General features: G+C 33.2%; 1 long non-coding RNA gene across 3 annotated transcripts; it reads left to right on the plus strand.

The window, feature by feature from the left end:
• Positions 1–3,686: 3,686 nt before the first annotated feature.
• On the plus strand, positions 3,687–69,039 carry LOC118204709 (uncharacterized). Of its 3 annotated transcripts, XR_015041482.1 has the most exons (4): positions 3,687–3,828; positions 16,253–16,321; positions 41,749–41,860; positions 68,782–69,039. It is a non-coding gene; the product is annotated as an uncharacterized LOC118204709 (long non-coding RNA). The 3 variants fall into 3 exon arrangements; XR_015041481.1 differs by lacking the exon at positions 16,253–16,321; XR_015041480.1 differs by lacking the exons at positions 3,687–3,828; positions 16,253–16,321 and adding an exon at positions 20,070–20,239.
• Positions 69,040–144,179: the final 75,140 nt, after the last annotated feature.

The following is a 144,179-nucleotide window of genomic DNA, read 5'->3' on the forward strand; positions in this document are numbered from 1 at the left end:
GAGAACCACCCAGGAGGATGAGATGCTAGCAACATGCATTCTAATTACGTGCGTTAATAAAGCGCTACCTGCAATTTCGGCTACGTCAAATGGAAATTAATCGAAGAAATTCTGCAGATTGCAAACTTAACCAAAGAATGAAGACTTGCAGAGAAAACAATAAAAGAATTTTAAGATCTATTTTTTAGGAAATCCAGAGATGTCTGCTGCACAAAACTGACGCAACAACAGATTGATATGGGAGATAACTCTCCGGTCTAGCAACATCCCACACGTCTGTTGTACGCAAAACATGAAGAAGTTGGAAATCATATGAATGTGATGCAAGAAAATAACATCAGCGTACCATCCACAAGCCCATGGGCATCTGCCATAGTTCTTGTCCGGAAGAGATGGCTCGACAGGATTTTGCGTCGACTACCGAAGACTAAATAATATCACTAAAAAAGAGAGTTACCCTCTTCCTATGATTAACGATACTCTAGACACCTTATCAGGATACAAGAGGTTTTGCGCTCTGGACCTCAAGAGTGGATAATGGCAAGAGAATATCATCCCGATGATAGAGAGAAAACTGCGTTCACTACGGCCAAGGATTCTTACAGTTTAATGCATGTCATTTGGACTCTATAACACTCCTGCAAAATATAACGAATGATGGAGACAGTGCTTCGTGGCCTATCGTACGAATCCTGGCTGGTCTACCTAGATGACACCATTACAGTGGGCCGTAGTTTCGGGGAACATCTAGAAAATATAAAGAAGGTGTTGCAGAAACTGAAAGATGCCAACCTCAAGCTGAGTCCTTCGATATGCAAATTGTTGCTCTGCGAAGTCAGATATCTGGGGCACGTCTTCAAATTTGTGCGGACACCTCCAGAGGTGTCGGCAGTTCACGACTGGGAACTCATCAACTATAGAGCTTCCTGGGAATCATTACCATTCGTTTAAGTGCAGCTGAAATCAGTTAGGAATGTGTACTACTTAAATGATAATAGAAAAGAATACACTCACTTTTCATCAGAAAAGATGTAGCGTTGTCTTACTATTACCGCCTGTATAGCATTAAGGAAGAGCTATACTACAAATTGAAAGAATTTGACAAACCAAAAATGATCAAGCAACTGGAAGCACAATTTGAGGAAACTTTCACGGTCTTTCGATCGACTTTAAACCTATTGCCGAACCAGCAAAAAGACTGAAAACAATTCCAGAATCATCTTACCAGTAATAGATTCTCCCAGCTAAATCAAGAAGCCTACAATAGCGATATGTATACGCACGAGGAAAGTCAAATCTCAGATGACCAACCAACAAACCAGTCCAATACAATAAATCCTGCCACCTCAGTGGGCAATACTACTGCCACTCGTCGTAACTCTCTCCAGCTAAATTTCCCCTCACCCAATGATTACGTCAACCAGTCTAGTTCTGTGGTCAAAAAAGTTCGTCACTTTGCAGACTGTCGTAAGGCAACCAAAACAATAGTCAACCTCCAGACTCAATCTCCATCCATCTACATCTACAATTTCCAAAATCTACAATTCCAATTCCTACAAGATCTTTCCTTTATCTCTGGTAGAAAATATTTGGAGAACTGAAAGAGAATCGTCTGAAGATTACTCTTCCAGTCCCCAATATCCACAAATTAATTCAGAACATAATTGGAGAAACGAACATGTCCTCTCACACTTTCCAATTAACAGAGAATAAAATGCTGAAAGTTGTAATACCTAGATTGTCTGTCAACTCCTCTGCAGAAAGCATTATTAGTGAACTAAATAACCTGGGTTAGTATCTAAGCCATATAATCCAGTGAACCGGAGAACATAAGTCTTCTCTCTTTCTAATCTAGCTGCTTAAACTGAATCAAATAAAAAGACCTACAGTATTAGTCATTTGAGCTATCTTAAGGAAAAAAGAGTCACTCTGCAAACGGCCTGGCCCTACACAATGCTACATGTGCCAGAAATGTTAGCAAAGCTTTTTACGTTGCACTAGACCTTCATGCTGCGCTGGAGACAATGAAGCAAGAAAATGTAAAGTTGGCCGAACAAAGTGTGCATTGTACCTTGGACTGAACTCAAGCAATTTTTCAGTTTCCCAGACAACTCTTCATCAGCTGTCAGTTCCATTCCTTTCTTGGTATCCACAACTCAGGACTCTACAAAGCCTTCCCATTAAGATGCAAATTTAGTTGCGCTAGAAAATACTAGCAGAGTTTATTTATTGAATAATTTAAATATCCGAGTCTAAGAAAGATCAGATTTTTGATTGATATTTCGCGAATAAAATAATCGTCGCCTCTCTGGCGCACACATTTTTAAATGTGTGCGGCTATGAACGTCTTTGTATTTTTTAAGTGACAGCTAGAGCTATTACTATGCTGACCTGATCTACTTAGAGCTGATAATCTTCTGGTTATTATGTCTATCCTTCTTGTGGTCGACATTACTTAATTCAACCAGAATCTTCAAAATTACGAAATGATGAAGCACTTTCCTTTTGGTAGTCGCTAAGAAAAATGTTATCCCCTCCGGGATCTATCCAAGCCCGGTGATTTTCTGTTGTCTCACTGCTACCGGCCCGTGACATGAGAGAAATCACAGTCCTGGTGAAGAAAAAATTCTTCCAAATGGATTGCTATTCTCTAGCGGGGCTTTCTCGTTTCAGCAGATGCATTCTAATCCGATGACAAGTTTGTCGGTAAAAGGTATTTAGCCTGGAAGATACTGTGCTCACCACCTCATCAACATAGTAGCCAAGTAAATAGCTCTTACCTTTCACCACAATTATTTTTGCGTGTGTATGTGTGCTAGCTAGCCGGTATTTGGCATGTCCTACCAGTATCCGGGTGTAGGGCAGTTAGCAGTTAGCTATTGAGAAAAATGTAATAATGAACACGATTTTTGAAGCATTAGGTGTTATGATAAACCTCTTCTAGTATTGCAATACATTTGGCAGAAAGCTGTCCGCCTTTCAGAAACTTAGTAACTGTTAAAAATAAGTACGTAACCGTAGAAAGTACGTAACTGTTAAAAATAAGATCCTACCATGTGTCGATTACCCCCTCCTCCACACAAACACACATTTGTTGAGTTCTAGATTTATTTGTGGTCAAAATATATATATGTTTTTCAGTTTCACTACTTAACTGTCACAATTATTTAAAACGGTAACTTATTTATTCCTCCACAAAATTAAAAGTGATACAGACCTTTGAGTAAGAAACACCACTCATGCATTACTAATGCAGATGCTTTTAATCTCATGCACTGTTAAATAACACGACATTATGTAACCATTTTCAAATCTTTTCATTTTGTTAAAATAACATCGCATGTTTTCTACAGAATTACGTACGAAAACGTAAACACGACATAGATGCATTACTCTGAAAATCTATTTCATTAAATATCTAGTTGCATGCCATTTCGCAGGAAAAAACAATCTGTATTCATTTGCTGTATTTTACATTCATCTGTATTTTTCTCCATAAATCCCATTCTTACACCACGCTACTCGAATGTCATAATTGCTGAAAATGTTTGAACAGCGGATTCTTTACAAAAGATGATTTTTGAATGGTTAAAATATTCTTGTTTATTCAAAATATCCTGACTTTATAAATCTCGGAAAAATAAAATCTGCTTGTTAGTTGAAACTATTAAACGAATATAATGAAAGTTACGATGTTTAAGAAGCTGAGTTCGTTTTTTCTACGTTCTTTGGTTTATTCGATGGTTTCTGGATATTTAGATGAAGGATTTGGTGATATGTCAGAAGATGATGTCAGCAGGTGCTACTACGACATAATATGTCGATTAGGTATACGTACAATTTTGGTTTAGATATGTAAATTCATTTTCGAATGGTATTAATATTCCTAAATTCCGGTAAAAACCAGATTAATCCGGTAAATATCTGAATATGGAATTTCGTTTATCCGGAAAGTCCGGGAAAATAAAATTATATTAGTCATCTCAGTAACCAGTGAGTTTCGTTTAAAATTTTTTTCTTTATTATTTAATTTTTTAATGGATTCATGTTGTTCATTATAGATATATTTTAAAACAGAAATAATGACTCCAGGGTAATGTAAGCAAAAAATAATTATGTAAATTTATCTGCTAGAAAGAGCATTCAGAAACCTACTTTTTTATTGTAGCATAGCGTATTAATAAGTACTGCAAGATTTATATTGTTTGCTAGGGAATAAGCTACTAAAAAGGAAATCATCAAAATTTGAAATAAACTGTAAATCATTTTGAAGCAAATTTTATTTCAAGTTTTCTGTTTACAAAATATTTCTACTGTGGCCTAATATTTAAGTTTTTCCAAGCTGTATTGTTTAATGTAATTAACTGCGTTTCATGATGTATTTCCTTCCGTTTCCGTTTCTGTGTGCATGCGTTTTATGTTATTATGTTCCTCAATAAAATTATTTTATTTCGCAGCACTCCTATCAGATTAAACTTGTATAATAATGAATCTCATAAATATATTTTAACTGTGCATTTGTAATATATTTTGTAAATTTATAATAAGATGTTACATACATAATCATTGTCCTAGTGTACAGAAACTGTGAATTAATGTTTCATATTTTGGATACTTTGTGTTTTTTCACTTATGTTTTTCCATACGCTATTTTCTGCCGTCCTGCAATATGCATTACATCTTTTATCCCTTTACGTAGTGTTTATATACTTATATAGTTCTTTACTTCACAGGTATCAATTGAAAAATTAGTGGTAAAGTTGTCGGGAAGAAAACATCAAAAAATTAAAAACGCAAGAAAAGGGGAAAAAAAGGCCAGAAAAAAGCTCCATAGTTCTGAAATATCGCAATGCAATACCTGGTAGTAAAAAAATAGGCTTTGGCAAAATTTTAGTGTTTTAAAATACCGCTGCGTAAAAAATCGCACTAAAACGTAAAGCAGCTAACTCCAAAACAGCGAGTGAAAAACTTTGCAGAAGCGTGCATTTCATGCGAGTAAAAAGTTAAAAATCATGAAAGACATGTTGTTTCTTATGCATCATTATCGTTCTAGAATACAAAATTGTCTTCATTCTCTTGTTTTAATTTTTTCCATCATATGTATGTTTTATAATAGAAAGGTTTACATTAAGATACTGTACAGAAAAATAAAGAACTGCGCACAAATTTCTTATTGGAGATATACAGCTAATATTAAAATGAAACTATTTATTTATTTCTAGCTTTTAGCTATGTTTCAGTGTACAAGGATTGCTCATCTATACCTTTTAATCTGCCTCTTTATTTCTATTGTTCGTTGGAAGTTTCAGTCTCTGATTTCCAGTTTTTTCAAAAGCTCTAAAATAGATGTACAATATTTTCTTCGTCATACTTACTTACCAGATATCTGCTTGACAGAACGATCTTTCTATAAAGTAGATGTTTTCATAGAAGATCCTATCATTTTGTTAGTTACTCCAAATCAAAACAACTGTTAACTTCATAATTCTTTTTCTTTTTTTAAATTTTATTATTATTTTAAAAGATTTGTTTTAAATATAACTTAAAGTTTGTCAGCTTTATTAACTTGCATATTTGATAAAATTTAATATCACAGACAGAAGTTTTAGGTCAAAATGCATGAGCTGCAAAAGGTAATGTCAAGGTATGCCTGGATTTGGGAATGGAGACATAAGAAACAAATTCTATTTTACTTAATTACAATTTTCACCACAGAATGTTTATCATAGGATTTTCAGAGCGATTCAACTCAACATGCATTACTAAAGACTTTAAAATTAAATTGGAGGTCTTTCTTAAAAACCTTGCTCTGATAGATTTCTTAAGATTTTATACAATAAAACTTTATTCCACATTATACCGGAATACCAACTGTCCAGATTCCAGCAACATGCAATTCTGACTTTCACAGCTTATTCATTCTACGCCATGTAAACTAATATTATTAGTTTACAATCTTATTACAGTTTTAATATCTTTTGTTGATTAATAAATGAAAGAAAATGCAATATGTATGCCTAGAAAATATTGCATTATTTTAGACGAATGTGCCTAATATGTAGATGGTTTACAAAGCTCTAAAGTATGTAGCGAAAAAGGAGTTTAAATATCGTATAATTATAGATTACAATATTTCATAGTAATCCTAATGTTTCCTTAACACTATTTTTTCGATCAAAGTCTGTGAACCAACCTGTTCGTTTAATATGAGTGATATACGATATAGAACTTAGGACGTTAACCGAATCCGTATATCCAAATATTGCACCGATGGATCACTGAAAATTTTAGAACACCAGGATGTAAGTATAATCCCCAGAAGCAAAAAACACCAAAACAGAACACTATTTCACTGTAGGACGATTTTAGCAGATTGCATTGTAGAGCAGATATTCACAAAAAAAAATGAGCAGAAATTCGGCATTACCACCATCATTTCTCCTTAATTCAAAATAAACTGCCATCAATATATTCTTTTCCATCGTTCTCATGCTGTATTGAAGCTCTCCATTATTTAATTCCGACGGTGAATTACAAAACCGCGAAGAAAATATTTCTGAAAATAAAATGGAGTCTGAAATTATTGCGCCGTTAACTGACTTGTTCGAATTTGGCAGCTAGCCAAAGCGCGCAAGCCTCGACCTCAGATGTTCGTTTATATAATCATCCAGTAAATAATATGTATATGGCATGTCAATCTCTCGAACAGCAGTTCAGTCTAAACCCTTCAGCTGTTTATACGATGACATTAAACCTTTCGACGGTTCTTTTGATAATTTAATATAATCTTTTTTAAATATGATATAAGAATTAATTCAACTGAATAGAATTACGAACAATCTTCAGAAGATTATATTTACAAAAAATATTTATCGGGCTCGCTAAAAGATTTGTAATGTCAATATCGCCAAATCCCGAGTGTACCGTATACAAGGATTAAACCAAGCACTTTTAAATGCATGGAGATATACAAAAACGTAACAAACAGTTCATCAGAACTTTAATAGGTAATGAATTTCCTATTTTTGTTCACAGTTTCCCTAATTTTGGTATCAACATTTATTAGTAGTTTATCAAAGCCATTAATTTTGTCGTTTTCCATTAAAAGTGTTAAAATTTCTTTCTCCTTTTCCATTATTTTTTTCGTTCTGCTTCTCCTGAGGTATCTTGGACAGCCGTTATGCATGGAAATGCAACGTCTTTTAACATTGGACGTTTTCTCGGAATTCTTAAAATCGCCCCATTTATAATCGTGAATACATCTTCGCGCACAATCATATCTTCGCGAAAATTGTACTTTTTTGCTCTGTATGCGGTAAAAATGTTTTATATTATGTCAGCATACTAATTGAAATAAATTCGTCCTTACTTCAAAAATAATAAAGTCATATTTCAGGAATAAAATAGTTGCTAACATGTGATTTGCATTGGTTTCGGAAATACGATTTCTTAAATATATAAAATGCATAACTTAATAACATACTTTATAGATTAGTTTCATTTTCCAATATTTTGCTATAATATTTATAAAAAGTATTTTAAATATTAATTATTTTAACAAAATTTTAACAATAATTTAGGACGTATTTTTGTACTAATTAAATTTAATAATTCAAGTATTTATATTAAATTTATATTTCATTAGATGAATCTACCTTAGATTAATATATTTAGATGAAAAAGTAATGAAAGTTTGCGAAATAAATCTTCTGAGGACTTCAGATTCTTGAAAGGGCAGATTTAGTATCGTTTTGTTCTAAAAGTAACGCTGATGAACTATGAAAAAGATGCTAAAACGATCGCGTCTAAAAGCGGTCATATCATGACTTTTCAGCGAAGTCGACAAATTGCCAAGATGCAACGGCAAATATTCCGCGTCTTCGCAACGCTGTAAAGACGTCGTAAAAGTTACCACGGCCACTTTGCTACCTCTCGGACCAGTTTGCAAACTCGTTACTACGTTGCCGTCCTACTTGGGGACGAATATCGAAAGCTGTTAAATTTCCAGTGTTTTCTTCTACGCATTAAATTATGACATATATATATATATATATATATATATATATAAAATAGGTGTTCAAATGAAAGGTACGAAACGCAACTAGCCACCATGGGTATAACTGAAGTCTTCATTCACAAGTAATCATCACAGGCATGAACACAACTATCTATCCGACTTTTTCAGGAACCGAAGAACTCCTTCCTCCCGGAATTCCTTTGACTGTGAGAGGAGCGAAGTACTTCCCTTTGAGATGTGCTTTTAGCGAACCACTGCAACTTGTCCATGACACCTTGTGTGACCTTGGAGATGTGTAGACGCGCGTTATTGAAGAACAGAATCACTCCCACCGTGAGGTAGCGCAGGCCGTTTGCTCTTGATTGACTTGCGTAACTTACCGAGTGTCTCACAGTACACGTCACTGTTAGTGTTTCTTCTGTGCTCGAGGAATTTGAAGAGTATCGGACCTCGGACGTCGAAAAAGACGAGCATCACCTTCCTTGCTAAGCAAACAGCTTTGAATCTTTTAGCGGGAGGCGATTATGCGTGCTTCCATTTCATGCTGCCCGCTTTGTCTTTGTAACGAAAAACACCAAAAAATATCAGAACTACGCCGAGACTACCCGTCAACGGTTGTTCTGTACAGGTTCTTAATATACGTATATAAACCTTAATAATAATTAGACACAGTGAGTCTACTATTAGAATATCAGTTTACAATTTCAATATTTATAGAAAAAGAAATAAATCTTATCTTCTTGAATTCTGCACATGCTTCTTGACGAATAAACAACTTTATTAAAACTTGACATCTGTATTTTCACAGTTTCGAAAGCAGAAACTAGGATATTATTCAGTAAACAGAACAAAAAATACGATGTAATAATTCAATTCATATCAACATTAAATTCATAGAACACTTCTATCACTAAGCAAACGCGGATCAGAACGTGCATGGGAACGCCGAAAACTGATGCCATTCACAAAAAAAAAAGGATACATAAAACTCGCGTCATTAAAACATTAATAGATTAAAAGTCTCGTGTCCATTCAATAAAGTTATTCATAAAACTGTCTCGTGGATATCTTCCGAAGTTTATTGACGGCATTACGTAACAGTCTTTGACTCGAAGAGATGGCATTAGCTCTCGTTACTGGCGACAATCCGCAGGGCTTTCATGATACCGGAACAGGTATTGCAGCAGTTCCTTTTACGTTCCGTTGAGTTTCTTCGGAACCTACTGCACGCAAACCTTTCGCTAACCAAAATTGTCGTGCGCAGTTGTCCACAAACGCTGGCCCCTACCATCACTGCCAACATTCGCATTGTTACACGTCGATAATTTCTCGCCAGGTAATTCACCTTGTCGATGAGTTCGGCCGTGATTACCGTGTTTGCCTGGCCTGGCCTCGAAGCATCATTCACACACTCCCGGCCTTCACGAAAACGAATACTCCACATTCCCACTGACTTCTCGGGCACACAATCTCCATCGCATACGGCCGCCATCGCGACCCTAGATATTCCACTACATTCCCAAAGCAGCATATTGAAATTTACACCGGTTTGGTTGCTATGACCTTTCGTACCTTTTTCTTTGAACATCAATATATACTATAAACAAAAAGAAACAATTATATGCTAAAAAATAAAAACAAAATTTTTAAACCTGTCCTGCGCTATAGCTGCAGGATTGAAGTAAAATAAACTTATAGAATCTAAAGTCAATTTTAAATTGGAATCAAAGCAAGGCAATTCTTCAACAATATGAATACTTGCAACCGTGTATAAGGGGTTTAACAGTATATCAAAGCAAATCAAAATTAAACTAAGATTTCACGCCCAAACTGTGTTCCTTGCAAAAGAAAGTTGAATGCAAATCTACTCAGGGGAAGCCAAACATTTGTAGTTCTTAGAAAATGTATGAAATAAAGTTCAATGTGTCGAATAGAAGAAATGTTAAAATACTTAGTTCTGCGACTTAGTTTACCATCAGAAGGTCGTCTTAAGTATTCAGTAAGTTTGCGTTTCTTCCAATTTTTATTACAAAAATGTTTTCAGTTTCTAGCTGTTTGAAGCTCAGATTAGATTTTATTATTTATAGAAATCTATACGAAAATTTTTCGGTTTCTTGATATTAAAAGTTTAATTTAGCATAATCGGGGACCCCTCAATTTTTTAGTATTGTTTAAATGACAATTTAGTTTAAAGTATATTTGTTTTGCTCTGTATGTGTAAACGCCTTTGAATTTCGAATTGACATGGTTTTAGACGAATTTGTGTTTTTGAATGGTTGCATAATGTTAAGTTTTACGGTTTTTTTTGAGTAGTCAATTTGACACATGATATCTTTTATTCTTTTTTTTTTTTTTCAAGTGTTTTGAAGGCATGTAGGGAAATTCTGATACATTTCAGATTCGATTTTTGGTTTTATATGATTTTTTATGTCTTAAATGTAACTATAATGGAATCTTTTTTTACGGGTTTTGATCTCAAATGAACCAGAAGAAAGAAACATGTTTTCGAAACATATTAATCGACTTTTATGAAGCTTTAATTAATTTTACCCTGATTAGTTCTGAATTGGAGTTTCAGTAAAAGGAAGTTAATTTTTATATGTATATAATTTGTATATTTTACCTTTCACATTTTTATTTTTCGAGTTTGTTCTGCTATGAATTCTTATTATAATTTTGACTTATTTTGATATTGCATTAAACCTCTTATACAAGGTTACAATTATGAATATTGTTGAGGAATTGCTTTGCTTTGATTTCAATTCAATGTTGACTTTAAATGCTTTAAGTTTATATATATATATATATATATATATATATATATATATATATATATATATAATGTTGTATGATCTTAAATTCATTTAGTGCGAAAACAAGTTACTACTACTTGCGTAATTGCTGCAAAGTTAGTTAATAATAATTTATTTCCTAAAAAATATTGATTAATTGATTATATTATCTCCTAAGTTTAACTAAAGTAGAATTATTTGAAAAGAGAGAATCCATACTGGTAAGTTATATTTTGAAAAATATTTTGAAGAAACTTGTAAGTAAAATCTCAATAATGTTTTAACGGGAACTGGAATTAAATCATCATGAAGAACAAAATTTCAATTGTAAAAGGAAAAATTAAATTAAAAACGTGTAATCATTGCCATTGATCGGAAATTAGTTGACTTTTCAAGGGGAACAAACCGACTCCCGTTCAATGAACAATAATTAATAAAAATACGTAAATACGAAGGTGTTTCGTCTTTACTCTAGTTATAAGGTAAAGCCAAACCGGCAATTCTAGTCAAGCCAAATATCTCGGCGAATAGAAGGGACCACGAATCAATGCTGATACTCAAAGAACTTATTCTTATGAAGCATTTTAGCCAATGCAATATGGAGTAAAAAGCAATTTCTGTAGAGAAATTCGAAAAAACTCGAGTAACCGTCCCCGACACCCTCATGATTTTGCATTTGACTTTTATATTATTTGTAAAAATCAAACATTGGAAATTGTCATTATGAAATAGAATTCAAAGTAAAGTTGAAATAAACATAGAAGATTACAAAATAAGATAAATAATGCAAACTTTGTAAAAACAAATCAAAAATAATATAAAAATAATATAAAAAATATAATAAGAACAGTGAATGTACATGAAGATATAAAGGCCAGAAAAGGTATTAAGTAACTTACATTCTTTCTAGTGGGGAGTTGGCAAAGTGTTTTCTTCGTGTCTGACTCATAAGTGTAGGGTGTCCGAAAATTCTTAGCGGCAGAGGGGGCTTTGAATAATATCAGTCGGTAAGACTTGGGTGAAGTAATTTATGGTAGTGGTTGGGACTCGGAATTCTTGAGGGATGTATTATGTGGATTTCTTATTTGAGTGAAACGGTCTGTTAAGATTTTTTTGAAAATACTAGGGAATGGAAATTAATTAATTTCTGGCTAATTGTCGTGTCGCTAAGATTAAGAATTTAAGAAAGGAAAAAAGGAATTTTCACTGTCCAAGAGCTATTAGACAGACTAAAGTCATGAAATAGGCCCATTTTTTTATTAACAGCATAGTAACAGCATAAAAGTCTGAAGACAGTTAGCATTTTACAATATATACCACTGAGTAATTACACTATATACAAATCCTTCAACTGATAGTCATCCAACTTATACCGCCTTCTCAGGTTTAGGAACAAATTATCATATCCCTATCAGTTAAATGATTTAGAGTGAGTATTTAACGCCTGCTCTTTTAAGGCAATGATTAATAAATTGAATGGGTATTAGATTATTTTTGAGAATTTTAATAACGAGTAAAATTCTTCAACGCATATCCACCGAAATCAGTCACTTCAAGTTTAGAAGTACACTGAATTGGGCGCAACTTACATCAGATATTAAAAAATTAAAACAGCTTTTTACTGTTACAAAAATAGATAAAGCAACTAATAACTTTAGCATTATATGAAAACAATTCTACGCAGGAATTATTCATAAAGAACTTCTCAACACAACTACTTATCAATTAGCGAACCTTACAGAAACATCTATAATAAGCAGGATTAAAACTTTTCATAAGAAACTCAATATTGCTTTCAATACAAACTACAACAGATTTACTAATCTTTATGCAATTCCCAAATTCCATAAAACACCATTAAAATTCAGATTTATAGCTAATGGAACTAATAATTACAAGAAAAATGTAGACTATTATTTTTCAATCGAACTTAATAAAATCTGTAAATTTATTTTCAATGATTGTAACACTAATCATAAGTGTTGCTGGATCATTCATAATTACGCTCCTGTCATTAATACCATTCAAACAATTAACATCCAAAACATTAACTACTATGACTTTGAAAACTTATATACCTCACTTCCTCTAGAAGAAATCTATAACAGTCTACTTGATCTGCCTAAACTCTTCCCTGATATGCTCAAAATTATGACTCTTGACAAATGGAAAACCTACCTAAAATGCACACTTTTTCATAACTACATCAAGTTTCAAAATCAACTTTTTAAACAAGTCAGAGGATTGCCAATGAGCTTACATTCCAGCTCCTCGATCTGCAATATCTTTTTATTTATCAAAGAATTTAACTTCCAAAAAAATCTACAACCACAAGAGTTAAATTACTACAAGAACACTTACAGATATATTGATGACCTTATTACAATTAATAATTTTGGTAAAATTGAACACTCCGAGATTTATCCAAATAGTCTTACACTTAATAAAACTAATAATTCACAAAATAGCATAGACTTTCTAGATATCCAAATAGTCTTACACTTAATAAAACTAATAATTCACAAAATAGCATAGACTTTATAGATCTTCAAATCATTAACTACAAAAAAATTTTACTTTTTAACAAAACAAGAAACTTCAATTTATATACTAACAAATTAATAAATTAGAACTCCAACATATCCAAAAAAGTAATTAACAATACAATAATTAATCAAATACAACGAATTAAAATAATATGCACAGATACAATAGATTTACAACGCGAAATTTTACTCCTTATTAAAATTCTCAAAAATAATCTAATACCAATTCAATTTATTAATCATTGCCTTAAAAGAGCAGGCGTTAAATACTTACTCTAAATCATTTAACTGATAGGGATATGATAATTTGTTCTTAAACCTGAGAAGGCGGTATAAGTTGGATGACTATCAGTTGAAGGATTTGTATAAAGTGTAATTACTCAGTGGTATATATTGTAAAATGCTAATTGTCTTCAGACTTTTATGCTGTTACTATGCTGTTAATAAACAAATGGGCCTATTTCATGACTTTAGTCTGTCTAATAGCTCTTGGACAGTGAAAATTCCTTTTTTCCTTTCTTAAATTCTTAATCTTAGCGACACGACAATTAGCCAGAAATTAATTAATTTCCATTCACTAGTATTTTCAAAAAATTCTTAACAGACAGTTTCACTCAAACAAGAACTCCACATAATACATCCCTCAAGAATTCCGAGTCCTACCCACTACCATAAATTACTTCACTCAAGTCTTACCGACTGATATTATTCAAAGCCTCCACTGCCGCTAAGAATTTTCGAACACCTTACGCTTATGAGTCAGACACAAAGAGAACACTTTGCCAACTCCCCACTAGAAAGAATGTAAGTTACTTAATACCTTTTCTGGCCTTTATATCTTCATGTACATTCACTGTTCTTATTATATTTTTTATATTATTTTTATATTATTTTTGATTTGTTTTTACAAAGTTTGCATTATTTATCTTATTTTGTAATCTTCTATGTTTATTTCAACTTTACTTTGAATTCTATTTCATAATGACAATTTCCAATGTTTGATTTTTACAAATAATATAAAAGTCAAATGCATAAACATGAGGGTGTCGGGGACGGTTACTCGAGTTTTTTCGAATTTTCTACAGAAATTGCATTTTACTCCAAATTGCATTGGCTAAAATGCTTCATAAGAATAAGTTCTTTGAGTATCAGCATTGGTTCGTAGTCCCTTCTATTCGCCGAGATATTTGGCTTGACTAGAATCGCCGGTTTGGCTTTACCTTATAACTCGAGTAAAGACGAAGCACCTTCGTATTTACGTATTTTTCATAATTATTGTTCATTGAACGAGAGTTGGTTTGTTCCCCTTGAAAAGTCAACTAATTTCCGATCAATGACAATGATTACACGTTTTTAATTTAATTTTTCCTTTTACAATTGAAATTTTGTTCTTCATGATGATTTAATTCCAGTTCCCGTTAAAACATTATTGACATTTTACTTTCAAGTTTTTTCAAAACTTCTTTTCTAATAACTCTACTTTAATTAAACTTAGGAGATAATATAATCAATTAATCAATACTGTTTAGGAAATATATATATATACATATATGTAATAATAAAATTTCATAGTCAAAAATACACTTAAAATTCTAACTGTATGTTCTCTTCATTTTTAATGGCGACGGTCTCTTATTTGAAAGTACGTGGAATTAAATCCACAGCCCCGTAGTCAAGTTGTTTTTCCCGCTTTTTCTACACGTACAGTTATAGAATGTTGGAGATCTGATTTTTTTGTAACTGCTATTTCTCCTGAATAATAATAAATGGATCCTGTTTTTTAAACTTATCGTCTGATACTTTGAGCTACAACTACGTCTATATATATATATATATATATATACATGATTGTGTGTGTGTGTGTGTTCGCCTAGGTTGTAAAACGAGTACGGAAATGTGTATACACACCTTCTAACCGAGGACTTTCGAAGAACCAAGGACATCCTCGGTTGACAAGAATGCCAGAATCGCAATCAGGGACCTCGGATCCATGTAGAAACCAATTATGTGCCAAATCTGAGCTATGTCCTCGGTATGAATATAAGTAGTTTATTTTTGTGTAAAACTGTGTATGGGCTGTGCATCTTTGTGCTAAAATTGGGGCCACGCTTCCATGCCAGAAAAAGCAAGTTCCCATTACTGCTGTTCGAATTGAACATGTGCATTCCAAATATGGTCAGAATACTATCTAGTCCTCCTTAATGCGGTGTCGGATTAAGGACGAGTGTGTTTTTTACTAACCTTATTTGGTCATGGTACAATAGTTCTCGTTTCTGCGGTATTGGGGTAAGGTTTGTGTTTTTCCATTCCCGCCATATATGGTCATAATACAATGTATTACACACGCGATTTCTGCGAGTTTTATTTACGATAACACCGAGGACTGCTGAAAGAAATTTAAATGATAATTATTATAACTTTCATGGTTACGGAAAAGAAATAAAGACCTGGTGGGTCTCCATTTTTTGGAAATTTATAACACAGTGTATCTAAAACGTGTGAAAAATCGTTTTCCTGAATTTGAACAAATGGGTGGTTTTTCTAAACGAGGTTAATTACGTTCTCCAATTTAGAGAATGCAATTAACATCGTTTGCAGCATAGGACTGCTGATTTTATGATAGAAAGCAATCCTTTAAATTTTGCTGCTTAGTTTAAACTACTCTTCTAATTTGTGAACCAATTCTCGATACCATATATAAATTAATAAGTTACATCAGAATTTGGCTTATTTGCTATAAGCTATTCTATAAAATTTGCTATTAGAACAAAACTTTAATAAAGAAATTTGTAGAAAATCCTTTTTGTACTTATTTACAACATAAATGTTCCTCATATATTTCTTGTTAAACTGATTAATTAATGAAAGCAGTTGATCGAATAAAACGTTTCTCTCAGGTTATCGAATGAAAAGTGTTTAATCATTCAAGATCTGTGAAAAATTGTATCTTTCAAATAGTTGAAAACGTAAGTTATTACTTTGTTTATATATTATTTTTACATTTTATTTTTAGCTTTGCTGAATAGTGCTGAATTTCATTTTGACGTATTTGTAACCGTACGATTTTCTGTAGTTAGATTCTGGCAACAGCAAGATATTGCTGTTCTATTCTGTTTTTGTTTCAAGAGTAATTTATTGCTCTATTACTTGATACATAAAAAAGCAGGCATCTTTTTTTGTAATATTTAAAAGACTGATATTGAGTTTCGAAATGCTTATAGTGTAATAAACATGTTTTATCAAAAAACATACCGTTTTTATTGAATTAGTATTGACCTTGGAGTATTTTTATAGGCAATTATTTGTCAGAATCATTCGATATTTCAAACCAGGTAATACTGAGAAACTGCTCGAGTGTAACTGTACTATAATGAATTATCGTAAATTTAGCTCCTTTCGAGGCATATGTAATTTTAAACGCTTACAATCATGAAGCAAAATAGTTCAATATGATCTGACATATACTGTAAAGAAGACACTGAAAGCTACTTAAAGCCAAATGCTTCTGCAAAAATGTTTTCCTGCAAACATATATAATGCGATGAAATAAGCAACAAAAATGAATAAATTTGTTGCTGTTTTTCCCATCCGCTTAAATTATTGATGCATGGTTTAGGTTAACATAATTTAATTTCTAAAGTTTCTCTATTAGGTCTTCCTAGCATGCCTTCGTAGTGTAATGGTCTGCAGGCTGGGCGCCTATTCCATAGGTCCGTCGTTTTATTCGCGATGTGGGCGTTGCTCATTTTTCATCACTCCTGCTTTAAAAATAACCTAATGACTCAAAATCTCTTATAACGTTGGTTTTATACGTTTTATGTTTATTCACAGCGTAGACAAACGTGCCAGCTTACATTTAAACAACGTAAACCAAGAGAGATAGATCACGTAAAATGTTTAAAATCAGTATGTCCGTTTGCAGTTAAATAAATTCTTAATAAGAAAGATTATAGTTTAATTTTATTTCCAGTTTCTGTAAAATCACCTTTCTGAATGATGTTATTTTATATTAAAATTTGCTCACTTAACAAAGGATCGTTATTACGCTTAAAGTATACAGTAGCAAAGTTCATGTAAGATTTTCATATATTGATTGTTTCACTTTATTACGTGATAATCACAGACGAAAATGTGCAATATAAAATTCTAAATGAATAGTTTTGCTTTTACTTGGATAAATAAATTAATTTCTGTCATGAAATTGGCTTTTACATTTTATTTCAGCTTGAAGTGTATGTAAAATGTTTAGAAAAAGAGATTTTTAATATCTAAATCATTCCTTTGATTCACAATTCGATGCTTCATTAGGAAAAATTAAAATTTTTTGCTTACAAATTTTAATTTCATTCACTGTTCTAGAATCTTCCTTTATACATTAGAATGCTTTTTAGAAGATTGAACCCACATCAAACTTCCATGCAAAAATTATCTACTGAACTGGTATTTAAATATTTTAGATCGAACTCAGTATGAAGATAAGGGTGGAAATGCATCTTTAAACGTACCCATATTTTATAAAATATGATTGCGACAAAAATCATAAAAAAATATTTAAAGTTAATATTAGAACTGAGACGTAAAATTAGAAATACTTCTATCCTATCCATCCTCATGACCTTGAGGAACTTCGCGCATATATTACATGCGTTCGACTTTTGCTCTGTTTAATAAAGCGTTAAATACGCCTGTAACTGCTTATCCAAACAAATTGCTTGTCATTAAAACTGGCTCGTTTCCGTGGGAATAAGTACTTGAATGATTCGTTTGGAGACAAGGTTCTGAAAGGACCGTATGAGATTGGCGGTACAGGCGTCAGCTTATATACACATAACTCATATCTCGATTTAAAAAAAAAAAAAAAAGAAAAAAAATTTGAATTAATTTTTAATATTTATGTAATATAAGTCATAACGTATTATTACCAGTTGTAATAGTGCATTATTTATATTTATTATTTATAATGTGTTTAATTTTGCATTAATAATAATATAATGTGCATAATGTGTAATAAGTATAAATAAGTGGATAAATAACATATAAAGTTCAGTGCGAATATCTTTAGTTTTAATTAATAATCTATGATCGCTGCAATATTTTGATGGCGTCAAAATATGGTGCAAATTGCAGTGTAGCTGTATACAGAGTAATTCAAATAATGAATTACATTGCCTGTTTGATATATAACAAGTATTTATGATAAAGGACTCTATACAATATCTAAGTGAAGAGCAAGTATTAGAGCTTTACTTACGCACGGAATATACCCATTCAATAAATTAGTATAAATTGGGAGAGAAAGATTCCAATGTAAATTTTAAAATTAGAGCCTTAGTTTGACGTAGCTTTTCAATAAAATTTTATTCCGAGGCTGATTAGAATTAGATTCTATTCCGAGGCTTCTTCGGGAGAGGCTTAATTTTCTTCTTAAAAATACAAAGCTGATTTTGATCACCCTTGAAACCGATAAACTGCTATTCGAAATCTATGCGAAACTATGGTTGTTGCTTTGCCTTATAAGATATTTCTCCCGCCATCCATGCTTTCGTGGTCTAATGGTCAGCACACTCGGGAAATATAGTGCCAGTCAGTGAATCTGTCATACACAGATTTCCACATCACCCATAAGGTACTGTGTATTGGGTTGCGTCACTATTATTTAACGTAGGCCTACGCCACGAAACATTGCCAGCATAAAGCTAAGGTTTATATATATTTAACTAATATCATAAGGTCATGAAAATAAATGTTATTTTGTCTTTGTCATCAATTTTTTTAATCAATTATAATTATTAGTCCAAAGGGATTTGAATCCCGAAGGACTATTAGTTTCGTTTTGGCATTTTGCGTCGGACTCATAAATGTCGGATCACTTTTCAAACTGTTGCCACAAAATGTTAGAGTCCTGCATTATATTTGAAGAAATTAAATAATGAAAAATCTGCATAAATGTATGTATATTTCTCGTATTGTGATAAAACAACGGTACATAGAGTCATCGAATTTTGAATAACGTAATCCTCCAACGAATATGAGCATGTGGAAGACCAAATTTGAAATTTGAAATTTGTTTTATGATCGATTTCCTATTTTTTAAAACTTTGACGAATTTTTGATTAACAAACTCAAGGATTTCAAAGCGAGCAATGGCAACGTTGTGCAGAAAAAACATTTTTATCTCCAGCGCGTGAGTCTCTGTATCGGAAATTCTAAAGATATGCTCGTTTTAAAACTATTTTGCGATATTGCTGTTGCACTGGATCTTATGGTTTAAGTGCGAGGAATATGATATTTAATAAAGAAAGGTAACACACAAAATGTTAAAAAACGCCCCTTTGGACGTAATTTAAAATCTGAAACATTTCAGATTTTTTTTTTTTTTTTTTAATTTACTTTTTTTTTTCCTTGATTTTTTATGCATGCTGATTTTTATAAATAACAACATTTTTACTTTTCATCGCAATAATTTCTCTTAATAATAATTTTTTCCCATGAAACTCGTCATAACAGTTAAATATAAATGTTATTATTAACCTTATCATTTTAATGTTGTTTGTATTCATTGGATAGATGCAAGTTACTTACCATTTTAATAATTTTAAAGGAAAATGCATTCTTTGGCAACATTGTATTTCATATCTAGTTTTGGCAACAATAAAAGAAAATTCTGACCTTGGATTTTTGAAAACCAAATGTATGAGAAACTTCTATCGTATAACAAAAATCCGTTTTGGACAGGATTTACGTAAAATTCGTTTTCAGTGCTCGTCTACATCGTGGAATGAGTAGTTATACAAAATTTCCAGTCGGATGTATAGTTTCGGAGATCTCATGATGAGTGAGCAATATTTCGCTTATAGATAGACTACATAATTTCTTTGAAATGGGTAAGCATGCTGACATTTGCCTCAATCAATATTAAAAATTTGATCAAGAATGCTTTTTCCTTTGAACATTGTCTGGCAAAAGAAATATTTTCATGAATTTTCAAATGTATATGTATGTCTAACATTTTATTTGCTGCTGAAATTTTTTTTTCAAACTATACCTCTGTAACAATATTTCTACTGTCTCCAAATTATTGCCCTAGTTAATCAGCTTGCATCCAAAAGTCATAAAATGAAAAATCACACATTTTCCCCCCCTCCGTTCGCACAGAGTTTCATAAGTATTCATAAGATCTTACGAAACTGAGTCAAACATATATGTTGTTTCTAAGTTAATCATAAATCACACTTTAGTAAATGAATACGAAATGAAAATGGCTTAAAGTAAACTTTTCTTTTAACAAGGGATATTTTCATCGTAAGCGAGACCAGTTTCTTCCAAAACTAATGCGGGATAAAACAATTTTGGTGTGATTAAAACAAATTGTTTGATACATCATCTTATTCTTTCAAACAATTAATACAGTTACTTGTTTTTATGTATAGTGTTACTTTTTTTACTCACATATACAGTGGAAATTGAATATACAATATGGATCCAAATGGATTTTTTTCTCATATACTGACGGTGAATGCCTTTGGGATTGTTATTCCTCGTGTTTCTGATTACCATTTTTATTTATATTCTCATAAATACTGTTACTTTTAGGGATGGTGACAGTTGGAGACTTTACAGTATTTTTTATCGAAATATAACCTGTGTTGCTGCATTTAATCCCAGTAAACACAGTTAATTTCTTAATGTTACAGATTTGAAAGAAATATGATTATTCTGATAATGGGAAAACACCGGTTCCATTTCAGTTTCGCACTCAGATACTAATATTTTGTGCATTTCACGTTCACAGTAGTTGCCATTTATTATTGATTTCATTTTTACGCCAGTTTTAATATCTCATAAGGATGATCCGTTTTGATATTTGTGTAGTAAACTTTACTGCGATATCTGTCAGCTCATTTTCTTTTACTCTTACATGTTCAGGCACCTAGCAGTAAAGGATACAGTATCCATGGCACCATATATCTAAATCCAACCGCAAAACATCAAAAATTAGAGGATTTAGATATAAAAAAAAATTTAAAGGTTTCCGCTCTCAGTGAGATTCGTTATAAATAATATTTTTTTTCCAGTTCAGTTTTGATATAAATAGGACATAATGCAGAGCAGCTAATTCAGCAGTGAACGCAAAGCAAGCGTCATTCAATCATCTACCTTCCATATGGTTTTCAATTCCAACATCACCATCCAACATAGGAATGGCACCAAAAGTGTCATTGGTGGCCCACCGTATCATATCTGATGTGCTGAAATGGAATGTTTTGTTTCAACTTATTAAAAACTAAGTCATGCGCAATTTTAAATGAGCATATATTATGTAAGAATGTTTAGAAATCTTATTGAAAGGAATCTCTTGATAATCTTGTTGTTATGAATGTTATTATTTTATTCTTATGAATGTAAAACACTCGATGATTCCAACTCGGGTTCAGAATTTAAAAATGTTTCACGCAATGCAAGCAACTTAAATAAGGTATAACTAAATAAGGAAAATAAGGTATAAGAGACACTCATGTTTAAATTCTCAAGGTTTGTTTGTTCTGTGTTGATTTTGCTTTATTATTCTACGAAAATCAAATATATGTGTAAATATATATATATATATATATTGTTACTTATTTGCACGTAATTTATCAGCCCAAACGGCGGTAATCCAGAAGACCTATTAATTTCGTTTTGCGATTTTGAGTTGAAAACTTTAAATTTCAGTTCACTTTTCAAACTGTTGCCACCAAATATTACAGTCCCGTCGGTATCTCCTTGTAATGGTTGACCATTTTAGTAAGTGGACCGAAATTGTTCCCTTAACACGAGCCTCTGCGAAATTAGTTACTGATTCTATTTTAAATAAATATATTTTAAACTACCCCTAAAAGTTATATCGGATAATGGTCCTCAATTTGTAAGTAATATATCTGAAGACATTAGCCAAGAACTGGGCATACGTCATTTAAAAATGGTCCCGTATTGGCCGCAATCAAATATAGCGGAACGGGTCAATAGAAATATAGTGAAAATTATTCATAGTTATGTTAAAATGTTTCCTAAAAGCTGGGATAACTATGTCAATGAATTAGCTTTCGCCCTTAGAACCGCCAAACATGACACGACGGGCAAAACTCTTGCTGAGTTATTTTTAGGCAGAAAGATTATTTTATGTTCAACAAAGAACCCCTGAATTTCAAATGGGCGATATAGAAAAATTAATTAAAGAAGCGAAGAAGAACACTGAAGTAGCACAAAGAAAACAGAAGTTGTATTATGACATGAAACGACGGGGAGTAATTTATAAAGTAGGATATGAAGTGTTAAAAATTAAGAATTCACTTTCTTCAGCACCAGAAGATAAAATTGCAAAGTTCTATCCATGATTTGAAGTACCTTATGTAATTGAGAAAGTAACTCGGGGTGTAGTGGTGTTAAAAGCCAAGAATGGTGAAACCTGCACCGCAAATATTGACCAGATCAAACCATTCTATAATCGTAATAAGATGCAAATATTTAAAGATCTTTTGCAGGATCCGGCACGGCAGGCACAATTTCCAGTGGTGGCACAACGACTACCACAAGGGCCAGCCATGAGTAGAGAGGTCTATACGAAAAGAAAGTTTCCCCGTTGGAAAACTGAAGGTAACAAGAAAAAGAAGCCGTTCCACTAACCAGAAAAGAGAGGAGACGATCAACCCCAACATGAAGAAGGGAAAAATTCTAGTAATGCAAAGAACGCCAGGAGAAATGGCAGCAACCATAACACTGCTCCAAAGCGAAACTAAATCTTCTAGAGTCAATATATTTTAAACATCGTAAGAAGGATACTCAGTTTTAATAAAGTTATCCGTGTTATGGAACCAAATATTTTATCCTCCACTTAACGAAGGAAGAATATTCGTGTGAAAACTTTTGCGAAAACTTTGCAAAGCAAAAAAGCAAAAATCAGTTTTTAATTTATATATAAAAGGCTTCAGGCTTCCCAAATCTTCAAAATATTTATCGAATGTTACCAACTTTCACTTTAGACATAAAAAAATAATAAAAGAAATGGTAATACCATAAATATACATACATTAGAATTTTTTGGAAGCCAGAGAGATGAAAATTAACAACCGCCTTCGCCAGGAATCCAACCACAGACCTCTGGAATACCGGCCCAGCATGCTACCGTTACACCACGAAGGCACGCTAGGGAAGTGTGAGAAATACCTTATATACTCCCCTTTTTAAAGGGTGACTAGGGTTTTAAGGTACCTACTCGCCAAATCCTACGTGCGGAGAATCATCATCCACAACCCTTTTAGTTCGGGCGCCACTTGTAGAGACATTAGGATTTTTTTGGAACCCAGAGAGATGAAAAATTAACAACCGCCTTCGCCAGGAATCGAACCACGGACCTCTGGAATACCGGCCCAGCATGCTACCGTTACACCACGAAGGCATGCTAGGGAAGTGGGAGAAATACCTTATACACAAACCACGTGAAATGCATCTAGGTATGTAGGACTTAATTTCGTATTTTAAAACTGAAAAGAAGAACATATTCTTGCACTTAAAGATGGTGAGAAATAAATTTTATGATACGATAAATGGAAGACTATGATCCAAAGTCGTATTATGCAGGGCATGGAGCGCAAAGTTACTACAATAATTAGTTTTTTTTTTTTTTTTTTCTGGATTCTAATTCTAGATTTTTCCTATTGCTGCCCAGACCAATTACAATATGAAAACACGAAGGGGGGGACTGAATCATTTTTTCCACCTTTTTTTGTCGATCGCTACTATTGACCGACCTTATGTTATTTATACCCAATAGGCCACTGTAATTAAAGTTTTGATCCTAAAATAATCCTCCGTTTTTAATAGTAACTTTTTAATTTTCTTTATTAATATAGAGCTTTACACTTCTTCGGAAAGTTGCTTAAGTTTGTATAAATTACATGAAGTTTTTTTTTTATTCCTGGAGCGAGAAACTTGAAAAAATCACCTATAATTTTCTTAATTAATCTAGAGCTTTATACTGTATCAAAAAGCTGCTTAAATATGAATTTTTTTTAATGTATCAGTATTGAATTTTAGCGAAAATTAATATTTCAGTTTGCAGTTTAAGCAATACAGTATACTATTTGAAAGTAAGCGTTTTTATAGAATGTAGAATTTATAGTGAGTGGCGAATTGAAATCGCAAGTTTCAAAAGTGACCTTAGAGCGTCGGCACCCTTATTCCCTTTTCCGCTGTTTATGAGTTCAAATTTCTGACTGCATTTTCGAGCGGTGAAAGGTCTTTTGGTTTATTCATATCTGAAATATAAATAGAACTTTCGTATTAAGAATCAGACGATATTTTCATTTCGCATATGTGTGATGAAATTCATTCTGAGGAAATGCGAGTAATATAAAGAACCCTGCGATGTTAATAATTGCAATAGTTAATATTAAATATTTATTTAATGATGCTTTTCATTCAAAATGTCCCGAAAGCGTAATATTTATGATTTTTCATAAAATATTTCAAAACATTAATATAGAAAATTTGATAATGTATCAATATCATTTCACCGGAAAACTGTTAAAAATAAATTATTAAAATCACAATAAACAATATATAATAAACCTTGTTTAATTTGCGAAAAAGTATTTTGTTTCTTAATCAGGAACAATAATTTTATTCGCTAAAATTCTCAATGAAATTCAGACTACCCTTGATGTGAGATTTAGTAAATGTGTCATGTGTCAAACAGCACTATCATAAAATAGTTGCTTTAAAATAGGAGCTTCAAGGTTATTTTCCTCCGCCCAGTATAGCCAAATAGTTAGTCCCAAATAGTTAGAAAATATTCTTTATTGATATTGTATTGGAAGTCAATGAAACTAATTTTTCTATGGTTTTAAGGTTGAGATTCAGAAGAGTCAAATAACAAAAAATAAGTGAGAAGTTTTAAGTTCAAGAATCTTGAATTCAAGCCCTAACGAGACTAGAGTGTTTTACCTTATAAATAATAACAGTAAAACACATAATGAGATTGGCAGTGTTTAGTAATTATAAAATAATGAAAGATGATTGGCCTATTAATCATCTTTCATTAATTTATATTCACTATTTCGAAGCGTAATGTTGTTTGTATAGGAAACGTTAAGTTATATACATTAAGAAAAAGTGCGAATAATGCATTATATCCACATCTATGTGAATCACTTATTTCACTTCTTACTACTTTTTCTCTACATCATATTTTGATATCATATATTAAGTATAAAATGTGTTTCTCTCGAAACACTTTGCAATATTTACATCTAGGAATATAAACAAGTGATAGTTTCAACTACTTTGCATAAAATCTAGATAAGAAAATTGCTAGTGTAAGAATTCTATACAAACAATAGTTATATTTTTAGTTCAATTGTGAATTGAATTACCTTAATACGTGAAATATAATTCTAGATATCACTGAAATTTTTATTACTTATCCATGCTATATCTTAATAAGGAATTAAGCTTTCATAAATAACAAATTTCATATTAATATCTAAGATGGTTATGTCATATTTCGAAAAATAAAGTTGATACGAAAAAATCGATGCCGCTTTTGAAATGCAGCGTATATCCCAAAACAAATTTGACTTCCAAATCGCCAAGAAAAATGTTTCTTGTAGACTAGCATTAGTCATTATGAATGAAAAGTTAATTCAACAGTAGAGAATTAAGTTCTTTCTGGGGCAACATTTAACGTTTACACGACTTCGCTGTACTTCGAACATCTCTCAGTTACGGAAATATCGAGCAAGATATATGGCTTATTTTTCAATATGCACGGTTTAAAAAAGCAATGATTATAAAAATATTTGTTTCCATATGATTTCAAAGACACTTTTGGCCACTATATTACTGTTACGAATTGTGTACATGATAGATGATTTTAGTGCAATTATGAGTGAAACTATTGTATTTTTCTGTGTAATGTAACACGGAAAATCTAAAGAGAGAAGCTATGCCTTAAAATTTAGAATATAGGAACAAGTGCATTTATAATTGAATAAACAGGTAGCTCGGTAATTTGGCAAGAAATCACCAAAAGTCGCCAAACGTCCATTGGCCATTGGCGACCATTTGACTACATTTTTGCCCAGTCCCTGTATTACCACAATAGGTATTATAATTGAATAAATGTAATTGATCAATATTAGCTGCAACCGTAATTCGACCCTTATATTCCTTTCCAGTAATTTCGAGAAGCAGAAAGTACTAGAAATATGTCAGCGGCCGGGTGAAAACTATATAAGGTCGGAGAGAGAGCATCTGCTCTCAGTTAGTTATTTGTATAGTTATTGTTGTTGCGAGTTGTTAGTTCAACGTGAAATAAGATGTCTTCGGATTAGCTTTCTCAAACTACGTTCTTAGAAGTTTGAAGTTTAACTACTGATTGTATTGCGTGATACTGTGAACACTTGTACGGATATTTCTGTGGAAAGTTCCAGGGCTCTGAAATATTTCTTTTGATAAAAATTAAATTTTATTAATCCATAATCGTAGCTGTGTGCATTCAGCATAATTAAATAAATTTATTAATTCGTAGTGAACTGAACAAAATAAATCTAATTATGAGACAATAAAAATAGAATAAAAATATATTAGCCAGTGTTATGAAAATGTACATTTAACTAATTCCTAGTATTTAAATATTGTTAAATTAATTAAAAACCATATCATAAGAAATGATGAATTTTTCAAAATTCTGTTTAAAAGAGGTAACCTAATGATAGATAATTTATGTTAGTTCACCATTCTGTTTCAGCAAGAGGGAGATACTGCCATTTTTTAAAACTTTTTTTGAGAATAAAAAGAGAGCAAAATCGAATTGTATATTATGACAAACTTAAGCACCTTTTCTTACAACAGATAAATGTAATGACGCAATGAAACAGGGTCTGTTTTTGAAAATCGATTTTTGTATCGGGATACGTAAAAAATTATTCTGATATCGTTGAAACTTCTTATCACAATAAAATTTCCTTTATACTTGAATGAGTTCAACAATTTCCTTCAAAATCATATTCAGCCTAATCGAAACCATAAATCATAGGTGAATTATCATTCTATATAGTTGATAAAGGAGTATCAGAAAGCAAAGCTAATGAATAAACATGCTGAAATTTTTACATCCAAAGCAATGTAGTTCTAGGCTGCTCTGTTCAAAACTTGCATAATCACTTTTGTTGTTATTGCTTGTGCTCACTTGTCTGACATAGTCAGCCCAAGCCCCCAAATTCCTCGTAGCAAGGAGCGCTAGATACGTCTGCCGTTGGCAACAGCCTTGAGCATCATTCAGGTGAAAGTGCGATTTAGCTTAGTTCCGTCCCCAATTTTGATTGAGAATACACCGGGGGGATGCGTCCGAGGGTCTCCCACCCTTCTCTCCTTCCACCAAACCACACGACAGGACTTTTGGCTCTCCGCAAATTTAGATGGTCTCCATGCCGCACCGACACTATACATTTACAAACATCCATGCCTTCTCCGGGATTCGAAACCGGTCCCTTCAGCACGGCAGTCAGCGACGCTAACTACTATACCGGTTGGGCGGCACATTCGCTTCTACAAATAGAAAAGCTAAGCTGACTAATATTTAAAACTTGCGAAGAATGCACAGATTTAATGAAAGTAAATTGTGTCTGGATCTATGAATTACTAACTAATTTACTTTTTCATAAATGATTTCATAATAACTTTTAATGCATAATTTAATATTGCAGTATGGGTTATGTTTTTTATAATAGTATAATGTTTTAAGTATTATACCTGCCCTCTACTTTGCGAAAGGACTTCTGCCGAAAGCTACCTTAATTTGTATGAAAAATGATTTTAGGATTCCCAGCTTTTCAAAATGTCCATGAAATCTTGCCAATTAACACATTATTCTAAAATAATAATAAAATAAATAATGATATGATAAATACATGGACCACACGGACACAATTACCACATGTACGACATAATTTCGCCTTCTAAAACTGAAAAAAGAAAGAGCACATTGTAAGGCTTAAAGATGGTGGGTTTGATGATAGTGCGTATATAATTATGATGCCCATTAATGGGAGACATATGTCTTATGATGCTAGACATGGAACTCGAACTTTTTAGTGCTATTAGATATTTAAGTTGATCAGGAAACACAAAAGTCAGCCATGATTTCTTGTATTTCCTAATTTTCTGTGTTACTCCGAGATTCGAACCCCGGAACTTCGATTTGCAAACGATCAGGATTCTAGTTAAATCAATAAATCATACAGTGAAATTAATACAAACTGAAAAATATACAGACTTAAATTCTTATATTCTTCCCGACTTAAAGAGCGACTGGGAGAGAGGAAAATACCCAATCGGCCAAGTCCATATGGTGAAGAATTATTACCACAACAATTTTTGTCCGGTGTCACTACAGAGATTGCTTTTTTTCGGAGCAAGAAATGTGGGTAATCAGCTATGCCCTTGCCGGAATTTGAAACGTGAATTATCCAAACAGCTAGACGTGCTACTAATCACACAGCAGAGGGCAAAGTACGGAAGGTGAATGTTCGTTATAAGTTCATTTTTACTGTCTAATCATCATTTTCATTCATCTTTCTCTATTTTAAATTACGTTAAAAATTATCTGAATATTCTTTAATACTTGTTTTTTTCACTTTAGCAATATTTGCTATAGATACACTTTAATGGCTAGATTACGAAGATATTACTGATCAGATTTTGAATTTTTAACATTTCTGAAATGAAGATACGAAAATGAAACATTGAAGTAAAAGCTGTTTAATAGTTTTTTTTTTTTTTTTTTTTTTCTTTAATACCAGAAACGTAGTGCAGAGGTTCTCAACCAGGATTTCTAGTTTCAGGGAGGAAACGCGATCAGCCTTTTTTTTACGTAATATTTAGCTCATGAATATAAAAAAAGTTTTCTTTATGAATATAAAAAACTACTTTTATTCAAGTTTTGTTATTTATCAGCATTTTCTATACTTTTCTTGTTTAATTTATAAAACACATTAAAAAGTACCTGAATGTAAATAAATGAATATGCATTTTTCGAGTTTTAGAGAGGACGGGGGTGATCGCCAAATAATGGTGAAAGAAAGTGCATGGCGGGCAAAAAGGATTGAGAGGTGTGTGTGTGATTATGGCAAAGCCTCAAGGGAGGGATGCCTTTCGTGGAGGACTTTCTAAGGGAAACTGGCTCGTATACACGTTACACATGGGGAAAACCACGAAAACGCCCATGCAGCCAGCCCGTTCGCGGGATTCGAACCTCGGACCGAACTACCAGTGTTCAGCGACTTTACCGCTCGGCCGCTGGTGGGCCCTAAAAGGATTGAGAAAAACCACTAAATTAGTATTTGCATTCTTTATAACTAATAAAACCTTTAGACGGCGTTATTTAAGATTTTTATCAGAAGAATTTTTATAAATGGAACCCATATTTAAATTTTGCCCAAGCCCGGCAAGAAGCGTTTATTCGCTCAGTAAGCATACTACTCGAAAGTACTGTATTTTTAAAAGAGCATAAGGAACAAAGATCACAAGTTTTACAAACGACCTAGTAGAACCTCGGTCAAATTTGTTTCAGTTTCCCGCCGTTTATCGTGACGCCATAAATATGCGAAGAGTCAGCAGAAATTATTCTACGTCTACGGTCACGCCAACTCCCATTTCAAGTATCTGACTGCCTTTTCGAGCGCTTAAAGTTTATTTTTTTATTCATCGAAAATGCGATTGGATTTACTTTATTCAAAATCAGAACATGTTTCCCGAAGTTCATACCCATGAAGGAATTATCTGAAGAATTCTTTAATATATAAATCTCTTAAATATTATTAATTATTATAATTCCTTTAATTAATCTTAAACATTATATTAATATAATTTTATCATCTAAAAAGCTCGAGAAGTGTTCATGATTTTTCATAAGTTACTAAAAACAATGACATACAAATAATATTTTTTAAAGGATTAGAAGTGTACATTTCTGCATTTAACATATATTTCTATCTTATTAGGAATTATTGATTTAAAAAATGGTAGCTATTTGCATTCAAAATAATTCTCCTACTAAATGATGGCATGAGAAACAGATGAAAATTAGGCTTTTAATCAAATTTTACGATTTTTTTGGTAACGCACTAGCGATGAGTGGGTTTATTTCTATTTCAGGTTCAATAGAAAAATTCAAAATATCGTTGGGTTAGATTTTGCGATATTTTATATAGCATTTAAATAAATTTGCAATAGAGTTAGAAAAGCTGCTTTCGCCGTCTGGACACCTTAAATTTTTCATAAATCGACAGACAATACGACATGTATGCGGAGGTAAGGGTCGCAGATTATTTTCTCAAAATCATTTACTCTTTTTCTAAAGAAGTTTTATCTTCAACTGTCGAAATTTATAACCAGAAACTCTGGTTGGGTCTAGCTTATTTGGATCCCTAGGCGTCCGCCCCAAGCGCCTAATGGACAAACCTGCACTGCATTGCGTATATCTATTAGTTTAAGGTTTTTAGCATTTGAATGCAATTCTGAGAATTAATATCGGAACTTCTTATTTCTGAAAGTATATTTTGCATCTTAATTATATATGCTTCATCCTCAATAAATTAATTCTTAATATAATTAAAAGTAAAAATCATTTAACCAGTTACGCAAAGAGAGGTTACTTAACTTTTCAGCAAGTCTCATTTTCTGACAATCAAAATTTCTAAGTTTTCTCAACTTTTGAGAAAAAGAGTTTGTAATATGCATAAAAACGCGCGGAAACTAAATGGCTTAGGAAAAATCGTTCTACAGATAGCCTGTGACTTCTATGACCAGCATTCTCTTTAATATTAAGAGCTGTGTTCATTTTTTAACATTACCACTCCCTTTCCATACAAGTATGCTCTTTTCCTCATATTTATAAATTGGTAGATAATATTCACTTGAATGATAAACGCAAAGTTGAATGCCAAGATCATATATAAACTCAAATTTAGGAGCTTTCGGGCTGCATGATTTAAAAAATTACGCGAAGAATAATTGAGTAATAAGGCTACGCATGCTTTTGCTTGAGCCTTATTATTCGACAAAAATATACTAAAAATTTTATACAAAAGTTAATATGTTTATTAATGCTCGTAATATAATCTCTTCCGTACCGCTTCTGGAAAAATTAAATTTAGTTTTTAAATCCAAGCACTTTTTTTAAAAGATATGAATTGTTGAACATTTTAATGTAATTATGCCTGTTTATTGAATATATGTGTTACACTTTTTTAAGGAAGTTTTTTTTTGCCTGTATAAAAATTTTTTATGGATGAGTCTTAGACATACAATTTTTAATTTTCAACCAGTTCAATTTGAATCTAATTCTTTTAATAATTGCGGTAATTAATTTTCTTTTTAAGCTATTTATCTACGGAGAATTTGTAAATGATCGATGCAATTACTGTTATAAAATATAAGAATGGTAAATGTGATATAAAATGGTGATAAATAAAAATGGTAAAATGTGCAGGTAAGCCCGTATTATGCTTAATACCTATATAACATTGAATGAAGTAGCATATTTTCCATTTCATGAGCATTCTCAGCAAAGCATTTTATTTTACTGGCCGAAATTTAAGTATATTGGAATATTATATATTTTGTATGAGAAACAGCAATGCCCATATTTAGGTAATCAATACAAAAACGAGTTTCTCTTTCATACCTTGATACGTTTAATTGTCATACTGTGTTTACTTTAATTTGTTAAATGTCACAGGATTTGTTTTTATTTTTAGATGTTCCCTAAGTAGTATTACTGAATTTTCTGCCAGTCATATTTCTTAATTTTCAGATTTATTATATTTTAAATTAATCGAAGAAATATATGTAAATTTATATCTAAATTAAGACACAATAACACGCCGAATAAATACTCAGAAGTCAAACAACAAAAATCAGCGTTATACCTACAAAATTTTCACAGGACTAGTTTCGATGGTTTTACCGAACCATCATCTTCAACTGCAAAACCGCAAATGAACAAGATAGGAAATAATGATTAGATAAGAAAGCCTGGACAAGAATAAGCAAGTGGCGCCATCTGTTGGCGAAACCAGAACTAAAACATAATTTCTCTAAAAGCCGAAGGCAAATTCGGATTGGAATTAGGATCGTTAACTAGAACAGAAAGATTTTTATGAATGTGAAATGCCTCTAGAAAATCCAGTTCTCCAATGGAAGATGTTTTTTGAATAATTTTGGCAGCAGAAAAATTGAAAGTGTGATTTTCGGACCAACAATGTTGAGCAACAGAAGACTTCTGTGTTTCCTTTTTTCTAACATATGCCTCATGTTCTTTGACGCGAAATTTTAAGGCTCTCTTAGTTTGGCCAATGTAAATTAAACCACACTGGCAAGGAATCCTATAAATACCCCAGGAATTCATATCCGGAATGGGGTCCTTGAGTATAGAAGTTGGAATTTTATTGATGGGAGAATAAACAACCCGAAAGTTAAATTTCTGCAAAATATGTGCAACTTTATAGCTAATTGATGGAAAGAAGGGAATGACAACAGAATTTTTATAATCTCCTAAAATAAGAGTGTGGCTTTTATTGTGTTGAGATGAGAATTTTTTAACTGCTTGATTAATAATGTTGGGTGAAAAGCCCCTGTCAATAGCTATTGCTTTTAAATAATTTAGTTCTTCATCAAGGGCTAGTTTGGAGGAGCAAACTTGAAGAGCACGGAAAACATAGGAATAAAATGAAGCTAACTTTTGTTTAGTCGGATGACATGATTTAAAGTGTGGTGGAAGGCAAACCGATGAAGGTTTACGGTAAACTGTAGTACTGAAGTTGGATGTGTTACGTGTGACCAGAATGTCGAGAAACGGAAGAGAATTGCAAGTCTCAAGTTCAAAAGTGAACTGAATAGCAGGATCAGTAGAATTCATTGTTGAAAGAACTTTATTTAAATCATCCTTATTACCTTCAAACAGGGAATAAAGATGGCGCCACTTGCTTATTCTTGTCCAGGCTTTCTTATCTAATCATTATTTCATATCTTGTTCATTTGCGGTTTTGCAGTTGAAGATGATGGTTCGATAAAACCATCGAAACTAGTCCTGTGAAAATTTTGTAGGTATAACGCTGATTTTTGTTGTTTGACTTCTGAGTATTTATTCGGCGTGTTATTGTGTCTTAATTATAGAAGCCCCAAACAGGCTTACATTTTGCTTTCTTTTTTGCACGTGGTGTGGCCGCCATTTTGTGATTGTAGGAGTTTCGGTGAGTACATTTTTGCAATTTTCAAGTTATGTTTATGTTTTTTACATTTGGATATTGTGCTTTGCTTGTCTGATTTCATGCATTTTGCTTACAAACGTTTTGTTTTCTATTCATTTCAGTGAGGGATTTTTCTGCTGTTTTGTGTGTACTTTATTTTTGCTCAGTTAATTTAGTTTGATTTTCTGCATTGTTTATCATGCCTTCATCCGTTAATCGTTTCACTAAATTACGCCTGAAACGGCAAACATTCCTGAATCATCTTGACTTTTTACTTAAATGTAAATGTAAAAAATTGATCCCTAATTTTATTCAAATCAAATCTAATCAAAAACCTTCGAGTCGCGTTTCAAGAATTCTGTTAAATTGCAAGCTTGCCTTACTTCGGTCCGTGATAAGGGATACACGTCAACAATTGTCCAAAATTGAATATGAACTCTATAAGCTTCATCTGGAACTCGCTAAATCATATCCAAAATTCACTGCCCTTGAACAAAAGTCTTGGTCTAGAACGGAGAATGCAGTTAACCGTCATAAAAACACCCTTGCAGTTAAATTCGAAAAACTTCTTTTACAGTCTTCCAGTTCAAGTAGTTCAAAAAATCTTCCCATTGTAAACATCAAGCCAATAGTTAATATTTCTAATGTTAGTCTTTCAGAAGAACAAGAGAGAATTCTAAAATATAATTTTAACTTCTCACAAACCTGTAAACCCTCGATTCCAAAGATTTTGGCTCCTATCGAAAAAGCTTTCAAGTTCAGTAAAGTTTCAGATTCACAGAAAGAAATGATTAGGCATCTTATCGCTCATAATGTGAAATTCAATAATAAACCTTTGAAACCAAATCTAACTGCGAGAGAAAGAGCTACAATGCGCGAAATTCATTCTAACCCGGATATTATCATTTCAAAGGCCGACAAAGGTAGCCAGATAGTCGTCATGGATAAGAACACTTACATCGATGGTGTCACTAAACTCTTAAACGAAGGACCATATAATCCGATCCCTAAAAATCCTTCACCTTCGGACTTATCCAAAATAAAAACTGCTATCAAATCTTCGCAAATCCTTTCAAGCAACTTAAAACATTCGCTTATCCCATCTGTTGCGAATTGTGCCAGATTATATGCTCTTCCCAAAATTCATAAAAGTGGTATTCCTTTCCGCCCTATTGTACCAAATTTAGGTACTGCCTCGTATCCTTTAGCTAAATATTTAGTTTCTAGATTTTCCACTCTATTAGACGATAACATTTACACCATAAAAAATTCAATAGAGTTTGTAAAAAAGGTTAAAAACATTTCTCCTAGTAATTTACTCATGGTTTCTTTTGATGTAAAATCATTATTCACCAATGTCCCAGTGGAGGGTGCATTAAGATGTCTAGAAATTAGACTTCGCGAATTTCATTTCTCTTGCATCGAAATTGATGAGCTAATTTCTCTCACTCAACTCTGATTGAAACAAACACATTTTGTTTTCCAAAATAAATATTACAAGCAAACTGAGGGATTAGCCATGGGAAGTCCCCTCAGTCCCATCCTGGCTGATATCTACATGCATTATTATGAATCAAAATTGTTTGAAACTTTAAACTTCCCGGCATGGTTCCGCTACGTAGATGATACTTTTACCCTGTTTGAAGGTAATAAAGATGATTTAAATAAAGTTCTTTCAACAATGAATTCTATTGATCCTGCTATTCAGTTCACTTTTGAACTTGAGACTTGCAATTCTCTTCCGTTTCTCGACATTCTGGTCACACGTAACACATCCAACTTCAGTACTACAGTTTACCGTAAACCTTCATCGGTTTGCCTTCCACCACACTTTAAATCATGTCATCCGACTAAACAAAAGTTAGCTTCATTTTATTCCTATGTTTTCCGTGCTCTTCAAGTTTGCTCCTCCAAACTAGCCCTTGATGAAGAACTAAATTATTTAAAAGCAATAGCTATTGACAGGGGCTTTTCACCCAACATTATTAATCAAGCAGTTAAAAAATTCTCATCTTAACACACTAAAAGCCACACTCTTATTTTAGGAGATTATAAAAATTTTGTTGTCATTCCCTTCTTTCCATCAATTAGCTATAAAGTTGCACATATTTTGCAGAAATTTAACTTTCGGGTTGTTTATTCTCCCATCAATAAAATTCCAACTTCTATACTCAAGGACCCCATTCCGGATATGAATTCCTGGGGTATTTATAGGATTCCTTGCCAGTGTGGTTTAATTTACATTGGCCAAACTAAGAGAGCCTTAAAATTTCGCGTCAAAGAACATGAGGCATATGTTAGAAAAAAGGAAACACAGAAGTCTTCTGTTGCTCAACATTGTTGGTCCGAAAATCACACTTTCAATTTTTCTGCTGCCAAAATTATTCAAAAAACATCTTCCATTGGAGAACTGGATTTTCTAGAGGCATTTCACATTCATAAAAATCTTTCTGTTCTAGTTAACGATCCTAATTCCAATCCGAATTTGCCTTCGGCTTTTAGAGAAATTATGTTTTAGTTCTGGTTTCGCCAACAGATGGCGCCACTTGCTTATTCTTGTCCAGGCGTTCTTATCTAATCATTATTTCCTATCTTGTTCATTTGCGGTTTTGTAGTTGAAGATGATGGTTCGGTAAAACCATCGAAACTAGTCCTGTGAAAATTTTGTAGGTATAACGCTGATTTTTGTTGTTTGACTTCTGAGTATGTCTAAATACAAATCAGTTTTTAACCAATCACAAAACAGATTCGTTTTGCAGTATTTATCTCAATTAAGTATGGCATGAACCGTAGATACACATCGTATTTAACGAAAAAAGGACGGTTTTGCAACTACATACTATATGTCATTATGTCCGAAGAACTGAAACATTTGATGCAAAATAATATTTATCCTTAAAAAAATGCATTAATTCGAAAATAAAATATCACTGAATACGTATTTACATAGCTAATAAACAGAAACAATAGATTTCGGAATTATGCTTTTTTAAAACTTATTACGTGCGCCGCCATTAGGCACTACACGGAAAGGAAGGGATGCCCCGTGGAGGTCTTTGAGATAAATTGGCTCGTATTCACGTTACACATGAGGAAAACACACACTAGAATTATGCTTGTAGCATAAATTACAGCATAGGATGCCTTGTGTGATATTGGATGAATGATTCCTATAAACACGATTGATATACAATAAAAGTTTCATCTGTGTGCTTTGTAGAGACATTAGGATTTTTTTAAACAGCAGATGTAAACAATGAGCAATGCACTCGCAGGGACTGGAAACTGGACTCTTTCCAAGAAGCGCCGAGTGTTACAGAACAAAGGCATACAGAAACGAGGAAGAAAATACCGCGTATAATCCCCTTTCAAAGAGTGACTGGTGTTTAGGGGACCCATTCGCCAAATTCTGGTGGTGAAGAATCAGCATCCACCATCTTTTAGTTCGGGCGTCATTGTAGAGACATTAGGTTATTTAGAAGCAGAAGACATGAAAAATAAGCAGTGCCCTCGCCAGGACTCGAACCTGGACCTCTCGAATACGCACCACGTACGCTACCGTTACACCACGAAGGCATGCAGAAAGGAGAGAGAAAATACCTTATAGCTTACTAGATAAGAATGTCGGGAATCGTGGAGGATGAGACAAAATGATGAAGATACTTTGAGGCTGAAATAATCTTCAAAAGATATTTTAAGGTTCACTTGCTTATAACTGCTCTGTCCTATGCCGATTTCTCTAAAATCATAAAATATAAGAGAAAGGATTTTAAAATTGTCTTTTCTCTTACAATTTACAGTTTTCGTTAAAAATATGAATTATTAGCCCAAATGATGTTAGCTAAGAAGGGCTATTAGTCTCAAAACAGGATTTTGCATTGAATCACTGCAAAAGTCTAAATTGCTACTCAAAGTGTTGCCATCAAATAGTATTGCTCTGTATTGTATTTAAAGAAATTAAATAATAAAGAATCTACATGAACATTAGTATGTTTCTTTCATTGTGGAAAAACGACGGTACCCAGAGCCATCAAATTTTGAATAACGTAATTCTAGAACTGAACAATGCCACCTGGAAGCTAAATTCGGAATTTGGAATTCGTTTTATTGTCCATTTTTTATTTTGTTAAACTTTAACAAATTTTTGATTAACAAACTCAACGATTTTAAAGCGAGCAATGGCAACACTCGAAAGAATAAAACATTTTTATCTCCTGTGCGGGAGACTGTCTACCGGAAATTCTTAAGTATGCCGTTAGCCCAAATGCTTTAGAAACATGTATGCATCTTTAAACAACACATATAAAATCTGAAAACTTTCAGATTTTTTTTTTTTTAATTTTTTGCTACTTCTGGCAATGTTTATTATTCTTTCATTTCAAATTTACCACAAGTCATACCTTTTTCATTCGGCATACTTTTTTTTTGGGGGGGGCACCAGCGACTGAGCTGCAAAATCGCTGAATATTAGTAGTTCAATCCGGAGTACGAATCCCGGGTAGCGGGCTGGCTGCATGGGCGTTTTTGTGGTTTTCCCATGTATAATTTGTATATGAGCCAGTTTTCCTTAGAAAGACCTCCACGAAGGCCTCCCTCATGCAGACAGTCGTTGTATACTTTGCAGTAACCAAACAAACCAAATCATTCTACATTTTATTAATACTGTATTATAAAAGGCGTATAATTGTGACCTTAGATTTATGGATAGATAGGTTGTTTTGGCTTCAGGATTATATATACGGATGTTGACCATTTTTGTTGCAAAGAAATATATCATTCTGTCCTAACCCAAGCTTTATGTCTGAGCTAAAAATATACCAATGATCTAGAGGGCACTTTTAGCACAATAATGATTAAAATGTGATAGGCAAATAAAATACGCTTTTGCACGAAATTATATCTCATATATAAAACTAATAATAGTTATGATTGTATATATATAATCAATTTGAGTAATTTTTCTTGCGATTAGAAGAAAGCTAATGTTAAAATTTGTATACAGTACAACGTGATCAATCCGTTCTAAGAGTCTGATAAAATTATGACATATTCAAATGGAATGACAAATGCTCTAAGCTAGGCTTAAAGTTTCAGAGTTTGACAGTGTTCATTGAGTCAAAACGTTTTCTGATGGCAAATTAAACTCTAATTTAGAATAACATTTGAAACTGAGAGGTGTCGTCATTAAAAGGAATACCGCGTTTCCTCGCGCATTTTCCCCATTTTTTCCCTAAATTTTTCGTAAGTAAATCGAGAGGAAAAAATTATGCGAGTATTTTAATTTCCGAACGACGCGGTTATAGCAAGAATATAAGAAATGAAAAGCATTCTTTAAATGAACTACATGCAACTACCACAATATTAATTTTTTAATCAATCTTCATTCCAACAAGAATACGTAGAAATATTAACATTATCTAATATGATATCTTCATATCCACTTCCCTGTAACATGGATCTCGCCCGTTCTTACTGCTGTCTCTTCTACTCGTTATGCCTCAATGCGATACTTAAAAGTAAACAATGCGATACTTAAAACACATTGGTAGAATATAAAGGGGGATGGTAGATTTTATTATCTTGTCTAATTGATAGTCTAAATGAGTTTGAAACAGTGGGCATGTTATTATGAAACATATAAGTGCATTTTGCAAGTGAGAGAAATGTAGTACTTATTCCTCATAAACGTTATACTGAAAAGCAAGTAGCGTCCTTTAGACAGAATGGTAGAGTAACAGAGAGAGACACATTTTAGTGAGAGAGGCCAAAAGTTCACAATTGTGGTGCATTTAAATAACCCATAGTCTTGTAAACATTAACTAAAATAATTGTATCATATATATATATATATATATATTTCCGTGCTGTGTGTTAATAAATAAAACAAATGCTTTTTTCGGTTGTCATTAGTATGCTCAAGAGACGGCTGCGACAACGAAGGTAATGGACAGGAGTACGAACTGAACCCTAAGGTAGTCACATTTGTCAACTTCTTTGACTGAAACATTAGAAAAGGTAATGTTAGTAGCCTCATAAACATCTTTATTAATCGTATGAGTATTTTTGACTCCTCATGTGATTAAATGATCTTAGCAAATACTTTTAATCAGAAGACAAGTTAATAGGTAGTTTAATGCAGATGTAGAGTACTTTAATCTAGGTAATAAAAGGAATACTTAACGAGTGAAAGGTTATACAAACGAGGCAAGAGGTTTTCATATCGTTTGCTTCATTAGATCTGAAAAACAATATGGCTGAAGGACTTCAATTATTAAGCTACAACTAAGGAACTATTATATTTCATGTTTTATCATTTAAAATTCCATTAAAATTTATGTCGAGTGAATTCATTAGAAAATAAATAATGAGCTATAACTAATTTTTGCGCAATTTAAATGGAATCAAGCTCAATTATTACTTTCGCTAAATGGAAGACTGCGAAATTGCAATAAGAACCACTCAACACAACATTTAATTTAGCTTTTTAAAATTCAACATGGCGTCATCCTCCTTTTTTCTTTCCCAAATCCTGTGTATCTCTGTCTCTTCTGCATTTTTCCGTCCGAATTTAATTAAGTGTTCGTGTAAATACTTCAAAGGAAATGAAAATCCTTACAGGAGTGGGATAAAAAATAGGTCTCCGGTATCTAAGACTAGAAAGTTTTCCACGCTTGTAGCGGACTTTCTTACGATTTTAAGGCGCCCACTTGAACATGTCTTTGTTTAAAATTAAAGAACCTAATTAGCCCTAATTATCGCATTGGAATCACTCTGTTCGCGAAGTATTATAATTAACTGGTCGCGAGTCATTTATCATGAAATTTCTTTATAATTCTGATGTCTTTAAAACAGTTGCAGGGAAATTTTTATTCCCGTTCGCTTTGATGGTTTTAAAGGAAGACTTAAACGGATACGAAGGATTTAATTTTCTACTTAAGTGGAGTTCCTTGGAAAGTTTTCGGGACGGAATGAGGCCATTTTAATGAATGGACAGTAGCACAGAGGCAGAGATTCTGTACTTTTGTTCATTTATGTAGTAAACTTTCTTTGTGTTAGATGCCATTCTGTGAGTTTTTGATACAAATTTCCTTTTTAAAGGAAGTCATTAGCTTTGATGTAAAAATATAGTTTTAAAGTATAACAGTATATTAATTTCCTTAAAATATTTCATAAAGAGAAAGCTTCCATATTTCCTTTGAAGTTGTCTCGCTTTCTTAATGCATAATATCATTCAATTAAAATAATTGTTCCTACTATCTTATATCAGTATTTTAAACAGTTTCCCTTAATTATTTATTTTATAATAGTTTTGTATTTAAATTTGCATTCTGTTTTCAACAGTTTGTCTGAAATGTCAATTAAACATTAAATACTCATTTTTGATAATAGTACACAGTGGAAAAATTAGAAATACTAATAATGAAACTAAAATTAAGACACTTTTATTTTCTGTCAGCTAGGAAAAATAGTATGCTGCTAAATGTTTTTCAACACGCTAGTTCATATCGACTTAGTTTCTTTGAAATATGCCTACTGAAAAGGTATAGTGGTTAATAGAGACTCACTTGAATCCAAGCATTTAATAAAGACTTTTATCTTCGATTCTTGTAGCCGGTGTAAATTCGGTTCACTGTCTGTGATACAGCTTGGCACAACGTTTCTTGGTGATGTTATGACTGAATACCCGATGGGTTGCCCCACTGCCAATGAAAGTTTTCGAAAGAAATGTCGATAAATGTGGAAAATGATAAATGTCGTATTTAAGCATTAGCTGAAATTCCGTAAGCTTCCATGTGTTGCTTTCTAATTAGAATACGATTTGCATCATATTATAGAAAGTGGTTACTATTTTATCTACCCTAAAGGGGGGTGACTATTGTACCTCGATACGTGATACTTCCGCCTTTGAATTAAATTTTTTTCACATGCGCGCGCATAACGGAGTGGACTGATAAGAAAAGATTACGTAAGTTTTCACCGTGCGCTCGAGAATTTATGATGTAATCTATGTTCTATTTTTAGTTACTTTTGTTTATGAATGTCTTAGAGAATGGATGTATAGTTGTTGATATTTTGTCATAACGTTTTGTTAAACTTTTGTACAGATTAAACTTAATGGCAAAATCTGATCGTGTGCTCTTGAAGTGTGCTTTGTATAACAAGTTTCTTCGAGTACTTTGGAAGTAACACTCTTGAACCAAGAACCCAATGATTCAGGTAAGTGCTGTTTTACTTACCTCTTATTTGAATACTTTCACCATTGAGAGAGTATGTTAGTATTGGGACACAATAGTACCTACCAAATTATTTAAATAACAACAGAAAGATGGTGAGTGTATGCAATATTAATTATTTGTGTTTGTAACAGTATACACAGGGGCATTTAACACAGTATATAATAAAAATGCATACATAAATATATCTTAAAACTTTAAATTTTCTTAGATGCTTAGATGCATCATTCGAAGTGTTGCAAGAAATCTATCATGAAACTATTTAGCATATTTTGGAGAATGGGATATATTTTGCTATCGATAGTAGTCTTTATTTTGTCAATCGCCTGCAAACGATGAAAAGATTCTCTTTTTCAAATAACCCAGAGGAACGTATATAGAATTTTCAAATCCAGTGAGAGAGATGGCCAGATCAAATCGACAAAGAGAAATATCAGGAGCTCTTGGAATGTCTATCCGAGTATGACTTTGCTTTTGCTTCCTGCTGTTGCACGTTCCACATTGTGTAAATCATTTTTCTTGCTCACAGTTCTGTCTGTCTTCATTGTTCCTTCGTACTAATCACCTGAATACCAGTGATATAACCTGTTTGCCTTTAGACAACTCTATCGGCCAACAGGCCCTGGCAGACTAATTGCTTGACTCCTAGCTGTCGACAAATGTACATGTGTTACATTTGTACACATGCATTCTGACAAATTGCAAACTCGAATGGCTCGATCGATATGACGATACGCACCACCTTGTAATGCAAGTCAATTTGTAGCTCAGCTTAATCGTAATATTTTATTTATATATCTAAGTTATTTAATAATATTTAATCTCGAACTTAACAAATAAATTGCATGTAACAATTAATGATATTATTTCGATTATTTGATATAGTAAATAGAAATATGTTGAATGACTTATACTTACACTCATATCAATAGACACCACTATCAGGTTCAACGTTCCGTCTTACTTTCTTTGGGAACATGCACAGACCTGACTCGGAACATTGAGCTTACTAAAGCTATGTTCAATAACTGTGGGAAGTAGACAAGATACACAGGAAGGGTATACAAAACCCTTTATTTTTCACTCTTTACAATAATTTCCGTACTTCGGAATACAGAGACCAACTACTTGTGGTCTGAACGTAAGAATATAAAAATATTTAACTAAACTCTAACTTAACTTTGGAATAATAAACAAGGAAGATTGGCCGTATATTAACAGGAAGCCGTATGTAGTACAGAGAACTGTTAACACTACAAGACGTTTAAATTATCACGAGGATTAAACCTCTGGCCTGGAAGGCAACCAGCAACCGAGTAAAACTTCTAAGGCAAGCGGCCTGCTTCGACTAACTCCTTCCTCTCTCTCGCTTGGCAAAAAGCCACAACTTAAGTACTTGGCGTTCGCCAGACAAATTTTGCATAAATAAGTTAACGCTTTTAATTCTGGTCGGAAGTAGAAAATAAGAAGTGATAGTAAAGATTTAAAATAAAATAAACGTTAGTAAAACTTAAGATCCTTATATACTTCCCGCCAGAGTTAATTAGTTTGAAACTGAGGTCTAAAACGACCTTGTTGAAAACATTTAGCTCTAGAATCTAACGCGAGGCCGATATTTTACAAACATTTCTCACTAGAAACTAGAAATTTAAAAAAAGAATTGTTTTTACCATAGCAGTTTTCACGCAATTTTTCATCTGTACTGCATTTAAACAGGAGCTTTTATTCAAATCTGGTTCCTTCCAGAGATCTGGAAGGAAAACTAGTTTAATGAAATGTTACACAATGAAATGGCAAGTAACATGCATATTTATATTTCTCTTAACATTCTTATTTCATTCATGACTATTTTAATTATCTCTCCCCGTGCTCTCTGACATGTGTTGTAAAAGAACACCAAACACGAATGTGTTTATGTATATGTGTTCAACACTGCCTCCTACAAACAAAACACTAACGTGTTAAAATTCAACATAACCAGACCTCGTAACACACCCTATCTTCAACTTTAAACCCTGAGGTACTATTCTGAAAGTGGCTAACTCTGAAGTGTAGCGTCAGAGAGCCTAACTACATTCATTCAACCTTTAACACGAATTCACCATAATTTGGTCTTTTTCAGTCACACGAATAAGTTTTAAAAATTTTGGCATTACTTTCACTTTTACCATATCACACTATTTCTTAACATTTAAAATAACAGTTCACATTGTATATAAGAACATATTAACATGCCGTTAATTTTAAGCATTTTAAAACATACATTAGTAGTACATTGTTAACTTCTATTCTTTTCAAAGCAAGTGCCAATTCTTCTACATTGAAATACTACATTTCAAAAAGTCTTTCAGACTAAAACTTCTTTCTTGCCAGAATGTTTTAAATAAAATTTATACAATGACTTTTACAATATTTAAGTATTTACATATTCCTATTATACATCAACTTTAGTTTTACGCGTGAGTAATTGAAAAACATAATACCAAAATAGGTAACAACTCATTTCTCGCCTTTTTGGCGATAAAGGTAGACCTCACATGAGGTAAAACTTCTTGAAATCTCCCACTTGCAGTAAGAATGAAAGATTAACTTAAGTTTGCAAAGTAACATAAAATTTTACTTATCTTTGTGATATTCGGACATTCTTTTCTAAACCCAGTCCTGGAAGGTAGCGCAGATTCTCGTTTGATTTATCCTCCTTCTTGTGCGGGCTCGCCCCTCAGTTTCTTCCCCTAGAAGCTTTCTTTTTCCTCCAGTTCGGTCACCCTTGAATACCTTCTTTTTCACCTCTGCCTGTGGTCTTGGCCGTTTGATGGCAGCTGGTCTTGGCGGAACCGGGACACTTCTTTCGCGTTCCGGCTTGGTCCTCGTTGCTGGCCGTTCAAATTTTCCTTGTAACTTTTCCTCCGCCGCTGGTGGCCCTTCCGCAGTTCGGCGACATTTGCTGCGGAGAGTCCTGTCCGATGAGTCGATCTTCCGTTTGGAAGCCGGGTTATAGTTGCCGTTATTTCTCATGGCTTTCTTTGCATTCGTCTTACATCTCCCTTCTTCATTCTGGGGGTGTTCGTGAGCTCTCTTTTCTGGACGGTGGAACGGCTTCTTTTTCTTGTTACCTTCAATTTTCCAACGGGGAAACTTTCTTTTCAATTGCTCCTGCCTCCTAATGGCTTGCCCTTGTGCTTGACGTTGTTCCAACTCTGGAGCTTGTTCCTGCCGTGTCTGCCGTGCCGGATCCTGCAAAAGACCTTTGAAAATTTGCATTTTATTACGATCATAGTAGGGTTATATTTGATCAATGTTTGCGGAGCACGTTTCACCATTTCTGGCTTTTAACATCACTACAGCGTGAGTTATTTTTTCTATGACATATGGTCCTTCAAATCGTGGAAAAAATTTGGCAGTTTTGTTTTCTGGCGCTGAAGAAAGTGAATGCTTAATTTTTAACACTTCATCCCCTACTTTATTAGTTACTCCCCGTCGTTTCAAATCATAATAAAGCTTCTGTTTTCTCTGTGCTACTTCAGTATTCTTTTTTGCTTCTTTAATTAATTTTTCTATATCACCCATTTTAAATTCTGGGGCTCTTTGTTGCACATAAAATAATTTATCTAACGGCGTTATAATCTTTCTGCCTAAAAATAACTCAGCAGGAGTTTTGCCCGTTGTATCATGTTTTGCGGTCCTAAGGGCGAAAACAAATTCAATGACATAGTTATCCCAGCTTTTATGAAAAATTTTAATATAACTACGGATAATTTTCACTATATTTCTATTGACCCGTTCCGCTATATTTGATTGCGGCCGATACGGGACCATTTTTAAATGACGTATGCCCAGTTTTTGGCACATGTCTTCTAATACATTACTTACAAATTGAGGACCATTATCCGATATAACTTTTAGGGGCGCCCCGTATTTTAAAATATATTTATTTAAAATAGAATCAGTAACTACTTTCGCGGAGGCTCGTTTTAAGGGAACAATTTCGGTCCACTTACTAAAATGATCAACCATAACAAGGAAATAGCGACTTTTATTTAACTGACTTTTTGGGAAAGAGCCCAATAAATCGATGACTATTATTTCATTTGGAAATTCGGATTTAATACTATTTAGAAACCCAGGCGGGCGGAAATTAATATAATTAACTGCTTGACATGTTGGGCAGGACTGGACATACGCCCTTGTTAACTTTTGCAGTTCAGGAAAATAGACTGCCTCGCGTACGCGTTGGATAGTTTTTCGAATACCAGCATGAGAAGCTAAAGGGCTGTCATGCAACTCCTGCAGGATATTTAATCTAAGACTAGCTGGGATAACAGGTCGAAATTCGTTGTTTGAATTCGTAGTTTTTGTATAAAATAATAGACCATCTATGAGTTCGTATTGGGCCGCCCTATTTCTTATCGCCACCATATATTGGTGGCTAAAATTTTCAGGATCCTTTAAATACTCATAAATGCTTCCAAACTCAGGATCCTTATCCCGTTCGGTTATTACAGTTTCTCGGGAATTTATTGTACATGCTGTGAGCATTGCCACCTTTACGGTATTACCGTCTTCATCTATTTTAATTCTGGATAGGGCATCTACTACGATATTTTCCTTTTCGGGGGTATGCTTGATTACCAGATTATATTCTTGTAGCTTGAGTGCCCATCTTATTAAACTTGGGGATAGGTTTTTCCCTGAGTACAATCTAGTTACCGCCGTATGATCAGTCTACACTGTTATTGGCGCCTTTCCAAAATAGACTCGGAACTTTTGCACTGCTAACAGAACTGCAAGTGCCTCTCTCTCGGTCGCGGAATAGTTTCTTTGTGTTTGATTTGAAGTTCGGCTAAAAAATGCCACGGGCTGCTGATTTTGTGGAAGTACCGCTCCTACCGCATAATCCGAAGCATCCACTGAAATTTCTAAATTCTCATCCTTTTCAGGAAATTTCAACACAGGGGCTTGCGTTAGTGCTTGCTTTAATTTTTAGAACGCACTATTGGCTTCGGCCGTCCACGAGAGTCTTGCCTTTTTCCTTTTTAATTGTAACAATGGTTCAGCAATGGCTTCAAAATCTTTTATAAAGGACCTATAATATGAACAAAGTCCCAGAAAAGAAGAGAGCTTCTTCGACGTGTTTGGAGTCGGATACTTTTGTACAGCAATTATTTTTGTTTCGTCTGTCTCGATTCCTTTCTGAGATATTTTGTAACCTAAATATTTTTATTCAGGGGCTGCAAATTTGCACTTTTCGACATTAACTTTTAGACCGGCCTCATTTAATAAAGAAAACACCTGTCTTAAATCCTGTACATGTTGGTCGAGATTATCACTAGTAATAATGATATCGTCTAAATAGATAAATGTGGACTTTCCAAGAACAGGCCTTAGCACAATGTCCATACATCTCTGAAATGTTCCCGGTGCCCCTGAAAGGCCAAACGGCATACGCAGAAATGCATAAGTGCTAGACTTGGTTATAAAAGCAGTCTTAGGCACGTCCTGAGGCCTAAGCCCTATTTGAAAATAACCAGTCGTTAAGTCTAAAGTCGTCATATCTTTGGTCGATGTTATGTTCCTTAGAATTTCTTCAATAATATGTAACGGATATACCGGATATTTAGTTATGGAGTTTAACTTACGGTAGTCAATCGCGAATCGACACCTTTTTGGATGTGTCAATGGATAGTGATTATTTTTCTTACAAAAAACCACCGGGCTAGCATAACTACTTGAGATGGGCGTTATGATCTTTTTACGTAGCATATCGGTGATATGCGATTCTATAATTTTTTCCTTATTCTTATCATACCGGTAGGCTTTGTGGCGAACTGGCATTGAATCTCCGGTGTCAATACTATGGTTAGTAACCTGAGTAAATCCTGGAATATCACTAAATAACGAAGCAAATTCACTTACCACTTGTCGGATTCTTTGTTGCTCTTCCTTAGGCTGGTGGTCAAGGTTTAACATTGGCGGTTTCGTTTTTTCTTCTCGAACTGGTTTCATCGTCAACTTAAGGGACGCTTCATTAAAATCCAGCGTTGCTTCTGCCTCTGAAAGAAAATCTATCCCTAAGATAATATGTGCTTGCAGATTCTTTACTATAAAAAACATAACCTTTACTTGTTCGTCCTTGATACGAACGTATAGCGGTAATTTACCTATGCACTTACATCTTTCTCCTTGCACAGCTAATACTGTCGTATTACCCGAATTATATATGCGGTATTTCCAAAAATACTTCCTAAAAATATCTTCTGCCACACAGGAACACTGCGCGCCTGTATCCAGGAGTGCGGTGGCTGGGATATTATTCACCAACACTTCTATCTTCGGAAGAGTCAAATTTTTCACCATTACTGTATTTAACTTGAAGGAAGAGGGGTTTTCTTGGCCTTCGGATTTCCGCACCCTCCCGTCAGCAGAAATCCGTTTTAGTTTAAATCTTTTTTTGTTTCCATGCTTTCCTTCTTTTTCCACTGGCCTTGAGACTTTTTTCCTGGGTTGCTATTAAACTGTCGACGTTCGCCGGCTGTTTTTGAATGCTCGGGTTTCCTTGCCCACTGATTCGCTTTGCTTCCGTAGCCGTGTGTTTGACTTTACTGTGGTCTTTGCGCACCAAATTGGTTTCGTTGTTGATATTGGCGTCTTCTTTCAATGTCTGCCGTTCTTCTACTTTCAAACTGGATTGCTAGCTCAAATAATTTTTACAGTGTAGTCGGATTCCTTAATTCAATAAAGTCTTGCACTTGGGGAAGTAACCTCGGCAAAATCACTTAAATTATCTCAGGATGCGGACGGTTTCCATACAAGAGTTTGAAGACGTGAATTTTTCTTAAAATAAAGCTTGAGAGATTCTCGATTCTTTGCTGATATATGCGGAAAAGTTCCGTTTATAATTTCGCACGATCCCTTACGACAGGGAAGGCTTTTACTCGGGCAGTCTTGAAATTCTCGTAAGTATAGGTGGGACTTCCTGCTTGACCCAAGAGACTTCTGCCTATACATTTGAACCAGTTAAGCGCTTGGCCCCTCAAAGCGCTGGTAGCTAAGGTAACTTTTTGAAACTCGTGCACGGGGTAGAGCATGAAGTGGTCATCCAATTTTTCCAAAAAATTGGTTACCGGTGAGTTTCCATTAAATGTTGCTTCTGGTTTCATCGAAGCGCGCATGGTCTGGACGATGTAACCAAATCCTTCCACGGCGGCAGCTGGCATTTCTGGATTCTGAGCCGCTTCTGCAGGCAGCACAGGTTCTTCTTGAAACTCGGCCATGGTTATTCTTCTTCGTTGGGCGCCACTATCAGGTTCAATGTTCCGTCTTACTTTCTTTGGGAACATGCACAGACCTGACTCGGAACAGGGAGCTTACTAAAGCTATGTTCAATAACTGTGGGAAGTAGACAAGATACACAGGAAGGGTATACAAAACCCTTTATTTTTCACTCTTTACAATAATTTCCGTACTTCGGAATACAGAGACCAACTACTTGTGGTCTGAACGTAAGAATAGAAAAATATTTAACTAAACTCTAACTTAACTTTGGAATAATAAACAAGGAAGATTGGCCGTATATTAACAGGAAGCCGTATGTAGTACAGAGAACTGTTAACACTACAAGACGTTTAAAATTATCACGAGGATTAAACCTCTGGCCTGAAAGGCAACCAGCAACCGAGTAAAACTTCTAAGGCAAGCGGCCTGCTTCGACTAACTCTTTCCTCTCTCTCGCTTGGCAAAAAGCGACAACTTAAGTACTTGGCGTTCGCCAGACAAATTTTGCATAAATAAGTTAACGCTTTTAATTCTGGTCGGAAGTAGAAAATAAGAAGTGATAGTAAAGATTTAAAATAAAATAAATGTTGGTAAAACTTAAGATCCTTACACCACTCGGTTTCCCTGCAACTAAACATAAGTTTACTCAAATCATGCTGATATTTTAAAAGTAATTTGATCTTGTCTTTGGATGAGGAAATAAATGCTAAGAAAAAATGATTTGGGAAAAACAGAATTTATTTGCGTATTCTTCTTTAATCTCGAATAAGGTTTTCCATTTTAAGGAATCCAAATTTTTCTTTTACATACAATGAAGGAATTTAAGCTGGTCTGATATTTAACCATAGTTTTCTGAATTTTAAATGCGGTGCTAGTGAATTTAAATTATAGAAAGTTTAGTGAAATTAACAAATAAAAACAGTTATGCATATTTTAATGAGACAATAATACGTGAAATACAAGGATTATTCTTAGAGTTATTTGAGTTATTTATTAAAACGCTTGAGGCATGGAGCATTATTTAATTTTTCTATTTCAATTATTTAATCACAAATGATATTTTTGAATAAATGGAGTCCATAAAAAATACATATATTCCATATAAAATAAGTATACATTTTGTGAACAAAAGTCCGTTTATATAAAGAAGAGAAGCACTGGACTATAAGATGTAAAGTACAGATTGAAATAAAGTAGATAGGCCCAAATGCTTTATAAAACTGTGGCAATCTGAAAAAATCTAAAAAGAGACTGCCATAGATTTTTATTTCCAGAAAGAAATTTTTTTGATGTTGAAAAAGAGGAACCTGCGAAATTTTCTCTCACAGTTAATGCTGTTTTGTATTTCCAGTTTAAATTCTACGCCATTCTTAAGTTTTATATTCGCGCAATTTTCAGGTTCCTGTACTTCTTTTAGGAATATTTTGCTAATTATCTTGAGCAAAGCAAGTACGTCACGAGAAAAAAGTTTAGAGACTTCGACATAAATATCCTTAATCTTTTCTATCATAACCGAGCTCTTCTTAAATACTTTCCATTAAGTATTAAAGCACTTTAGCTATACACAAACGGACGTAATTTTACTTGATTTGTCATAAAGAAATAATGACTTAAATACTAAATAACTGAAAGTGTCCCTCTCCCCAACGTAGCTTTGAGCAGATCCTTATAGAAAACCTAGTCTTGGGATAATATGCATGTTTAACCGCAGAAATGTTTTATCATTTTATCACTTTTATTATTAGTCAGATATATGACTTATATTTTCGATAAAATTCATGTTAAATGTATTTAAATAATTCCGGAAGGGAAATGCAAACATCAAATAACATTTCCTTGTATATAAAAAATAAATAAGTAAAATGTACTTTTATGTGCTTCGGCAAATATATTTTGCAAGATTTACCTCTGAAGCATAATACATACTTTCTTTAAGTTCGTGTGAAATAATTCACAAGCCGTTCCTTCAATTGCCGTTATCAGAAATGCCCCAGAAATGCTGTTCAAATGCATCAGAAATGCCTTTTAAATGCCCTGCAATGTTAGTAGAATTCAATAAAAAGGAAGATTATAATGCAACATCGTTAGGTATAAAAATATATGGACAATAATCTGTGTTAGAGTATTATTATCTTGGCATATAATTAGAAGACAATAAATAAATAAATAAAACTAAAAATAAGTAATTACCTATATTTCATGAAAAGTAGGAAAATGCAAGAAAAAATAACTATATAAAATCAGTCGAAGCAATTAAAATAACAATTGCATTTTAACTATTATTTCATGAGAGTCTTTTATTTCAGTATATTTCTTCTATTTCTATTTTTAAACCTCGAAAACATGGTTACATTTTATATGGAAGCATTCAAAAATATATCAGTGTTTTCTCTTCCAAGTTTGAAATTTTGTAGCAATGCATTCGCCTGATTACACTCTGATAAACCTAGCAAATCGAAAAATAGTTTTATTTTAATTGTATTTATTTAAATGTTTTTCTTAATTACGAAGTGTTTGAAAATACAAATTGTCAAAAAAGCGGATGCTGAATATATTTGAGATAACAACATCCATTTACATTAAGCGCATGCCTGATATGTTTCAAAAGTAAAAAATATATAAAAAGATTTTCGGCAAAATTAAAAGATAATAGTTCATGTTCACTCTGGTCCCGCACCTACCCTGCTCAAGCACAATATCCATTTCGTCTAAAATGATTGCGATTCCGCGAGAGCGATATTGTTATTAACTTTAATCGCATTTATGGTGTAAACCGGATAGGGATTAAAACTCGACATCGATTTCGACGGCGCCTTAATGATTCTCCGATTTCCGACCCGCGTAGTAGCGCCATTAACTCTATAGATAGGTGCTTTTCACTGATTTGTTGCAGTCAGCCAAAAATAGACGGCGTGTCATTTCGTCGAATTGTTATACGCAGTAATTTTCAGGAATCAGGAAGAGTTGTTAAATGAGAGGAAGTGTGAGGGAAAAGGGTAGAAATAACATTTTATCGCTTTTCTAATGTTTCAAAGCATTAGTTTCATAAAGCATAGGACAGTGCAGAAGGTGTGCTTTCAACGATGTACAAATCAATCTCTGATGCAGATGAAGCTTTGCACACACACTGCACAATCGTTCATAAAAAATCCGTGATCATAAAAGGGGACATAAAATTATTATAACGCTTATAAAAAATTCATTTTAGCTTAGAAATAATAATTTATTTTAGTAAAATGAAGAATGTTTCTTTGCAACTATTTGATAACTATTTCTCAAACTATTTGATAGTTTCATTTTTATAATATAAAGGATTGAACCTGATATTATAGGAAAAATACGTAAGTATCAAAAGATAGCTCTTTGTATTGTTGATGTTATAGTCATACAACATTTTAATAGAGATTTTGTGTTTAATAGATGTTTAATACAGATTTAAAAGAGATGTATTATATTTTAGTGCTAATGATTTGTTTCAAATGCAAACGGAAAAGTTCCAGGAGTGTCTTCATGTATCCTTACGTGAAAGAATAAAATGCATACAGTTCACTATAGTAGAAGATTTTAAGAAAAGGGCCCAGTCTAGTATGTAGAATTTATAACGTTCGAATTCATAACAATTAATCTAAGATTACTGCTACATTGAGTCAGATTAAACAAAGATATATATAGAAAGAATAAATTAAATATCTATCTCATTGCACTTGCTTAAATTTCCATTAAACAAATTGTCTTCTTTATAACCAAACACAAGCGTACCTGGTTTTTAAGAGGATAAGAAGATAAGAGGTAAAATGTAACCAACACTTAATCAGTTAACTCCTCATAATTTACAGTTTACAATTAACAACAACAACCATCTTTCATGCAAGGCTCAGCAACTCAAGTATTTAAAGCCCGCAGCCTCACATAAATCAAGTATTTAAAGCACACAGCCTAGCTTTCACCTTATAATAATAGTCTTCAATTAGTACATTAAATCTAAAAATTGGATATTTTGTCTAGACTGACAGATGATTTCCTTTCCATCTCTAAATATAACTAAATAACAGAAAAGGGATATCAAAAACTGTATTAAAGCCACTAAACATCTATTGGCATTTCCATTTGAAGTTAGACAGCTGCTGGGGGTAACACGAACATATCATAATACGGTTTGTTTATATGATAAAGCTCTTACAGAAACAAATGAAAGACAATGAGCATAAAAATTCGACAGATTGATTCATTATCAACGGCGATCGTCAGCTAAGTTTCCAAAGCTTCATTCGAAACTTAAATTCTCGTTCGCTGCTTAAACTCATTTAGTTTCCATTTCTAGAGGAGTAAGGAAAAGCAAGAAGTGAAAAAAAAAATCAGAATGTCTTAATTAAATTAAATTATATATCTTAAACGACAGGATTATAAGGTAAGGGGGATTCTCAATTACGCCTCAAGATGTAAAATTCAATTACTAACCCGCAGAACGGTAGTTGAGGGATTCATATTCTTAGGCTGACAGTTACAGTGCGGTTGCCAGAGTTCTCTCTCTAACCTGACCTTGGGCCTCAATTTAAATTAAAATTGTCGACTATTCTGATCGGGATATGCATTCTAAAGAAAGAAAACGGAAAAAAAAAAGCGCTGGAGAAATAAATTAACATATAAAAGGACGTATTATATTAAATAAAGCTTGCAATATCTGTGAGACTCATTCCACTTTTACTTCCTTGCACGAGGTAAAGGAAGTGCTGTAAATCCGAAAACATTCGGATATTATATTTCAACGGAAATATTCATTTTATATCCATTTGGACAATTCTTTTGCCTGACGTCTGTACGTACGCTTAGAATAAATGACTTTTTTTCCATAACATGTTGCTAAATTAATTAAAAATTGGAACCAAAAATGAGATTTTCGTGACACCTTCACAGACGTACATAAGCATTTTTCATAACTGTAAAAACGATTAGTCGTAGAACGTTGTAATTTAATTTTGTACATGGGACTATTTAAAATCCAATTCAGCACTCTCTTCTTTATTGCAATTGGCAGTGCTAAACATGTATGTATATATACATAGATAATAATTCATCGCTTTAATTAAATTTATGTTCTTTGGAGATTATATAGGAAAAACTTTTCTAATAATATATATACCGTATATACCCGCGAATAAGTCGAGATATTTTGGACAAAAAAAGACTTCAAAGTGGGGGGTCGAATTATACGTGGGACCATAAAAAATTAAAAGAATCGGAAGTTCAAAAATTTCTTTATATAATGCAGTTTTTTTCTTGCCCCGCTCAAATTGGACGACTTATCAAATAAGTCACTTACTTGAAGTAATTTCATGACTTAAATTTTGTGACGAACTAATCACAGAGTTTCATACTTTAACTAGAGTACGTTTCGATTAAACCAAAGAATTTTCGGCTCCCGAACAACCGATCAATATCGAGCTATAAAAAAGTTTCGCCAACACGCCAAGAAAAGAGAAATGCAGATAGTCATTTTTAAAGATCGTCCGTTCATCATTTTTAAAAGAAAAACTTTACCGAAAAACGTTGTGTTTCCATCAGGTGTGCTGGTTCGCGCCCATGAAAAGGGATGGATGGATGCTGACGGAACAGTCGATTGGCTTAAAAATGTATGGGATAAAAGACCGGGAGCAGCTTTCAAAACACCTTCGCTTTTAGTATACGATTCTTTTCGTGGACACTTTTCTGAAGAAGTGACAAAAGTGACAAAACACCTAAAAACGACTGTGGCCGTAATTCCGGGAGGATTAACATCCGTCATTCAACCCCTAGATGTCTGCTTCAATAAGCCCTTCAGAGTAAATGTTAGAAAATATTGGGCAGAGTGGATTAGTTCCGGTCGACCAACATTTACAAAGGGAGGCAACATTAAAAAGCCCGATATTATCAGGTTCAGTGTTTCTCCTTACTTGCTTGGGGAACATTAAAAAAACCTGACTCGGAACAGGGAGCTTACTGAAGATATGTTCAATAAATGTGGGAAGTAGACAAGATACACAGGAAGGGTATACGAAACCCTTTATTTTTCACTCTTTACAATGAATTCCGGACTTCGGAATACAGAGATCAAACACTTGTGGTCTGAACGTAAGAATATAAAAAATATTAACTAAACTCTAACTTAACTTTGGAATAACAAACAAGGGTCTCCGAGAAGATTGGCCGTATGTTAACAGGAAGCCGTATGTAGTACAGAGAACTGTTAACACTACAATACGTTTAAAAATTATTAAGAAGATTAAACCTCTGGCCTGGAAGGCAACCAGCAACTGAGTAAACTGCTAAGGCAAGCGGCCTGCTTCTACTAACTCCTTCCTCTCTCTTGCTTGGCAAAAAGCCACAACTTAAGTACTTGGTGTTCGCCAGACAAATTTGCATAAATAAGTTAAAGCTTTTAATTCTCGCCGGAAGTAGAAAATAAGAAGTGATAGTAAAGATTTAAAATAAAATAAACGTTAGTAAAATTTAAGATCCTTACATACTTCCCGCCAGAGTTAATTAGTTTGAAACTGAGGTCTAAAACGACCTTGTTGAAAAGTTTTAGCTCTAGAATCTAACGCGAGGCCAATCTTTTACAAACATTTCTCACTAGAAACTAGAAATTAAAAAAAAAATTGTTTTTACATTATCAGCTCCATGGACAATCACTTTTCATCGGTACTGCATCTAAACAGGAGCTTTTAGTTGAAATCTGTTTCCTTCCAGAGATCTGGAAGGAAAACTAGTTTAATGAAATGTTACACAATTAAATGGCAAGTCACATGAATATTTATATTTCTCTTAACATTCTTAGTTCATTCATGACTTATTTAATTATCTCTCCCCGTGCTCTCTGACATGTGTTGTAAAAGAAAACACCAAACACGAATGTGTTCATGTACCAGTGTTCAACACTACCTCCTACAATCAAAACACTAACGCGTTAAAATTCAACATAACAAGACCTCGTAACACACCCTATCTTCATCTCTAAACCCTGAGGTACTATTCTGAAAGTGGCTAACTCTGAAGTGTAGCGTCAGAGAGCCTAATTACATTCATTCAACCTTTAACACATATTCACAATACTTTTCTCTTTTTTTCAGTCACACGAATAAGTTAAAAATTTTTGGCATTACTTTCACTTTTACCATATCACAGTATTTCTTAACATTTAAAATAACAGTTCACATTGTATATAAGAACATATTAACATGCCGTTAATTTTACGCAATTTAAAACATACATTAGTAGTACATTGTTAACTTCTATTCTTTTCCAAGCAAGTACCAATACTTCTACATTGAAATACTACATTTCAAACGTCGTTCAGACTAAAACTTCTTTCTTGCCAGAATCTTTTAAATAAAATTTTATACAATAACTTTTACAATATTTAAGTATTTACATATTCCTATTATACATCAACTTTAGTTTTATTCGCGTGTAATTGAAAAACATAATACCAAAATAGGTAACAACTGATTTCTCGCCTTTTTGGCGATAAGGTAGACCTCACATGAGGTAAAACGTCTTGAAATCTGCCACTCTCAGTAAGAATGAAAGATTAACTTAAGTTTGCAAAGTAACATAAAATTTTACTTATCTTTGTGATATTCGGACATTCTTTTCTCTGCCCAGTCCTGGAAGGTAGCGAAGATTCGTGTTTGATTTATCCTCCTTCTTCTGCGGGCTCGCCCTTCCGTACCTTCCTCTAGGAGCTTTCTTTTCCCTCCAGTTCGGTAGCCTTGAATACCTTCTTTTTCGCCTCTGCCTGTGGTCTTGGCCGTTTGATGGCCGCTGGTCTTGTCGGAACCAGGCACTTCTCTCTCGTTTCTGCTTGGATCTCGTTGCTGGCCGTTCAAATTTTCCTTGTATCTTTTCCTCCGCCGCTGATGGTCTTTCCGCAATTCGGCGACATTTGATGCGTAGAGTCCTGTCCGATGAGTAGATCTTCCGTTTGGGAGCCGGGTTATAGTTGCCGTTATTTCTCCTGGCTCTCTTTGCATTCGTCGTACTTCTCCCTTCTTCATTCTGGGGGTGGTCGTACGCTCTCTTTTGTGGTCGGTGGAACGGCTTCTTTTTCTTGTTACCTTCAATTTTCCAACGGGGAAACTTTCTTTTCAATTGCTCCTGCCTCCTAATGACTTGTCCTTGTGCTTGTCGTTGTTCCACCTCTGGAGCTTGTGCCTGCCGTGCCGGATCCTGCAAAAGATTTTAAATATTTGCATTTTATTACGGTTATAGTATGGTTTTGTTTGGTTAGTGTTTGCGGAGCATGTTTCACCATTCCTGGCTTTTAACACCACTACAGCCTGAGTTATTTTTCTATGACATATGGTCCTTCAAATCGTGGAAAAAATTTGGCGGTTTTATCTTCTGGTGCTGAAGAAAGTGGATGCTTAATTTTCAATACTTCATCTCCTACTTTTTAAGTTACTCCCCGTCGTTTCAAATCATAATAGAGCTTCTGTTTTCTTTCTGCTACTTCAGTGTTCTTTTTTGCTTCTTTAATTAATTTTTCTATATCACCCATTTTAAATTCTGGGGCTCTTTGTTGAACATAAAATAATTTATCTAACGGCGTTATAATCTTTCTGCCTAAAAATAACTCAGCAGGAGTTTTGCCCGTTGTATCATGTTTTTGCGGTCCTAAGGGCAAAAGCAAATTCATTGACATAGTTATCCCAGCTTTTATGAAAATTTTTAATATAACTACGGATAATTTTCACTATATTTCTATTGACCCGTTCCGCTATATTTGATTGCGGCCGATACGGGACCATTTTTAAATGACGTATTGCCCAGTTTTTGGCACATGTCTTCAAATACATTACATACAAATTGAGGACCATTATCTGATATAACTTTTAGGGGCTCACCGTATTTTAAAATATATTTATTTAAAATAGAATCAATAACTAATTTTGCGGAGGCTCGTTTTAAGGGAACAATTTCGGTCCACTTACTAAAATGATCAGCCATAACAAGGAGATACCGACATTTATTTAACTTACTTTTTGGGAAAGGGCCCAATAAATCGATGCTAATTATTTCATTTGGAAATTCGGATTTAATACTATTTAGAAACCTAGGCGGGCGGAAATTAATATAATTAACTGCTTGACATGTTGGGCAGGACTGGACATACGCCATTGTTAACTTTTGCAGTTCAGGAAAATAGACTGCCTCGCGTACGCGTTGGATAGTTTTTCGAATACTAGCATGAGAAGCTAAAGGGCTGTCATGCAACTCCTGCAGGATATTTAATCTAAGACTAGCTGGGATAACAGGTCGAAATTCGTTGTTGGAATTTGTAGTTTTTGTATAGAATAATAGACCATCTATTAGTTCGTATTGGGCCGCCCTATTTCTTATCGCCACAATATCTTGGTGACTAAAATTTTCAGGATCCTTTAAATACTCATAAATGTTTCCAAACTCAGGATCCTTACCCAGTTCGGTTATTACAGTTTCTCGGGAATTTATTGTACATGCTGTGAGCATTGCCACCTTTACAGTATTACCTTCTTCATCTATTTTTATTCTGGATAGGGCATCTGCTACGATATTTTCCTTTCCGGGGGTATGCTTGATTACCAGATTATATTCTTGTAGCTTGAGTGCCCATCTTTTTAACCTCGGGGATAAGTTTTTTCCTGAGTACAATCTAGTTATCGCCGCATGATCAGAATAGACTGTTATTGGCGCTCTTCCAAAATAGACTCGGAACTTTTGCACTGCTAACAGAACTGCGAGTGCCTCTCTCTCAGTCGCGGAATAATTTCTTTGTGTTTGATTTAAAGTTCGACTAAAAAATGCCACGGGCTGCTGATTTTGTGGAAGTACCGCTCCTACCGCATAATCCGAAGCATTCGCTGAAATTTCTAACTTCTCATCCTTTTCAGGAAATTTCAACACAGGGGCTTGCGTTAATGCTTGCTTTAATTTTTCGAAAGCACTATTTGCTTCGGCCGTCCACGAGAATCTTGCCTTTTTCCTTTTTAATTTTAACAATGGTTCAGCAATAGCTGCAAAATCTTTTATAAGGGACCTATAATATGAAAAAAGTCTTAGAAAAAAGAGAGCTTCTTTGCCATATTTGGCGGCGGATACTTTTGCACAGCGATTATTTTTAATTCATCTGTCTCGATTCCTTTCTGAGATATTTTGTAACCTAAGTATTTTAATTCAGGGGCTGCAACTTTGCACTTTTCGACATTAACTTTTAGACCGGCCTCATTTAATAATGAAAACACCTGTCTTAAATCCTGTACATGTTGGTCGAGATTATCACTAGTAATAATGATATCGTCTAAATAGATAAATGTGGACTTTCCAAGAACAGGTCTTAACACAATGTCCATACATCGCTGAAATGTTGCCGGTGCCCCTGAAAGGCCAAACGGCATACGCAGAAATCCATAAGTGCCAGACTTGGTTATAAATGCAGTCTTAGGCACGTCCTCAGGCCTAACCCCTATTTGAAAATAACCAGTCGTTAAGTCTAAAGTCGTCATATATTTGGTGGATGTTATGTTCCTTAGAATTTCTTCAATAATAGGTAACGGATATACCGGATATTTAGTTATGGAGTTTAATTTACGGTAGTCAATTGCCAATCTCCACCTTTTTGGATGTGTCAAAGGATAGTCCTTATTTTTCTTACATAAAACCACCGGGCTAGCATAACTACTTGAGACGGGCGTTATGATCTTTTTACGTAGCATATCGGTGATATGCCATTCTATAATTTTTTCCTTATTTTTATCATACCGGTATGCTTTGTGGCGAACTGGCATTGAATCTCCGGTGTCGATACTATGGTTAGTAACCTGAGTAAATCCTGGAATATCACTAAATAACGAAGCAAATTCACTTACCACTTGTCGGATTCTTTGTTGCTCTTCCTTAGGCAGGTGGTCAAGGTTTAACATTGGCGGTTCCGTTTTTTCTTCTCGAACTGGTTTCATCGTCAGCTTAAGGGACGCTTCATTAAAATCCGGCGTTGCTTCTGCCTCTGAAAGGAAATCTATCCCTAAGATAATATGTGCTTGCAGATTCTTTACTATAAAAAACATAACCTTTACTTGTTCGTCCTTGATACGAACGTATAGCGGTAATTTACCTATGCACTTTGATCTTTCTCCTTGCGCAGCTAACACTGTCGTATTATCCGAATTATATATGCGATATTTACGAAAATACTTCCTAAGAAAATCTTCTGCCACACAGGAACACTGCGCTCCTGTATCCAGGATTGTGGTGGCTGGGATGTTATTCACCAACACTTCAATCTTCGGAAGAGTCAAATTTTTCACCATTACTGTATTTAACTTGAAGGAAGAGGGGTTTTCTTGGCCTTCGGATTTCCGCACCCTCCCGTCAGCAGAAATCCGTTTTAGTTTAAATCTTTTTTTCTTTCCATGCTTTCCTTCTTTTTCCTCTGGCCTTGAGACTTTTTTCCTGGATTGCTATTGAACTCTCGACGTTCGCCGGCTGTTTTTGGATGCTCGGGTTTCCTTGCCCACTGATTCGCTTTGCTTCCGTAGCCGTGTGCTTGACTTTTCTGTGGTCTTGGCTCAACAAATTGGTTTCGTTGTTGATATTGGCGTCTTCTTTCAATGTCCGCCGTTCTTCTACTTTCAAACTGGATTGCTAGCTCAAATAATTTTTCCAGTGTAGTCGGATTCCTTAATTCAATAAAGTCTTGTACTTGGGGAAGTAACCTCGGCAAAATCACTTGAATTATCTGAGCATCCGGACGGTTTCCATACAAGAGTTTGAAGACGTGAATTTTTCTTAAAATAAAGCTTGAGACATTTTGAATTGGTTTCTGGTATATGCTGAAAAGTTCCGCTTCTAATTTCGCACGATCCCTTACGACAGGGAAGGGTTTCACTAGGGCAGTCTTGAAATTTTCGTAAGTATAGGTGGGACTTCCTGCTTGACCCAAGAGACTTCTGTCTATACATTTGAACCAATTAAGCGCTTGGCCCCTCAAAGCGCTAGTAGCTAAGCTGACTTTTTGGAACCCGTGCACGGGATACATCATGAAGTGGTCCTCGAATGTTTCCAAAAAACTGGTTACCGGTGAGTTTCCATTAAATGTTGCTTCTGGTTTCATCGCTGCGCGCAAGGTCTGGACGATGTAACCAAATCCTTCCAGGGCGGCAGCTGGCATTTCTGGATTCTGAGCCGCTTCTGCAGGCAGCACAGGTTCTTCTTGAAACTCGGCCATGGTTATTCTTCTTCGTCGGGCACCACTATCAGGTTCAGTGTTTCTCCTTACTTGCTTGGTGGACATTCAAAAAACCTGACTCGGAACAGGGAGCTTACTAAAGCTATGTTCAATAAATGTGGGAAGTAGACAAGATACACAGGAAGGGTATACGAAACCCTTTATTTTTCACTCTTTACAAGGAATTCCGGACTTCAGAATACAGAGACCAACCACTTGTGGTCTGAACGTAAGAATATAAAAAATATTAACTAAACTCTAACTTAACTTTGGAATAACAAACAAGGGTCTCCGAGAAGATTGGCCGTATATTAACAGAAAGCCGTATGTAGTACAGAGAACTGTTAACACTACAATACGTTTAAAAATTATTAAGAGGATTAAAGCTCTGTCCTGGAAGGCAATCAGCAACCGAGTAAAAACTGCTAAGGCAAGCGGCCTGCTTCTACTAACTCCTTCCTCTCTCTTGCTTGGCAAAAAGCCACAACTTAAGTACTTGGCGTTCGCCAGACAAATTTGCATAAGTAAGTTAAAGCTTTTAATTCTGGCCGGAAGTAGAAAATAAGAAGTGATAGTAAAGATTTAAAATAAAATAAACGTTAGTAAAACTTATCCTTACAATATTACATTAATTGCTCAGTAGGTTAAAGACGCTTGGAACGAAATACCCTCTAAAATGATTATAAAATCATTTAACAAATGTTGTATTAGCAACGAACTAGACGGCACGGAAGATGATGCCGTTTTTGAAAGTGAAAATGACGACGAAGGCTCTAGTAGTGATTGTAACAATACAAAGTTTGAGACTGAAAATATGTATGATGACGAGCCAATGACGACAGAAGAGTTCTATGAAATGTTTGGCGAATCTGACCGTGAATCGGATGTTGAAGGATTTTGATTTTGTTTATTTACCAAGGTATTTTTTATCGTATATTTACTTTTTTCCTCAGATGATTTTGAATAAATGTTGTACTTAAAAATTTTTTTTCGAAGTTTCTCGATCGATTTCGGAAGTGGGGGGTCGACTTATAGGCGGGTTTCTTATTTTCTACGAATTTTTTATGTCGAAGTGGGGAGTCGACTTATACGCGATATCGACTTAAACGCGAGTATATACGGTATATATATATATATATATATGTAAGATAAAAATATATGAATCAGAATTATAATATAACTATAAACATAAATTCTTCCTCTCTATTCTAAAATCGTAATAACTTATCTGCATTGCGTCATTCAAATTAATCATGCGATCTTACGTAACCGTTAATACCAGATGCCTCTTGACGATTAATCACCGAATTGTAAACCAAAACTTTTCTCTTCGCGTGCCTCCATCTTGCATAACTACGCACTTCAGCTTTTGCTCTCTACTGTGCTAAGATGTAATTTCGCTGGCTTGCTTTCTATCTCAACAATATCAAAAATGTAAATCTATTGTGGAAAGGCACGACTAGAGTGCCAAGTGATTGTGGCCACAAATATCAGTTGCAAATAAAAATGGAATTAAAACTGCCTCGACTGCCAAGTTCTTTAAATACTACGCAATCAAAATTCTTCTTCAATATGGATCTAATCACGCATCGACACTGCTCCGTTATTTCCTTTGCTTTTATTATGACATATATATATATATATATATATATATATAATTTAAAAAGAAATTAATTTCCAGCAATAACAAAATTTAACTTTTAATGCTGTCTTCTGGATCCTGTACATATATGAGAAACTTTTATAATATCATATATATATATATCATTATTTATTTTATTAATTTATTTTTATTATTGCTATTTATTTATTTTTATTATTGCTGTACATTGGAATTGCCTTTACATTTTTTTACACCTTAATGTGTCAAAATATGCGGACGCGTCGGGAAATTGAACAGAAAATTGAGACTAAAAAAAATTTTGGGACAGTTTATTTAATTAATTAAAAAATTTAGTAGAGCAAAGTTTCAATTGTCTGTTTCGGCGAAACGCGTAATGGGTTTATCTTGGTTCGATGTTCATTTAGAAATTTTCCTTGAAAAGCCAGAATGGACCTGGAATTGGGCCAATTAACCATTTTCCGCTTTTTAATTTTAATATATTTTTTGCCTTTTAGATTGTTCAATCGATTAATATTTTACTGTGTTTTTTAATTTACTTTTTATTTCGCATATAGGCTATTATTTTACCTCATTCAATTGATTTGTTTTTATACTGTGTTAAAATTTCCGAAAATGTTGAGCATATAGCTTTTATTAATCGCACATGTAAATATACACAATTTTTTCCATTTTCACAATTTTCATAACTGCTATATATGCTTATATTGGAGTTTTCTTGGAGCAACAGCTTTTGGTAACTTTTTGGCGAGTTTACAAAAATTTTTCTTCTCATTTCCTTAACTTTGCAGCAAAATGCGCAACACGTTTTGACCAAAATTGGTCTTTTAAGTATTGTTCTTACAACTTTTCTTATAATATATATATATATATATATATATATATATATATATAATTTTAAAAGAAATTAATTTCCAACAATAACAAAATTTAACTTTTAAGGCTGTCTTCTGGATCTTGTACATATGTTTGTGAAAGTTTTATATCCATTATGCGAAATAAAATTATAAGAAGTTTGACTCCCGTACGACAAAAATTGACCGGGTTATGCATTTCTTCATATACTTTTCAGCTTGCTTTGAGGGATCCCTTATTCAATTTAGAATAATTCCCAATTATCATACGTTTTATCTGAACTGTACTTCAAACTAAAAAATTGTGTCTTTCATTGCATAGTGACCATTCTTTGTCGTATTTGGTGTGACATGAAATATATAATCTCGTAAGTGAACAGAATGTGAGGTTAAAAATTGTGAATTGCTTTATTAATTACAATGTATACAATCCTCTATTAACTCAAAGTTTGACAGATGACAAAAACTCGTGCTTACAAAAGCCGACACTTTTGGCTTTAAATCAAAAAGGTAATGGATAAACCTAAAATTGATGAAATTTATATATGGTCTAATGGCTTCACAGCGCTCAAGCTGCCTCTGGCCGAAGTCGGCATAAACATACTTAATGTCAAGAATAACTCAACAGCCGCAGAATTCTAATCGCTACAGAAACAAAATTAGCAACGTGGCATTCAAGCAGGCAGAACACGCTCTGATTTCACCCTCCAAAACCTTCCCTTAAACGTTTCCTATTTTCTACAAATTTGAATATATCACGTGCTGGAAATTTGCATTATGGTGGAAAAATGAAATAAGGATTGATAGAAAAGTCATTTAACTTAAAATAACGGGTTACAAAATTAAAAAAAAATCTACAAAGTAATAAATATATTCCTATTTCACTTTTATGTATCAATTTATGTGGTTTTTCAGTTTAGCAATATAACGTAACCATTCAAATAATGTAAAACTGTTATTTATCTTGATAAGAGATTCTCAACGGGCATATATGCATTACTCCTGAGAGGAAAATTGTTGTTTTTCAATAATAAAAATTTTTGTAACTATGTCAGTAATTTATACCTTAAGACAACTATCCTAAGTTAAAAACTGCTGTGTAAAGTTACTGCGAAAATCTAGTGTCTTCGCAGTGTGTATTTGGCAAAAGACTTGGTATTTATGTTTGAATTCGCTAATTTTTTAATAATTCAAATATTGAGTCTTCATTTATTCAATAACGAGAATTAGAAATTTTGCTAACGCTCGACACACCGAAAGTTGGATAGATTTTTGTTGGCTTGAAATAGTTTTTAATTATGAAAACGCATTTAAAAATGAAAGACTGTATCAAGGTACAAAAAACGGCAAAAGCGCTACAATGATAAGAAATAAAGGGAACATGAGTCATTTGTAAATTTAGAACGGTTTATTCTACAAATTTTGATGATAAAGAAAAATATTTTAAAATTTATTGGATCTAATATGAAATGGAGATTTTTCTTCTTAAACTGCCTTTCTGAAAGAATAGCTGTTTTACATTTACAGTTTAATATTAAAAAATATTAAAAAAATTATGACTGATACCTCAACATTAATGTTAAAAGAAAATATTTTTATTTAATTTATTTCTACACAAAATATTTGCACGAATAAATTTCTCTAGCAATTTGATAATTTTGCAAGTAAATAAAAAAGAATGTAATATAAGTCTCAGTGAAATTGAATATGATGTTTCCTAACTCATAGTTATCGCGTTCACCATTTCATTCCTTGAATTCATATGATCTTAATTAGAGAGGATAAAGACATTTAGACGTTTCATGAACACAAGAAGTTTGAGAACATGAAAAATTTCCTATCTGATAGAAAGAATTTCCTATCTAAATTCCTCCAGTTAAACAATTTTTTTTCTTCGCCACTCTAGATGCGAATTCGAATGTCCACTAATTATGCTTTCATTTTTACCTGAAAACATTTAGAATAAAATAAGTTTCTATTTCTGTTTATAAGTTATTTAAATTCGTCAATAGCAATGAAGGTACTCTGTAATTACAAAAATTCCAATTTAATTATTATTTCAGACAAGTTTTTATAACTCTACAGCTTATTCTATTAATATTTGTATTGGAATTGGAATCTTAATCTATCGGAATTCGAAAATATTCAAAAGTGATGAACATTCTTATTTTAAATTATGTTTCATTACCTTTTAAAAGTACCTTACTTTCTAAAACGTACCTTACTTTCTAAAAGTACCTTACTTTCTAAAAGTATCTCTACGATGATTAGAAGAGTAAAAATTGGTTTTTATACGCAATGTCAAAGCGAGATTCCGTTCCCATTGTGTCTGCCAGCATCCTACCATATATGGTTTTATTTTAAGAATAATGAATTGTGTAATGAAATTTATTGCAACAAAAACAAATTTCGAGTATTGGATTAGAAGCTTTCGTGAACAATGATTAAAGATTTTTTGTTCCTCAAATATTTGTCTGTAAATGCGCAAAATTCATATGAAAGCGTAAATAATGTGTTTATAGCTTCTTATTTTGTGGGATGGTTGGCTGTATAGGAAATAAACTTTTGATTTATATGACGCTAAACAAAGGAACTATAGCAAAGAACTAAATTCAAGAAAATGTAATAAATGTGGTAATTTGCCGATTTTATCGTAGTTAATATAAAACGTCTCTGTAAGGAGAGTTTTGAATCTTGATTTATTAGAAAATGTAAATTACATTAGGGTTAATGTCTACGAGAAATGATGGCTACATAAATGTTTTACAAGGGAAACTGGTTTGCGTTTATGCTGTTACTTACTGAGAAAACGATAAAAACGCTCGTGAAGCTGACCTACTAGTGAAGGTTTGAACCTCGTTGAACAATCATTGTTCATGGTTCATATTAACTTGACATCTGGTGGGCCTTTTTGTAAAGAAAGTATGTTAAAGCAAGATATCGCAATTTACAATGATCAAGCAACTTAGGACTGATAAGTTACGGGTTTAGCCCTGACATTTCAAAGATCCTAAAAATGTCATAAAAATGGTATTTCCTGATAATAATTAAAAACGTCTTTCTCACTTTACACCTTGATTCATTTTCTTCCAACACACATCCAACCCGAAATCGAATACATTAAAAGCTAGCGGGAATTTTCATGTTTAATGAATACGAAAGCCCTTCTGCATCAAATTTTACGTCCATAACGCTGAGAGAGTCAAGTGAAAAAAGGGATAAATGTAATATAATGATATTTGAAATGAGTTCAACCACCGGAATTTCTGTTAGAGAAGGGTATGCAGTTAGATTACTCACATGGATGTGCTCTAGCGTTCGCTCTACCAAGCTAAAATAAAAATTAATATTCGCCATAATATTTGTTTAATTGCCTAAAATCTGGATGTAATACACGTTTCTAAATGGTTCTAAAATCTGGATAATGCTATGTATTTTCAGTTAACATACTCCAAATTTCCTTAGTGGAAAAGCTGAAATTTTGGTAGCTGAAATGTTTCGCATAATTTTGAGGGAATGGTTGAAATCAGAAAGCGGCAAATAGAGGCAAATTTAATACAAATCAATTACTAATTTAAATAATTAGTTATAACTTTAACAAGCGTAATAAGAAATTAACTTATAATTAATTAGCATATATTAATATTCTAAATTAATCTCCTAAATCAAAATACCTTCTTTCGCTGACAAATATCTTACCAGGATAAACCAACCTTTTTTTAGTCAAATGTTATATTTACTTTGACACCTGTGCTATACAGGATTTAAATAAGGAAAATTCATCATTCCCACAAGGTAGTCAATGAAGCACATCTCTAGTGAAATCAATGCATATAACATATTCCAAATTGCATATAATGCAAGTTTCCGCTACGCTGGCAGAAAAATGCCTCTAGCTTTTGATATCAATGCCCGGGCACGTCCGGATAGGTTTTCTGAATTCCAGGAGTTCGCTACGTTTTGATTTATCACGCAACTAGTGTCAGGGAAATGGCATGGCTCTCCGAAGCCAGGAATTCCAACAGAAACGATCCCTAGTGGGAGCAGAATAGCCTTATTCAGGGGACCACTACAAATGAAATGAACCAAAACATTCGTTGGAATGAGTGCAAGTTTCGGTTGTATGTGTTTTGCGTTGTTTTCCCTAAAGACTACTTTGTTATCCAATTCCGTTTCCTTAATTAAGGGGATTGTACTGCAGAATTCTTCCTAATGAGTTTGAAATACTTGAGATATATAACTATTGCGGCCTTTTTATTTTATTGATGTTTAGGAAAAAATGTAATTTGCAGATAAGGATATAAATATAATCAACAAAACATGTATTATAAAAATACTAGCTTTGAACCTGAACCGAAATAATATGTCACACTGATCCTAACATGAGCTGTTTCATTTCCGTATAAAGGTTTCCTCTGAAAACCAGCCCCATCATGTATAAACAATATTATGTTTTAAAATTATATTAAGATAATTTGTCATTTAAGCTTTCTGTGTCATATTTTCTTTCTTTTAATTTACGATGTAGTGTTTAATCATCTAATCATCTTTTTGAACATTCTTAATATACTAAACCATGTATGTGAAACCGTGTATGTTTACGTCTTTATTTATTATAAAGCATCTTCTGAAAATCCCTAAAGCAATCTTATATTCGGGCTGGTATGCGATTTGGTTTGGGCACTTTAGGTACGAAAATGAGGTTCTAGATATTTGTAAATTTTAGATTTCAACAATAAAAGCTGATAAAACAATTTACCAATTATTTTAATAAGAAGTATTGGGTTATTCCATAAATAATGTGGTATATTACTCGTCTTTTATTTTTTAAAATCAAAGTAGTTAGTCTTTTTAATCTAAAATATGTGTGACCTCGTCCTGTACTAATTTTTAATAAATAGAATGGAATTTTTCAGGCAGATCCTGGTCTGGCTCTTCAAATCCTCAAGTAACAGGCTAGACTTCTAGACTGTAATTTCCGGCTTGGAAGCTCAGGAACCGCGGCTGACATTCGATAACCATATACTCCATTACTATTTCAGTAATAATTGTCTAATTGGATTTATAAATCAAAATATTTTGAATATGCTTCTTTGCCACTTTCATAATGCTTTAAAAAATTACTGTTCTGATTGCACTGCATTCTTGAAAACTTTATACTAAAAATAAAGTAAACTTACTACATACTTTTACAGAACGTTAGTGTAGGTAGTTTATTCTGTTCCTTTCGGACTTTCACTTCAACTGAGAAAATCACTGTACTTATGGCCCAATAAAAAGTTACATCTTGCTCATATTTTAGAGGAAATAGTGGATTAGAGGAACAAAATTTAAACAATTTATTAATAAAACATATTGGAGACAGACAACCTTATTAACATTTTGACACAAATGTCAAAGTTCCTTCTTGATCTGATGCTATAACCTTCACAATATTTATAAATGTAATACAATGTATGAATTACTGCTTGAACTAAATTTTAATGTGTTATTGTGACAGAAAACTAATTTCAAATTTTCTATTTAAAATAATTTACGTAATTAATCAAAGCATAAATATTAACTTTATGTATCACCTAATAGTGAAGCATACCTTGCTTAACATTATTCAAATGTAAAACGTGACGTATGACAAAATTCATGACATATTGTGAAATAAGCCGCATGTCATGATATATCGTAAATATAAAACGTGGCATAACATATCATTCAGGAGGTAATACATGACTTAATTATAATGTTGTGCTCAATTTATCGGTCATTTAAAATTTCGAATGATTTTCGAACATTAAATCCCATGTATTGTTTTGATACTTTTCCATAACAGTGCATCCCTTGAATTATGACTCATGTAGGGAAATTCCGCTTTAACACTAGTCAAGATTCCATATATCTAGACTTCATGAAAAATCCAAGGATGTTTCAGATGCTATCAAATTTGTGATTTTAATACAAAGCTATTGATACTTGTATCTTGAGAAACAAAATATTTTAGGAACATTTCTGCACAGAACGAATTCTGAGGCCAAGCACTGAACCCTGAAAGAAATACCAGTGTTCAGCATCACTGTTAACTCAGAGACTCAGCAACTGCTGAGGTTTCTCAGCATAAAAAGCCACTTTGTCGAACACGTATATATATTACGTTATTATTTAAAATGAGTTTATGTAAATGCACTAAATTACTGAATTTACATATGAAACGTATTCATCGTATCATAAGCATTCATTCAAACTTATGTACATGCATATGTTAAATGCATTATTAGTTACGTCAATTATTTATTAGTCAGTTAGTTATTAGTTAAGATGTTAAGTCAAGAATGCATTATTAGAAAATTTTAATTTAAAATCAGATGCATTTAGTTTGGTTGTATAATTTAAATTAACTGCTATAAAATATATCCCACGCAATTTAAACGTTGTTATTCTAAATTTACTTTGCTTAAAATTTTAGGAAAAATTTTAATATTTACGAGCTCAAATTTTACAATGATTAAAACATAAAAGAAACATCTAATAGTTTTAATTATTTTATTTTACTTTATTTTAAATGTTTAAGATTATTTTAGCATTCTATAAAAACATACATGATTATCCATAGTTTTTAATTCTCTTCATACCATAATGAGAAAGATTTCACACTTTTAAACCAGCCTGTTCGTAAAACTTTACCGTGATTCCTTTCCACCTGAATGTATAATGAGGGAAAACGTGCGCCGATTATTACTTTTCTTAACGTCATCATACTGAACGCATTTAGAGGTTAGGTTTCTTTACAACATGAGATGAAAGACGAAATCCTTTTCATGAACCATAAAATATCTTTCATCAAGCTCAAACATTTCTGTGTATAAGTTCTTGAAATAACATAAAATTCAATTTGGGAATATTTGGCTTCTCTACTTATGACGTATTACAAGATCTTGTTTGTACACTTCCTTACACTAACGATTTGGAAAACAATCCTACACCTTTCTGTGGCGATCAAGGTGTGATAACTGAGCATAGCGGATGTTATACAAGGACCACTACGGTAAATATTTGAGCAGTCTACCTTATTATATCACAGTGTTTCTTGTTTTCCTTTTTTAACATAAACCATTCTCTAAAGCAGTGGTCCTCAAAAGGGTAATCCCAACAGTTCTAAAATAAAACAAAAACCGATTCTTAAATTCTTTATTTTAGTAACGTAAATAAAAATATAACAAATATAACAAACAAAGCAGTCATTATAATCTTCTAATCTAACGTCTAACAATTTAACTCTGCAAATGCAAACGTATATCAAACATATTCAGGAATATAGGCAAAATATTAAGAGGTTTGAAAACATAAAATATACACATCAAGTCATATTTAAATGGGATCCATGTGCCTATTTTCCTAAACCAACTTTTTAATTCTAGACTGTGTACAATTATATCGTTTTCAAGTTCATCGCGAATTGTTACTTTTGTTTTCATGACACACATAGAAGAGAGGCTTAATTTTCATAAATATGGTATTACGAGTAGAACCATTATTTGAAAGATTCATTCGTCAAATGAGGATGTTGGCTCAAAACTGGTCCGGTTTCTGAAAAATAAATTTGCTTCAACATTCATTCCATCACTTGATATTTTAATAATTTTTTCTTTCGTGTTTATTGTTATCTCAGTATATAGAAAATACGTATAAGTTACTAGAATGCACGTTGGCTAGCAACTTGAAGTCCAAAGGCTGATGAGTGGTGAGGGTATCGCTCATTTCTTCAGTTTTCTGGCATTTAAAATATATAATGACACCAAACCCGTCAAAGTCAAGTAAGTTTACAAAAGAGCTCAAAATGCAAATAGTCGAGCTAAAATGTGTTTACGAAATGCTGCAGGAATAAAGCTCTCTCCTTAACAAAATCATCTATCTGATCAGCGGAAGCGTCGTCATTCCATCTCACTAAGCAAACTTCGCTTCATTCACCAAACGGATTTTAAATCTTACACTAGTCAAAGACAACCTAATCCTTTATTCTGCTGTCTTTGTATAAAAAATAAAAATGGCATTCGAAAAATTTGTTGGTTGCACGTTGGCTAGCAACCTGAAGTTCAAAGGCTGATGAGTGGTGAAGGTATCGCTCATTTCTTCAGTTTTCTGGCATTTAAAATATATAATGACACCAAACCCGTCAAAGTCAAGTAAATTTAAAAAAGAGCTCAAAATGCAAATAGTCGAGCTAAAATGTGTTTACGAAATGCTGCAGGAATAAAGCTCTCTCCTTAACAAAATCATCTATCTGATCAGCGGAAGCGTCGGCATTCCATCTCACTAAGCAAACTTCGCTTCATTCACCAAACGGATTTTAAATCTTACACTAGTCAAAGACAACCTAATCCTTTGTTCTGCTGTCTTTGTATAAAAAATAGAAATGGCATTCAAAAAAACGTTATTTTTGAAAACATATATAAGTAAATAAAGTCATGTCTGCAGAAAAGTTATATTCAACTCCGTCTGCAAAAAAATGAGGTATATTCGACTCCCAATGAAATGGGATATTGCTTGACCTTCATGAGAAGACTGGGAATTCTCACTGCGTATTACAGAAGTATTCTCACGGTTAAAATTACGATTAATCTGAGAACAGCTAAAATGTACGGAAAACAGAGATAACCCGTATCATAATTAGCAGTTGTTATAATTATCGTGTTATTTTAATAACAATTTTAACAATTTATTTGTACTTTCAAGCTGCTTAATCTGTATATAAAGTTAATCTGGTGACGTCAATTCAATAAGCATTCAGGACAAAAAAAAATTCTTAAAAATTAATGGAGCAATGCTTTTGTTTATGTTACTCTTTCAGTTCAATCGTCGTCAATGGGTAAAATTAAATTCATTACTGTGTAAGGTATATTTTAATTTGATAACAGTTATTTTAATTTTGAAGTCCCTTTCCTATCAAACCTTATTTCCACTTCCAACTCCCTACCAGAAGGAATGTTTAGATTCGCACTGAATGCAAACGAGTTAGAAGAAGTAAGGAAAGTTTAACCTACTTTATCAGAACTAGGAATCCTGAACAACGCGTTCTTGAAGTGTCTCTTGAAGCTGTTACGCTTGGCCGTATTATTACGTGCCTTTTGCAATTCGCCGGCTAGTTTAAATTAAGCGCCAACTTCGTTAGATAGTCGTGTTTAGCTTCGGCTAATTTTCCTTTAGTTAGTTGTAGTTTAGTTTTCCTCGACGTTCATCTTAGACAAAAAAGTGTGAAACCATACAACTGTGTACTTGAACTTTGACAATTTAGCAATTTATTTTCAATGGGTGATTTAACAATGTTTATGTAGTTCTGATAGCGTGCAATTATATTATTTAACGCTTTCTATAAAAACCACTCTCAAATGCTATGATTTCATCTGCTAATACTGCTATTATTTTTTTCTTCCTTATTTTTTAAGACTACGTTTTTTACACTGATTGTTTGTGATTGTAAGTTTTCTTTCGGCAAGAAATAAACATTTTTGCTCTAACCTAAATTAGGAGTTGTATAAAAGAAATATTTTGCTTTTAATAAGAAAATAGAATGAATCGAAACATAGATGAAATATCATTATGATTGTAAACGTTGTACAAATATTAGACATATAAATGGTACTTCATTGTACTTGATTTGTGTCACCGTTAAGAACAGAAACCGAATTGACTCTTAGTAACCATAAATATTTGATTTTAGATGCGGATAGATTTGTATATACAGAAGTTATTACGAGGAATCCAGTTTCTCGTAATAGCAAATATTATTCGTTAGCTATTACGAGGAGTTCTATTCGCATCAAGAGATTTTGTGTAAAAATGAAAAGTAAGTTATGAGTTGCCAGGAGAGAATTATAAAAGCTAGTACTAAGACCCAGTTGGATGAGATTATTTTGAAGATAAAGAAAGATCTTGTATTGCATACAAATAAATTGCTTCGTATTAAAAAAACATAATAATAAAATCTCTTGGTGGTCGTCGGAGTTAACTAGGTTGAAGAAAAGAATCCGGTCACTAAGAAAATCCTATCAGGTGAGATGTATTTCAGAAGAAATTAAAATTCAAAGAAGAATATGCTATAGAAGGAAATTAGTAATATATAAAAAGTTAATTAAGAAAAAAAATATGAAAGTAAATTAAATTACTTTCTGAAAAGTAATTGCTATTTTAATGCATTTTTTAAACACGCAACTCAAGAGGTTAAACAAAAAACAGTGTTGAAAAGGCCTGATGGTCATCGACAAGAACTTATACAGGATGTGAAAAGGAAAATTTTAGATGAGATCTTGGGATCTAGTATTCCTATACAGAATACTTGTGATTTCATCTTAAATAAAATAAATGAATGTAATGACGATTATAAACAATTTATGCTGAATGAGATTAGGACGGCTATTACACAACTTCGTACAAGAATCTCCCTTGGTTTGGACGGTATACATGCGGGCATAGTGAAGATGTTGTTTGAGTTCTGTCCTAGCTTTTTCCAGAATTTATACAATAAGTGTTTGTTATATGGTTTCTTTCCTGAGGTTTGGAAGATTGCAAAACTAATTCTCGTCCTTAAAAGTAATGCTAGAATTAAGTCAATATGTCTTTTAAAGGTGATGGGAAAGGTTCTGGACAAATTGATTGTAAATCGCTTGCAATATCATATTAAAAATCTGATGTGTACACCACATGACTTCCTTGTACGGAATATTAAATTATACGCTTTTTTTCTTGCATTTCATTTAAACTTATTGGATTGAATTAAATCTGCTTCGCCAACAGCGCATAAACCACAATAGAATAAATGCATTCTTTAAAATCCACTGTAGTATTTGTTTACCATAGCGACACTCTGGCGCTAGATTCACTTACCAGTATTATATTTCGATCATATTATAACTCAGAATGCACAAAATTTATTTAAAGAATAGAATTATCTAATCGTTGCCACATGTTCTCTTCAAATACTCTAATAAAGCTAGAATGATGTATAAAAGAAATTACGCAAACAAAACAAATAAGAAACAGTTTTTCACAGACGATTGAGTATTTCTCATTCAATTAATTCAGTTCTCACTTCGCGAGAAGGCAAAAATACGTAAAAACTCAAAATATCTATATTCAAAATTACGAAGTAAATCTTAAACACTTATTTCCTCGAAAAAAGTCCAGAAAGGATTGAGCAGGGTTTAATTCGCAATAATAAATGATAGCGTTATCTTTGTTGTTGCTAAGCTAAGTTTTTCTAGCTTGGCAACAAATCAACTAGTCTGCTGTTTCAAATGTAAACAAGCAATGGCCGCTATCAGAAAAATTATTAGGCTTAGCGGCACTTAAACAACTTTAAAATTGTTGATAATTCTAAAATTATTGCATACAGATTTACTAAAGGCATAAAAACCTTAAACGGAAGATAAAAAAACATAATTCAATCATTTTTAAAACAAAAATGTACAATTTACAAACATATAAGAAGAAAAAAGAAAAGTATACAATTTACATACATATAAGAAGAAAAAGTAAAGAAAGTGAGATCACTGAGCCGGGTAACAGAGTGGATATATATATAAATATATTTATGTACGTTTGGTGCGGCCGATTGCAACCAAAATACGAGGTGCACATCTACATGTTATAGCAGTCCTATATACAAAATTTCAACGTTCTGAGGCTACTCGTTTTTGAGTTATGCGAGACACGTTCGTACATACGTTCGTACAGACGCCACGAAAAATTCTCTTCAGAATTCCTTTTTAGTTTATAAGCAGTTTTATAATTTTTTTGGAGAAAACGAGTCTTTTATTCTGTCCTTACGAACAGATATCCCGCAAAAACATCGTTAAATTGCATTCGATAGCGGTCAAAATGGATATTTTTGTTAAAATATGCTTCCTGAGAATTTTCGATTACAATACTTCCTTTTTACTTCGTACAAGGAAGTAAAAAAAAGAAGAAATTTATGTCTTCTAATCAATATGGTTTTTGTGCCTAGCGGAGCACAGACTATTATTATATTATTAGATATAATATTATTATTAGATATAATAATATTATTAATATATTATAGATTATTATATTATTATATTATTATTAGATATTATATTATAGATATTATTATTATATTATTATATATTATATTATTATTAGATATAATAATATTATTATTGTACTATAATTAGATATAATAATATTATTAATATATTATAGATTATTATATTATTATATTATTATTAGATATTATATTATATATATTATTATTATATTATTATATATTATATTATTGTTAGATATAATAATATTAGATATTATATTATAGATATTATTATTATATTATTATATATTATATTATTATTAGATATAATAATATTATTAATATATTATAGATTATTATATTATTATATTATTATTAGATATTATATTATAGATATTATTATTATATTATTATATATTATATTATAGATATTATTATTATATTATTATATATTATATTATTATTAGATATAATAATATTATTATTGAACTATAATTAGATATAATAATATTATTAATATATTATAGATTATTATATTATTATATTATTAATACATGTTTATAGTACGTTATTAATTTTATAAGAGATAATAAAAAGATAGATCATGTAGTGGCCTTGTCTTTTGATGTGACTGGAACATAACTCTATTCGTTGGCAGTCACTCCTTGTCAAGTTGTTTGAATTGAAGATACCAAGGAATGTTTTAAGCATTATTATAGATTATTTTAATGGAAAAACGTTTTTGTATGAGAATGAATATTGTCAATCTATAATTATTGATTCTGGCAAGGGTTGCCCTCAGGGATCATCTAGAGCTCCTCTGTACTGAAACCTCATTGCAAATGATTTATAGAAAAGATATTTTCATAAAAATATATGTTTGATAGCATATGCTGATGATCTCCTGGTGCATATAAATTGTAAATCTTTGGAAATAATCGAATGTTATTATAATGAATTAGTTCTGAAATTAGAAGATTGGGGAGCAAAAGAAGGATTAAAATTTGATATTCAAAAGACACATGCTGTGTTCTTTCCTCGTGCAGAAAAGGAGACACGAGAACCAAGGTTGAAATATAAGAATCAGAGAATACAGTTTAGAAAATAAATAAAATATCTTGGTGTGATTGTGGATGATAAGTTAAATTTTATTTCACATTTTAATATGGTTCATAAAAAGTCAGAATATATTTTAAATTATTACAGAAGAAACTTCCCCAGTGAAATTCTTTCTATGAAAAATGCTATAATAAAGTCAATTTACGAGACTGTTGTGATTCCTCCAATTATGTATGGCATATTCGCATGGGGTTGCAGGCGGAAGAGCTAGTGAGACTTCGTATGAAACTGGGCACAATGCAGAGATCTTGGTTGCTAATGCTTACGAGATGTTTCAGAAAGATCTCTACTGAGGTTATTTGTATCCTGGCTGGTATGCCTTCTCTCTCTAAACTATTTGGTTTTCTTTGGATGGTCCACAAATAGGAGAAATAGACATTTATACAGACGGGTCAGGTCTGGGAGATGCTATTGGTTTCGCATATTATTATGGAACATAGCCTAAGAATAATAAATTTAAACTTAATATTTATAACTCTGTTTATCAAGCGGAAGTTAGGTCTACTTTTTATTCATTCAAATGGATTAAGAAGATTCTTAAATATTCTTAAATATCTTTTAATCCATTTAAGAAAAATCTTTTAAGAAGAATCATAAAAGGCAATATGATATACATATTTATTTTGACAGTCTATTAGTTCTTCAAGCGCTCTCACGACATGATCAAGACAATCCTTTAATAGTAGATATTAGAGAATTATACAAAAAATTCAGAGAAGGTAAAAAAGAAGTGTTTAATTCGGTGTAGGCATACGTTAGAAATAAGATACGGACGCACTGGCCAAGGGGGCAATTACGAATGTTAATTCTCGTGTGTTGATGTACAGAGATCAACCAAGAAAGCTGTGGCTATTATGAAAATTTATATTTAGGGTGAATGGAGGGAGGAGTAGAAAATGAGTAATAGAAATAATAGTTATATGAAATTTATTCAACTTCGAAAAGGTGTATATTATTTAGACATTGACGTTTGTCAAATCATTACAGGTCATGACCGTTTTCCTTTCTATTTTAAAAGGTTTAAATTACAAGAGTTTAGCTTCTGTAATATCTGTAAAGAACCGGGCACTTCGGAGCATTACATGTAACTATTTTATTGATATTTGGAATGAGGTTAAGAAAAATGTTTTCAATATATATCATATATTAAAATATTTCATATATTTAAAGACTGAAAAAAATTGCCAAGAAACTAATGGAGAAGATTAATCATGATAAGCTTGCAGTAGGGATTTTAATTTTAATTTTGTCTTTCAAATTATGTTTCTTTTGTGCATATGTGTGGATGTGTGTTGCATGGTTATAATTTTATGTAACTTAGACTTAAATAGCCAATCCTGTTTCTCTTTCCTATATTGAGCAGCTCTAATCTGGAATTTATAACAGTCGTTATCAGCAGGCTTACCCATTATGCACGCAGGTGGTCAAGAAAAAGGTTCCTCGGTACACCGTCAGTCGTTATATAACATTTCCACCTTGTCACAGGTCACCTACATGATTTCAGCAGTCATGACAAAAACTGATATTTTGGGACAGGAGAAAATAAATTAAAGCATAAAAATTAAAATATTGCCGTTTCACGCTTGGAACATGGTTTTGCAGTTAAAAATTTTAATAACTTAAAAAATATTTGCTAAAGTTAAGGAAATATAAAAAGTTACAAAATTTAAAAAAAGAAATGATTCTTCTCCAATTGCATAGTATTCGTTGCTAAAAATATATTTTTTTACAACGAACTGTAAATAATCTTAAAAATTAGGAGTTTGTTAAAAAGAATTTAAGCACATTTTAATTTGTGTCAATTAATACATTATTAAAAGAGTAAAAAACAGAGTTAAATTATTAAAATTTTCATTTATTGCTTTTAAATTTCTCAATTTGTTAATCAGTAACAGTTGGATCATAGTTTAAGCATAAATTAAAGACTTCAAACTTTGTGTAATTGTAACAGCCTGAAAATTTATACACAATTACGCATGAAAATTGAAAATTTTTGCTCAATGAAGCAAGGGAAGTAAATCGAAGGTATCTTGTTTCGCTTAGTAGTACTTGCTTATCAAGAGCGGCTTTTACATCATTTCTGTTTGTCTCATTCATCAATTTGTTACGACAAGGTTTTTTTATATACCATGCAAAAGCACTATATATCCTCCTTTAGGCTTAGTACCACAACGTAATTCACTCAATTTTGAAGCAAAAAGTACACAGTTTACCAGCATATAAGAAATAAAGTGCTGTAAAGGTTTTATATATGTTTGATGAGGCAAATTCCAATCAAAATGAAAAGTTCAAAATTGCATGTCATAACAATCCTATATACAAATTTTCAATGTTCTAAGGCTACTAGTTTTTGAGTTATGTGAGACACAGGCCTCACAAAAAGAGTCTCATCTGAATCCGTGGAAATCCATTTTACGATCTCTTTTTAAAAAAAAAAAAAAAAAAAAAAAAAAAAAAACGAGTCCTTTATGTGTCCGTATGTGGTGCAGATGTCACGCACAAACCTTGTTCAAATGATTCGAGAGCGGTCAAAATAAACATTTTCTTTGAAATATGGCACCCGAAATTTTTCATGGTTACAATACTTTCTTTACTTTGTGCAAGTAAAGGAAGTTTTTATTCGAAGTAAAAAGTAAAAAAGTAATTCGAAGTAAAAAATATATGTAACGTGACATAAGTATTAGAATAAATTATTTTCACATATAGTTGGAAATAAAGACTTTATTAAGAAATACGGATCCTAACGAGACGCTATCTGCCGAGCTGCATTACAAGCATACGAAAAGAATGCATTCAACATTTTAACGACTTTCTTTCAAAAAAATAAACTTTTCAGATTTTTCGCAAACATTTCCAAACAAAGCGCTTTTCTTGAGAGATAATACCAAATGAATTAAATGGGATTAAACTCAAGTGCCTAGAAAGAACTTTTTTAAAACTGAACAGCAATGAAAATGAAGCCTTAATATCCTCAGTTTTCAGTGTTTCATAAAGTCATTTAAGTATTTTGTAAGAAAATTCTTATTTAACCTATTTAACCCGACCAATAAAATGTCGTAATTCGAAGCATCAGATTTTCCCAAGTGAATGATATATCTTTCACAAATGTTAATTTAATTTTTTTTATCAGAGACAACTCCTAAATATAACTTTGTTAAAGCCTTTTTTTCATAGATATGCTTTCGAATACATTTCTTAATGCATTGTTTAAATAACTTATAACTACGATTTCACAAAATATGCATTGATTAAAAGTGCTTAAGGAACTTTTATTTCTTCTTTTAAATACTTCGCTACTTATTAGAGTTTCATTCACAATGGAGTAAGGAAAGGTTTAATTTAGAAGGTTATTTAATACTTCTTAAATTTTCTACGATAAAAGTGTACAATGTTTGTCAGTAAAAGTGTGCCATTAAAGTAAAAGTAAAAAGTGCCATTAAAGTCAGTAAAAGTGTGTCAGTAAAAGTGCCATAAAAGTGTGCCATGTTTGTCAGTAAAAGTGTGAGTAATAATTTTTGTAATATTCCTATTTGATTGGTCATAAGCGAAAAAATTAGTAAAATTATAAATCTGACACACCAGCTAAATTTCATCATAGAATATTTAAAAGATAAAGTAATAAAATTAAATAAATAAAATATGAGATACTGTTTCCTCTCTAAGTTGCGTTAATTTGTTAAAATTAAATACAAATAATGTCAAGCGTGTCGCCTGCGACTGTGGAAGAAAGAGAAGTAGAAAAAAGTAAAAGAATAGCAGTAGGACGGGAGATTAAGATTTTGAGATTCATATATAGCACTGTTCTAATATAGGTGTTTTGACACAAAATCGGACTTTTTCTGAAATGTCATGCCAACATTTTTCTGTATTCCGATTCTATGACTCAAATTATGCCTAAATATAAAAATTTTGTAAAATTTGGTACGAAATTTAATTAATTAAATTCAAAAATTTACCTTGGCGCATTTTTTTTTAGTTTGCGCCAAGAATAATTCATTTGGCGAATTTCTTAATTTATAGCAACTTATTTTCTTTCAAATAGTTTTAATAAAGTGCGTAAACCACATTTGCGTTATTATCGCTTATAACAAGTATTTCAAATTTCAAAACGAGCCAGTATTTAAACTCATGTATATCTTAGAAAGTTTTTAATAAAAAACCTTTTTGCAAGTGTGCCTAGAAATACATCTACTTTAATTTTATACTTTAAGTGTTTAAAAGTTTTATAGATTATAATTCAAAATCTTTTTCTAAAAATGTATTAAAATTATTTTAAAATACAAATTTTAAAAAGAAATCATAGAAAATGTCCGAATTTTTTTGGAATAAACCTAAATATCGAAATGTGAAAGGAAGAACATATTAAGTTTAGTAAAAAATATATCAAAAGATATATACCATATTCAATTACCACTGAGGAGCTAAAATTTTGACAGCTAATTTTTTTTAAAAAACTACTCTTATGATTTTTACAAAACTTCGTAGTTCTGCATAATTTGAGTCGTAGAATAGAAATATGAAAAACAACTGGCTGTAATTTCAGAAAAAGTCCAATTTTGTGCCAAAACACCTATATTAAAACAATGCTGTATATAAATATAATACATACCCTAAGTCGCACTTTCGAGACATGAAAAACACAATTTGAATTTCGTCAATCGGGTCAGTAGAACTGGAGATATAGAACTATTCCATTTTTTTTCCCGCAGTGTTGGTGACGTTTTGAATGCAGTATGTAAGCCGAACAATCTGATGTGGTTACATGACTTTCTTCTATTGCTGCACTCATGTTAAATTTGCTTCCTCGAATTATGCTAACTTAATTAACCGATTCCTTATGCCAAGTGGAAAACGCCATCAAAAATTGCAAATTTCGGAATTAAAAGACCCGGTCACTAGATCCAAACTTTTTATATTTTTACGTTTAATAAGGAGTATAAAATTTTTCCAACTATTAGTATAGGAACTGAGAGACTATATTTAAAGTCATATTTTTCTATTTACCGAATATTATTTTTTTTAATTTATATATCCAAAATATGAATATTTTTGTCATTTAAAACCTGGAAATGTCGGATTACGACCAACGATTGAAAAAAAAAAAAAAAAAAAAAAGCTTGGATAATGGGAGGTATATATATATATATATATATATATGTTTGGTATTACTAATTGTAATAACAAATTCAGGTGCACAGGTAGAATTTATAGCGCTCCCATATATAAAAATTTCAACATTCTACCGCTAATCAGTAATTTAGTTTTTTAAATTAAGTGAGATATATTCATACGTATGTACTTACATATAGACGTCACAAAAAGTCCCTTTTGAATCCATTTTAATTACATTTTCAGTTCGTTTTTGAAAAGGACGGTCCTATATTCTGTCCGAAGTACAGACGTCACGCATAAGAATCGTCCAAATTGATTCGGAAACGGTCGTGCAAAATAGTGCAAAACAGTTTTTGAAAAATTATTATTAAAAATTCTGTACATATGTAAATAAGTTTAGTCAAAGTATGTGTGAAACTGTAGCACCATTGTATAATGTAGGCCCACCAGCTTTCGAGCTGAAGTCCCCAGTCGCTGAACACTGGTAGTTCGGTCCGAGGTTCGAATCCCGCGAACGGGCTGACTGCATGGGTGTTTTCGTGGTTTACCCCATGTGTTACGTGTATACGAGCCAGTTTTGTCTTAGGAAGTCTTCCACGAAGGCATTCCTCCCCTTAGGTAGATAACCCTCAAGGCATTGCCGTAATTAAATAACCTAATCTAACCTTGTATAATGTAAAATAAAATGCCTTAAGAGACGAAGCTTTGCCGAAAAAATATTTTTACGCGGGCAAGTTTATTTAACATTGAGGTAAAGAACTATCTCTTTAAATTAGCAAGTACCGCTAAGCCAGCGCTAACTTTCCATTGTTTTGGTAACTAACTTTCTCATCGATTCGGCTAGAAATCGGAAAAAGTCGGTAAACTTCGCGATCAGTTGGCGACATTTCGGTCCTGTTCTTGTATAACTGTAACTGGTACTGTAACTGAATAACTGTAATTGATACCTATATTCAACTGTAACCGTATACAGCCCTTTTAGATAACTGTAACCGTATATGCGCTCCAGTAATTTCGAGAAAATAAAAGTACTGGAAATTTCTCGGCTACCGGGAGAAATTTTATAACACCACAGAGAGCATCTCTTATCAGTTTTTATATTAGCTTTAGATCTTCGTTCTACTTTCATTCTTTACATGCGCCTTGATTGCGTTCTGCTTAATATTCGTAGTAGTATACAGTGGCAATTATTGATTGTGCTCTGTATTACTGACAAGAGCAGTACGCGAATATTTTTATGGAATGTTCTACAGCTGTAACATCTTCCTTTTATGAAAAATGTTTTGTCAATCTGTCATCGCTTCTTTGTGCATTCCATCCTTTACGAAACCGTATTTTTTATGTCAGATGTGGAATTGAATATTGCTGACAAATGCGATCAAGGAGCAATTCAGGCGGCTAATAACCACAATTGCTGCATTCAAAAAGAGATGAAAGCGGGTAACGTAAAGATGGAAAGAGCCTTCAAGTAAGTTCAAAAATATATTAAAGCAGGTCAATAGGAAATAAAAAGATAAATTACTACCATAATCGAAAACAAATTCAAGGCTGCGGAGGGCAGAATCAGCACAGTTGAAAATATAGTTGAAGAAACTGGAGAAAGAGTTTCTGCTGTCAAACAACAAATCGATGACAAACCTTGAAGATATACATAATGACAGCTCGTCACGACTCGATACCTTTAAATTCGTGTATACGCCTCCTAACCCTCACTGAAGCCATCCAAATATGATGGTGTATAAGACTCGGTTTTTATAGCAGCAAACGCAAATGCTGAAAATAAAGCCTATTCTCTCACCGCTTCTCTGCGAATTTCACAACGGATATCCTTCAAACAATGCCGGAAGATCAGAGGCTTGACTTTGAAGTTCTATCCAACGCGTTGGATTACCGCTTTGGCGAAAAATATTTAAAACACAGCAGCAGGTGTGCAGGAAAGCCTCCACATTGTTTAAGCGTCAGGTTTGTTAATCGCAACCGCAAAAAGAAAGCAACAACCGGTTTCTCTCTCTCATCTGCTGCTGCAGTTCGGATGTACAGGACGACCTTCTGGCCTGTTCCTCTGCTGCCGACATTTTTTTTTTCCTTCTTCCTTGAATGCTGCCTGATAATACCATGCGAACTTTTGTGAGAGGAATTCAGCTTGATGGCACAGCACAAAAAAAAATATTTCTCCAGATTTCAAATCTAATATTAATGGACAAAATGTAGTAGAAGAAATTTCTTAAATGGTTACTTAGATTAAGATTACTGAAATTACTTTGTGCCCGCAATAACCTATAGATACATAAAAAAGTGAGGATAGAAATGTGTGATCTATGAAAGGAGATAGATCAAAGTAAACTTACCCCCAAAAGACGATAATTCAAATATATCACAAGAAAATCAATTATTTTTATTTTTATTTTAACATCATCACTTCAGAATAAGCACTAAAGATTAATAAAGAAGATATTTGCCAGACAGACAAACGCAGGTACTTATACAAAATCACACCCGGAACATGTTACACGTAACTTAACATTAAACATATCAAGCTGAGCTCATCGTTAAAGTCAATCTTATGCCATCTGTACCAAATGAAAGTTCTGGAGGAATTGGAATCATCAAAAAGTTGGGCAGTCAATAAGCATATTCGGTCAACGATCGTATTTTATCGAAAGAAGAGGAGACACGTGTGCAAGGATATTACTTGCGAGGAGAAGACATCTTAATAGACAATGCAGCTGGACATAATCTTATGAACAGCAACAATATTCTACGAATCTGGAGAAATCTTTTTTTGTGTTGTAATATCAAGCTGAATTCCACTCACAAAATTTCGCAAGGTATTATCAGGCAGCATTCAAGGAAGAAGGAAAAAAAATAGCACGTCACGTTGGCAGGAGAGGAACAGGCCAGAAGGCCGTCCTACACCTCCGAACTCCAGCAGTAGAAAGAGAGAGAGAAACCGGGTGTTCCCTTCTTTTTGCGTTGTCATCCTGCGGCTGCGATTAAAAAAATCTGACGCTTGAACAATGTGGAAGCTTGCCTGCATATTGTGCAGGCAAGTGGAGGCTTGCCTTCACATTCTATTACATTTTGTTCATTATTATTACAACAGTTTTCAGTTAAAATCTTGCTGACATTAGCCCACGGATACTCATCAGGCCGTCTAATTTCGCCTTTTAGGACTGCCCAATAAAAACAAGGGAAATCCTGTTCTTGTCCCTGCAGTATTTCATCAATTGCATCCGGTATCCTTAGAAACATAAAGCCCTAGCCCTACGAATGGCCGATGTCAAGGATCTATATTGCGTTTAGTGTCCGCTATGAAATTCCAGGCAGCCAGTAAGCAACGCGTAGAGGCTGTCATCCAAACAGAGCTGCGCCAGCCTATGAGGTGAATTAACTAACAGTTTATCAATCTAGGCTGTTCGGAGATGTCTCTCATATGACGTTCTGTGTTGTCCGTTCACAAATGGCAACCTAAACTGACTGTTTATCTAAACGATTTAACCATGTGCGTCAGTGCCTTGACCTGGAACAGGAGTGGCAACAAAATGATCCTGGAGTGCTGAAATGTTGAAACTGAGGTAATGAACATAAAATACGAAGGAACTCTAGAAAAATCCGAGGCACGCAATCCGTGGTGTATATTAAGAATTTTAACAGTCCAAATGAGTGCTAATATTAACAACGCTCGTCGGTCTATCGAAGATCTTCCGTTTCTTTTCGGGGGGGGAGGAAATTTTTTCAAATAGTTTTGTGTTGCTTAAGTAACAGGTGTTTTCTTTGTAACTTTACAAGAGTTTTGCCTGTAACGGTTACAGATCTTTTTCTTGTAATATCACAACATATAGTTATGTAAGTAGAACATATTTCTCTCATGTAAAATCCCAAACGATATATCTGTAATGGTTACAGATTATTTGCATGTAATATTACATCAAATAATTATGTAAAAAGAACATGTTTTTCTCATCTAAGATCTCAACAGATATATCTGTAACCGTTACAGGTTATTTGCTTGTATTATTACAGCACATTATTATGTGAGTAGAAGATACTTTTCTTACGTAAAATTCCAATGGTTGTATCTGTAAAGGTTTCAGATTATTTCCTTCTAATATCTCATTAAGTAATTATATGTGGTGTAGGGTTTATATTTATTTTAACTAACATTTGTTTTAAGTTTAAACTATCTTTCCTGTCAAGCCTTACTTTCCCCTGGAACTGCCAATGCCAGAATATGTAAATTTGAGTAGAACGCGCAAGCATTCAAATTATCAGCGGAAGTATTCTGATTTAAATAGGAAGGAAACAAGTTCGGTGTGAGATATTCTTACTTAGCGAGCGCGGAGGTAGTTAGCGAGAATTGAAGAACCCCGCGTTGCGGCCTATGTGCTTGGCGGGAAGTAGTGGTAATCATTCCAGTGAGCTTCAAGTCTGCTGAAGTAGCAGCGGTATTGTAAAACGCGGTGAGTTAGTTATTTTAGAAAGCCTCGTAGTTAGAATCTTGTCTTTACTTTCTTTTCAGGTTATTATTTTTATTTGACTGCCAAGTTGGCACAGTCTGTAAGCGTCAAGAGGACGCAATTGTAATTTATTACGTTGAATAAAAAGGGACTTAAACCCTTCACTAGGCTCTATCTTTTATACAAGTTTTCACAATCACCTCTTGGTTGCGTGCAAGTTGGAGGCGCGCAACGTTATATTGGAGCCCGAACAATTATCGAACTGAAATGGCCGAAAACTGGATGGAAGCCGTTGGACAACACCAAGAAATGACAACTCAGTTAGAAGGATTTGGATACCTGGTCCAGACTTTGAGAGCGTCAATCAAGCCAAACGTCCATTTCGACGGAAAAAATTCGGTGGCGGTATTTCTCGAAGGTCTAGAAAACCACTTTCAGCTCTACCCTGTGCCTGAAAGACAAAAAGTTGCCATCGCCACATCAGCACTAAGAGGACAGGCCGCGCTATGGTGGAAAAACATAGGAAAATTTCTACTAGGTGAATTTGGAAGCCCGACGTATACATTTGAAAATTTCAAAAAATCGTTAGTAAAGGCCTTCCCCATAGTGAAAGATCGCGCACGGCTGGAAGCCGAATTATATAGTTTCTACCAACGGGATACAGCAGAATTGACGGACTTTATTTTACGAAAAATCAAGCTAACGGATATGCTGTATGGAAAAAAAACCCGATGCGGAGATAATTGAAATAATATTACCAAGATTGTTACCCGCTGTCCAAGACTACTTTGAAATTAGAAACCCAAGAACATTGCAGGAACTCTTCGAATTGGCGGTGAAGTTTCAAAATCGCAGAATCGCGGAAAGAGCGAGAGGGGAAACATATTCTCAAAGTACCCGAAGGAAGGAGGAAACCAGAAATGGAAATCGCTCGTATGGGGGAAAGAACTATCAAGCTAACGCATCGAAACTCGAAGGTCAAGGCCCAAAAAGAAAATTTGAAAATAAACATCCGCGTACCCAGAAGACACAGATTGAAAGGAAAGCTTTAAACGACTAGAGGGGCCTGTGAAAGGGAGGGTCCAGACCCCGGAAGTTTTAAAAAAACCCTCAAATAGACATTTAAACACGGTCATCGTAAAAAACTCACAGCTACCAATTATACAAGTCCTGGTTGGCGATGTACCAGTAGAAGCCCTCATCGATACAGGAGCAGAAGGAAATTTCATGAGTGAAAAGTTCTTCAAAAAGAATTTTTATAGGATACGACTATTTAAAACCAGAAATACGGAAATTATAGCGGCGCAAGGAAAAACATGTCACTGCATCGGGAAATTATCATTAAACTTACAGGTAAAAGAGGAAAATCTCAAAGTATTAATTTTTGTGGTGAAACACCTGCAACACTCTCTTATTTTAGGTATGGACTTTCTAAGGGCCGCGAGGGCCAAATTAAATTTTCAAGATAGTTCCGTGATGTTGGAGATGGATCAGAGGGTGGTGGAACCTGTGGAGACACCTGAAGTGGACCTTAGCCATCTGAATGACCAGGAAAGTAAAGCAGTACAGCAAGTGGTGAGTAATTTTTCTCATTTGTTTTCAGAAAAACCGGGAAACTGCCAAATCGTGACTCATTCAATTAAATGCCGAAAAATCTTGTAGGACTAAACCGTATCGTTACGATAAACAAAAAGACCTAATCATCGAAGAACATATTCAGGAGATGTTAAAGAATAAAATAATAACGCCCATAAATAGTGAGTACGCGAGTCCAGTCGTACTATGTAGGAAAAAAAAAACGAGTTTCCTCCTTCGGATAAAAGGGCTTGGAGGTTTGCTATTGATTACAGAAAACTAAATAGCATTACTAAATTTCCAGTTTACCCTTTGCCGGTTATAGACGAGATCATTAGACAGATCAAATCGACAAGATATATGTCTACTTTGGACTTAACGTCTGGCTACTATCAAATAGCTATGAGACCCGAAGATATACACAAAACCGCGTTTATAACAAAATCGGGCACTTATGCATTTTTACGCATGCCCTTTGGGTTGTGTGAGGCCCCATCAACATTCCAGAGAGCTATGGACATTGTTCTAAAGCCTGTCCTAGGAAAATCAACTTTAATTTATCTAGATGATATAATTATAACGAGTAGTACGTTGGAACAACACATTAATGACCTCGAACAAGTTTTTAAATTATTAAAAGAGGCCGGTCTTACAATTAACGCCTCAAAATGCAAGTTCGCAACTAAAGAACTTAAATATCTCGGTTATAAAATTTCGCAAAAGGGTATAGAAACGCAAGATTCAAAAATAAAAGCTATTAAGAATTTCCCACCGCCCAACACCGCCAAGAAACTTTCATCTTTCCTTGGATTATGTTCTTACTATCGATCTTTCATAAAAGATTTCGCTAATATTGTTGAACCACTCTTAGTAATCAAAAGAAAAAGAGTAAATTTACGTGGACAGAGGAAGCTAACACAGCTTTTGAAAGATTAAAAGAAGCGCTTATTAATGCCCCTGTTTTAAAATTCCCGGAGGGGGACGAAAACCTGGAAATTGCAGCAGATGCGTCAGACTATGCGGTGGGTGCGGTTCTTATGCAAAATAACCATCCGCTGGCATTTTTTAGTAAAACATTGAATCAGACACAAAGGAATTATACAGCTACAGAAAGAGAAACATTAGCCGCATTAATGGCTGTACACAAATTTCGAGTTTATTTCGGCAAATCGCCAGTAACAGTCTTTTCGGATCATGCGGCTGTTTGTAGACTTTACTCGGGAAAAAACCTAACGCCCAGGTTAATAAGATGGGCTTTAAAACTCCAAGAATATAATATCACAATAAAATATAAACCGGGTAAGGAAAACAATGTAGCTGACGCACTTTCTCGTATAAAACTGGACGACGAAGGAAAGGAACTTAAATGCGCTGTGTTGACTTCAAAAATTTTAGATTCTAGAGATACGGTTATTACTGAACTGAAAGCTGATCCTGAATTTGGAAATATCTATGCTTATTTGAAAGACCCCGAAAGCTTTGAGCATACAGATATCGATGCGATAAGAAATAGAGCAAAAAACTATGAAATAATAGATAATTTATTATTCTATACGAAAACAACAAACGAAAATCTTGAGTATAAGCCAGTCATCCCAGCCTCGCTTCGATTAAGCATTTTGAAGGAGTTGCACGAAGAAAAAACAGCGGGCCACCTCGGGGTCAGAAAGACTACGCGAGGCGGTATATTTCCCGCAATTATACAAAATAGTAACGGCGTATGTCAGGTCCTGCAATCAATGTCAGTTAATAAATGATATTAATTACAGCCCGGCCGGGTACTTAAATAGCATTCGCGCTACATTTCCGAATGAAATTTTAGGCATAGATCTCCTTGGTCCCTTCCCCCAGAGCGAGTTAAATAAAAATCGTTTTCTTTTAGTAATAGTAGATCATTTTTCAAAATGGATAGAAATTGTTCCACTTAAACGCGCGTCAGCCAAAACAGTCGCAGATGCATTCTTACACAGATACATTTTAAAATACGGTGCACCGATAAAAGTCCTTAGCGATAACGGAAAACAATTCATTAGTCAAATATTTGAAAACATATGCAATGGACTTGGCATACGCCATATCAAAATGGTTCCGTATAGACCACAGGCTAACATAGCAGAAAGAGTTAATAAAAACATAGTAAAAATAATTCGCAGTTACGTGAGCACACATCACAAGCGCTGGGATGGCTACATAAATGAATTAGCTTATGCTTTAAGAACGGCACATCATGATACTACGGGAAAACTCCAGCAGAATTATTTTTAGGCAGAAAGTTAATTACGCCTTTAGATAAATTATTCTTTGTGCAACAAAGAGAGCAGGAGTTTAAACAACAAGATGTGCAAAAGTTGATTGATCAGGCGCTTAAAACCTCGCATACGGCAAGAAATAGGCAGAAACTTTATTATGATAGAAAACGCCGTGAAGCAGATTTTAAAGTTGGGGATAAAGTATTGAAGCGGAAATTTTCTTTATCAAGTGCCCCAGAAAATTTTATGGCAAAGCTAGCTCCAAAGTTTGAAGGCCCCTATGTAATTCAGGAAATCAAAGGGGTAGTATTATATCTTAAGAACGACAGAGGGGAAATCTGTAAAGCAAGTCCCGACCAGGTAAAAAAATACTATAATCCAAATGATTTTGAAATCCTTAAACGTTTCTTGCAGGACTGAAGTCTAAACGAAGGTTCAGAGACTACAACAACTATTCCACCACCCAAGAAACAGAGAACTGAAGAGAGACTTAGCACTTCTACAACCCGGACGTCGGTATCAAAAAGAAAAAATGATTTTCAAACTCCGGCGTTCAAGAAAAACAAAAATACAGATGAACCGGGTAAAGAAACCGTGGTAAAGAGAAAAACACCACCTACAAAGGATAGCAGGAGAAATTACACATCAAGGAGAACGCGCACACGGCCACAGAGTCAGGTGCCAGCAAGGCCGCCGTTCCGGAAACTGAAACGCCAACAGGAAGCACAAAAATACGAGGAACAGAAGAAATTCAAGAAGGACTCCAGACCGGAGGACGTCAAGACAAGCCGTCCCAGGCATAAACGGAAAGGCCAACAACCAGACGATTACTCCGTCAAGAGGCCAGCATGTAGAGGACGCAAAAGAAAAAGCAACGTGGACGACACTCGGAGATCAATAAGGAGAAGATTGACATCCATGAAACCTCTAACTTGGGATCAATTTTGCCAAAAACGGATGACGGAATTTCAAGCATCGAAAACTCAAAGATAAGTTAAAACCTTCTATAATTTTTTTTTCTCTTTTGTTCCGAAATGTTATGCATAAGTACGAAGTTCTAGGTTTTGACGAAAGTCAATATGTCTCGGTTGAGACTTAGTTTTGTTTTACTTTATTTAGCTAAGGCAAAAGTATTATTTTCTTTAAGTGTAAAAGCTAAAAACAAGCATTTTCTGTTGGTCGAAAGACTAATTCTGTTATGTTAAAGCCAAAATTTGGCCGGAGATAAAAATAACTACGTATTCTTGTATTAATAAGAATTTTACTTTCAGTGCCGCCAGCTTGGCGAAGAATGAGTAAAGTAAAAATTTATTTTCTCTTATTCATTTTATGGTAAATTGTAAAAAGCATATGTATTAAAATTTTGTAAATGGACGTAAATCCTCGAAGGTTATGTAAAAGTAGAATTTAATCTAGAAGCATAAAATTGTAGATGCTAAAAGTGAATGCTTAAAAGCAATGAAGTCAAAATTTAAGTATTAAACTGTAAAGTCATGCTTTAGAGCGAAAGCCTGCATGCTTAAAGATGAATGAGGGGGAAGTTAGAATGAATGTGTTTTGTAGGGTTCTCCACCTACATTTGAATTTTTAAGACTATTAAAGTAGCTCATTGAGTTGTAGAATGTCGAGTAAGGTGTGTCTATTTGGTCGTTGAATTCTAACAAATCATGGTGGTTAGGGGAAGTGTTGTGAGACTAAAACACGAATATTCCCGTTTGACACCACACACGGTGGAGAGCCAGGGTAAAGTTAAATTAATGCTTGAAAAATTGAATGAATGTGAAGTAAGCAATAACTAAGAAAAACGAATCGTTTAAAAACAAAAATTTATTGTGTCAAGAAAGTGTAAATTATAATGTATGTAGAAAGATACTGATACTTATTCCTTCCAGATGCTGGAAGGAAAGACCAAGATTGATTGATGAAGTCCAGGAAAAGTTGCTGTAAGAAGAAAGCTTTGTAACGAGCAACAGAATTTTAGTATAATTGTTACATAAGATTTTTTTTTTTTTTTGTGTAAACGAGGTTCTCGCCAGTTAGTTCAGAATTAGATAAACTTACAACAGGTCGTTTGTAGGACCTGCTTCCAAGTTTTCCAAATTCTGGCAGCGGCAAATGTAGGGTTTATATTTATTTTAACTAACATTTATTTTAAGTTTAAACTATCTTTCCTGTCAAGCCTTACTTTCCCCTGGAACTGCCAATGCCAGAATATGTAAATTTGAGTAGAACGCGCAAGCATTCAAATTATCAGCGGAAGTATTCTGATTTAAATAGGAAGGAAACAAGTTCGGTGTGAGATATTCTTACTTAGCGAGCGCGGAGGTAGTTAGCGAGAATTGAAGAACCTCGCGTTGCGGCCTATGTGCTTGGCGGGAAGTAGTGGTAATCATTCCAGTGAGCTTCAAGTCTGCTGAAGTAGCAGCGGTATTGTAAAACGCGGTGAGTTAGTTATTTTAGAAAGCCTCGTAGTTAGAATCTTGTCTTTAGTTTCTTTTCAGGTTATTATTTTTATTTGACTGCCAAGTTGGCACAGTCTGTAAGCGTCAAGAGGACGCAATTGTAATTTATTACGTTGAATAAAAAGGGACTTAAACCCTTCACTAGGCTCTATCTTTTATACAAGTTTTCACAATCACCTCTTGGTTGCGTGCAAGTTGGAGGCGCGCAACGTTATAGTGGTTAGAATATATTTTTCATAAATGAAATACTAAAGTATATGTCTATAAAAGTAATAGATTTTTGGTCTAAAATAATGCTTATTATAATAAAATACATTGAAATGCATATAAAGCAATTATATCTGTAGGTATATATATCATTTTGATTAATAATCGATTTGAGCTTAATTTGATAATTAAGTTCAAATTGATATTCTACTCCTTACATTAAATTACATGTCTATCCTTTACATAAAATAATGGAAAGTCATCTGGAATTTATATTTGGCCTGTAAAATAGCTGGAAAGAAAACAGTATGCTTCATTTGCATGTTTTAGTGTCAATTATTAAGATATGTTCTAGAACTTTCTTTTTAGTAATTTTAGTTAAAATAGACACATAACTTATATGAGTAAACGTGTTGCATGTTGATATAATCATATTATTACAATAAAAGACATTTTGTGAAATATTTCTATGAAGAACTCAGAACAGCTGTTCTTCATGTTTCAAAAATATTATATTCTCTCCTAAAAAATGACATTTTCAGTAAATTAAAGAATTCAACATAGCAATGAACTTTATTTTGTTACTACAAGGAATTCAAAATTGTGTTCATAAGCTTGAATTACAACGTCCAACTAACCTTTTTATTCTTATCTGCACTCAGTGTTTGACAACAGTCTGCTATTGTTTGAAGTAATAGATGGTAACTGCATAACGTTTTTACCCTACCTTCAAATAATTTCCTTTGAATTAAGTCTTTCATTAAAAGCCTAATATCATGCTTTTTGAATAAGCATAAAACTTCACCAACTGACCTTAATTTTTAAAGCCTTGCTTCCATTAAAATTCTTGATGCTTAATACAATTATGCCTTTAACAAATTTGTTTCGAAAATTAATACTTTATTTTAGCTTAAAATTTAATGCATTTTAATTTTACCTATAATTTTTTACAAACGTGATATGTAATAAAACTTTAAGCTTAATAATTACCATTTAGAAAGTGATACTAAAAAGTATTCTTAGTTATTATAAATTTCGAGATTTGCATACAAAATTGTGAAATATACATGTGACAACAGAAAACAAACTTTATGCTCTCTCTCTATATATATATTACAGCATGTTAATTATGAAGTTTATTGAATTTATAATTTTATTGTGAAACATTATGAAGCAAATAATATGCTAATTAAAATACAGAAGTAAAAATAATTTATTACTTAATTCATAAACTTTACATAAAACCTTAAAAAAAGAATTAATTAAAAAATAACACAATATAACATTTCATAAAAATTCGTTTCGACTGCTTGGAAAAAATGAATGGTTTTTCCCCTTCTTTGTAAACCATGTCTCCTAAATAAAGAAAAAAAATTTTCTTTTAAAATCATAATCATGCTCTTAAAAAGCTTATAAAAATTATTTTAATAGATGTTTTAAACATGTGCTTATATAACACTTTTAATCATATTTCTTTATAATATCTTAAGTAATCAGGAACAGCTTAAATACTTTAAAAAATTGCATTACAGTGAACCGTCTCATTACTACAAGCTACCTCAGTCAATCACTTTTTAAATTTAACCAGCATTCCTCATAAAATAACTAATTAGTAAACATAACTTCTAAAATGCCCTCTATCATTGAATATCAAAATCTTCAGGAATCACGTATAGCTAGCTTAGAGACGATTCATTGTACAAAAATAGCCAATATTCAAATACTTTCATAAATGAAGCCACCATAGTTATTAAATATAATATACAGTATACTTATATTCAGAATTCAGAACTTGAATAAATTTCTCGAACTGTTTTAGCATTCGAAAAATATTATATATATTACCTTAAATTTCTAAAACAATATTACATATTGGTCCAAATGAATCACTGGGACTCGGACAACATTTTCCCCCAAGCTTTCTTTTAGCAACAGGATTCTGAAATTGTTTTAATGATTTAGGTAATGTTTGTCTTCCTTAGGCGCTCACAAAACAAGTTACCCTAAATTTTTCGTCTGAATAGTGGTCGTTTTCATTTTACTAACTGATTTGCTACTGGATTTTGGGTGCATGGCCTATTATTTATGAAACAATAATAGTGAACTGCTTCAAGAAAATGGGGATATCTAATGCTCTTGATGCTATATTCCCACTTATTTTTACTTATTTTATCTTCCGAAAATTGAGAGGGAAAAATTAAACGAATAATTTAATTACCAAAGGACACAGTCACAGTAGGAATATAACAAATGAAAAGTAATCATGTATAAACTACTACTATCACAATATTATTTCTTTAAAAGAAACCTCTATTTCAATAAGAATACACATAATTGCAACATAAGTTATCTCATTTCTTTATAATTTGAATTTCTCTCATTCTCATTGTTGTTCTTGCAATTCCTTAAGCCTCAGATCATACATAAATAATTAGAGAAGATGAATATGCAGCTGATATCATTTTTTGTATTAGGCTGACATAATATTCAATAGTTAGAAGAGAAAGATTCAACAGGGCCTTTAGTGTACAAAAGTTTGCCTTTGTTAGTATGACGAAAACAATCAGTATGTCGATAAATCCATTTTAAAATCTTGGGATATTCATTTTCTAAAGGCATTAAAAGGGGGAAAATTATGCAACTATTCTTTTTAATTTTCAAAATCTGGTTCCAAAGCTGGGTGGGATGGAATATGCAACGCAATACGGTAATTCTGAAGATCATTGCTCGTGGTAGTACAAACTGAGTGGTGATTACATGCTGTAGAAGACGGTACAAATTGCAGTTCCAGATGCATTAAATGCTTTGAGGTTTAGGGAATAGCATTGGGCAATAATAAGAATGAAATTCAAGGTATAGGGAAGTAGGAATGAAGATTATTATTATCAGATACTGAAATGTTAATGTTACTAAACATCCTTATTGGAATGGGATAGTTACCAATAGTTCAGTCATGAATATTTTTGATTGGTTATGGTCTTACTCTATGGTTAGTTACTCTATGGTACTTACTCTATGGTGTGATTGGTTATGGTCTTACTCTATGGTTATGGAATATTTTTGATTGGTTATGGTTATGGCTTATGGTCTTATTTGAAGGATGTGTAATCACATCCTTCAAAATTAAATTATTGCTTAATTTCCCCCTTGATTTTCATACTATAATATTAGTAAAAAGGAGGAAAAATGTCTGCAAGTAAACATAACTCCTCTCTATATATCATTATGTCGATAAATCCATTTTAAAATCTTGGGATATTCATTTCCTAAATGCATTAAAAGGGGGATAATTATGCAAATATTTTTTTTTTTTTTTTTTTTTTTAATTTTCGTGGGCAACTAAGCTAAACAAATGTGACTTTTTCTTCTTTAAAAAATTTGTGTTAATAAATAGGATGAGAATTAAGTTCATTTTAAAGACGTATGATGCATGAAATATACATGATCAAAATAAATTAGAAAATTAAATTCAAATAAATTTTAAGCTAAATTACGTGTTTAAGTTGAAATACTTCAGTTTGATCTATAATCGGGACCTCAAAGCTACAAACTTTCTGCGCATGCGTCGCGTTGAGGCATGTGCGTAAAACCTTTACGGCTGCAAATATGCGTGTGCGCATGCGCATAATACGTTTACACATGTGCGTTTAATGCATGTGCGTTTAATGACGGTAAAAGCTAAGCTAAAATTATCTAATTCAGTTAATGTTACAGATTGCGTTGTTCCTTAATCTTCGAATTGGATCCGGCTTATTATTTTTTGAAGACTGTTAGAGCAATTTTATAAAAGTAAGCTTGAACTTTCAATTATGTCAAATAGAATTTCCGATATATATTTACTAATATGTAAAGGATCTACAAAGCGAAAGTATGTTTCGAAGTCCATTAAACAAAAAGTGGAATTGCTGCAAAAAAATGGATAAAGGCATAATCCTTTGTTCATCTAACCATTCAGAAATCTGCTGTTTATCAATTTCACGCTACTCTGCCGCGGGGGAGGGGGAAACGCCGCGGCGCGCAATGTATTGGATGTTCATCTGTCAGCAATCCTTATTTTCAGGGCAGATGTTTTTATTTTATTTGGCTTATAATTCCTTACTAAATGTAGTATTTTATCTCGATGTACTCCGTCTTGTTTATGATTTAAATCAAATTCCTCGTCAATATAATTCGCTTCCGATAGTGAAGAAAGTGATACAGAGGTTATTGAAAACGAAAAAATTTCGATTGATAAATTAGTCGGTATTCTCGACACAGCAATTATAGGACTTCAACAGCGGAACTTTGTAACTGAAGAAGAAATTATGGCTGTTTATAGAATTAAAGAGAAAGTATTATCACATAAAACGAAGCAACTTAAATAACTTAGATTGAAAGAAATGTTTAATAAAGTAAACAAATAAATATTAAGCTTTTTTTTTTTTTTTTTTTTTTTTTTGTAAATTTTGATACTTTTTAGATCATAATTGTTCTTTATTTCATAAATTACGATTTCATATTTTTAATTTTATAATTTCTGCATGCCATCTTTCGAGATTTAAACTGATGATCTGTAATCCGGAAAAATTTATAATCCGGAATCGCCGAAGTCCCGACGAGTCCGGATTAACGACTTTTGACTGTACTAACGAAACCAAACATCATATTCCCATTCTGCACAGTATAAAAATTCTTCTGCAAAACTGCAAAATTTACCAACACTTTGGCTTATTTGATAACTTTCAAATTCACTCCTTTGTTTGCATTTAGAATTTATAACTTTAATTTTCCACAGAAATTTGTTTTTATTTAAAAAAATTTCACTGGCATAATTTCATTCACTTCAGCATATATTAATAGATGCAGAAGGTTTTTGTACCTTACATAATTTTAAATCTTATGTAACCTAACGTAATTAATAACAAAATCAAAACGTAGATCAGAAACTGCATAAAATTTAATAAATAATTTCTACTAGTGTCACACGAAATGCTATGAAATTAATCAATAAAATGAGATAAAATATATAGAATTTATATTCCACATGTGTGAAGCTGTAAGTTTTACAGTAAATACTTTTTTTTAATTAAGTATTTTTAAAAGTGACCCCTTAGAGCATGGGACCTTTCGTAATTAGAACTTGCAAATCCACTTCGCTAGTCTTTCAAAACATTGTTTTTCTTTTATTAACAAGAAATATTGCATTCAGTTATTTAATTTAAGTTTTCCAAAAATAATGCTACTGAAAGGCATGAATACTTACTTTAATTTGAAATTAATTTAGTTGACTTAAAATAATATTTAAAAAAATAAATCTTCATATATACGTCTAACAATCAGACCTTATTAATTTTCTTTTATTTGAACAATAACTGAATTCTGCATTAGTTTGGACTAGTAAATCATTGGACAATTAAATACCAAGCTATAAGAGAACTAATGTAGTTTACAAATGCACTGAATTTTATTTCCTGCATTAACTTTCAAAGAAAGTAAAATTTTCTGCATATTTGCATCATTTGGATTGATAAAATATGGCAAAGCATGCAAAGGCTATCAGTCTAAAGGGAAGTATATATTCATGGACGGCTTTGTAAGGAAAAGTAACTTGCATTTAAATTTATTCATGTGTGAGTATATATATATATTTACAATTGTTAATGCTAAAATCAATGCTTCATTAAAAATTTATTATTACTTTATTTTTAATACTAACATACAGATACAGAATTGTTTTAAGTTCCAATACACAATCAAAATTTATTTTTAAGAAAACTTATTTTATGATTTATATATTATATTATATGAATAAGAGAAACATTTGTCAAGAAATATATTAAACTTGTATTAGCAGATTCATGCTATCCTAGTAACAAGACTATCATACTTCAAAACTGTATTAAAATTGGGCAAAATAAAATCAACATAAATTCTACATTAAATGTTTAAAAACTTATAAGTATGCAATGATAGTTATATATACAATATAATAAATTTTGTAACTTATAAAATATTAATGGAATATTTTTGGAAATAATGTACAAAATTTTAGTTTTCTTTTATAACTAGTTTAACGATTTTTTAGAAAAGTATTTTAGGTCATTTTCATCTTTTCCCTGTTGATATTGGTATATTAAAATATATGGAATAATTAAGTTGCATCTAGTTAGTAAACCAAAACATTACGAAAAGTATGATGCGACATATTTTTAATCAATATAACTACTTCATTTTGAAATTATAACATATTCGTAAGAAATTAATACCATTGAAAAAATAATATTATTACACTAAGGAATAAACGAGATTCTCGACCGCATTGTTCAAGTTTTTGTAATTTTACTTCATAACACACTCGTATATAAACATATTAGACTGAATTATAAACCAAGTATAATTAATTAGGTAATCCTAGAAAAAGAATAAACTAAACCTAGTAAGCAAAAAATATATATATACTACATTACATTCAGAATTCTAAATGTTTACATAAACTTTTCTCGCAAGGCCTGCCGGGAAAAAGATGTCAAACGTTCTTTGGTCAGACGATTGCAAACGAACGCTAACATGATTAATTTTGTTTTCAACAACCACATTACCGTTTCAATTAAATACCACAACAGTGATTAAATTTTAGAATAATTAGTTATAAATAATAATACGGGCAATTTAAGGCGTAATTTATCGGATGTACAATGACAAAATACTACTATTAGATCTGCATTTGGAATAAATATTCTGCACTCTTTCAACTCATTAGACATTACGAACACTGATATTAATTAATCGCAAAGCTTAAACGTTTAAATACTTACTCACTACATATAACAGTGCAAAGTGCATGAGAATAATCTGCATAAAATAAACAAAAAATATTTCAAACGTAATTATAAACATTTTCTTACTTACTTGCGTTATACAACCAACATGCATTCAGCCATGTTTTTTTCTGCAACTAGCTTTCAAACACTTTTCTTCTGATTGGCTGATTTCCAGTCAGTCACGTGATTCTTCCGCGCGGCTACTGAAACATTATCTGTAATGTTACAGGCAAATTAGCTGTACCAGCCACAGTTTGCTTTCAACCTGTTACCATTACAGGAAATTCTTGTGTAACTTTTTGATTTCTGTAACTTTACAAAACTTTTGCCTGTAAAGAGCGAATTTTTTTACAGTGTATTTATAGTGTGCTTTATTTGGCTTCGGATTTGGAGTTACTCAGTCTATTTTTATATACTTATTTCATGTATTATGAAACAGATGATGCGCGCAGAAAACCAGCCGCCTACCATATGCAGCAATTTTTGTAGGCACATTTGCTGTCTTTGAGAATTATCTAAGACTTAGAGAAAACTAGAAGTTACCAGAATTTTTTTTCAAACATCTAGGAGCGATTTTACTTTAAGTTTTCACCCTTTTTATAGAACAACTTTATAAAAAGGAGTTTTTGTGCAGCGTCAGTTAGATTGGAAGTTACTGTTGAACTGTTTACACAGTTGAGCTTTTGTTTGGAGATTATTGCTTTGGTGTAATTTGCAATCGTTATACACCCCTCTGGAGTCAGCCAATCAGCTTCCTCCTAATTTAAAGCAAGAGAGAAGGGTAAAGGGATCAGCGCTGTAATATAATAAACTTTTTGATTTAATTTTATATAGGGTTTTAATAGAAGACATGTACTCAATAGTTTGAAAGTGATATATTCTTTTAACTATATTTGATCCAAAGCTCTAAATTAGTATTGTAGAGAGAAGATAAAAATTTGTATAAAAAGAATTCTCGAAAGTGAAGACATTTGAAAATACCTTTTTTTAATTTTATATTTATAACACACGTTTACAAGACTTTGTGCTATCTCCCCGCAATCACTTTTATATCACTTTTGCTGTATAGCCGTATGAGATGCTTAGTCTCAAGATAGAAGTATGCTTTTGATAATATGCTTTGTCCCAATAAAGGGTTTCTATTCGCCTGATTTTAATATATTTCTATAACATCATGGCATGCAACAATGTGCATGAAACTGCAGATATACATTGCTAATCCAGCTTGAGTAGCGCATTATTTTCAGTTGTTCAATAATACAAAATTGAATATTAATTAATATCGAAAAAGTAGGCTTCAATTCGTGTATGAAGCACATGAAGGTTGTGGAGCGAGAACAAATTGACATTGCTAATAGCGCTATCACTTTTAAGTGAATAATACTAATTTTGAAAATATTAAGTATCAGAAATGCTTCTGAAAATATAGAGAAACAGAGTGAAATTATAACAAACAACATGTAAGCAATATAAAAATATATGCTACATCACAAACCAAACAATTACAGTGGCTTTTAGAATTTTAAAGGAGCATACACTATTATAAACAATTAGACTAAATCTGTTTAATAGACTGCACTGCATCTAATATGGAAGAATGATATAAAGAAAGTCCTAGTAATAGGAATGAAGACAATTCGTTTATGAAGAAAGAGCCAAACGCCGAAGCGCAATTAATTGGTACATTTGCGAAATAATTAATAACTAATCAGTTTAGTTTTTAAAACTTACTGGAATGGTTTACATTCTTGCAGAGTAGAATACAGTATTTGCTTCCAATATTCAGAAAAATATTTCTTTACTGAGCAATAAATAATGCAATTTGTTGCTACGAAAGTAACTACAATTATTAAATATTTCTCTCGCCCTCTTAGCCTCCCTTCGTGGTGTAGAGGTCAGCACGCTCGACGCGCATTCGAGAGGTCCATGGTTCGAGTGCCGGCGAGGGCTTTGCTCATTTTTGATGTCTCCTGCTTCAAAATAATCTAATGCCTCTACAATGGCGCCCGAAGAGGACAAAATTTAGTGGATGATGATTCTTCACGACCACGATTTGGTGATTGGCTGCCCTAATCCCCAGTCGCCCTTTGAAAGGGGGAGTATATAAGATACTTCTCTCGCGCATGTCTTCGTGGTGTAGTGTTTAACAAGATCGGCGCGTATTCAAGAGGTTCGTGGTTCGACTGCTTCGAAATAACCTAATGTCTCTGCACAATAGCCCCTGAAGAAAAAAGGGCATCTGTACTTGCATCGCAAAAGCAGTCTTTAATTATATATTTAAAGTGTTCAAGTACTTTCTAATTAGCTGTATATGACAAAAAGAATGAAAGTATGTCATCTCATTTTATTACTCAATTTAAGCTTTTCGCCTTCCTTGACTCTGCTTCGGAGAAATTCAGCATGATTTATGTATGGTTACGTAACCCATCATTCCCTGCGACATGAAAAGAATCGCCGTAAAATCGTTCATTGATGGACACACTTTCGTATCCAGTATCAGATTTCAAATACCAAAATCGTGAATAATGCGATATCTATAATTGAAACCTAAATGAGGAGAAATGCCTATGAAGCTAACTGTCATTTTTATATGCCTATCTCTTTTCTAAAACAAACTGTTTTCAAATAGTTCGCAATGCCATCGAAATCAATTTAATCCACCTCTGTGAAGAATATGAGCACAAAAGGGCATTAGGCCAGAAGGACTATTAGGCCAGAAGGACTATATGTATGTATTTCACACTGTGAAAAAGCAACGGTAGCTAGAGCCATCAGATTTTAAATAACGTAGTCTTTAAACCGAATATGGGTACCTGGAAACCCGAATTTAGGATTTGTTTTATTGTTTACTTCATATATCGTAAAACTTTAACGAATATTTTTGATTAACAAACTCAACGATTTCAAAGCGCATATTGTAACACCGTACAAAAAAAAAAAAAAAAAAAAATATCTCCAGCGCGATAGTCTGTCTATCAGAAATTCTAACGATATGTTATATTTTTAGCCCAAAGGAACATTAGCCGAAATGCTCTCAAAACATGTTTGTGTATGTGTAAATGGAAAAGATGCCACGTTGGGTGTAATATAATACCTGAATGCTTTCACATTTTTTATTAGATTTTATCTTTTAGAAGCAACTGACACAAACTTCCAAAATCTAATTAATGTGTTATATACACTTATGTAATTTATGTAGTTTAATATTATATGTAACTATATGATTAAATCACTATTCTTTATTTGTTGTCTAGTGCTGTCATTTTTTTTTTCACATGTGCGAGAAATAAAACGCAGTTATACCAAAATCGGTATTGAGACAGCCCCTCCTATTCCCAAAATAAAAAGTGGATCTTGGCCAATTCTGGAGTATTGTTCCCAGACCTGACCGAATCGAAAAGATATTAAAGGGGATATGAAGGACACTGTGATGACAGGTTCGGGTACTGCGCCACATTCATCCAATAAAAGGTACGAACCCTCTACCTTTTATGTCATTCTATCTCTCAGGTGCTATTTTTTTCCCTTTACTTTTTCCCGGAAATTGGGAAAATCACCAGCACCTCCCTTCCAGACCGACACAAATCAGAAGCAGTCTAGTAAAGGAAATTATGGAACACAGGTTATTCATACCCTCATGTACATTTTCTGGTCAGATTAGATTGTGTTGTATTTTTTTTTCGGGGGACCCATAATAACATGTGGTTTACATTCAGATGTATTGCATTAAACTCTTTCTGAAGAACAGTATTTTCTCAGTTATTTGGTCTTTCAATATTTTATTGGATTTGCTGACAAAGAAATAATTTATTTTTTTTAATGACGATCCAGAAAAGTTACATCCAAGTTACATTTTTCCTAAGCGTAAGAATGGTATTCTATATTTCTCAATATTTTACCTTGAAGCTTTATCCAATTCAAATTCAAGTGCTAATTTACTTTATTCTTTCGCAAATAATAGATATTGAATAGAAAATATTTTAGTTAAAAATTAAGTACTTCCTAATTCTGTTTGCTCCAGTTGTAGCAGAAGCTTAAATTTTTCAAATTGGGTATTTTGTCGAAAATCATATTTTCCTTAAAAATTAAGATTTATTAATTGTGGCTGAAGAAAATATGTATTTTCAGCAGATCTATGTATTGTGTATTTCCAATTATTCGGCTCTAATTTATCAAAAACCAAATTATACACGTAGCTTATATTTATTTTCAAGTCATGCTTGTTTTACTTTACATATTTTAAGAGTTATGACACTAACTTACGTAGATATATATGATAAGAGCGTTGACTGATTTAGAAACGACAAAAATCTTTCATATTCACCTTTGTTTAATTCAGTATCATGCGATTACTGTGCATTATCTGCCATTCAAAGTGTACTCCGCAAGTCATTGCCTAGCCGATGCCCGCAATCGGGCGAGCGGTGAAATTGCTGAACATTTGAATTCGATCCGAGTTTGAAATTCCGGTTAATGGGCTGACTGCGTGGTCGTTTACGTGGATTGTCCCATGTGCAACGAGTATACGAGCCGGTTTCCCTTAGAAAGTCCTCCACAAAGGCATCTCTTCTCTTAACAAATAGCCATCGAGTTCTTTGCCATAATTTAATAAACCAAACTAAACATTTTTTAGATGATGCAAAAGTACATTTTCTAGAAACATGCTAAACAAACGTATGCAGCACGTAGTTGAGTTTAAGTTTAGGGGGGGGGTTAAGTATTACTAGGTTAGGCATTTTGATTTACCCAGAAGGTTATAGATCCAAAAAGCAATTTTTTGTAGATTTAAAACAACAAAAGTATTTAAAAAATATTTTTTTTTAATTTTTGGGGCTTAAGAAAGTGAATATTACTTGCACCTTGCACTGTTTTGTACTCGTATGCTTGAAATAAGCCTGTTCCCTGCATTTAGTGAGATGAAAATTGCTTTTATTGCTCCCTTTTTAAAAACTGAGTATGTTTTGAATTTTATTTAACATAAAAAGCACATTTTATTTTACTTAAATTAAACATTTACTCCTTGCTAAAATAAGCCCATCAGCGGCCGAGCGGTAAAGTCGCTGAACACTGGTAGTTCGGTCCGAGGTTCGAATCCCGCGAACGGGCTGGCTGCATGGGTGTTTTCGTGGTTTTCCCCATGTGTAACGTGTATACGAGCCAGTTTCCCTTAGAAAGTCCTCCACGAAGGCATCCCTCCCCTTAGGCAGATAGCCCTAGTGTGCTTTGCCATAATTAAAATACACATACACACACATACACACACCTTGCTAAAATAAAGAGTTGTAAATGAAAAAATAAAATACCTCCACTTGCGTTATATGCATTTGACTTGAAATATTAAGACAATCTCAATTAATCGTTTTATTATTATTATTAACCGGATTAAATGCTGTCGAATTTAGTCTGGTAACTAGATGTCTACTCTATGTAATATTGACTTAGTATTCGCATGAATTGTATCAGGTAGGTTTTTTAGTAATCAGAACTGATTACTTGGTACTAGAGATTCAAGATTATTACTAATCAGCAGGGAGATGTACCACAGAACGTTTTAAAAGAATATGTTTCCTATTTATGTTACTCAGGTAGAAAATTATGAAATCATCTACAGTATATCAATCCAAACGCTTGAAATTGAACCTAAGGTGAACTATCAGTATTTCCTTGTTTAAGTACTTGGCCACCGAGCACACACACCAGAAATAAAAGTACTAAAAATAAGAAACTCGTAGTAAATTCCGAATGAGTTCTTTCAACACGAAAAATTGGATTCTTATTAACTTCTGCACCTCTCCGTTCCTTATATTTTCTGTTTAAATCTGCACTGATGATGCTGAATGTAATTTTATTTCCATATTTATGAAACAAAGTAAATACATTTTATTTGAATACTGGACTATTTGTTATGGTCGCTTTGCACTCGTTGCGCTTTCAAAGCTTTTAAATTCTATTTTAAGATATTTAATATTTGCTTTGGTTTCATATCTCGTGGAAGCAATCAGTTTTGAGTTATGTGTCTCTTAGAAATGTTAAAACGTTCTTCACGGATATGTTGTTGATCATTTTCTATATTTTGTAATAATTTTTTACATCAACTATTTTTAAGATATTCTACCTCTTCTTTTGTTGTGTAAACTTTGTGATTTAATATTCAGATGGGGAATATGTGATATAAACAAAAGCGAAACTGTTGCATAATCGAAACAGCCGACTTTATAAGTATTACACGGTGCACTGCTAAGTAAATAATTGCTTTTTTAGACATAATTTAGATTACATGGTTAAATATCATAATTTTATGAACGATGCAATTATGTAAACTAAAAAAGGCATTTATTGAAAAAAAAAAACTATAAAAAATACATATATAAAATTTGAAAGTACTCTCAAAGGGTAGTTTTTCTTATTTACATATACATACACGCTTCGAGAACATTTGGGCTAAAGCAATTTTGCGCTAAAAGTATTTAAAAACATCATATCTATTAAATTTACGATAGAGAGTCTCACGCACTGGAGATAAAAATGCTTTTCTTCGTACAGTGTTGCCATCGCTCGCTTTGAAATAAATGAGTTGTTAATCAAACATTCGCTAAAAGTTTACAAAATATGAAATAGACGTTAAAAGACATTTGAAATTGGACTTCCAGGTGCCTATATTCGGGTAGAGGACTAAGTTATTCAAATTTTGATGGCTCTAGGTGCCGTTGATTTTTCACAATATGAGAAACATACCTACATTCATGCAGATTTTTCACTATTTTATTTTCTTAAATATAATGCAGAATGATAATATTTGGTGGCAATAATTTGAAAAGCGATACAACACTTTCAGTAATTCAGTGCAGAATGCCATTTCGAGACTAATAGCCCTCCTAGGCTAAAAAGAAATAAAAATATAAGACGTTGAATTCATTTTCCTCACTGGTGTATAACTTGATAAACTTCCTTGTATGAAGTAAATAAAATATTGTAATTGCGAAAAATTTCGGGTGCAGTTTTTCAATAGAAAAATCCATTTTGATCATTCTGGAATTTATTTGGGCGCTTGTTTTTGCATAACTACTGTACGTACGTACAGAATAAACACATTTTTCTCCAAAGCGGATTGTAAAACGGATGTAAAAGGGATTTAAAAGGGATTTTTTCGTGAAGTATGTACGCATATATGTAGTGCTTGGGTATGTATGTATATATCTGGCATACCTCAAAAGCGATTAGCCATAGATCACTGTAGTTTTGTTATTGGAGCTGCTATAACCTCTCGTTTTGAACCTCGTTTTTTTACTGCAATCAGCAGCAGGGATCTCATATATATAACCATCCACTTACCCGACTTAAAAGTTCTTATCCAGCCTTTAGTTTCGCAACCGTTGATGTCGTATTCCTTCAACTACTGAAGTGTTTAAATGTCGAAAATATGACATTGTCGAATTGCAATGTTCTGGCAATGTTATAGTTAAAGAAAAATTAATTTTCGACAAATAACGGAATCTATGTGATCTCTAGGTTCCTGCATTTATATTTGGAAAAGTTTTATACTCGTTATTGAAAAATAAAATTATAAGAATTTTAACTCTTTTATGATTGAGATATTTAATTTTAAAATTTGCCATTCTTGATGTCATTTTCAACTTGGCTTGAGGGATCGGTTAATTATGTTAGAATAATTAAAGGAAATATGTGTAAATTAAGTGCAGGAAAAATATATATGTAATTTAATAGACCGTATGGAATGACATGTGGTGTCAACATAAGATGTTTTTTATTAAGTATTGTACAATAAATACGAACATTATTTTGAGTTTTCTTTGCTTAATAAACTGGTAATATACAATTATGTAAAACAGAGTTCTGAAACCAAATTGGGTCATATGTCTAAGCGTTTAGCTTAATGCCTGAGAAATGTATAATTAAACCTTTTAATATATATGATGGCGTAATCCTCAGTAAATCCGAAGCAAACAGGCAAATAGTACTGCAGCTTTATTTTTATAATTTATTAAATCATGCATGGTAACTATTTTTTAGTTTGTAAAAACATATTCTGAGCCAATTATGAGATTTCAGTTACATATTGATGCACTAAAAAAAGATTTCTACTAATATTTCTTGATAAAAAATTAAGAGTTTTTTTAATTTTATATTTTATAGCATTGTTTTAAAAATCCTTAATTTAAATTGTAGTCACCTGTTAATATTTAATGATAAATACAAAGCATATCATTAAAATTAACGTACATAAAATAAAACAGTGCTTCAACGGACAGATAAAACTCTGCATTTCAGCAATAATTTATTTCTATTATTTTCTTTTAATTAGTCTATTTATTTTAGCAATAATTTATTTATATCTTTACAATATGGCAGCTTTCTTTTTTAATACAATATTTAAAAAACAAGGCCTGTTTCTCCTTGATATATGTTTTAAATTTGACACACATTGAAAACTCTAATTTAAACGCTTACATAAGTTTCAGCTGAATCTTTCTTCTCGCCGCTATCTGCCTCTTTTATCATATACGACTTTTTTAAACGGCTAATATTTGCATTTTTCGAAGTATGCAATTTTTTTTTTCAATCACAGTGGATTGTTGGATTATTTGAAGGAACACTTTAAAATACGAGTTATTCAATAGCTCAGAATGCTTGATAATAGAACCATGAATATTTTAGCATTCTTCGATAGAATTTTGCTTCCTACTATTCGGCCGCATTGACCCTCGAGCGAAGCCTCTGCCAACCTTCCTAATATTGTTGAATGACATGTCGATAGATCGTTGAATGGCATGCATTATGACTGTCAAACTATTGGTGGCGGTGAAGAGTTAGTAGGATTATTAAACCTTTAGTGCAACAATTCATATAAAAATTCCTGCTCAAATAGAAATGTTAATGAAATATTATTTATACGTCGCATGCTGGCAATTTAAACAGAGGTATTGCTATGCAAATAAATAAGTATTCCTATTCAATATATATCGTGAAGCCCCATTCATACGTTTTCATTTACACATCTAGAAATATTATTTGTACATATTCAAATGTCTTTTACACTTTCATCAAGTAGAAGTTGAGTAAATAGGGTTCTGTTTACTCGAAAGTAGAACAGTTTATTTTTTCTACAGTTTTGTTCAAAAATTTGATGCTGTTTTATTATCGGGTTGTTGATAAATGTAGAATGAAGAAAAGGATTTTAATTATTATGCTCTATTGCAGCGAATTTCAAACTTATTACATCGTGTACACTTAAGACGAAAATAGTTATAGGTTGTACCCGATATAATGTAATATAATGTATAATTCAATTGTAATGTAAAGTAATTCAGTTGTAATACTGTTAAATATATAATAATATCCTTGTGCGGTTTAAAAGATTAAAGAAAAGTTATTTAATTGTGTAATAATCATGAAAATTTTCGTATAGTTGTTAGTACATATAAATATATCCAAATAAAAAATGAGCTTGACCTTATTTATATAAAAAAAAAAAAAAAAAAAAAAAATCAGGGGATCTTTGAAATAAATACAACACTTAAATGATTTCAAGTCTCTTAAATAGTGGTAAATGCTACTTTTAACGATATAAGTTTTACTTATCAGGTAAACAAGGTAACTTATCAAATAAACGAGGTTATAAGGTTTAGTTTCAAATAAACCAAAATCATTTTAAGACAACCAATAGCCTGAATTTCTTCATATGATATAAGAAATTAACACATATCTTAAAGTATTATTTTACGATTAATGGGACCCCCTTAAAGAAAGTCGATGAGCACAGGTACTCTTAATGTTACTTGTAACACAGATCTGAGTATGCGGATAATAATCCCGATGAGGAAGTTTAATCTTTGTGTTATCTTTGCAAATTCATATTGTGTATTGGAGAGCAGAATGGTCCATGATGAGGCACACAGGAACTTTTCTTAAGGGTTCCATTCTGTTAGAAACTCACCATCGTACGCCGAGGAAAGAGTAGATTGATTCTCAAAATACAGTTAGTTCGAAAGCCGGGTGGGTTAAATCTTTTACCCGTACTGAGCTACGCAAGCTCTCTTCTCCTTTTCACCGCATGGGCCCACCAGCGGCCGAGCGGTAAAGACGCTGAACACTAGTAGTTCGGCCCGAGGTTCGAATCCCGCGAACGGGCTGGCTGCGTAATCGTTTTCGTGATTTTCCCCATGTGTAACGCGTATACGAACCAGTTTCCCTTAGAAAGTTCTCCGCGATGGCATCCCTAACTTTAGGCAGATAGACCTCGTGTGCTTTGCCATGATTGAATAATCCATAATACATCCTTTTCACCGCAAGGTCGAGTCCGCCTTCTGCTTCAAAACACCGCTTCCTTTTTGCCGTCGCTTTTTTCTTCCGGTCATCTAGCAGAAGCGGATATTTTAAGGTCCTTTCAACCTTGTTCTCACATGACCCTTCCTGTTCGTCCACTTTCCTCTGTCTCTCAACGCATTATCGTGTTTTGCCGTTATGTCCAAATAAGGCAACGCGCACCGTTCATGGCCACTTTCCCACAACAAGGGAACAGTTCGTTTTTCTTAAAAGGCAGTTGGTTCTCGAAAGTTTTGCATTCATTAGATCGGGATCACATATTCTCCCATTCCCCAAAAGGGAAAAACCTTTAAAATCATTCTTTCTCACTCTCTCTGCTTTTAGAACGTTCTCTCATATTCTTTTCTTAAAATTCAAGCGAGTATTATGATTATTATTTATTTATTTATAATTAAACGAGGACAGAGACTAACTTACCACTCACGTGATACAGGATCATACATTCAGAAGTGATCGTTGGCTTATATCCTTGTCGTACCGTTATGTATCACTTTGTTTACACCACTTCGGAGATCCCTGCTGCATTTAATACTTACATTGTTTAAATACTAAATAAACGACTCAGGGATTATCTTATATGCACTATATAACTGCCGTTAATTATAGTCTAGCTAACTAATTGGAGTTTAGACCGGCGTTGTTATACTGTGGTACACTGCCGCCTAATAAGAATTAGGCAGCAGTGTATCACTAATAATGTTCTTGGATCCTAGCTAACGGTGTTGTCATTTTTAGGAAAATTCTGAAGCAAGAATAAAACTATACTGTTTCACAGAATTTATACAAGACAAAGTAAATATTCGTCGTTAAATGATATTGTTTAATATGTGGTAGGTTTTTTACTCGAAAAAATCTTATTTTCGAGTAAATACAATTTAAGAAGTTTCATGTCCATAACTGTTTATTTTAGTCTTATTAACATTAAAATATTTCATTAAAATTTTAAGAATTAAAAACAGAATTCAAAATGTAAAGTCACATTTCTATAAAAGCAGTATAGTTGTAGTAGCATAGTACTGGGATTAAGCAGCTTATACATACATATTAGGTCTTAAAATTAAATTTCGGTAACCAACTTTTCTCGTTTATATGGCTTTCCTAAAATGGCCCTTAAAAATTGCATATACATGGTGCTTTACAACAGTTTTATTGAAAAGAAAATGTCTAAAGTAATTAAATAGAAAAATATAATAAGTCAGAAATAAAGCATAAAATACAGAACAATCTACATTAATACGCACGTAAACATTAACAGTTAAGAAACGTTCATATAACTACATAAAAAGTTTTGAAAAAGTTTAACACATTAAAAACGTTTCGTGCTATTATGAAAATTACAATCAAATAAAAAATGTGTTTGGTATTTTGAGAAAATCCTTAAATGCTCATATTTTTGATAAATGGAAAAATTGTGCTTTCATCTTTTTGTTAACTATTTTCATACTAACAGAACTTCCGATTTAGTTATTATATTTTCATAAATCAAATTTTACACTTATCCTTTTTCAGATAATTTCTAAAATGCAAATTTTGTAAAGGCTTGAAATGATTAATTTCAGTTTAGCTAACTGGAAACAATATCTTTGCTTCCTCTAAAACCATACTTAAAACATAAATTATGAAAAATTTTTTGAAGAAAGAAAATAGAAAGTCAAAATAAAATATGGGGAGTCATTTTATGGAAGATAAATGACGAAATAAGGAATTCTATGCCTGACATCCCAATTACTTTGAATAATGCTTATAAGGTATTACCAAGTAATTTCAGAAAATTGTTTTAAAATTAAATAATCTCTCCACTGCTGAAAAACGTGTTTCTTTTAAATAAAAAGTGTAATCAAACACTTAGCTTTTAAAAATATATATATGAATCACGACCATATTTAATAAAGAATAATTTATTTTGACTTTTTTTAATCGTCTTTCAGATTCACTTCACAGCAGTCGTGTAGCAACGTAATAAACATTCTTAATTTCTGTGATTTTTTTTTTTCCAAATAGTTAAAAGGAAGTTTTCGTCTGTGCTTTCTTCTCACAGCCGTAGGAGCGTTCATATGGTTGTGGAATCATTTAAACTCTAAGAATGCAAATGCATCTTGCTCTATAAATGTGTTTTCATGAATGTGTATACGTGAATTATAACAAAATATTACAGGTTTATTCATTCTGAAAATAAGGCACTTTTCAAAATATTTTTCCTGTACTGCGGTACATGAAATTTGCTGTACTGCACCTAATGCGAATCATTTGATAACCTGTGCATATGCATCAATCAGCATAGTGGAAATAATTCAAATTTTATTTCCCAGTGTGACATGGAAAGACCTTGTTTTATATTCCGTGAAGTAGTCCCTAAACTAAAGATATTTAATTCTGAAGTTTTGAGACACTATTATTCAATGAATTTTCTGTTTTACAGAAATGTGATTCTATCATGAGAGAAAATTTTCTTCAAAATTTAAGTACAATTCACTAGTAGATGCAAACAAATTTATTATTTTAATTTGAATAAATTTTGGGACAATACTTTTAGCAATAATTTGCAGAAAAGTCACATACGATTGACATAGTTTGTGTTGTCTATGAATTATTCGGATGTTGAAAAGGCATAAAATACGAGGGTTGGAACTTTAATAGTGGCAACCATTTATTTACAAGGAATACAAAAGTGGTTAATGTCACCATGTTTTACAGTCCTTCAATATAGTCGCCAGCATTGTGTACAACCCGTTTCCAACGATGTGGAAGTCGCAGAATACCTGTAGCAGCGCCTGTTTTGTTGATAGTTTGAATGGACCGGTCTACTGCCGCAAGAATCTCAGGAAAGTTTGGAAGCGAGTGGTTCCTTCATCTTAGGAATTAAGTCATAGTCACAAGGGCTTAGATCTGGGGAGTATGGTGGATGGTAAAGCACTTCCCAGCCCCATCGCTTGAACAAATCAGTCACAGCTTGCGCTGCATGCGGCCGAGCATTGTCATGCAAAATGAGAGGAGCGCTCTGTAGAAAGTGTCGCCGTTTTTTTCTCAAAGCTGGTCGGAGATTGTTCTCCAAAAATGAGCAGTAATACTGTGCAGTGACGGTCTGCTGTGGGGGAACGGTATGCGTTAGGATGACACCATCACCGTCGTACACGAGAATCACCATAACTTTCACATTGCTGGGGTTCTGACGAAATTTCGAACTTCGTGGTGACCTGTGATGACGCCATTCGTTTGATTGGCGTTTCAGTTCTGGCTGGTACGATCGGTCCCAAGTCTCATCCAGCGTAATGATACGGCGTAAAAATGATACGGCGTAAAAAAGCATCTCCTTTGTGCGCTCATAGAGCTCCAGGTGGGTTCGGGCAGCATCGTATCGTAGCCATTTCTGCATTTCCGTCAATTGATGTGGAACCCATCGTGAAGCAATTTTTCTCATGGACAGGCGTTGCCTCAGAATGTGCAGCACAGTCGTATGCGCTAATCCTTTTTGTCCGGCCAGCTGACGAATCGTTTGGCGGCAATCACTGTCCATTAGTGCGGCAACAGCTTACACGTCTGCATCGCTGACACTCGGACGACCTGGTCAGCATGTCTGCCACGTTTTGGCGTCCTTCATTGAATGCTTTCACCTATCTTGCTACGGTTCTGTAAGGCAATGCAAATTCCCCGCAAGCCTCTTGAAACCCTTGATGACACTGTCGTGCTGTACGACCTCTGGAAAATTCAATTTTTATCCAACATCGTTGTTCTTGTTTTGAAAACATCCTGACAACACTTACTTTAGACCGCGAGCTAATACAAGGATTCGTTCTTCGCGTCACTCCGCATGCGCGTGACGTAGGCAGGACAAGTCTTTTTACTGAGAGGTAAGGTAGGTATGTAATTTACGTGTGGTATACTCGATATTCTTTGGTTTTGTTGCGTAACGTTTTTTCAGCTGTGTTGCCACTATTAAAGTTCCAACCCTCGTATGTATTCATTCAGTTCCTAGGACAGTTTTCGCCTACTTCTTCGTTTAATATTGCAATTTTATTTTATTTTTCACATTTAATGAAATTTAGATTAATATTTAAAAAGCAATTCTAGAATCAGAATTCATATTTATTAGGTTCCTGATAAATATTTTGTAGGCAGTGTCGTACATAAAGATGGAAGCAAAATATTTCGTATTTCCTGATTGCGACTTAAATTGTGTGTGAATCAAAAACAAAATTTATTTGTTGTTTTTGTCATGTTTATTAGTTTTATGTCGAATATTGGTGATTTGTTTAAATCAAAAGCAATGTATCAAATTCAAATTCAAAATTAAGAAATTGTCAAAGAAAAATTTAAATTAGTCAAAAGGAAGAACCTCAGTTTTATACAGACTTCGAATGAAACTCAATCATTTCTAAAGTTGTTCAAACATTTTCTCCAGATTAAAGTTGCTTTCTTTCTAATATCAGATTATATCTTATTATTTCTTACGGTGCTTCCGGCGTTTATGTCGAGGAACTTGAAAACGCCAAATATCTTAGCTTATATTTTGCATCTTCTTCCATATATATTCTTTTAATGTTTTAACGTTTTCTGCATATGTGTAAGGAAGCGCAAATACACGGACTGACCACACAAATTCTCGCCTGGACTTTGTTTTCGCTACCAGCATAGGCGTACACTTCTAGTCACAAAAATGTTTTAAAGGACGCAGATATTCATGTTTTGTCAATTTTAGGATAAAGAAATATTATAACACATAATACATTATTCTAAAACTTACTGCATGTATTCAAGCATCTCAAACAATTCATATTATTTATGATAAACCACAGAGTAAAATGTTCTTATAACGTATAAGGTAAAGAATAAAAGTTGCTTATTAAAATACAAATGAAAAAAGAATAAAGAATACAGTTGTATATTAAAATATAACATAACCCAGCAAATAGTCCAGTTGGTGTAAAATTAACCATCAAAGAAACAGGCTTCCTTAGATAACAAAACATAATAAACATTTATTTCGCAAGAAAAACACAAAGGATGTTACAGAATCTCTTTAGGACTTGAGTAGGTGGCAGTACACTCAAACTTAGTACAGAAGGAAAACATAAATGAAACATACATTTTTTCTAATCAAATAAGGAGGAAATTAATCAATTCCCAATTTAATAGTATTACTCAAAATGTTACTTGCTATTACATTTTCTGCAAAGTAACAACATAAAATTGCTACCTAATTAAAACTATAGGGAGATCGATTGACACCTAGAGGGGCAGAATAATAATGTTATTGAGAACAGCACATATCCTCATATATTATCCGTTAGAAGAACAGTCGTAGCAAAAGTTTTAAAAGCGGATGTCACTAAAATAATTTAAATATGAATAACATTATTTTTGAGGCATAAATTTCTTAACCCACATCTTAATTCAGGAATTTCACGTGTTACTCACTACAAAACAGAATTATAAAATTAAGATAAAATTCAGTTATGAATTTTCATTTTAATAAAGGACTACACCAGGAGACGATTGACACATTTCGTTCAAAATCTTGATTTTTTTTTCTATCGATACAAATGCTGGAGCGGGGTCCAAACTTGCCACTCTCTACATAATCTCCCTGACTGCCTCATACCAACTCTTAAATCTGTAAAAACAAATGAAGAAAAAAGGAAATGCAGGTAGATACGTTTTCTCCGTTCTGATGGAACTTCCGACGACGCAGTAGATCTTGTCTTTCTCACGGTGGCATCTTCTATCTAAATCTTTCAGCTTTTCTCAGAATATCAAACAGCACTTCCTCTTCTAGAGCTAGCGTCAAGCATGTGTTTTACGGACGAGGTTTAGGTTTCGAAATGACCCGTCAATGTTATTATTCACTCTCAGTGACAATTTTAAGGCCAGTAATCACCTCCCCTTTCTCATGCGAAAAAACAAGAGGTTCGCCAGCCACCAACGACATCATTGGTGCCTCTTAGGGAAAGCGTTGACAGAAGGCCTACTAGAAGTTGGCAAGCAATCGCTTCTTTAGAATTTCAAACCTCTCCGCAGGGTCACATTTTAAATCGAAATATATGTTTTTCAAATATATACATTTCGGCAGTCCACATATAACACAATTATAACTTAGAGACGGTATTAAATCAGAAATGAGTATTATAGAATGGTATTGAACGGGAAAAGATCAACTGTTGCGAAACTAAGGGCACGGTTAGTAACCTTCGTGGGCAGCCTCCCAGAGAGGAAAGTGATTAGTCACATTAATTGCCGTACCGAAGGGCCCGGGGTTCCAATCTTTGAGAAGGCGTGGAGATAAGGAGGTAACTGTGGCCGCCTACTAGGTGACCCCATAACAAAATGACCACTGCATCTGGCTTTAGTAGTGGCAAAATCCTAAACTGGATAGTGTCTGCCATTAAAACACATTTTGCATTATATATACTATATATATATATATATATATATATATATATATATATATATATATATATATATATATATATGCACACAAAAAGGTTTTCATCGCTTTATGTGCTTGCACTCCTTCATGGCATTCGTTGTGTTTCTGGGAAGAGTTGGCTGCATTTTATGCGTTAAAATAAGTAGTCAAGTAATAATAAAGGCGGAATGAGACGGGGGAATTCTCGTTAGATTGAAGACAGGCGAATCACAAGCGCATGGGTCCCCAGATCTCAGTGAACGTCCAGTATCTTCTATAGTTTGTGGAAACAATTCCAGGACCCTTTATCCATATAAAGAAACATGGAAAATTTCGACCAAGATCTAGAAGGACGAATGAAGATTGTTATTTAACACTTTCAGCGTGGAGACAGAAGACTGCTAGATCTTCACAGCTTTTATGTGAGCTGTAGGCTGCCACTAGAACCCGATTTTCACAAACTACAATTGACGGAAGCCTTCTCTAGGTAGGGCTGTGTGACAGAAGATCCGCTAATTGTGTCCCGCTCTCGCTGGACACACGACAACACACTTAGAATAGGGAGACATCATTCACCTCGAACAAGACGCCAGTGCCTCGCCGTACTTTTTACAGATGAGTTCAAATTCTGCCTGATGCCCAAATTCTTAACATAACTGTATCTGCAGAGAGCTTGGAGCACAACACCGTCCGTCCCTTTTCAGGACTGATCAAGATTCCCTGACTGTTATGAGGAACAGAAAAGAACACCTTCGAGATCTATGGCCGACTTTTTCAGAGGCGCACTTGGGCCTGGTTTCCTGTTAATGGACGAGAACTCTCATCCCTATAGCGCACATCTGGTCGACGATTAACTGAAAAGTCAGCATCGATTAGTCAGCTTGATCTTCTGACTTTATCCCCATACAGCAGTTTTGAAATGCTCTCGGGAGGGCAATTTCATCCTCCCATTCCTCTCCAAAAGCCATCTAGAAGTCATAAACTGACTTTCTGCAAGAGTGGGATCGTCTGCTACATGGATTACTCAACTGCCTCTGTACAATATGCCATCACGCTGCGCTATCTGTATGACTATGAGAGTTTCCCATTCCTCTTAACAGACTCATTTTGAGTTCGATATCACAACGTGGATTTTGGACACCTCAGCACTATGGGCTTTACTGATAATCATGTGCACACAAAATGACTTTTAAAAAATACACTTCATTCTGTGTTATAAGTGTACATTCAAGCCAAATTTCCTTAAAATTTGTCTGTTAGTTTTCATAAATTAAACGCAGAATACAAATTCTCTTAATTTTGCATACGATTGGATATATATTCATATTTATGTGCGTATACTCATACGGAAAATACATGCATACATACACACATGTGCATACATATATAGTTTCATATATATATGTTTTAGTATCATATAATGAATAGATTTTAATGAACTCATCACTTTAGTACGTGATGAAATGTTTGACTTAATAGTTGGTTCGTAAAACTATCTGGGCAAATAATACACTTCGCGATTTTGTTTTAGCTTTTATGTAAACATTACATGTATATTATGTGGTCATAAAAATCTTTCTTGCTCCTTACGCTTCTGATGTCTTCACTGAACAGTCTGGATCAACGCAAGGAAGGCGATATTGCCATCTCTGACATACAGTTACCTAGCTAAGAATTAAACGACAAATATTAGCATTTTCTAATGGGATTTTAGAAATGTTATGAATGACTACTATAGGATCATATATTTTAATTTGAATAACTACTATTATTAACGTACTGTTATATCAATTGAGCAGTTTTCATGAAAATTTCCTAATTTCATGAAAATTGTTCAGTTTATTGTTTTGACCTATTTGTTTTAACATTATTGTATTCTGCCTGAACAGTTATCTAGAGGGAGCGAGTTCGATGCTGAGATGGTTTCAGACCACAAAGAACTTCATTTTCTATTGAGATCTGAACTGAGAATTCAAAGTCTGGAGTGCTAAACATTACACCACGAAGCCTCCAATCTTCCATGCCGACAATCGAAACCGGGACGCCAGGGTGAAAGCCTGGATTCCTAACCACTAGACTACATCGAACTATTAGTGATCTAGAGATAATTCCTTATTCGTATTCTAATTATTGATGCCATCCATGCGATGTATTTCTGATTATATTTTCAAATGGAAAATTTAATAGGCATACTACAGTCAGCATTCAAATGTAAATAGCTCACTAGCGGACAGAATTTTTTTTTTTCATTTTCTTAGTCTTTTTTTCATATTCCTAGTCCATAGAATTTCTCTTTTAAAGGTTCTTCGGATCCAATGAGTTCTTAGAACATATGGGGCATGCAATGATGAATGCAATTTTAACTGATAACGTGTTGATAATCTTGATTACATTTTTGATCACGTATCCGCAATATATTTTAATAAGACGACTGAATTTAGAGAAACAATAAGAAATTTAAAATAAATAAGACATTTATAATTTCTTGTAATAAAAGATCAGTTCCGAAACATTTGGGCATCAGGCAGAATTTCAACTCATCTGTAAAAAGTACGGCGAGGCACTGGCGTCTTGTTCGAGGTGAATGTTGTCTCCCTATTCTAAGTGTGTTGTCGTGTGTCCAGCGAGAGCGGGACACGATTAGCGAGTCTTCTGTCATATAGCCCTATCTAGAGAAGGCTTCCGTAAATTATAGTTTGTGAAAATCGGGTTCTAGTGGCAGCCTACAGCTCACATAAAAGCTGTGAAGATCTAGCAGTCTTGTGTCTCCACGCTGAAAGTGCTAAATAACAATCTTCATTCGTCCTTCTAGATCTTGGTCGAAATTTTCCATGTTTCTTTATATGGATAAAGGGTCCGGGAATTATTTCCACAAACTATAGAAGATACTGGGCGTTCACTGAGATCTGGGGACACATGCGCTTGTGATTCGCCTGCCTTCAATCTAACGAGAATTCCCCCAATCTCATTCCGCCTTTATTACTTACTTGACTACTTATTTTAACGCATAAAATTCAGCCAAATCTTCTCAGAAACACGACGAATGCCATGAAGAAGTGCAAGCACATAAAGCGATGAAAACCTTTTTGTGTGCATATATATATATATATATAGTATATATAATATATATATATATAGTATATATAATGCAAAATGTGTTTTAATGGCAGACACTATCCAGTTTAGGATTTTGCCACTACTAAAGCCAGATGCAGTGGTCATTTTGTTATGGGGTCACCTAGTAGGCGGCCACAGTTACCTCCTTATCTCCACGCCTTCTCAAAGATTGGAACCCCGGGCCCTTCGGTACGGCAATTAATGTGACTAATCACTTTCCTCTCTGGGAGGCTGCCCACGAAGGTTACTAACCGTGCCCTTAGTTTCGCAACAGTTGATCTTTTCCCGTTCAATACCATTCTATAATACTCATTTCTGATTTAATACCGTCTCTAAGTTATAATTGTGTTATATGTGGACTGCCGAAATGTATATGTTTGAAAAACATATATTTCGATTTAAAATGGGACCCTGCGGAGAGGCTTGAAATTGTAAAGTAGCGATTGCTTGCCAACTTCTAGTAGGCCCTCTGTCAACGCTTTCCCTAAGAGGCACCAATGATGTCAAAGAAATTATTAATCGCATTATTAGATTTTTGGAGTGTATTTGTTGCATGAATCATCTTATTCACTTTACTAAACGTACAGTTTAAAACCAGGAATTTGAAACAATTTTATATGTATTCGAAATATGGCATGTACCCACAGGATTTTGAGCCTACGGTTGCGAAGATTTCTCTATGGGCCTGACGAGTGGAATTTTATAGTATGCACCTTGACGTGGATTGAATGAAGGCTAGATATAGGCTCTCTCTCTCTCTGTCTCTCTCTCTCTATATATACAGATTTTTTTAGTATCATATAATTAATAGATTTTAATGAACTTATCACTTTAGTACGTGGTGAAATGTTTGACTTAATAGTTGGTTCGTAAAACTATCTGGGCAAATAATACACTTCGCGATTTTGTTTTAGTTTTTATGTAAACATTACATGTATATTATGTGGTCATAAAAATCCTTCTTGCTCCTTACGCTTCTGACGCCTTCACTGAACAGTCTGGAGTCTGGATCAACGCAAGGAAGGCCATTAAAACAATATATATATATATATATATATATATAGTATAGTATAGTATAGCCAAAATTTAGGCAAGTTCAGTTTTTATTTCGATTCAGCTTAGCCTGAAAAACTAAGTAGTTCTAAACTAAATTCTGGTTTCCTTTCTCAAATCCTTGCAGATGGGGTTTGATTTCGTATGCAATATCCAAAATGAAATGAAAAAAAAGAAAAAAAAAGAAAGAAAGAAAAACCTGCAAAAGTAAAAGCAGGTGAAAAGTAATGTGGATAATTTAAACTAGGAAAAGATACTGAAGAGGTACTTTACCTCGGAATAAAGAAAATTCATCAAAATTTTAATTAAATGCCGTCATAGTTTAAAATTGGACGTTACCAGTTGTGTAGGTGTTACTAAATAATGACTCTGCAGAGGCACTGATCGACACCTGAACTCAATGTGGGTTTGTTTCAGAAACGTTTTTTCGAAAATATTTTATAAAGTACAGTATATTTATTTTAGGACGTACACAATTATTGCCACCCAAGACAAGCAGTGTATATGCACAGGGAAAATATTATTGCATGTACACTGCTAAAAAAAAAAAAAAAAAAAAAAAAAAAAAAAAAAAGGGGGACAGTGTAGTATCTCGCATTCTACTGGGCCGATTGACAAGATTCAAACTGCGTTTTTCATGTCTCGAAAGCGCGACTTAGGATATATATTAGATTTATATGTAGCACTATTCTAACATAGGTATTTTGACACAAAATCGGACATTTTCTGAAATAACATACCACGTTTTTTTACATATTTCGATTCTACGACTCATTATGCCAGAATACCAAGTTTTGTAAAAATCGTACGAGTAGTTTTTAAAATATTAGCTCTCAAAATTTTAGCTCCTCAATGTTAATTGAATTTGGCAAATATTTATTAATATCTCTTTTTTTCTTAAATTTTTTTGATTTTTTCTCTCAGATTTCGAAATTTAGGTTCATTCCAAATAAAATTTACCCATTTTTTGTGTTTTATTTTTTAAATTTCTATTTTTAAATAATTTTTATAAATTTATCGAAAAATATTTTGTATTATAACCTATAAAATTTTTACCATCATATTAAAGTAGGTGTATTTTTAAGCATATCTGCAAAAAATTGGACTTTTTTACCCAAAATTTTCTAAGATATACACGAATTTACATATTTTCGCGTTTTGAAATTTGGCATCTTTTTTTTTTTTGAGCGATAATAACGCCAAATGTGGTCTATGGATTTTTGTTACGCTGAATTGCCACAGCTATTTTTAACCTTAAATTTCAAGGAAAATTTTACGAAGAATTAATTATATTACATATTTTCCCTCAATGATGGATAATAAATATTTATTAATTCTATATAAAAAGCTATTTTTTTAAATTATAGATGATATTATTCAAATTTTTAACTATATTTTTTTAATTTCTCTCTATCCTTTAAAATAAATAAATAAATAAGAGTAAATTTTCACCTTCGGCGTTTTATCGTCTGCTAATTTACTTAGTTTAAATCGAATTGTCTAAAACTGAGAATTTTCGTTTGATGTTTATTTAAATTTTATGACATTAACTGCATAATTTATTTCTAAACAAACTGTTGCTTTTGAAGTGGCTGAAAGAGAGGCTGATACTATCATCCCTATTTTTAAAGCATAGTATATTTTTATAGAAACATAAGATTTAGAATAATTATTTTTATAAAAGTCAAATTATGATATAAACATACAACCCTCTAGAGACTGAATTAAGGAAGTTCAATGATTATGTAGAAATGATCTGCAGCTACTTAATGACTGGATAAGTCAGCAGATAATGTGGACAAGTAAGAATAATTATATAAACGACACCCAACATTCTGGATTCAATTAACAACGAGGATACGATGTTTATTAAATGAATTCCTGAAGTTTTAAAACATAAAAAATCAACTCATTCTTTTATCCTGAAACGTATTTTTGTTCGTAGCGTATTTTCATTATATCCTTAAAATTCTAATTTAGAATGTAATTGTCAAGAACTGAATCCTAATCATCAGTAATATAATAAGTAATTATTACGGTTATTAATAAATCCTTCGTATAAAGTAATTTCAAATATTTCAAAAAACGTTCTGTCTGAATGCAAATATTTTTGTATGCAAATATTTTAAATTTTATATTAATGAAGAATGCACACGATCTTATTTATTTGCACTTCAATTCTTACCGTCAGTTCTAGTAGAAGTTACAAATCAATTATATTTAATGAAGGATTGGATTGGATTGGATTACTTAATTATGGCAAAGCACACGAGGGCTATCTGCCTAAAGGGATGGATGCCTTCGTGGAGGACTTTCTAAGGGAAACTGGCTCTTATACACGTTACACATGGGAAAAACCATGAAAACACCCATGCGGCAAGCCCGTTCGCGAAATTCGAACCTCGGACCGAACTACCAGTGTTCAGCCTCTTTACCGCTCGGCCGCTGGTGGGCTATTTAATTAAGGAATGACCATCTAAGTTTAGAAACAGCATACCGTAACAGCAATTCAATTATTGGTGCCGTATCTTTCATGTTACTCCCGACTGGCAAGCTAAATGATTTTTAATGAGTATTTGGGTTTTGCTAGTAACTTCACTTGGAAATCGCGCTTAAACAAGGTTAGCTGGTGATTTGAACATAGAAAAAACATGGGAACTATTTGATTAAGATGCTTTCATAGAGAACCATTGTAAAGAGAACCTAGAAAACTGCGAAAACCAACTATGCAGCCTGGGTTACATTTCGCAACAAACAATTAGTATTTAACAATCTTCAAATGCTAGGCAACGGGTGAGGCTCCAATTAAATCTCCAATTTAATATTTTATTTGTAAATATTTAAAATATTGTTGTATTCTTAGACACAAAAAGCAGAATTTAAGTTTTTTTTAACTCGTTAGTAAACTACCAAGCCGTAGTGCAAATGAATATTCAATTTCTTTTGCAATAATTGTATTCACTTACTATTCTTGGAATATGAGCTAAAGAAGGAACGTTCTCGGAAGATTAAAGAAGAGTTTAAATCGGTTAGGTTTGTCTTACAAGCCCAGGATCAAAACGATTCTGCAATTGCCCGAGTAGTTGACTTGTAAATGGCTGTGAATTAAGCAGATGAATTTTAATCTTACGTTTTCAGTCAGAAAACGTATTGCAAATGTTTTGTATTGCGTGACAATCCATCTTTTTATTATTCAATAACCAGTCGGACAACCGCTTGTGTTCCGAAAATAAGTATGTGTACTCAATCGTCCTGCACGTTCTTCAAATTTGTCTTCTTGTGATTATTTTCTTTCCCAAAAACTAAAGTTGCCTATCAAAAGAAAGTTTTTTGACATTGAAGAGACAAAACGAGTATGACATCTACTTTTAGAGGCATGTCAAAAACAGATCTCTACAAGCCTTCTCTTCCATTACATGTTGTTCAGTCAGACAAAAAGTTGCATCAGCGTAAATTCTATAATCTATTTTTATTACACTCTGATTACTTTATTAACATATAGTGAATATATACTAAATATTTTACTTTAGCTTAAGTAATTCGGAATTTTTGACGGAATTGTTGTCGGAACTAGGACTAAGAAGATAAATCAAATTAAATATTTAGATAACCCAAAAAATTCAAGGTCGAAGTTTCAATATTTTACTTTCGGAGGGAGGGGAAATTTTTTCAGTTTTGGTCCATTATCCTAAGTATACTTGCTTCGATTCTTTATTTTTCCATAAAAACGAAAAATTTATACATGGTATACATATAACGCATAGCTTCAAATTAAAATTTATTAATATACAGAGTGGTTATAATTAAAGTTCCACATTGAAACGGTCATAAAAGGAAAACTACTGGATCAAATGTTATCAAACTTGGTAATCGTGTAAAGGAGGTCATGGGAATTTATTTTCCGCGAAAAAAAGGAAGTTCGAAACCTTATCACCAGGGGGAAATGGCGCTGTATGCAATATTGTTAAACGAAATATGGGTCGGAATCTAACTTAACCTTTTGTTACACGGGTTTAATATGTTGTATACCCTTAAGAAACTTTGAAGTAGGCAAATTACCATTTAAAAGCGTTAAATTCGATAAAAGTCGAGTTCGCCATCCGTGTAAGTGAGAAATTCGTCCGTGAAAACCACGAATTAGCGATTAGAAAATGTGAGAACGCAAATCACTTGCACAAGTGCGTACTATCTGGAAATAATTTTCTTACAGATCGCTAACTTGTAATTTTTGAAGCCTGAATTCGGCACTAAAACATGAAGATACTGATTCAAAAAGCTTTTAATCGATTTGGGCCAAAGAAATCCCTCATGTTATCTACCTCGTTCCATTGCATTCTCCTACTGCATTCGATTGCATAGCAGTCATTCCACACCGTCTGGTTTCATAACTGAACCATTTTTCTCTGAAGAGAAGTCGACAGCTGGATCACTGTGATCGCACCTCTCTTAGAGTCAATGTTAAAATGTTTCGTGATACATGGACTGCAGTAACGTGGCATTTTAGATACTAGGATTTTTATGCAGGGCTGGGCCTCACCTCACATGTATCGCATAGTTACTTAGGCAACATTTCAAGAATGAACGTCTTATATGCCAACACTTCCCCTCTTCCCACCAGACCTCAAACTATGTGACTTTTGGCTATGGGGTTATCTCAAAAGCACTGTTTATGGTGATAATCTAAACAATTTGGCAGAAATGAAAAATGTGATACACTAACATGTCCATAACATTCCTCCTGATATGCTAAGAGCTGCTGTTGAGAATGCAGTAACAGGATTTAACTTGCCAGGATTAACAGGATTTAACAGGATTTAACGCAATTGATATTTTAAAAAATTGACAAGAATGTAAAGTTTATGGAAATCAAAAGCAATCGAAAATTAAGCAATCGAAAAAACCTTAATTTTCTTGTGTGAGCACTTAAAATAACTGTAGAAGGAAAGAAGAAAATTAGGGAGAAAAGTAAAAAAAAAAAAAAAAAAAAAAAAAAAAAAAAAAAATTGCAGGGAAAATTTGGCTCTCAGACAAACCAAGATGTTTAAAAAAGTTGGACGCTTTTGAATATACTTTCAGGTTACTTCAAAGAATTTAGGCGTTCAAAGAGAAAAGACTTGGACGTGTACAGTGTACACCAGCAAATACCATCAATTGAGCGTGTGCTATTAGAAAAGACAAAAACGATATCATTGCAGATTAAAGTGAAGAGCGACTGGTTTTAGACTAAATTGTTGTATAAATTTAAATTACGTTATAACGTAATTTAAACATCATATCATGAACATCGCGAACATTTACATATCACGAACATTTACGAACATCATATCGTACCATAAATGGAGAATCACATGATTTTCTCAGTCGAATTATTTGAAGATTCAGGTGTTTATCGAGTATTGTATGTGAATGTCACCTAAAGGCGTTTTTTTTCCCTCCTGATGAAACAGCGGCCGAGCAGTAAAGTCGCTAAACACTGCTAGTTCAGTCCGAGGTTCAAATCCCGCGAACGGGCTGGCTGCATGGGCGTTTTCGTGGTTTTCCCCATGTGTAACGTGTATGCGAGCCCGTTTTCCTTAGAAAGTCCTCCACGAAGGCATACCTCCCCTTAGACAGATATCCCTAGTGTGCTTTGTCATAATTAAATAAACCAAAATCTCTTGATGAAACCAGTCTTTCCTTTCATCTCATACCTTCAAAATGTTTAGCCTCTAAAGACTGATAAAGGCTCTGACCAAATATTGATGAAATGGATTGAATTGGATTATTAACCCATTAACCGCTGGTGTTGCTTTGACGCAACGGTCAAAATAAATGCGTATATAAATATAACTACCTAAGATATTTTATACCAGCAGATGATTTTGTGTAGTGAATATTATGAGGATTATTTCTTTAAAAAAATATATTCCTTCAACAATAATTTTGTTTATAATAATTAATCTCATACTTTAAGCAAAATTTAAGCAAAATTTTCGACCGGGTATTTTTGCTGAAAATATTTAACGAAAGATTCGCCGTCTTTATGAGTGATCTATTTTTAGTCAAGGTCTCCGTTTATCAGAACATTACAACAGTCAGGTGTTGTGTTGGGAAGGGATGGAAAACAGGTATTGCGTTGAACGAGGTATCTTACATTAGAAGAAGCCCTTCAAAGATTTTTTGATGAGAAAACATATGGTGATAATGTTAATAATGACCAGAATGAAACTGATATTGTTGTTGTTCCTCCAGAAATTGCAGAGGCTAGTGACGAAGAAGAAAGGAATGGCAATGTTTTAAATAATGATAATGATATTTTACCAAATGATACTGCTGGGGAAGTTGAAATTCACGTAAGAAGTAAGTTTCAGCCTTCTAAAAGCAGTTATAGTCATACTAAAAAGTTTAAAAACCAGAAGATTGAAATCTTGAAGTGGATAAAAAAGGAACTGTTAGTTATGTCTCAGGAAGAACATGAAGAAAGAGATAGAAGAGAAATTATAAAAGACAAAACACGAGGTAAAACTAGTGCACAGATTATTTTCGATTTTCGTTTTGGTTTAGACATTTACTCTCTTCTCGTTGAACAGACAAATATATACGCTCAGAAGAAAAAAAAAAAAAAAAAAAAAAAAAAAAAAACAGAATTTATTGCATCTGAAGCCTATATGGGAAGGTTTATTGGAATATTATTGTTTACAGGATATTATTCTTTAACCTCAAGAAAAAATGTATTGGTCTTTTGATAAGGACATTTCTGTTCCTGTTGTACGAGAATCGATATCACGTTTGCAGTACAGGAATATGAAACAGAATTTGCAGTTGACAATACTGATAAATTATATGAGGTGAGACCGTATCTAAACTTACTAAATATCACCACTTTTTACTACTGGAAGTCTGTTTTAGATTTCAGACGCGAGAATGCATTATTCCTTTTGCAAACTCCTATTGAGAGTGTAGAATTAGCCAGAAATAGATCAGCAACAGGAAGACCTAGTAAATTCAACATTCAAAAACCATTGCATGGAGATGATAGACATTTTATTGTAAAGTCCGTTGATAACAAAAGACGTTGTTGTAAAGAGTACCATAGCCAGACTGTTTATAGATGCAAAGTATGTAATGTAAGCTTTACATCATGATTGTAATCGAGCTTTTCATGCTTGAATCTTTCAATTGAAATAATCTGCATTTGTTAAAGAAATACAATGTATATTTTAACATTAAATTCATTACAAGTAGGGTGATTAGTAGATTTATAAAACGTTATACAGCTAAAAAGTAATCCTGCACTCCCCTCAAAAAAACATTACACGAGTACAAGCCTACTCACTAAACATCCGTAGTCTTATTCCGCTGACGTTGCGCGAGCGCAACACTCGCTTTATCCACAGGTAAGAGCATTTTTTTTTTAATTTTCAATGTAAATTTATGTTATAAATGCTTAATTTAATATTTTTTTATTATTTTCATGAGAAAAGAAGCATTTCTTGTAGTTTTGGCGGTTAATGGGTTAAGTTACGTCAAAGCAGAGCTATCTGCCTAAAAGGAAGGATGCCTTTGTGAAGAACTTTCTAAGGGAAACCAGCTGGCATACACGGTACACATGAGAAAATCCACGAAAACTCCCATGCAACCAGTCCGTTTACCGGGATTCGAACCCCGAAGTGAACTACCAGTGTTCAGCGACTTTACCGCTTGGCCGTTTGTGGGCCTTTATGAAATGGAAGACGATAACTTTACTTAAAATGATTGTCAGAAATATCAAGATATTTCGAAAAGTTGATTTTTGCATATAAAAGAGAAGATATATGTCAAGATGCTATCACATCTGTATAAATACCTCTTATTCTACAACTTGCAAAAATAATGCAAGATTTCACAAATATTGCAAGTGTCTGAAACAGGCTAAATATGGTATAAATAGTTTTTTATAAAATAGTTACATTAAGAATTTGGACTGTATTAGTGTAATAATTAAATCATTAATTAAAAAATAATATAAATAATATACGACTCTATTAGATATATTAGTGTAAATATAAGTATTATGTGATTTTCTAATGTATATTTTCTGTATTTATGATACATTAATTTACAAAAATAATAATGTAAGACTTCAGTGCTGATGCATTTGTGTGTAACAAGTTAAAAAAATGAAAGGAAATGTATTAATAAGAGAATTCGCCTTAGTAATTCAACTAAGTATGATAAAATGCACACAAAAAAAAAAAAATTCTTCAATTAGCTCCTTAAAATGATGTTTATTTTAATTCTATGTAACTAGATATACTAATGTAAATATATTGTTTGTATGAAGTACAATGAAATGTATGAAGTCAATGTACAATGAAAGTTTGTATGTACGAGTATGTTCGAAGTAATTATGTTATTTCAATCTGCCATAATCCAACTTTTGTTAATAGGTTAATTTCTTTGCAATAATTGTATACTATGTCTTTGTAATTGTATATTCAATACGTAAGTCTAGTATTAATGTAAAATTACTATGTAAATGTAATTACTATGTACCTGAAGAAAAAGAGAAGAAAAAATAAATTTTTGGGTAAAATTTAGTATTTGTTTTTTAATTTAAAACTTTTTAATCTTATGATATTTGATTCTTACGATTTCAAAAATAAAATATTTGACTAAAATATGAATAACATTTAAGAAACCAAATGTAGGATAAAATTGTGTAAAGCAATGGGCACGATGATAAAACTGTTTAAAGCAGTGTATGCAAGTCATCCTAAGTTAAAATGTCGGTTATACATCTCTCTTATTTATATATATCTTTTCTGAACGGAACATTGAAAGGCGTGTTAACTGTGCTTTACTGTATTTGCTCTTTTAATATATGCAGTTTTCAAACGCATCGTAGTCTGGGTTACAAAGTATTCCTCCGAAAGAAACGCAATTCAAATAAATAAAATCAAATTCTGGAAAATTTATATTAATAAATATATTTAAAATGCTCAATTCGAAGGAATAAATAGAAAATTTTAAAACAATTATCCGAAGAGACAATGCAACACAAACAATTAAAATAAAAGTATAAGAATTTAAAAATTACCTAAAATAATAACTATGACAAAAATATATATAAAGAAAACTATTTGAAAAAAAATAAACTCTGCACCTTTATTTACGCAGTTCGAATAGGTAAATAGAAATTTTTAAAACAGTTATTCGAAAAAAACAATGCAACTTAAAAAATTAAAATGTAATTCGAAAAAGAAAAAATACTTAAAATAATAAGTTATAATTAAAAATACAATATAAAGAATATTATTTGGAAAAAAGGAACGGTGGTGACTTTTTTTTCCTCTCACGGGAAAGGTAAATAGGTTGACATATATTAAGAAGTTCGCCAAGTGAACTGTTCTTGGCGCAAATTGACAAAAAAGTGGCAACATAAATTTGTGAATTTCTCCGTAAATTTCGCTCCAAAGTTTACAAAATTTCATATTTAGGCGTAATTTGAGTCGTAGAATCGAAATGTGTGAAAAAATCGGTATGTTATTTCAGGAAAAGTCCGATTTTGTGTCAAAATACCTATATTAGAATAGTGCTATATATAAATCTAATATATATCCTAAGTCGCGCTTTCGAGACATGAAGAACGCAATTTGAATTTTGTCAATCGGCCCACTAGATCGGGAGATATAGGACTGTCCCCCCTTTTTTTTTTTTTTTTTTTTTTTTTTTTTGAGCAGTGTACATGTAAAAAGCGAGCAATTAAAGATAGTTTTCTTTGTAGTCAAAACTCTTCAAACTTCTGTAATTTTGAGGATCGATTTTTTAAAAGCGGCAGGGGTTCAGTTTGATTTTAAGATCCTATTTAAAAGCTAGAGCTGTATTAGGTAGAGGAAAGACACAGGAAATTCATTTGAATCACTTTGGGCTGGATGAAAATGAAAAATTACAAGTACGGTTAAGTCAGTTTATAAATTTATTTGATGATTGTCTAGGCTACACTCACACTGTAAATCACAGCATAGATATATAGGGCCCAGGGAAGTCTAAATCTTATCGTTACGAGAAAATATTTGAGACTCATACCCAAGAAATGTTAGAAAGCAAAATTATAACGCTATAGTTAGCAAGCAGTAGTTACGCTTTCCCTGTGGTGTTGTGTAAAAAACCTTAGATCGCACCTACCAATCGCAAAGCATGGTGTTTCGCCGTTGGCTCCACAAAAAGGTAATAACTAAGTATCATGTCTCACCCCTCTCCATAACTAACAAAAATTATTCGAAAAATCGAAACAGTTCGTGACAACCTTTCATCTGACATCTGGATAGTTCCATTTCGTCGTGAATCTTGAAAACGTTCCTAAAACCGCATTCAGTACGAAACCGGCATTTACGCCTTCTTGAGAATGCAGTTCAGCTTAAGCGCAGCAACGGCGAATTTCCAGCGAGGTATGGATACAATCTTACGACCAACCTATGGGAAGAATACTTTTATATACTTTGACGATATAATAGTTACGAGAGAAACAATCGACGATCTTGTTAATAACTTTCATGAAGGATTTTCGCTTTCAAATGAAACTTGTCTAACAATAAATGTCCCAAAATATACGTTCTCTACTCCAGAACGTCGTTACGAAGGATATAAAATATTCAAGAAACAAACTGAAACTGAAACTCTAACTTAATGGCTATAAAAAATACCTTTTACGCAAAGACATTATCTTCAATGTCAGGCATGTGTTCATTAAAGACTTTATTCAAACAGCCGAACCATTATTTTACTTTAAAAGAGAGAAAACTCGCTTTGCTTGATCAGCCGATACCAATACAACATTTGAAAACCTAAACCATGCCTTGATGAAAGCTCCTGTGTTAAAATTTCATGAAGGCAACGGAAATTTAGAAATTTCGGCAGATGCCAATGACTAAGTAGGAGATGCTGTTCTTATCCAGAATGTTCAAACAGTGCATATTTTAGTAAAGATCTCAATTCCACGCAGATTAATTGCAGTGCCAAGGTCTGAGAAACGCTTACAATTCGACTAGCAGTACAAAAATTCAGAGTTTGCTTTCGAAAAGTACCTTTTATAGTTAAGTCTAATCATGCGGCCGTAAGGCGTTTATATTCTGGAAAGAATTTACTGCCAAGATTGATTAGATAGCCCTTCAAGAAATCAACGTAATTATTAAACATACTCCTGGAAAGAAAAATACGGTAGTCGATTCCCTCTCAAGAACACAGCTGGATAAGGAAGGTTATACAGGAGAATGTGTTATGGTTACAGCAAAAATGCTCCAATCGCTGGAAAGTATTATATAGGAATTCCGAAGAGATTCTGAATTTTAAAATATTTATTCTTAATTGAAAATTCCGAATTATTTTGAGCACCAGGATCGGTGGACGACTTAGAGCCGGGAGCTATGAAGTTATCGATAATCATAAATTTTATTCGAACGTCCCAAATCAAAATTATGAGCTTAGACCGGTTATACCAACGAGTTTATGGTTAAACTAATTGCACAATTTGCTTCTTTCTGGACACCTGGGAATAAGGAAATCAGTACTACAAAATTATCGAGGAAGTCTATTTTCCGCAAGTGCAAAAATTTGTAACTGTGTATGTCAGGTCATGCCATAGTGGTCAGTTAAATAATTACGATAATTATATACCTACCGAGTACTTAAATAACATAAAGGCAACGTTTATAAATGAATTAGTCGGTACAAACATATTAGGCCCATTCTTTCACAGCGAAATCAATAAAAATAGGTATTTACTCATTATTGTAAACCATTTCTATAAGTGGCTATAAGTAATGTCCATAAGAAGAGCCTCGAGTAAAATAGTAGCAGATTCTTTCTTAAATTAATATATTTTAAATTATTGAGCTCTGTAAAAAGTAAGTTCAGATAACTGAAGATAAATCTTGCATGCGACATATAAAAATGGCGTCTTATCAGCCGCAGTCAAATTTAGCAGAGCGGGTCAATAAGAAAATAATTAAAAGTATACGTTACTATCTGAAAAACTGTCACAAGCGCAGCGATAGAGGGATCAATGAGTTAGCCTTTGCCTTAAAAACAGCTAAGCATTATATCACGGGTAAATCTCAAGCAAAAGTATATTGTAGTAGTGTTCGAAATTCACTTTTTCTCCTTTGCGGCTGTATATGAAGAAAGTTGCTGAGCAGAAGAACTTTAAGGATATAATCTTGTAGTAGAAACCTACCAGTGTGTGGTGAAGACAGTGTGTCCTCCCGATGTGCCTTATCGACGTGGCCAACAGCCGTGAATCATTCAAGAGTGGTGTGGCGATTTCAAGAAACCTACCGGAAACTTGCTGTGGAATACAGCTGTGGAAGTTTAGATTGTAACATGAATCTAGTACAGCATCTCGGATAATGTATTACGCCTCAAAGTACTTGCCTGACCAAATGAACTGTCAAGTAGACTCATGTTGTACCAGTCAAGTTCATTCATCTGTCATTCCTTATATGGTTTTACTAACATTGCCTGACAAAATGAACTCTCAAGTAGACTCATATTGTACCAGTCAAGTTCATTCATCTGTCATTCCTTATATGGTTTTACTAACGTGTCATAGTCAAACATGATATGTTCATCTATTGTTTTAAACTCGAGGAAAGCACCCATTAAAACTTGTGTTTTCAAACTTACAGCAAGTGTACTCCTTTAATAGGGAACCAGGTTTTTATACTACAGCCTTTCACACTCAAGAGCCTTCAAAAATTCAAAACAAAAGTTAGAAACAAGAACTCTATTTTAGTCTGAGAGACTGATGTGAGAGAATGATAATGAAAATATAAAGAAATTATAAGCAACTTGTGTATGGCAATATAAAATACAAAAATAATTTTCTAATTTAATATATTGTAAATATTTCATTTATTGTAGTATGTCTAATGTTTTGCTTTGTAAATCTTAAAAGTAATCTTAACTATATGTGTTAAATTAAATTAATGCTTGCATAGTTGTAAGAATTGAAATTGCATGAATAAGACGTTTAAATGCAAGCTAGAAAATTTAAGAGAAATTTAAGTTAAAAGTATAATATAGCTATGGACAAGAGTTAAGGTTAGGTCCTCCAACCAACACTAAAGTTTAAAGCAAGATATTCGGTTACAGTTTTGAATTTTAACAGTTTTTGAAATCTAGAGAGTACGAATTTCTAACATGGAGGTTGTGGGTTAGGTGGTACAGCTGTGTCACTTATACAAAATACACTGTCTCGATCTTAAGCAGTACATTTTTACTGGAGAGTAGCGCAGAAGAGATTTTTTAATAGAATACATGAGCTGAATAAAATCCGTGTAGAATTTAAATGAAATGTTTAAATAAGAAAGGTTTAAAAGAGATATTGTAAAAAAAAGGTGATGTGCTACGTTCTGAATTTCTCTGCTGAAGTCATTTTCCTTCCGTACATCACGAAGGAATTCAGCAGAAGAAATATTGTAAATAGAAGAAAACTGTACAAGATACAGGCTTTGGTTATGTAAATCTAAAATTAGTTTAGCTTATGTTCCGTGCTATTGTAACAAGGTCGTTCTTAAGTTTTTAGAATTTAAGTTCTTAATTAGGCTTGCCACGCCGACCTTTACTTCAGAGCTACCTAGCGCGTTACTTTTATTTGTGTAGTTGTTATTCAAGTCAATACATTATCTTGATTTAAGCCATAATTACTGGCTTTATTTTGTAAGCGCTAGTGTTGCCGTCTGTTAACATTTAATTGAGTTAAATGAAGGGTCTTTTGCACCTGTCCTCAATGCCTTGTTACCTTATAAGATATAGAAATAATTCATTTCTCGTCTTCAAACATTTTGTACATTGTATATGTCCAAACAAAAAGCGAAACGTTATAAGTTTATGGTCATTGGCCATCTAACCATCTTCTCCTGAGTATTCATATGGGTTATGGCAGTGCATTTTAGTAACTATCAAAAAGGTCAAGCCGATGACTAACATTTCCGTGTGAGTATCTACATTAACGAAATTCAGCACTCTGTCGGCTATTAGAACCGTAATGAACTGTATGATTAACGATTTCTGTTGAGATAATTTCGCATTTTGAAGTTCCTTACTGTGTAGATTCTGTTGGAATACAAATCAAAGACATACGAAAGAAATAAATACAGATTTTTCACATTTCTGCTAGACTCTATTGTTCAGAATCTGGTATAAAGCAGGTTCTATCAGGTGACCGAAATAGAAGTGCGAAAAATAAATTAAATAAATAAAATACATAATACAAATAAGTATCATGCAAATGACAATATGTAATAAAATTATGCACAAAAACAATTTTATTCAGCAGTTTGAATTTACTGCAGACTGCAACAGACTGAATTTATCGAATAAATCACATAAAATTAAGTTAATAATATAATAATAGTCGCTGAAGTAATTATATATAATAAATGCTATTAATCGCTCAATAGGCACCATTTTCCGTGACTAATAATATACGCTTGAGATATTATTACGGATTATTATTTTCGTCTCATCCCTTATTAAACTAGCTAAGTAGACTATGCTTGCACTGCATCTAAGAAAACGTTAATCTTCCGTTAATGCCGTAAGGAAATAAGGAATGCATTTTTTTAACATCTTTAGTAGTGCCCTGAGTAGCATAGAGTAATCTCGGTGCGCTTCATTTAACTTCTATTTTTAACTCCTTTTCTACCCTAAAAAATGGTCGGCGGTTCTTCAAGTTGTTGAGTAATGGGGTAAATGTTTCGCGAGGTAAAAGTGGTATCTAGTTCCTACAATTTTCCTTCTTTTTATTCCTTTTATTTTCTCTTGTTCCCCAAAGGAAATTTCGGAGATGGTATTTCTTTGCCTTTGCTTATTCTTCGTTCCTGCTCTGGTAGTTCTTCGGCCAGTGGTCTGCTCCATCGGGAGATTTTGATCATTTATTTAGTTTCGAAAGAAGCGTTTGAGACTACAGAGATTTTTTTGTCTTGAACTTTTCTATTCGAGCCATGCAGCTGATTTAGAATAAGACAACTTAACACCACATAGAAAATTTCTGCTCGAAGTTAAAGTAATTTTTAACTTTCAATATCTTTTTGTTTGCTTTATCCTAATGTTTGTAATCAAGCAGTATATTGAAGTACTTATATATCGTATACTTATTAGTTTAGGCAGATTTATCACTTTACACATTCGGTGATTTTCTGAAATTCTAAGTACTCTACGAAGTGTCCTACCTAATATCTACCAGATTCTAAATACCGTATGTCATACATCATATGCTATAACATATGTTTATCATAATCTAAGTGTTTTACCAAATATTAAATAACATAATAGAGTGTATTGTTGAGTGGTGCAGTTTCCTAGGCATCTTCATAATAACTACTCTATGCAGGAAAATGAAATTTTATTCAAATAAATTGCAACTCATAATGTAAGATAAACAGCTCAAAGAAAAAAGATAGAGACAAATTCTCTTTACACCTCGTAGACCAAGTACTTTTGTTTCTACTTATATATATTTTTTTTTTTACTTGAGCTGTTCTTACAATACAGACGTTGTTCGATACAGAAGTATGTTTTATTTACAACATACAGTAAACGATGAAATAAATCCTTTCAAACACTATAAGTGGCAACAAACTCGATTGAGCAAAATAAAAAGATAAAAGTTTGCATGCAATAACTTAAGCAAATAAATAAATAAAAACAACACACAGCACTAGAAGAAGAATAATATTTGCAAGAATTTAAAAAATTTAATTGATGATATAAATATTTTGCATTATGAAAACACTTTCTCAGCCGGTCATGCCCACCAGTGGCCGAGAGGTAAAGTCGCATAACACTGGTATTTCTCACCTGGGTTCGATTTAACTGAGCGGCCAGGCTGCACGTGGTTTTCCCTCACGTGCAATGTGTGTAGGAGTGGGTTTTCCTTAGAAAGTCATCCACGAAAGCACCCTCCTTAGCAAATAGCCCTAGCGTCCTCTTCTGTAATCTGAATAAACTAAACCTAACCAAACCAACCTTAATCTAGTTCACCAGTGGTTGAATGAATAAGAACAACAGTAGAAGCAGTATTAGTCAGACAAGAGTAGTTAATCCCAAATTTGTTTGCTGAATAACTATTTCTTTGTTTCCTCCTTTTCTCCGAGTGGGATATAAATGCGAGAAGCTTTAGCTTCCGATGAATAAGAGTAGTCCCAGATTTTGTTACTGAATATCTGCATTTCTTTCTTCCCCTCTTTTTCTTCGTACGTGGTATGAAACGAAGAAATTTTTCATGAAAAATCGCTGCTAAAGGGAGACGAGTTTATGTCTTTTAGTGCGTGCCGGAAACTATATTTCTTAAACTTCTCTCTTTCATTCATCATAAATAATTATGAATGAAGAGTCCCGATGGCGCAATGGCTAGCGCATCGCGCAGCAGCGCCACAGGTCCGGGGTTCGATTCCCGGGCTGGGCAAGGTCGACTAGCCTTTCATCCCTTGATCTCCATCACTTGGGTCGTTAAAATGAGTATCAAGTCTGCTTGGGGACTAAACACTGGGGCTCCTGCGACACGCTGATCCCTTGTTCAGGGCATATGCTTACGCACCTCGGGGCCCAAGGTCAAAAAAGCGGATTTCGGGTACTGCAGGCCTTGGCCCATTAGGGCTGTTACGTCACTGAGTTTTCTAATTATGAATTAAAACTCATATACTGCATTCAAATGCGAAAAAGCAAATTTTATGCTGTGTTTTATTTCATGTAGAGTAGCTATTTAATGCTGTTTATGTGCGTTAATTTCATAGCATAAATAGCGGAATATGAGTTAGTCATAATCGTAGAGATTCTGTTCCTTTTAGTATATCATGTCTGAAATAAAATTACGTTTTAATTGTTATATAATTAAATTAAGATATTTTAAATGGTAGCAGACTAAAAGACAAAAAATTAATAAATAAGTTCCACAGGTATTCTAAAAATAATATGTTTGCAATATTATGAAAGTTTAAATTTTTATCGAATGTAATATTAAAATTTAGATTATGGTTATCATTAAAAATGTTTCTGAGCACTTTCATATTTTACACTTCGTTATATGAAGTTCTAGCAAATTAAAGTATTCGTTTAGTTAATATGAACTTCAATGAGTGTTTTGGATTTGAGTTTATTAACCGAACTTACAATAAGTGCAGGAGTTGTTTCGGAGGTTAAATTAATACATCAGATGAAAGGTTTGAGTTATTATAACTGTGATACAATTAGATAATATTTGTTTAAACAAAGATTCTTTACGAAGGAATTATCACAAAGTTTCAAGTACATGAGGTATAAAATTTAAGACGTAATAAAATGTAAGAATTTGATTGCTGCATAATGTTCCTCTTTGAGATATTCACATTAAATGTATTGGAAATTTGCACTCAAATTGTACTACCAATAATACGAGAGAATAGGATTATCTAAATGAATTTTTTCGTGAAATGTTACTTAAATATGTATTTCCTTAATAAATATATTATTCTGTATTGTATCCGGAGAAGATTTTATAGGATTTCTAAGAATTGTCTCAGTAAATAATTTCTGCTTAGATATTTATTCCACCTAGAAGTAATATTCTGAAAAAAAGAACGGAGAGATAGCTATTTTTCTTCTTTTGAGATCACTGATGATATCCGAATTCTCCAGTTCATCTCCAAGAAAGAGAAAATTTTTTACGATGTCTCTAACTCCACGAATGGTGCTTGTATAGATATCACTTTTCAACAGAACAAACTGTCTTAAACCTGAAAATTGGAAAAAAAAAAAAAAAAAAAAAAAAAAAAAAAAAACAGAAATGACGAAGATTATAAATTTAGGTGAAAAAATTAATTTACGAATGTAATTTAAAAAGGTTAAACTACTCATATTTCCTGATTCAATTATTGTTTATAATATTAGAAAAACTGGCTTCACCTGTAGGTTATTTACATAATTTAATTAAACTTGTTTTCACAAAAATATACGAAATTAAAATCATAATATTTTTAGAGACATTAGGCTATTTTATTTCGAAGCAGGAGAGATGAAAAATGAGCAATGCCCAGCCGGGACTCGAACCACAGACATCTTAAATACACACCAACTGTGCTGACCGCTACACCAGGAATGCATGCTAAGAAGACGGGAGAAATACCTTTATATACTTTATAAGCCTTTTAAAGGGCGACTGGAGATTAGTCGCCAAATCGCCAAATCCTGGTGATGGAGAATCATCGTCCACCACCTTTTATAGTCCGGGCGTCCCTGTAGAGGCATTATGACTTTTTGAAGCAGGAGAGATGAAAAATTAGCAACGCCTTCGCCGGTATTCAAACCTCGGAGCTCTCGAAGTACGCGCCAAGCGTGCTGACCACTACACCGTGAAGGCATGCTAAGAAGGCGGGAGAAATACCCTATGAACTATTTCAATGTCTTTCACAAATTTCTCTGAACTTTATATGTGTAATCAAAATTAATCATGTTGAATTGAATACGATCAAAACAGTGCAATCATGTATAATAATTAAAGTTTCTAGTAAAACCTATAGATAGGTAGATTAATCATAATGACCATAAATTCTTTTTTTATGTAAACAAGGTAACATCATATGTTTTATGAACATACATTTAATCGCATAATCAAAATGATTAGCATCGAAAACCTTCAGGAAACAAAATATGCAATTTAAAACAGTGTGAAACCATAAAACTGCTTCTGCTTCACAGAAAACAGAATGAATCCACGAAACCACTTTAAAATAAAGTAGAAGTACTCAAAATCACATTTAAAATTTTATAATTCGTTAGCATCAGCTCTTTTATCGAGAGAAATATGATGGTACCACAATTGCTCTTATGTTTATCCGCAGGTTTTTATTTCAAAATTGGACTCAGCTCGGCAGAATCTGAACAATCAACAGTGAGTGTGATTATAAGGTTTTTTTATATTTCATTTACATACATTATACTATACAGCATGATATCTTTCAGCGGGTCAGAGGATCACATAAATAAAGGTAGTGTTAAAGAAATCGCAGAAAATGCCTCAGAAATTGCTCGTGATATCATGGGCATTCACGCAAACTGTTCTTCTGCTTCTATAGGTCACAAGATTTCTTTTCCTCTTTTGTATATTTCGGTGGGTAATGGTGCAATGCCTCGCATTCTTTATGCCTTCTCAACATGTTTCGATCTTTAGGTTTATTCTTAACCCTTTTACTGCAGTCATATTTAGTCCAATTATCAAATGTGTAAAGTAGCAAAAAACTGCATAAAAAGAACTGTAATCTTTTATGAATTCGTCTGTGATTTCTGCATAGTTTAAGGGGCCTGGACATTTATTAAAACCTGTTCGCTCTCATGTTCCATTTATTACATTTCTTTCGGATTTTTCAAGCTATTTGACAAAACTAGAGTTTTACTCAGAATATCAAAAGATTGAATTAAATTTATACAATTCAGTACTATACGATTCGTTGCTTTCATTCTAACATTAGAGCTACTGAAGACAATAGCCTGAAAGTGCTCCTTTAGACTTAAATATTAATTAAAATAGCTTAATTCTAAAGTTCTGTATTACGTAACATCTCTTCTATCTCGTACATCTCTTCCACGATGACACTCTACTATTTATCTTTTTGCCTTTCTCTAATGCAGAAGAGGAAAACTTTGAAATATCAATAAAATATTAATTATCTCGTGAGTAGTTTAGCTTTTAATCATGTTTCTGCTCGTATGAAAACTTGATTATGAGGAAAAAAGTCACGGGAAGCTGTATATTATTTTTTTTTGTTCCAAACGACCGCTGGGTTTAGATACGTTGGACTAGTTCCTAAGCTTTTAAAATATTGTGTACAAATTTGCTGTTTCCTTATTTAACGGACCTTCATTGAATAACCCCTCCAGTATAATTTGGTGTAGGTTACACCGCGAAGGCATGCTGGAAGAAGGAAGAAAAAACCTCATAGTTGTATTCTTACCCCTTTTAAAGAGCGACTGGGGATTAGGGGACCCAGTTGCCAAATCCTGGGGGTGACGAATTATCTTCCGCCATCTTTTAGCTCGGGTGCCCCATGCATTAGTCATTAGACACTTTTTTTGACGCAGAAAGCGTGGAATTTGTTAATTGCTCTCGCTGGGATTCGAATCGTGGACCTCTCGAATACTCGTCGAGTATGCTTTCAATTTCACTACGAAAGCTTGCGCAAAGGAGGGAGAATAAATTTTATTAGTTTCACCCAAACTTGGAAATTTATTATTGGCAAACGTTGAAGCACTTTTTATTTATTTGAAAACTAACAACTTAAATCGATTCTGTTTTCTTCTTGTTGTTTTCACAAAACCGCCTTTTGCGTTCTTTCCTTTTCACAACTAAACGTTCATTATCATCTTCTTTCGATAAATATTTCTTTAATTTTCCTGCTTGTTTCTTGCGTCGTATTCTTAGTATATCTTCATTTTTCGAAATTTTATATTTGTTTTTGTACAGGAATAATCAGTACGTCGTTTTTACAATCGCTCGCCGTCAAAACCAACATAGAACTGAACGGTGTCATAGTCTAACTCGCGCGCGCGCACTTGTGACTTTATCAAAATATTGTGCTTTTTAATCCGGGAAGGGACCATGACCAGTAATGAAGTTGGTGGTGCTGATACTGTATCAGCACCACCATCTTTCCTCAAAAGTCAACTGCGAAATGCCGCTATCCAGTGGTGGCAAAGAGAATGGGATCAGGGCGACACGGGAAGGAGAGCGCATAGCTTCTTGCCAAAAGTAACCACGGAGCGCCTTATGGCAATTGCTCCCCTTACCAACTTCATTACTGGTCATGGTCCCTTCCCGGATTACTTCTACCGCCGCACCATCTCAACCACGGATCGCTGTGTTTGCGGGGGTGAGGGGTCACCGGACCATTATATCTTTCAGTGCCCACTCACGGAACAGTTCCATTTCCCGATACCAGCCAATATCTCAGCATTTCACAAGTTCCTAGCCAAAAACAGAGCGGCCATAAACAAAATCTGCAAAATAATAACCACCATTGCAGCATATGGCCAGGACCTCTGTCAACCAGAGTAATAGGGCTCACATGCATTACTTGCAATGACATATGCACTCTAATGCTCTACCATCTAATCTCTGACTGCATAGGGAGCAGAAGAAAATTGAACACCATTTTTAGGTGTTTAATTTTCTTCTTTTGTTATAACCTATTAAGTGTTTTTTTTTTTTTTTTTTTTTTTTTTTTTTTTTTACCGTGCCTGTATATTAATTCAAATGTACTTCAAATACTAGATGTTAAACAGTTGCCCCTGTTAGCTTCTTGCCAAAAGTAACCACGGAGCGCCTTATGGCAATTGCTCCCCTTACCAACTTCATTACTGGTCATGGTCCCTTCCCGGATTACTTCTACCGCCGCACCATCTCAACCACGGATCGCTGTGTTTGCGGGGGTGAGGGGTCACCGGACCATTATATCTTTCAGTGCCCACTCACGGAACAGTTCCATTTCCCGATACCAGCCAATATCTCAGCATTTCACAAGTTCCTAGCCAAAAACAGAGCGGCCATAAACAAAATCTGCAAAATAATAACCACCATTGCAGCATATGGCCAGGACCTCTGTCAACCAGAGTAATAGGGCTCACATGCATTACTTGCAATGACATATGCACTCTAATGCTCTACCATCTAATCTCTGACTGCATAGGGAGCAGAAGAAAATTGAACACCATTTTTAGGTGTTTAATTTTCTTCTTTTGTTATAACCTATTAAGTGTTTTTTTTTTTTTTTTTTTTTTTTTTTTTTTTTTACCGTGCCTGTATATTAATTCAAATGTACTTCAAATACTAGATGTTAAACAGTTGCCCCTGTATGGCCATGTATCCACACTTATAACTATTAAATAAACTCCAGGGGAGGACGCGGGACATATGCCTGTTAACCTCTGTTAAACTTCAGGCGTCTCCGTCCTCGGTCACCTGTCATCTGTCACCTGCCTTGGTTCGGCTAGAAATCTAATATTCAATTTTTTTCGTGTTATAGTGATCCCCCTTATCTATCACATAAGCTATAAAGGAAAACTATAGCTTTTGGGGTTTCTGAGATATAAGTGTTCTTCTAAGATAACTTTTGCATTTTAAATATTTTTGTTTCTGAGAGCGTCATTGAGGAAAGTATTCTTAGTTTAAAATGTACAAGATTAATCTTTAAAATACACATTAAAAATAAAATAAGCAAGAAACTTTTAACCATAAACTAAATTTAAAATCTTACTAGTACATGAAAACGGGCTTCAAACATTGTAAAAGAATAATATTATTTATAAATCGTCTGGATTCCTTACTTGCAGTTCGTAACTCACTCGCTATTATTCTATAACAAGTAGGTATTGTGGCTATCATTAGTTAAAGGGAGTTGAACACTTTTAATGGAAACCTCAGAGAATGGGCAAGGTCTCAGAAACGAATTGAGTTCGAGAAAATTGCCTCTCTTGATCCCACTGGCAATTCCTTTTAAAATTCTTAAGTGGTTTCAAGAGACAGTAGTAAAAGGGAACGAAGAAAGTAAGGCTTCTGTATTTTCGAACAATTATAAAGTCTTTGTTTCCAGCCTAATAGCGTCAAATTTAAAAATATTAACTCCTTAACAATCGCATACTTTCATAAATTCTTATCAACAATCATTAGATATTATACAATCCTATTTTGTGATTAAAATAAATTCCGTGTATTATCACTTGCGACATATGTTTCGTGACGTTTAATGTTTTAGAGATGCAAAATTATCTTAATCTCATTCGTATTTTTTATTATTTTATTTTGCTTTTCCACAAGCAAGCTTGGCAAGAAAACTTGAAAGCATACCGACGTCTCAATAACTGTTTTAAAATTTATTATCTTTTGTGCACAACAAAGTATGAAACAAATATACATGATCCAAAGAAAAAAGTTCATATCATGTTCCAATCAATATTCTTTATGTTTAAAATCATCTTCTTTGATAAAGCTGCTGCTTCATTTACAATATATGCAATAAGAAGGAAGCAAAATAAAGCTGCATAAAACACATATCTACTTTTGTACAAATTCCTTAACAAACAAACAAACACTTGCTAGCATAAGAGTTTGTGTTGTTACATTAAAAACGATAAAAGCAAATCTCATAAATATTTTTGTTCATTTATTTTATGAAACGCAGAGCAAAGAGGACGTATGGATAGCCCAGAAATCAGCTCAGGAATACCTATCGTTTGTAAGACGAAAGCGACTAATAAAAAGTTTTAAGAAATTTTAATTCTTCATTAGATATATAGTTTTCCATCGACTTAATTAATTTTACCGTATATTTCTAATGACCTCCAAACGTAAGAAAAGGAAGTGTTGGGTCTTACAACGTTACAAAAAGCAAGATTCAA

The sequence above is a fragment of the Stegodyphus dumicola genome, chromosome 6 (genome assembly GCF_044657685.1).
Source record: "Stegodyphus dumicola isolate Sdum_Otavi_A_Nest chromosome 6, ASM4465768v1".
In the NCBI taxonomy this organism is placed as follows: Eukaryota; Metazoa; Arthropoda; class Arachnida; order Araneae; family Eresidae; genus Stegodyphus; species Stegodyphus dumicola.